This window comes from Pongo abelii, chromosome 4, assembly GCF_028885655.2.
Source record: "Pongo abelii isolate AG06213 chromosome 4, NHGRI_mPonAbe1-v2.0_pri, whole genome shotgun sequence".
Lineage (NCBI taxonomy): Eukaryota > Metazoa > Chordata > Mammalia > Primates > Hominidae > Pongo > Pongo abelii.
Genome location: NC_071989.2, coordinates 15,555,102 through 15,699,280, shown reverse-complemented (window position 1 = coordinate 15,699,280; position 144,179 = coordinate 15,555,102). Strand labels below are relative to the sequence as shown.

The following is a 144,179-nucleotide window of genomic DNA, read 5'->3' as shown; positions in this document are numbered from 1 at the left end:
AGTCCACGTTTCAATTAGCCAACCAATTAAATTGTAAGAGTTGCTCTCAGATGTTTGAGCCACAGATTAAATCCGGAAGCTCTAGTGTGAGCAGGGATATCAGTACATTTAACCTGTTTCAATGTTAGTGTCTTATACCTTGTTCTTTGTTGCTTAGAATCTGTTCCTCACACACATTTCCTGAGTTCCTCTTAATATAAACGAGCAAAAAATGCACAGACCTTTGGTATGTTTGCCATCTCCTATTGGGTCTGAATTTGTGCTAATTATGGGCAAGTAGCCAGGAGAGATATTGGGAGTGGGATGGAAGGAGAATCAGTATCTCCATGCAAGAGATGGTCTCAGGGGAAGTAACTGGACGATCATTAGGCAAGGTAGAGGGAAATGATGGAGGAATTGGCTCAGCAGTGGCTGCTGCTTCTGGAAAGGCAGGCTCAGTGATAGGAGGGGATCAAAATACTCAGTCATTGGGATACATGCAAAAGTTACCATTCCAGTTCTCCAGATCCCAGCCTTGTCTAATCCTTAATTTTCACATAACAGACCTGATGAAAAAGAAATCAATTGGTGTTTAGCTTCTACAGCCTATAGGATCAAACCTGAAGTCTGGGTTTTGGATTCCTTGGCTGTATGACTATAAGTACTAAGAGATATATTTTTAGGATCATTATAGAGCTCTCTGCTTCTCTGAACCATAAACTTGCCATTATCTGACTCAAAGCTCTCTTTTGCAATATGAAGTGGTCAAATAATTCCAAAGTCTGTATAATAATCATTTCCCCATAACATTGTATTGGAATAGCCACTTGGCCTTCCAACGTCTTTCTTTTCAGTAGTTACATAGTTGCAAGCATGTTATTTTAAGCAAAGGCTTTCTCTCTGCATGCTGTGAACCACCAATAGCCCATATTTTATTGGTCATGAGATCATTTACTGTCTTCAAATCTAACACAGTCAGATAACCAATTCAAGCTTACCATCTAGGAGGTTCTGTATCCATATCCAATTTTGGTATCAAATTCTGTACCTGAGAGGTTCAGTAAGGAAACTAGAAACCACCATTGCTATTTCTGGGCATTAGAAGCTCCCACTGCTTCTAATTGGGAAGGCCAGAGAAGTGAAAATCACAGAAGCCTTCTACTAGCAGCAGGAGCTCAGAAGTGCTGGAATCCTAGAAAACTGTCACCGAATGAGTTCTTATTTCTATAGCACTGCATAGATGATTCTAAGAGGTCACCAAAAAGCCACTGGCAACATTGATAGCCATTTGCCACTGTAGAATAGAAACTTTTATTTTGCCTCTCAAATTTCACTAAGAACTTCTCATTGGAAGAATCTAAATGGGACTCTAATGGCAGGGAAGTCTGGTGCTTTCAGCCCATGCAATATGGAGAAGTGCTTGCAAGGCAGGAATGGTACTGAGTTCCAGCATAGAGTGTTTGACCCAATGACAGTGGGGACAAAATAAAATATCAAGAACTGGGCTTTTCAGAATGTCTCAAATCAAATGAACTAACCATAATTAAATGTAAATTGGATTTTATCAAGTCTAGCTGGGAGAATTTGGGCAAGATTCTTAATCTCTTTAAATCATTTCCTCTTCTATAATTGGAGTTAATTATAATGCACTTTCTTAATTTTGTTAAGAAGGCTTAATATGCATATAATGAGTCTGAAACAAAAGTAAGCAATCATTATTGAATGATGTGATAAACTAATATTTGTCTTGTCTATATGAATGTTTTACTTCTAAACGGATTTCTGTGCATATTATTCTTTGTATATTAATGAAAAGACACAATTTTAGATCTAGGAATAACTTTAAGTGATTTCAGCATAAAAGCTAATCTAGAAACAAGAAAACTCTAGGTACAGTGAGATTAAATATCATATATATTACAATGTAGCTAAACTCAGCCATCTGCTTTACGGTACCTTATTTTATTTACACGTAAAGATTCGTGATCATACGTGCCTAGTTTACATCTACACTGACTAAAGTGAAATCATTAATTTTGAATGCTTTACCTTGGAAAAAATGATACCATATGGATCATGAAAATATGATTTATGTTACTTTTAAAGCCAGAAATTAAATAGACATTAACTTTGATAATATTAATTCAAGTTATAATATTTATTCCAATTCAAATCTCCTAAAAGATTCATTCTAATGGGCAAATCACTAAGTGTCCTCAGGCTGTGTAATTAAAATCAAAATTGATAGGTAAAATTTAAAAATTTTCTTACCTTTGTAAGAAGGCTTTATCTGATGTTAAATGGTTTGTTTTATTGGGAAACTTCCCATTTTATTACCCATCTGATCATCTAAGTTAGTTATCATTGAGTCGTAAGCAGATCTACATGTTTTATAGCTTTGTTATTCTTTCTGTGTTCAAAGTTTTTTTTTTTTTAATTACAGTAGTAGTCTAGAATTTAAAAGAGCGAACAAGTACATGTAACTAATTGCATAATAAACTTTTAGAGTCGGCTATGCAATTATTCCATTTTCCTATTTCAAGCTTATTATCTCTATTACATGCTCCAAAAGTTGATTAGGGTAACCACTTTTCAGCGTAATGATATATTTTACACAGGCAACAAAATACAAAAGATATTTATAGTTTCCTGAAGGTGACAGGTTTGAGTGGAGGAGATGTTATTCATTCATGTATAAATTGCCGTTATTATTCTACATCACATGTGTTCTTGCTAACATATATATAATTATGTGTGTGTATATACATATATGTAAGTGTGAAATACAAGATCAAATTGTACAAATAAAAAGATGTAACTTTATAATTGGTTGTCCCAGGATCTACTATAATGTCTAAAATGTATGTCATCAATAACTTGTAAAAAAAGTGCAATGCTAATAACTGACACATAAAACTCTTTAAGATAAACGTCATCCCTAAATGATCAGAATCTCTGTCCTTACACAATAAATATGATAATTAACCATATGGATGTTTCCTAACATAAGGAAAGGGTCCTGTAGGATTGCCAATGATTTTTTTTAGATTCCAAGATAACAGTGTTTTTTTCCTCCAATTAGGCCATACACTTAGCAGTTTTAGATACTGTTTTTTTTAACTCCTTGGTATAGCCTAAAATCAGACTTATACTTGAGCCAAAGTAGAGACTACTGGGATAAAATACATTGTGTTTATGTCCAGCCCTTTGTTCCTATGAGTTTAAAACTAATAAAAGAGGCATCCTCCAAGTTGGGAAATGGTGGGAATAATTATAAAAAGGCCTTCTGAAGAGGTATCTCAAAGTCGGGAGTGGCAATTCTATCCCATCACCTCAGTAATGACAGAAATCTAGGACTTGTATTTGTACAGGTAATCCACCTCAATTGCCACAATAGACAAATTTGAGGAACTTAACACATGAGAGGTTTAGTTCCTGCCTACATAAAGTCTAATGCAGGACCACAGGCCGCCCTCTTTCATCCTGTCCCTATGCCATATCAATCCTTCTAAGTCACAGTGGCAAGGCAGGCAAGAGCTGGATAATCTTGAGGGGTGTATTCATGAGCCAGGCTTAGATGTGACTTCCATTACTTCTGCCTGTATTTCAATGGCCAGAACTAAATCTGACTGAAAGGGAGACTGAGAAACTCAGGGGGCGCTGAGCTATTCTGTGAGCTCCGAGAAAAACACAGCAGATGTTAATAACCAGTTTCCCAATTCCTCGTGTCTATGAATGAATATTGTTACAACTAGTGTGATCTTTCTTTCTTTCCCTTTCTTTCTTTTTCTTTCTTTCTTTCTTTTTCTTTCTTTCTTTTCTTTCTCTCTCTCTTTCTTTCCTTCTCTCTCTCTCTCTTTCTCCCCCCTCCTCTGCTATAAGATAATATAAAGATATTTTAACTTTGAATTCACCCTCGGGAACTTGCATACCCACTAAGCCCTTTCCTCCCACTCACAGGAGGTAGCTGGGTGGAATTCCTGTGGTATCTCACAAACCTCAATTGGCTACTATGTGGAATTATGAAGAGTTTTCAATTAATCTGCATACTTGACACTGCTATCACCCAACATGTCCTTGTGCCATCATATTCTTAGTGTAGTAATAATGCCACTAGCTCACCAGTGCTGCTGGCATGACTTATTTAGCTTCTTTTCTCTGTAGCTACTAAAAGGCTGCCATTTCTTCAAGGCATCTCTGGGTCAGGGCGTGAAACTGAGCTACAGGAAACTATCCACTTTTTCTATTGGCAATGGTGCAAGAACATGTCTCACCATAGCTGTGGACCATTTTGATGGCTGTTTGCTTTCAGATCCCAAACTGGGCAAGAAATAAATTCATTCCTCTTTCTTTTTCTCCTCTATGATGTGAGAGGTATGACATTCCCTCTCTCTCAGTCTTATAAGCCAACCTCTCTGCTGTCTTCCCAGCCTCGTAAGTCAATTCAATTGCTGTAGAGAACTCAGTTTTTCTCATGTTCACTTACTATCAACCACTTCTTAAAGAGCTGATGGCAAACTTATCTCAAGTTTTGTGAGTTTTTCCTAGGAAGTTGTTATAATGGCTGTAAAAATTAAGCGCTTACTAAATTTATAGCATAACAGTATTTTATTTTATATTTTCTTAAAAGCATTAATTTCTGTAATATTAAGAGGAGGTTTTCCATAAAAGAAACTCTTGATAATGCTTACAATGTTATCCATCTCCTTTATTTTAGCATTTTTAGCTGTATACAGGCTAATTGCCAGGTAAGAGTATAATCAAAGGAGTGTAATTTGGGGACATTTGTTTCATAAAGACTTCACATGAAGGACAACACTGAGTTCTTAGTTTATCTCCACAATCTTGGGATTGGTCAATTACTTTCACTAGATGGCAAAATCCTTAAGGATAAGAACCATATATTCTTTATCTCCATATGATCCAAGAGAACTTAAAGAATGCTTCATGATTAAAGAATGCTTCAGGCAAGTAATGAAAACTAGGTAAAAATCATAGAAGTAATTAGAAAAATAATTTCCCAAATGTTGGCTATCTTCATTCCTTTTGCATTCAAAAGGAGACCTAGTAGCATTAAATGTGACAGAAAACAAGTGTTTCTGACATTGAAAGTAGAGATCTTGTCTGTATTGTTTACTGATATACCCTTATTACTTACACAAGTGACTGACATATGGTAAACTCTTAACAGTTTTATAAATAAATAAAAGATAAAGGTTTGTTGTTGAAAAAAATGTTAATGAAAACCATTTTCTTCAGGTAAAAGCTAGAAGTATTCCCCTTGAGAACTGTAACAAAATAAGGATGCTTACTCTCACCACTCCTATTCAATATAGTACTGGAAGTCCTAACCAGAGCAGTCAGGCAAGACAAAGAAATAAAAGGCATCCAAATAGGAAAAGAAGAAGTCAAACTATCTCTCTTCACCGACAATATGATTCTATATCTAGAAAACTGTAAAGACTCCTCTTAAAGGCTCCTGGAACTGATAAATGACTTCAATAAAGTCTCAGGATACAAAATCAATGTACAAAAATGAGTAACCTTTCTATAATAACATTCAAATTGAAAACCAAGTCAAGAACACAATGCCATTTACAATAGACACACACACAAATAAAATGCCTAGGAATACATCTAACCAAGGAAGTGAAAGCTCTCTACAAGAAGAACTACAAAACACTGCTGAAAGAGATCATAGATGATGCAGACAAATGGAAAGCCATTCCATGCTTACAGATAGGAAGAAACAATGTTGTCAAAATGACCACACTGCCCAAAGCAATCTACAGATTCAATGCTATTTTAATGAAATGACTAATATCATTTTTCACAGAATTAGAAAAAAACTTTACTAAAATTTATAAGGAAACAAAAAGGAGCCTGAATAGCCAAAGTGATCCTAAGCAAAAAGAACAAAGCTGGAGACATCACATTACGTGACTTCAAACTATATTATATGGTGACAGTAACCAAAACAACATGGTACTGGTACAAAAAGATAATAGAACAATGGAACAAAATAGAGCAACTACAAATAAATCCATACATCTATATCCATCTGAACTTTGACAAAGTCGACAAAAATAAGCAATGGAGAAAGGACTCCCCTATTTAATAAATGGTGCTGGAAAAGCTGACTAGACATATGCAGAAGAATAAAACTTGACACCTACTTTTCATCATACACAAAAATTAACTCAAGATGGATCAAAAATTTAAATGTAAGACCTCAAATTATAAGACCACTAGAAGAAAACCTAGGATACACCATTCAGAACATTGGCCTTGGAAAAGAATTTATGACTGAATCCTCAAAAGTAATTGCAACAGAGAGAAAAAATGAAAAGTAGGACCTAATTAAACTAAAGATCTTCTGCATGGCAAAAGTAACTATCAACAGCATAAACAGACTACCTACAGAATGGGAGAAAACATTTGCCAACTATGCATCTGACAAAGGTCTAATATCCAGAATCTATAAGGAACGTGAACAATTCAACAAGGAAAAAACAAACAACCCCATTAAAAAGTGGGCCAAAGACATGAACAGACACCTCTAAAAAGAAGACATACCAACAGCTAAGAAACATGAAAAAATGCTCAATATCACTAGTCATCAGAGAAATGCAAATCAAAACCACAATGAGATACTGTCTCATACAATTCAGAATGACTATTATTAAAAGGTGAAAAAACAACAGATGTTGGTGGGGCGGCAGAGAAATGGGAACACTTACACACTGCTGATGGGAATGTAAATTAGTTCAGCCAGTGTGGAAAGCAGTTTGGAGATTTCTCAAAAAACTTAAAACACAACTACTATTTCACCCAGCAATCCCATTACTTGGTATATATCCAAAGGAATATATATCATTCTACCAAAAAGACACATGCGCTCATATGTTCATCACAGCACTATTCACAGTAGCAAAGACATGGAATAAACCTAGGTGCTCATCAATTACAGCTTGGATAAAGAAAACATGGTCCATATACACCATGGAATATCACGCAGCCATAAAAAATAATAAAATTGGCTGGACGCGGTGGCTCATGCCTGTAATCCCAGCACTTTGGGAGGCCAAGGTGGGTGGATCACGAGTTCAAGAGATTGAAACCATCCTGGCCAACAAGGTGAAATCCAAACTCTACTAAAAATACAAAAATTAGCTGGGCATGGTGGTGCACACCTGTAGTCCCAGCTACTCAGGAGGTTGAGGCAGGAGAATTGCTTGAACCCAGGAGGCAGAGGTTGCAGTGAGCCGAGATTGTGCCACTGCACTCCAGCCTAGAGACAGAGCAAGATTCCATCCCAAAATAATAATAATAACAATAATAATAATGAAATTATGTCCTTTGCAGCAACACAAATGCAACTGGAGGTCATTATCTTAAGTGCATTAATGCAGGAACAGAAAACCAAATACCACATATTCTCACTTATAAGTGGGAGCTGAACATTGGGAACTTATGGACATAAAGATGGCAACAATAGATATCAATAGGGGACTACTAAAGTAGGGATGCAGGAGTGAAGCAAGGACTGAAAAACTATCAGGTACTAAGTTCAGTACCTGGATGACAGGATCAGTCATATCCCAAACCTCAGCATCAAGTAATATACCCATGTAACAAATCTGCACACATACCCCTTGAATCAAAAATAAAAGCTGAAATTATAAAAAATAAAAATAAAATTATTTTGTTTTAGTTGAAGATGTGCTAATATTGCATCGTTTGCATTTCTTTGAGTTGTGCTTTACGTAGTATTCCTGATCAATATTTATTTAAGAGAAGAAAAATGATATGCAAGTTTAAAGATTGTATAATTATTCTAAATATATTTTTAGGAAATATCATCATTGATATATGATGTTTCTTTCTTGATTTATATTAAAGGAGAAACTATTTCTGAATTTGTTTATTTTAGACCTAAAGACATCAGGATGTAAAGCAAAGGTCTTGAGCTTAGTCATCCATTAACAAGAGTAAGAAATCACCCAGTCCACCTTGCTAGAGTGATAGGGAAAGTTTCCAGGAATCTAATTTAGCAGTCTTTCACAAAGCAGATCTTTCACTTTCAAATCTAGTGTGCCAAATCAAATATCACACACTGTTTTAATCCATTTACATGTGCAAAAAACTAGAGCACAAAAATTTCTGTAACTCAGGCTCTGTTTCCAGGCTTTCAAACTCATTTTGTAACTCTGTCCTGGCAATTCCACAGACAAATCATTTGGTCACCTGTTCTGTCTAGCTCAGGAGCTCCCAATGGGCACTGCATTTTCATCAGCCTCTAACTGGCATAGGCAAGGTACAGCCCAGCACCCAGCCAGAGCATCACATGGCATAGAAACTCAATAAATGGATTTTACTGGATTGAATTAAGCTGTTATGATTAGATCATTAATAATTCAAAGAACCTCTATTTTCATTCTTTTCACTTTTGCCCACACATTACACAAGGAAGAATCAAGGAAAGTCTTTTTATTCCATCCAGACAAATATATATGTGCAAGGATCATATTTTTTTGAAAAAAAAAACAAAATAGTGAAAGGGGAATTAGTTCCTCTTTCATTATTCAGAGTTTTTAAAAAGTATAGTGTTTCATATTATAATGGATAACAGAATTGATCCCAAGTGGGATTAAAATGGTTTAGAGTTCAAGGAGACAAAATAGTTCTCAAGTTATTTTTCTTCTAGCTCTGTCAATCAACTGAAGTCTAATTTATCCCTCCACGGTTAATTTTTAAAAGCAGGATGATAAGGAAGTGTAGATCCAGGAGTTATCTTAAACTTCTCCCTCTCCCTAACCCTGTTATCTAATCAGTCCCCAAGTCCTGTAAATCCTACTCCTTAATATCTCTTAAGCCCTTTCCACTGCCACTACCTTATTTCAGAACCTTATCACATCTCAGTTGCTTTCCAACTCTTCTCCCTGAATCCAGTTTCATTTGTGTCCAATTCAGCCTCAACTGTGTTTCCAGAATGATTTTTCTACCATCAGAATCAATCATGTTAGCCTTCTGATTAAAATTTCCCAATATGTCCGGTGAAACTGTGCAATGCATCTCCTGGAGAGACGTTTTATCAGATGAGATTCCAAGCCTGTGGAACGCCATAAACCCTGGATAAGGGAGCTGGTTGAAGCTTTGTGGGCAGAAAATGAAAGCCCAAAGCCAGAATAAGTATCCCTGCAAAGATGAACTGCTAGCCTTTCCCATATGGAAAGTACCCAGTGTGGTTGACTTGCTATTAAGAAGCTGGTTGTTCACTTGAAAAACAGGGACATCAGGTCTTACCATTGCTCTTTGTTGCTGATTGGTTGGAGGGCCAGTGGTAGCAGGAGGTAGATCAGCCGTGGTAATTGGGAATCCATGCTGTTGGGCCCATGTATAGCCTCCATTGCTGCCCTCATGGCACCTCTATTAATTTTCCTGTCAGACAAGTTCTGGTGTGGCTGCTAACAAAGGTTGGCAAACATCATCCAACCTACTCATTTTTTCTTCCTGGGTTGGTCAGACACTCTTTTATGGAGGGTGTTCTCTGATGGACCATAATGGGTGCAGTAAACTCTTTTTTGGTGTGTCCACTCACTCCCATGTATCTACTACTTGCCTTTACTCCAGACCTCCTTATCTCATAGTCTAAGCCTTCTACTTTCAGGAAGAAATCAAGCATTTTTGCTTACCTTCTGCAAAGAGCTAAACCAAGATTTAGCTCTTCCAAAAAGGGTTTTATGATTATCACCCCACAAAGTTGACATTCATGCTCCACCTTTTGGCTGCCATAGGATCTGTACTTCCCTAAGTGGTAACATCTACTGCCCTTTACTATAGTAGTAGGTTCCCTTGATTTATCCATCTCTCTGAGTGGGGATGTCCCAACACACACACACACGTGTGCACAAACACACATACCCTCAGCACATGCATGTGTGCACACACACACACCCTCACATACCTCCTAACATGGTGCTAGAAGGGATGCCCAATAATGTTTGTAGATTAATTATATTTTGCACTATCAAAGTTTCATTAATTATTTATGGGACATACTTGTGAGTTACTTTAGATTTTCTGCAAGAATTTAATGAGGTGACCCTGAAATATAATGTACTTACTTTGCTTCACAAAATTTTTAATATCAAATATTTTAATAACTCAACTGAAGAAGTATAGAGAAATTACCTCACATATATTTCTTAACTTGAACGGGGTTGGAAGTCAATGCATATTTGTTAATTGCTTGTTCTATAGAGAAATATATTTTCATTTATATAGAATTCTACCTAATCCTAATTTGATTATTCATACTTTACTAAATGATAATAAAGTAATTACTAATATATCCATTGTATTAAAGCCATAGGGAATAACTGCCAAAAATTTTAAGAATTAGATTTAAAAGACTCAATCTCATTGATGTCACGAGTTCCAATTCTGTCATGATTATTCTGATTCTTTATAATTTTCTAATTGACACATTATACTTTTATAATTGAACTCATTAGACAATGTGTTAGTCAGTCCTGGCTGCCATAACAAAATACAATAGACTGGCAGGCTTAAAACAACAAACATTTGTTTCTCATAGTTCTAGAGGCTGGAAGTCCAAGATCAAAGTGCTGGAGGACTCTGTTTGGTGAGGACCTCTTTTATGGTTCATAGATATCATCTTCTCGCTGCGTCCTCACATGGTGGAAAGAAGGTGAGAGAGCTCTCTGGAGTCCTCTTTATAAGAGCACTGATTCCATTCATAAGGCCTCCACCTTCAGGACCTAATTACCTCCCAAAGGCCCCACCTTCAAATACCATCACATTGGAGGTTTGGATTTCAACATATGAATTTTTGGGGACACAAACATTCAATCCATTGTAACAACCTAATGAAAAGTTTTTTATTTTCCCGGGTGACTCAATGCTCAGTAATAAAAGACATTATAGTTTATATCATTATAATATATTATTATAATATTTCCCAAACAGTAAATTAATGTACAAATAGGGTTTCTGTGTGTCTGTAGAATTTTTAGATGATAAGCAGTACCATCTATGAATGAAAGAATAAAATTAATTTGAGTAGATTTTTAGTATTAATATCCCACTCACCCTTTGAAGGTCACTTAAATACCAGCTTCTCCATGGAACTTTCCTGAACTCCCCATAACCTCTTCCTTCTCTAAACCAAAGGTCTCTATAATGGGCTATCAGCTCCCTGCCTGGGGTTGCTTTACACAGCCAAGGTGGTGTTAAGGGAATTATTTTTCAGATTCACCTTAAAATTCTTGGGAACTCTCTAAGGATGCATCCCCCATAGGGGTACAGGTTCACTTTTTTTTTTTTTTTTTTTTTTTTTTGAGATGAAGTTTCACTCTTGTTGCCCAGGCTGGAGTGCAATGGCGTGATCTCGGCTCACCGCAACTTCCGCCTCCTGGGTTCAAGTGATTCTCCTGCCTCAGCCTCCTGAGTAGCTGGGATTATAGGCATGCACCACCACACCCGGCTAATTTTGTATTTTTAGCAGAGATGGGGTTTCTCCATGTTGGTCAGGCTGGTCTCGAACTCCTGACCTCAGGTGATCTGCCTGCCTCGGCCTCCCAAAGTGCTGGGATTACAGGCGTGAGCCACCGTGCCCGGCAGTTTCACCTGTTTTACTTTCCACTTCATGATTTACTGTCTCCCACTTTACTCAAGCAGGCACACACTTTAATAAGGAGCTCTGAGACCATGAAAACCTGGGGTGCCCTAAACAAAGGATTCATTCAAAACAGTGGTGTAGGAGTTCCTTGAGTGGTAGGTGGGTTTCCAAGTTAGAAGGAATTCAAAGAATTGACAGGCAAGGCCATAATAAAAATACTCTATTTACTCATGAGAACCGTTTCTCATACTTTGCATCTATCTGATTTATAAAAAAGAGTAGAGCTGATGCTACATTTTGTCTCATTTTAGTGATATGCATTTTTTTATCCATGGATCCACTAACTGATTTTTAAAAAGCATTCTCACCTAACTCATCAAAAGATGCATTTCCAGCAAAATTTTACTTCTCAAGTTTTACAACTGTTTCTCAAAATTTGTAATATATTTATGTTATGTTGGTAAATTGTAAACTGAAATTGAAAATAAAATTGAAACTCTTAATGGTTTCAATGATAATCTGGAAGACATTCTATTAACTTCAGGTACAGTCACAAGAAATAAAAGCACTCTAGATTTTATATTTATATCTATAATTTTGTTGCAGAGTGGCAGGTCAGGGTGACCAAATTTCAAACTTTTATATATTTTTGAAAATATATAAAATATATTATACTAGAAGGAAATTCTGTGAGGAAGTAAAATGATAATGCAAGTTGAAGAAAGAAAAAAAATAGAGACTTTCAGGTTTTCCAAGAAGAATTGGTTCATATTTTGTTAAAATGGATGATGTGGGTATCAAATCAATAGATAGTTTAAATTCTTTTAGATACATTTAAAAGAGCGAAATATTTGTTTCTATTTAAAATGTCAATATTTATAATGCTTTGGAAATAATATCTTTTGCTAGTATTTAATCATTTGCCTGAATTTTTTAGCTTTCATGGTAAACAGTATGTCGGGGTAAACTGTTTTACAAAGTTATTTGGGGGATATTGAAATAAAAATATTTCCCCAAAAACCTGTTGAAATAACAAATAAAAAATAAAAAAGAAGAAAATTAGAAAGGTGAAAGAGCTGCTGCATTCATGTTTCCTAACAATAACTAGCAATGAGCAGATAGAAGAATGGAGAGCAAGAAAGATATATCCAAAAAGCACTACTTTTAAGGGGCTACTTGGAACAGAAATTTTTAAAAAAAGAAATAAAACTGTTTAAAATTCCTACTCTAACATTCTATGACATATAGTGCTGACACATACTCTGGATTTCAAATGTCTTGAATGGTCCTAGAAGGCAGGATAGCTTTGTGTCTCCACATGTGGGCCCTGTTCTGGGAGTTGGCTGGTGGTGGAGTAGTGCTGGGATCTGTGTTTTTAGGGGAATCCAAATGCAGGCTGTGGGCCAAGAGGGAGCTGCCCAAATAAGCCTCCCTTGGTGCTGCATCCTCCCTGGGCCCGTGTGCCTTCCTCTTCTCCTTAGTCTGGTGTCTCTTCCAACTTCCAGGTATACCCTGGGGTTTTCATTGCCTGCTTCTCGCTGCTTCCTAGTATTTAAGTCCTTTCAATATCTTTCTCATATCTCATCCTCTACTGGGTGAATTCATAACATCCCTACCACCATTCTTACTCAGAGGACATCACTAATCAATGACAAAAACCCTCCCCAAACACACAGGCACAGCCTTAGAATCTCTTTTGTCATGTGTTCCGTTCAGCCACTGTCTAATGATGGAAGTTACCCCTTGAATTGAAGCTCATTTGCCTTTCCAGGTTGCACATTGTGCCTGTCCCCCACCCTATGACCCCAGAATTGCCCCATTTCTATGTTATTCTATTTCCTATCTGGGTTGGTCATACTTATGAGTATTTATTGCAAGCATTGTAATAAGCTGTTTCCTGCTGGACATATGGCCCTCATTAAGCTTAGAGTATTTGGATCTTCTCATATTTTTAGTGAAGTTTTCTGTTCTGCAAGTTGAAGTATATGATCACTACAGTAATATAGGATAAAATATTTTAATCTTCTGAATCACTATGTCCTTCAAAAGACTACAACTTTTCAAGCCTAACTATAGGACAAATGGCATTTGCCTCTGAACTGCTAAAAAGACTCAAAAGACAAAAATAGGAGGAGAACAACATGGGACAATAGAAACAATTATTTTTCTATTTTATTTAAAATAACTTATGCCTTAAAGGATATAAAGTATATAATGTATACTGCTTTTTTAATTGGCAGTAAGGCTGATACATATTAATGGAAAAACAATATTAGAGACTACATTTTGGAGAAGAAAAATTTCAATATTTTGGAGAATAAACAGTCACTGAAACCAAAGGACCATTTAGTAAAGATGTTTAGATGACTTACTTCAGTGATAAGAATGATACAAAACCAGACATTTTCTCTCTTTTTTTTTTTTTTTTTTTTTTGAGACAGAGTCTTGCTCTGTCACCTAGGCTGGAGTGCAGTGGCGTGATCTTGGCTCAATGTAGCCTCCGCCTCCTGGGTGCAAGAGATTCTCGTGTCTCAGCCTCCCGAGTAGCTGGGACTACAGGTACGTGCCACAACACCTGGCTAATTTTTGTAATTTTTAAAATAGAGATGGGGTTTCACCATGTTGGCCAGGCTGGACTCGAACTCCTGACCTCAGGTGATCCGCCCGTCGTAGCTTCCCAAGGTGCTGGGATTACAGGCATGTTTTTGTACTTCTAAGTATTGGAGAATGCTCAAAATGTTTCTCAAATGCAGTCATAATTCTGTATAAAATTTTGTGGATACAAAAAAAGACATTCTTAGAAAACTCTTTGAGTGTGGTACAAAGGCAGATGTTATTTTAAATTATTAATGGTTAGTAATATAATCATGTCAGAATTGAAGTTCTTTTTCTGAATGTGTAATGGCAACAATTGTCTTTATTAAGGGTATAAAGAGACTGAATACCAGAGCTTGTTATTATTAAAATTCTACCTTGATTTGGACACTTGGAAAAAATATGATAAAATGTTTTCTATTGTTTTTTTCTGTTTGAATCTTAATAGTTGAATATAGAGAAATTTCATTTAGTGCAGCAATGCTGTGTGAGCTGAAGCGTGATTCCTGGAGCTATTGAAACCCAAACCTGCTGAGTATCTGCTATGGGGCGACTTCCTGAACATTTTTTATAATTGGTCATGGCAGTGATGATTCCCATCTAAAAATGTTGTGAGGATTAAATTAGATGATGCACACAAAGCACGCAGTGCATTCCAAAATTATCATGATACATGAAGCATCAGTGCAATTAAAAACTTGCAGTGCACCAAAATGGAGAATTAGTTACACAGATTGGCTGCTTCTCAAAGATGGGATATTATGCTGCCATTAAATGTTATACTGAAGACAAATATTTAATAATCTATGAAAATATTCACATTATTGTTTTATGAGAAAAAACAGGTTATTGCTTCAGATTATTTTATAATTGAATTTATAGGCATGATACTCCACAACTTTGTAATAGGCTAGGGGTTTTTGGAAAAGAAGAAAGCTAAAATTTCTGAATTGAGCAATGGGCTCATTGGAGATGCTGTTTTGCTGAGAAAGAAAAGAGAAGAAGAGCAAGTTTCTAAGGAAAGTGTTGAGTTCCACTGCAGAACCACTAACATTTCTTTCAATTCTTCAAAGTAGGTCATGGAGGAGACACAGCTATGATGTTTTCCTTCAAAGCAAGCCTGCTATTCAAAGGCTGAAGCCACTAACACCTTTCAGCTATGGAAGCTAGGGAGAGCTCAGGCAGCCCAGACACAGCTGTCTGGGTCCCTGTGACACGTGCTTGTTCAAGCCCCAGCTCTGTCACTTATCTTCCTGAACTTGGGCTGCTTCATTAGCTAATCTGCACCTCACTGTCCTCATCTGGACAATGCAGGTGATAGTAACAGCACCTACTCAGAGATCCTCCGTTGCAATGCACTTAGACCAGTAATTTGCAACTGGGACTGATTATCCCCCCGGGGTCATTTGGCAATGTCTGGATACATTTTTTGGTCGTCACGACGGGGGCAGGGATGCCACTGGAATTGAGGGAGTGGAGGCCAAGGATGCTACTAGACATCCTCAATGCACAGGAAAGCCTCCCCTCGCCCACTAATGTCAATGGTGCCAAGGTTGGGAAATCCTGCTTAGAACCTGTCATAGACTAAGCTCAGAGAAAGTTAACTATTATTATGTTATCAGCTTGTGTACCTCTGGATATTCGTTTCCTTGCGGACATTAACACAATTCTTATCTGAGCACTCTGAAACAGTATCCACTTTTGGTCAGCAAATGATTTCACTCTTCTTCCCACACATAAAGCACACTCACCATCACCCTCTAGAGAAAACACAATATCCCACTCTGTCACCATCTGCAGCTGTGGTTCAGGATCTATAGGTAGGACTGTGTCCTACTCATCAGTCCTACACGGATGTGGCACTAATCTGGTTCCTGAGGACTTAAGAGACAAATCATCTGCTTCCCCTCACCACAAGCCCCAAGGCAGCAACCTTGGTGTTTCTTAAGCTGTGAGGAAGGAGTTGCTTTACTTGGCTGTTAGGTTTTTTTTTCCCTAATCGATCATGGACTAATGTTTTTTAATAATTAACAAAAATGGATAACTGGAAAAAATTAAAAAGCAATATACAAAATACAGGTCTGATCTTTGATTATTAAATTCAATAGTCACAAAATTACATCTCCATACATATAATGATAATAAACCTAGCACAAACAAACCAAAAAACTTACAAAATTACTCATTGCTCATTGAGAATGTACTTTGAGAAGATTAATATAGAGAATTACTATGACACTCGTTATGAGTAAAACAGCGGTTCCTGAATAAAACACCTTTATGCTTGAATAAACATTGTGTATGTCAATAAAGTTTTTCACTTGAAAAATAAACTTGTCTCTGGTTTGTTCATTTACATAATCTAATTGGATTGATGACAGCCCTTCTCAAGGGATCACGTGTATCTAAACTGTTCTTAAGTTTTGTTCTAATGATTCTCAATCATAGGGACATTGCAGTCACAGAGGTATCTTTAAGCAGGAGAAGAAATCATAAAGCATTTTCAGCAAGCTCAAGATATTCACTTTTAACTTTTATTTAAAATGAAATAAGTAACATTCTCAAAATTCAACTTCAATTCTTCATCAGTAGTCAGTTTCAATAATTCATTTGGTAAAGATACAGTAAAATTTAAATTATTTTTTAGGAAAAGAAATGGATTTTCTATTACATATCATCATGCACCGTATAACAATGTTTTGGTCAACTGCAGATAATGTATACAACAATGGTACCATAAGATTATAATAGAGCTGCCCTATACAGGTGTACCATTTTTTATCTTTTATATCTTATTTTGGCTGTACTTTTATATTTAAATATGTTTAGATACACAGATACTTACCATTGTGTTACAGTTGCCTACAATATTCAATACAGTAACATGCTCTACAGGTGTGTAGCCTAGGAGCAATAGGCCATACCTTGTAGTCTAGGTGGGTAGTAGGCTATGCCATCTACATGTGTGTAAGTACATTCCTTGATGTCCACCAAATGACAAAATCACCTAACAACACATTTCTCAGAACACATGCCTAGTGTTAAGTGATGTGTGACTGTATTTTCTTTTGATGGAAAGCAAAACTCAAAATGTTCCATCATTCATGCTACTCTCAACACATGGCCTTCAAAGTCACTAAGAATAGAGAAAAAGAGAAGGATTGTGTGTAGAAGGATCATGGGCTAGATTTGCAATGCTGCACATCAATGACCCACATTTTTGGGTGAGAAGGAACTATGCAGGTCCACCTGGATAAGCACTATTAGAAACTCAAGTATTCAGGCCCACTATTACGTACAGTCTATGATAGAGGAAGATCTAGATTCTCTGGGGTTGCCTCCAGGGACCACTAAACCAAATGAAAATGAGAAGTCAGGGAAGGCTTCCTGAAGGAGGTCACACTCCGGAGGAATTTGTTGCTGATTGTTATGAATTAATGTTCATGTCCCCCCACCTCCAAATTCATATACCCTAACCCTCAATGAATGGTAATTAGGAGGTGGGGCCTTCTGGAGTTGATTAGGTTTGGAGAAGGTCATGAGGGTGGAGCCCCATGATGGGTGGGATTAGTGTCCTTGTAAGAAGAGGAAGAGACATCTGATCTCTCTCTCTACCCTGTGAGGACACAGCAAGAAGGTGGCCATCTGCAAACTGGGAAGAGAGCCCTCACCATTAACTAAATCTGCTAGCTCCTCAATCTTGGACTTCTAGCCTCCAGAACCATGAGGAATAAATGTCTATTGTTTAAGCCACTCAGTGTATAGTATTTTGTTACAGCAGCCTGAGCTAATACACTGATCAGGTAAAGGAAATGGGGTGGGGGAGGAGGGGCAATGTGGGGTGTCATATATAAATTATCCCCAGTGACCCTGAGCAAGTGATGTAATTTCTGAAATTCTGTTTCCATAACCACTCATGTCCTCTGAGAACCAAATGAGAAAATGTATTCAAGAATTCTCAGGAAGTAGAAGGCACAAAAAGGCCTGGACTATTAAGAGAATGACATGACCTGTATTATTCCACTTACAATCCACATTTTGACACTCATTGTACCACAAAGCAAACTGTATTTTTTCCCCTGCAGAATAAAGGTGACTGGCAGCTGTAAAACTGAACAACCAGTTTTAGAATAAAACCAACTTTTATTCTAAAGTTTAGTGCATTCCCCTTGCAAAATAGTCACACATTTAGGTCAGATGTTATTAAGCCAGTGTCCTAATTGGGGGATCTAAAGCTGCAGAAAGGATTAAAGCTCTTGCCTTTTATCTAAGATGTTTATCTAACTTTGCAGATGCAAATCTTTAAGCTGCCTCTGGTAAGCAGTCCAGGGTTTATTGGGTTATTTGGCAGTTTTTCCTCAAGGAGGTAAGAGCTGGACATTAACTATGTCAAGATAAATTCTGTGCCTGTCAACTCTTTTGAAACTTAGTGAGCAATTTCAATAAGTCTAAACTTTATTTGACATTTGTTGCTTTTTCATTTCATTTGAAGTTTCTATTGGCTTTCACTTCTAACACTATTTCCAACTCTAGAAACCACTTTCTGTTAAATGAATTTGTAAGAAGAATGATAAAACGCTGCAAGACTGATTTAAACTAGATATAGAGAATCTCATAAATGTTTGAAATAAAAGGTTATTTTGCTCAAATTTTAGAGTTTTCTGGAAGTGATAAAATTTTGGTCACTACGTTAAAATTATGTTTACTGCAAAGTGAATAACAAGTTGCAAATTTCCTAAACAACTGACTTCTCAGTGCTGCATAAACTCAATATTAGGTTTTTTAGTTAAAAGAGAAAGATGTATTTATCTACATATAGATGGTGGAAACCTTTTATGTTTAAGATTCGGGCTTAACTTGTTATTCCCAGTAATTCATTCACTTTAGACTCAAATCCCCACGCCCCCCAACCCCAGCCAAAAAACAAAAAAAACTGTATTCAAATGAATTTAGACATTAGATACTTACCAAATTCTGATTATGTTTCAGATTGTGTTGATGAACCTACATATCAAATATAGCTTTCAAGGAGGTAAGTCTGAAAAGATAATGTTCATATTTTTTTCCCATTATAAACATAAGAATCTTAATTCTAAGAGATAGAATCTGCATAGACCAGGAATATTTATATTAATGATGCCAGATAGGTTGCCTAAACCTAGCTTTGAGCTTGTAAAACCAGGGCCAGCTTTTCTTGAGTCCCCTGCTTGGTGCAGCAGCTCCCCTTCTGCAAGCGGCAGTGCAGATGCCTACCTGTCTGAGTGAAAGAAGCAGACTGCGAGGAAATACCAGCAATCGACAATGCTTCATTAACATTTTAAAGTGTCAGCATGTCTTGAAACTGTATTTTTAATAAACTGGTTGTAGTTTCCACAGAAGATGAATGATGCCAGATAGGCTGCCTAAACCTAGAACTTCATTTGAAGTTCATTGAAGAACTTCATTCTTTCACTCAGGCAGGTAGGCATCTGCACCACTGCCCACAGAAGGGGAGCTGCAGCACCAAGCAGGGGACTCAAGAAAAGCTGGCCCTGGTTTTACAAGCTTAAAGCTCAGAGAAAAGGCACAAACAGTAGACTTGGGAGAACATCTATTAAGGAAAAGCATATCTGCTCTATGCTCCTCCCTTGCTACAACTAGGAGAAAAAAAATCTTCCTAGTCCTTGGGGATAGGAGAGAATCAGAAAGATGGCCATGAGATGCTGGAGGATCTCTAGGGAGGAACACAGACTCTGCCGTTTCCCCTCGTGTCCTACTCATCCACAACAGAGAAGGTCACATGGTCTTTTCCAGAGAACTCTGAGGAGGTAGCAAGACCCTGCAGTAATAATGGCTACAAGCACATATAGGTAGATGGGGCCCTAGGCAAAGTCAGTGTGGCCATGGCCCTGGGTTGAGCATGATCAATGGAAGAATTCCCAAGGGACCCTGGAGGTAGCTGCAGAGGCAGTTTGATGGGGTAGCATGCTCAGGAATGGCCCTGGAATCATAGAAGAACAGAGATGGGGAATCTTGTGTTAAGCCTAGGGAGTGAGGCCAGTAGTAACCTTAGATGGCCCTATAGTGACCAGAAAGGATGACAAAACAGGGCAGCCAGATGGGTAGAAAACCAGTTTCTTCCCCCTAGCCTAGTGAAGAGCACAACACAGTCTCCTGAGCATGTAGACACAGATTTGGAGAAAAAAAGGTAGAGATGGAGACATAAACTTGAGTTGTATGAGATTACATTTCTACTACCTGATGGCACAGAGGCTCCAAACAGAATTACATTCATTTAAAAAATAGAAATCATAGAGTACTTGCATTTGCGATCTGAGATTCCTATCTACCTACTTAAGAATACATTTTAAATCACATATCAGTCCACAGTCCCTCCTCATGAAGGAGCATAGAATAGCTTTTACTGGGGCTAAAGATGTGGTGTTGGTTGAGTCTGGACCCTGTTCAAAGTGTCCTGGGCTGTTCCCATCAAACATGAGATGGTAGGAGATGGCTATCTCCAGCTTTGAGCCTGTGTGATGAAATCTTAGTAAACATATCCCAATATATGCACTCAAAGTCCATCATTTATGGACTGAACTTTACCAATTTATTTCAATGGAAGGCTTTGCTTTTATCCAAAATTCTATGCAAACTCCTGGCACTGGCTGTGTTTCCTCATTGCATTTCTCTCTGATCTCAGGGCTCTGTGTCTGCCAGCAGCTTCATTCAGTCTCTTTGTGAGAAGCAGTGCTCGCTTGCTCTGACAGCTGTGTTCTCTCTGTAGGATCATCAGTCTGCTGCAGGCTGTGGTGATAGGATGGATTTTTAAACTCTTTTGGCAGAAAAAGTCATTTCCTGCTTGGAGAGAAAGATAAAAGTGAACCCCACATTGTGCAGAAACATGGACACCATGACACTTCCTGCACAGCACTTCAGCCACCCCCAACCCCCACGGTGACTCAGAACCTAACTGCCTCAGCCCTTCTTGACCTGGACCGTGTGAGCTACATCCTCCTCTAAACGGATGTCACATCCACTCAATTAAAGACTAGGTCCAGATACTTGGATACTAAGTTTCATAGCCTTAAAAGTTCAGATTAGTTACTGCATTTCTCACCATTATCTGCAAAGATTTTAATAGAAGATATCATCAGTAATTGAAATGTGTGCACCATACATTAAAAAAAAAAAAAAACCTGCCCTAAAATCGCAAGTGAAAATCATTCCTTGCAGCTGTATTATAGAAAAAGCTGGTAAGTTATAGTCACTGATTATTGGAATGCAAAGGTCATGCGGGTCTTGATTCTTTTCTGTGGCTTGACTTTAAGTCATGACAAGTTATAGAGACATTTCAGAATTTGTTGCTTGTCTCCACAGGTAGAAAAGAGCCATGGGAGATCTTTGGCATATTTTGCATAATCCAAGGAAACAGCTTGTAGCTGTGGAAAGAGTCCTAGGGGGGAATAAGGCTACCTAAGCCTCATGTAGTCACTCATGTAGACCTTTCCTTCTCCTTTCCTGTACGCCCACTGCCCATGAGGGTTTGGGAGTTATCACTAGATATTTTCACTTTTTTTGGTGACTTTATCCCATTCCTCTCTCTCCCCATTGCTCCAAGTTGCCACAATGCCTGGTATATGGGAAGAGTTCAGTAGGCGCTTAGAAATACAACTGAATTGGAGAGAGAGCTCTTGGTAGAGCCTATGTCTCCCTAGACATGAGTGATGCAACCTTTAACCAGTGGACGTGATGCATCTCTCTGATGGTAAGAACATTGCCTGCTCTTGAACAGCAGGCCCTCCACCTGTCAGGTAGCTCACGAGGCTCTGAACCTCATTCTTTAGTGAGATCCTGTGATGATTTAGGAGGGCCAGGAAGACAGATTCATGCTCCAAATAGAAGATAATGGAAGAGCACAAACAGCTGGTTTCCACTGAAGGCAGTTCCTCCATTTAGAATCAGTTCATTTCTGAAGCTCCCAGCTTCAGCCAGACTCTCAGATGGGCTGGAAGGACATCAGTGAAGTCAGAGGCAGAAGAAGCCAGGAAGGCAGGTGCTAGAACCATAAACCTAAAGGGAATTGTAGCCACATGGAGGAAATAACTCCTACCAAGCCAGTCTCAGAGCACTTGAGGTTAAACAAAAACTTTACTAGTCCTCTCCTGTAGCTTTGGCTCACTTCAGAGCTTTTGTCTTGTGGTGTGTGAACCAGGCATAGCTGGACCCGAAGCATAGAAAAGATATTGGGTGCAGCTATCGTTATTCTCTTCTCCCATGGGGAGTTTGGCCTGTACAAAAGGTGAACCATTTTTTCTTTGCTTAAGTTCTGTTAAAAGGTCCCAAGTTATTAACCTACTGTGGTCAGCCCACCCGGGGCACCCAGGATGGTCATGGCCATCCCCGCTATGACCTCATGGATGTTAGCTTTGTTTGCAGTTTCTACATTTTGTTTATAATGAATTTGGCTTTTTAAACATTAATTTTTAAAAAAGATTGCATCAAAATGTTTCTGTTGATTACAAGGTTTTTTGGCACTCTCTTTTTTTTTTTTTTTTCAACTTTTTTTGAGACTTTATTTTGTACTTTGTCAAAACATTAAATAATTTTATTTATTTTTTTTTTCTTTTATTATTATTATTATTATACTTTAGGTTTTATGGTACATGTGCACAATGTGCAGGTAAGTTACATATGTATACATGTGCCATGCATGGCACTCTCTTATATTTTGTACCTATATTAGCTTCTAAGGGCTGCCGTGACAAATTACCACAAACAACTGGGTGGGTTAAAATATTAGAAATTCATTCTCTCATGGTTCTGGGGGCCAGACATTTGAAATTGTGGTGTTGGCAGAGACACACTCCCTCTGAAGCCGCCAGGAAAGGATTTTCCTTGCTTCCTGCAGTTTTTGGTGGCTCTTGGTGTTCACTGGCTTGTGGTGGCATCAGGCCAATCTCTGACTTCATTTTAATCAAATGGCCAACCTCCCTGCATCTCTGTGTGTCAGCTTGCCCTCTGCCTTCCTCTGGTAGGACACCTGACATTGGATTTAGGACCCACTCTTAATCCAGGACGATCTTATCTGGAGATGCTTAATTCCATTTGCAAAGACTCTGACCAAATAAGTTTACATTCTCAGGTTCCAGGGGGTTAGGACTTGGACAGGCTTCTTGGGGACCACTATTCAACCCACTACAGCACAAAGACCAGCAACCTCACTCTCCTCACCCTAGTCTTAGCCCTGCCCCAGGGATGTGTGTCCCTTGTGGATTCTGTCTCCTGACTAGAGAGCCACAGCTGGTCCTTGTAGGTAGTGTGGAATGAGTGGATGGGACAATAGAAAACAGTGAACAACACACACAGTAACAATAGGGACTTTCTGTAGCCCTTTCCACCCATACAGAGAGAGTACGGCAAGGAGGGAAGGATGATGGTTTTCTACATTGAAGTTTTCCTTGAAGGTCTTGAAAGTAAATTGTGCAAAAGTTACCAAGTTCTGTCATTACAATAACATACCTTTTGGGTTTTGTTTGACATAATTTTATTTGTCCCTTGACTTGTTTTCTTTCAATATCTGCCTTCTTTATACATATATATATATACACACACACACACAAAACTATTGATTTTTTTAAACCACAGCTGCATGGCTGTTATAAACTGAAATTCTTAAAGCATGATCTTCTTCCTATGATCGTGGGAAAAAGCAAACTACTTTAAAAACACACACATGCACAGCTTCTTGAAGCCATATGGAGATTTTATTCATGCAAATAGAGGCTTGGTTTTCTCCCAATTTCCCACAAGGCACTCGGCAGCATTGGGAAGATCTTTGCCCCTCAGTGGGACCTATCAGGATGATCTGCTGCTTGCCTTGGCTTTGAGGTATGTTCTCCCTGATTTCTACCACAATGGCAGCAAGGTGCTATAAAATGTGAATAAGGACCACAATCAGTTCTGTTGAGAACCTGCATTTTTTAACCTTAAATATCAGATGAATCTGAATGTAAAGTCCCACAATATTAGACAAACCATGTTATTTCAAAAAAAGAGATAGTTTCAGGATGAAGTCGTATATAAATACAGAAATACTATTTCAAATAAATCTGGAGGTGAATTTCCATGACATTAGACAAGTTATGTTATCTCAAAAAAAGTGTACAGATCCATGTGTTTGGGTAAACCTCTCATATTTAGTATATTTAAAAATTGGCATGGTGTGAGAAAATTGTTTGCAGATTGCTAGACAGAGTGAATAATCTGACACCATATGGAGACTATTTATGAACCACAGCAACTTCCACACTGTTGATCATGTGTAATATAAACAACATAACCAGAGTGAATTATTACTTTTCCATTATTTTCTTGGTCTATTACATTTAATGTTTAATTTGAGAGGAACCATTTTTGAGATATTCTCTTAACACATCTTACTATTCATTAGTTACGGAGAAATTGTTTTTGCTATTTTTTTACTTTAACACAAAACACGCTTTCCTCTTCCTAAGCATCAACTGATATTTCATAGAGAAGATTAACTATCAGAACATTAAATGAATATGACTTTAACTCATGTAATGTAAGTCTTCGAGAATTCATTCTGAGGGAAGAACATGTTCAATAGAGACTGTGTAGCAATGGGTTCAGAGATGGAGAAGAGTTAGAGAACATGAGGATCCTGTTTCGGCATGCAGATGCTTCTCCCAAGCCACACGCTCACGAGTTCTATGAATGGGGGGAGAAGGTATCAGTGAGACTTGAAAGAGCTTTTACAACACAAGTGCTAGCTTTTGAACCTCTTAAATAGTTTTTGAGTCTATCCTCTCTTCTTCAGTTTCAATGCCACATTAAAGCCTGAACTTAATTGTTTGAATAGTGTATTAGATGCTCCCTGCTCTGTGTGAACCGCCTCAAACTCAGCTTTCACACACCACCAGAATTATCTTTCCAAAAGGCAAATCTGATCGTGCCATGCCACTGATCAATATTTTCAATAGCTCCCTACAGAATAAAATCGTAAATCCATAGCACGACCCACAGGGTCATTTATGCGCTAACTCAGCCTACATTTCCAGTCTGTCTCCTACTCCTGTGGACAAATTGAATCATCAAAAATTTGTCAGTAAAGAGTAGAGACATAATAGTTTGGAAGTGGTGATGAGAAGTGAGAAGAAACAGCCTTTTTCCCAACCCTGAGGCACCTGGAGTGCAGGAGAATGAGCAACATCTACATAAATGCTTCCGGAGAGTTGTGGGGAAGAGGAGAAGGCAGTCCAGTAGGGCCAGGACCTCAACAAACTCTGGAGGATTTTTTTTTTTTTCTCAGCATTTTAATTGTTTTCAGAGAAGGGGTTACTCTAAGTAACTCAGCCTACCATTATTGAAAATATAATTCTATCTTTATTTTATCTTTTTTTAAATTCAACTTTTATTTTAAGTTCAAGGGTACATGTGCAGGTTTGTTATATAGGTAAACTTGTTTCATGGGGGTTTGTTGTGCAGATTATTTCATCACCCAGGTATTAAGCCTAGTACCCATTAGTTATTTTTCCTAATCCTCTCCCTCCTCCCACCCCCACCCACCAATAGGCCCCACAGTCTGTTGTTACCCTCTTTGTGTCCATGTACTCTCATTATTTAGCTCCCCCTTATAAGTGAGAACATGCTGTATTTGATTTTCTGCTCCTGCATAAGTTTGTTAAGGATAATGGCATCCAGCTCCATCCACGTTCCTGCAAAGGACATGATCTTGTTTTTTTTTATGGCTGCGTAGTATTACATGGCGTATAAGTACACATTTTCTTTATCTAGTCTATCATTGATGGACATTTGGGTTGATTTCATGTCTTTGCTGTTGTGAATAGTACTGCAATGAACATACGCATGCATGTGTCTTTATAAGAAAATGATTTATATTCCTTTGGGTATATACCCAGTAATGGGATTGATGGGTCAAACGATATCTCTGTTTTTAGGTCTTTGAGGAATCATCACACTGTCTTCCACATGGTTGAGCTAATTTACACTCCCACCAACAGTGTAGAGGTGTTCCTTTTTCTCCACAGCCTCACCAGCATCTGTTATGTTTTGACTTTTTAGTAGTAACCATTCTGATTGGTTTGAGATGGTACCTCATCGTGGTTTTGCAAATCTGGAGTTTTTAATAACACATATTTAACCCTTCGGAGACTTATCTCAAACTTTATTGTCATGCAAACTTTTTTTTGCTTTTTTACAGATATATTTGAAAAACATAGCAGATGTTTAACTCCTCTCCTCATGGGGGAAAAATTTACAAGAGCTGATTGATTAAGCTTCTGTGAGTTGCAGAGACTGGTATAAGACTTAAGAACTCAAAGATGAGTTCAGACATAGTCCTGATACTTAAGGAGCTCACGGGACCTTTACAAGCTTTGGATTTTTCAATGAGAAATTCACTTGCTGCCAGAAATCGTAGCTCAATATCTCCTGTCAGTCTCATATAACCAAAATCCTGGACAAGAAGAGAGAGAGGTTGGATATGATGAAAAGAAACATGTTCTGAGAGAAAGTATAATGAATGAGGTTTGAAAAGCAGAGGGCAGGCAAGGCTGGGTTTCCGGAATATGGATGAATGACAGAATGGAGCAGGCAATCAGTGGAGATCTCAGTATGCAGGCACAGGCAGGCAGCATGCACTGTCATTTTTACCTCTCTGAATCCTTCTCCAGATCAATTTCTACTTTAGAGTAAGAGACAGCTTTTAGCATTTAATTGGCCCTACATCTCTGAAACCCTTACAGTCAGACTCTTAGTCCATTGAACTGTTATAAGAAAGTATCATAGACTGAATAGCTTACAAAAAAAAACAGAAATTTATTTCTCATAGTTCTAGATGCTTTAAAATCTGGATGCCACCATGGTTAGGTTCTGGCAAGGGGTCTCTTACAGGTTGCAGGCTATCAACTTCTTCCCGTGTCTTCATATGGTGGAAAGAGCAAGGGAGGTCTCTGGGGTCACTTATTTAAGTGGAATTAGGTCATTAATCCCATTCATGACGGCTTTGCCATCATGATCTAATCACCTTCTGAAAATGCCACCTCCTAATGCCATCATCTTGGAGGTTTAGATTCCAACATAAGAATGTTAGGGGAACACAAGCATTCAAACCACAGCTTGATGCTCACTATATCTGCCCTGAGTCTGCAGGAGATAAAAGACTACTTAAAAACTATCACTGGGGGCTTCTGGTTCTCCATGCATGTTCTTAAACAGATATTTTTTGTATATGTAGTGCAATAAGAAGAAGCCAGGTGTGATAGTCAGTTGTCAACTAATGCCCTGTAACAATCCAACCCCCCAAACTCAATGGCTTATACCAGAGCATTTACTTTTGTCACCTACAGGTCTGAGGATTGGCTGAAGTGACCTTGGTTTGGGCTGAAGTTCAGCTGTGTTTGGCCTTAGCTGAGGCTCATATCTGTCCCAATTGTCTTATCCTGAGAACCAGGCTGAAGAATCAGTAGCTAGCAGGGACAAGCTCTTCTAAATCTTGGTGGTGCAGATGTGAGCTATACTGCACAATTTATTTAATAACTATTTTAGTCTATTTCCTGTTGCTATAACAAAATACAACAGACTGGGTAATTTTTAAAGGAAAGGTCATTTATTTTGGTTCATAGCCCTGGAGGCTGGGAAGTCCAAGAGCATGACATCTGCATCTGCTTGGCTTCTGGTGAGGGCCTTCTTACTGCTTCATAATGTGGCAGAAGGCATCACATGGTGAAAGGGAACAAGCAGGTACATCAGCTCAGGTCTCCCTTCTTCTTCTTATAAAGCCAGTCCCATCATGGAGACCCATCCTTGTGACTAATTCTAATTACCAAAATATCTAATTGTAATTACCTCCTACAGGCCCCACCTCCAGTCAACATATGATTTCAGAGATTAAGTTTTCAACACATAAAATTTGAGGACACATTCAAACTATAGAAATATCTCTGTTTACCTCTCATTTGCTAAGTTTTCACTGGCCAAAGCAAGACATGTGGCCAAGTCAAAAGTCAGTGGGGATGGGAAATATACTCCATCCCAGAGGGAGGGGCAGGTTAGTGAAGGGATATGAAACAATGCGATTCTGTCATACCAGGTGTGACTGCAACCTTTGTAATTACTATGGCTGCCATAGTGCCTAAATGCCACAGCCACTTGATCTCCCAATGTCCTACCCCACATGTATATTTCATCCCGTGCTACCACTGGTAATAATTTGAATTATTACCATAGAACTGCATGCCATGGATTACTGGTGTCCTATTTCCCCCAACAACAAGGTTATTCAAGTACTCATCCAATATTATCAGCAACTCAATCTCAGAAACACATTTTGAGGACTGTTTTCTGAAGCTACTCCTGGCACCAACTTCAGTCAGACAGAAAATAATGCTTTACATGTTCTCTATTTATAATATTTTATGAAAGACCAAACAGAATATCCATATTTTATACATCCTAGCTAATGGAGATAATTAATTTCTTTTAAAGAAATGCACTCAAACTCTATGAATTCTGCTACTCAAAAATACATAAAAATGCTTAGCATCATTCCCCTCTCAGGATCTTTATAGCAAATATTGAATATCTCCAGAATTGTCAAGAGTTTAAAGACACAAGCTTATACAAACTCTGCAGATTTAGTGCTGTGTAAAAAGCATGTCCACAGGAAACCCTGAAATGGGATGTAATATAAAAGTAAAGTAATAATTGAGAAAACTAGTCTATTAATGTCAGTCATAGTGGACAGTCACAAATCTCCCAGCAAATATTATCACTATGTCATCTTTATGAAAAGAAACAATAGAAGATGCAGGGACTTTCCTGGTGAGACTGAAGATTAGAAAAGAGGTATGCAGGCTGGGCACGGTGGCTCACGCCTGTAATCTCAGTACTTTGGGAGGCCAAGGGGGGCGGATCACGAAGTCAGGAGATCGAGACCATCCTGGCTAACACGGTGAAACCCCGTCTCTACTAAAAATACAAAAAATTAGCTGGGTGTGGTCATGGACACCTGTAGTCCCAGTTACTTGGGAGGCTGAGGCAGAAAAATGGTGTGAACCCAGGAGGCGGAGCTTGCAGTGAGCTGAGATCATGCCACTGCACTCCAGCCTGGGCAACAGAATGAGACTCCATCTCAGAAAAAAAAAAAAAAAAAAATTAAGATATGCAAAAACACTAACGGAGATTCTAATTCCTCCTGGTATTAGAAAAAAACAGAATACGGAGGGAGGAGCCAAGATGGCCAAATAGGAACAGCTCCGGTCTACAGCTCCCAGCCTGAGCAACGCAGAAGATGGGTGATTTCTGCATTTCTATCTGAGGTACCGGGTTCATCTCACTAGGGAGTGCCAGACAGTGAGCGCAGGACAGTGGGTGCAGCACACCACGCGCCAGCCGAAGCAGGGTGAGGCATTGCCTCACTCGGGAAGTGCAAGGGGTCAGGGAGTTCCCTTTCCTGGTCAAGGAAAGGGGTGACAGACAGCACCTGGAAAATCGGGCCACTCCCACCCGAATACTGCGCTTTTCCAACGGGCTTAGGAAACAGCGCACCAGGAGATTATATCCCGCACTGGGCTCAGAGGGTCCTACGCCCACGGAGTCTCGCTGATTGCTAGCACAGCAGTCTGAGATCAAACTGCAAGGCAGCAGCGAGGTTGGGGAAGGGGCACCCGCCATTGCCCAGGCTTGCTTAGGTAAACAAAGCTCGAACTGGGTGGAGCCCACCACAGCTCAAGGAGGCCTGCCTGCCTCTGTAGGCTCCACCTCTGGGGGCAGGGCACAGACAAACAAAAAGACAACAGTAACCTCTGCAGACTTAAATGTCGCTGTCTGACAGCTTTGAAGAGAGCAGCACGCAGCTGGAGATCTGAGAACAGGCAGACTGCCTCCTCAAGTGGGTCCCTGACCCCTGACCCCCGAGCAGCCTAACTGGGAGGCACCCCCCAGTAGGGGCAGACTGACACCTCACACGGCCGGGTACTCCTCTGAGACAAAACTTCCAGAGGAACCATCAGACAGCAGCATTCTCAGACCACGAAAATCCATGGTTCTGCAGACACAGCTGCTGATACCCAGGCAAACAGGGTCTGGAGTGGACCTCTAGCAAACTCCAACAGACCTGCAGCTGAGGGTCCTGTCTGTTAGAAGGAAAACTAACAAACAGAAAGGACATCCATACCAAAATCCCATCTGTACAACACCGTCATCAAAGACCAAAAGTAGTTAAAACCACAAAGATGGGGAAAAAACAGAGCAGAAAAACTGGAAACTCTAAAAAGCAGAGTGCCTCTCCTCCTCCAAAGGAACGCAGTTCCTCACCAGCAACGGAACAAAGCTGGAAGGAGAATGACTTTAACGAGTTGAGAGAAGAAGGCTTCAGATGATCAAACTACTCCGAGCTACAGGAGGAAATTCAAACCAAAGGCAAAGAAGTCGAAAACTTTCAAAAAAATTTAGACGAATGTATAAGTAGAATAACCAATACAGAGAAGTGCTTAAAGGAGCTGATGGAGCTGAAAGCCAAGGCTCGAGAACTACGTGAAGAATGCAGAGGCCTCAGGAGCTGATGCAACCAACTGGAAGAAACGGTATCAGTGATGGAAGATGAAATGAATGAAATGAAGCAAGAAGGGAAGTTTAGAGACAAAAGAATAAAAAGAAACGAACAAAGCCTCCAAGAAATATGGGACTATGTGAAAAGACAAAATCTGCATCTGATCAGTGTACCTGAAAGTGACGGGGAGAATGGAAACAAGTTGGAAAACACTCTGCAGGATATTATCCAGGAGAACTTCCCCAATCTAGCAAGGCAGGCCAACATTCAGATTCAGGAAATACAGAGAACACCACAAAGATACTCCTCGAGAAGGGCAACTCCAAGACACATAATTGTCAGATTCACCAAAGTTGAAATGAAGGAAAAAATATTAAGGGCAGCCAGAGAGAAAGGTCGGGTTACCCACAAAGGGAAGCCCATCAGACTAACAGCGGATCTCTCGGCAGAAACTCTACCAGCCAGAAGAGAGTGGGGGCCAATATTCAACATTCTTAAAGAAAAGAATTTTCAACCCAGAATTTCATATCCAGCCAAACTAAGCTTCATAAGTGAAGGAGAAATAAAATACTTTACAGATAAGCAAATGCTGAGGGATTTTGTCACCACCAGGCCTGCCCTAAAAGAGCTCCTGAAGGAAGCACTAAACATGGAAAGGCACAATTGGTACCAGCCGCTGCAAAATCATGCCAAAATGTAAAGACCATCGAGACTAGGAAGAAACTGCATCAACTAACGAGCAAAATAACCAGCTAACATCATAATGACAGGATCAAATTCACACATAACAATATTAATTTTAAATGTAAATGGACTAAATGCTCCAATTAAAAGACACAGACTGGCAAATTGGATAAAGACTCAAGACCCATCAGTGTGCTGTATTCAGGAAACCCATCTCACGTGCAGAGACACACATAGGCTCAAAATAAAAGGATGGAGGAAGATCTACTAAGCAAATAGAAAACAAAAAAAGGCAGGGGTTGCAATCCTAGTCTCTGATACAACAGACTTTAAACCAACAAAGATCAAAAGAGACAAAGGCCATTACATAATGATAAAGGGATCAATTCAACAAGAAGAGCTAACTATCCTAAATATATATGCACCCAATACAGGAGCACCCAGATTCATAAAGCAAGTCCTCAGTGACCTACAAAGAGACTTAGACTCCCACACAATAATAATGGGAGACTTTAACACCCCACTGTCAACATTAGACAGATCAACGAGACAGAAAGTTAACAAGGATACCAAGGAATTGAACTCAGCTCTGCACCAAGCAGACCTAATAACATCTACAGAACTGTCTACCCCAAATCAACAGAATATACATTTTTTTCAGCACCACACCACACCTATTCCAAAATTGACCACATACTAGGAAGTAAAGCTCTCCTCAGCAAATGTAAAAGAACAGAAATTATAACAAACTGTCTCTCAGACCACAGTGCAATCAAACTACAACTTAAGATTAAGAATCTCACTCAAAACCACTCAACTACATGGAAACTGAACAACATGCTCCTGAATGACTACTGGGTACATAACTAAATGAAGGCAGAAATAAAGATGTTCTTTGAAACCAACGGGAACAAAGACACAACGTACCAGAATCTCTGGGACACATTCAAAGCAGTGTGTAGAGGGAAATTTATAGCACTAAATGCCCACAAGAGAAAGCAGGAAATATCCAAAATTGACACCCTAACATCACAATTAAAAGAACTAGAAAAGCAAGAGCAAACACATTCAAAAGCTAGCAGAAGGCAAGAAACAACTAAAATCAGAGCAGAACTGAAGGAAATAGAGACACAAAAAACCCTTCAAAAAATTAATGAATCCAGGAGCTGGTTTTTTGAAAGGATCAACAAAATTGATAGACCACTAGCAAGACTAATAAAGAGAAAAAGAGAGAAGAATCAAATAGACGCAATAAAAAATGATAAAGGGGATATCACCACCAAACCCACAGTAATACAAACTACCATCATAGAATACTACAAACACCTCTACACAAATAAACTAGAAAATCTAGAAGAAATGGATAAATTCCTCGACACATACACTCTCCCAAGACTAAACCAGCAAGAAGTTGAATCTCTGAATAGACCAATAACAGGAGCTGAAATTGTGGCAATAATCAATAGTTTACCAACCAAAAAGAGTCCAGGACCAGATGGATTCACAGCCTAATTCTACCAGAGGTACAAGGAGGAACTGGTACCATTCCTTCTGAAACTATTCCAATCAACAGAAAAAGAGGGAATCCTCCCTAACTCATTTTATGAGGCCAGCATCATCCTGATACCAAAGCCAGGCAGAGACACAACCAAAAAAGAGAATTTTAGACCAATATCCTTGATGAACATTGATGCAAAAATCCTCAATAAAATACTGGCAAACAGAATCCAGCAGCACATCAAAAAGCTTATCCACCATGATCAAGTGGGCTTCATCCCTGGGATGCAAGGCTGGTTCAATATATGCAAATCAATAAATGTAATCCAGCATATGAACAGAACCAAAGACAAAAACCACATGATTATCTCAATAGATGCAGAAAAGGCCTTTGACAAAATTCAACAACCTTCATGCTAAAAACTCTCAAAAAATTAGGTATTGATGGGACATATCTCAAAATAATAACAGCTATCTATGACAAACCCAAAGCCAATATCATACTGAATGGGCAAAAACTGGAAGCATTCCCTTTGAAAACTGGCATAAGACAGGGATGCCCTCTCTCACCATTCCTATTCAACATAGTATTGGAAGTTCTGGCCAGGGCAATTAGGCAGGAGAAGGAAATAAAGAGTATTCAATTAGGAAAAGAGGAAATCAAATTGTCCCTGTTTGCAGACGACATGATTGTATATCTAGAAAACCCCATCGTCTCAGCCCAAAATCTCCTTAAGCTGATAAGCAACTTCAGCAAAGTCTCAGGATACAAAATCAATGTACAAAAATCACAAGCATTCTTATACACCAATAACAGACAAACACAGAGCCAAATCATGAGTGAACTCCCATTCACAATTGCTTCAAAGAGAATAAAATACCTAGGAATCCAACTTACAAGGGACATGAAGGATCTCTTCAAGGAGAACTATAAACCACTGCTCAATGAAATAAAAGAGGATACAATCAAATGGAAGAACATTCCATGCTCATGGGTAGGAAGAATCAATATCGTGAAAATGGCCATACTGCCCAAGGTAATTTATAGATTAAAAGCCATCCCCATCAAGCTACCAATGACTTTCTTCACAGAATTGGAAAAAACTACTTTAAAGTTCATATGGAACCAAAAAAGAGCCCGCATCGCCAAGTCAATCCTAAGCCAAAAGAACAAAGCTGGAGGCATCATGCTACCTGACTTCAAACTATACTACAAGGCTACAGTAACCGAAACAGCATGGTACTGGTACCAAAACAGAGATATAGATCAATGGAACAGAACAGAGCCCTCAGAAATAACGCCGCATATCTACAACTATCTGATCTTTGACAAACGTGACAAAAACAAGAAATGGGGAAAGGATTCCCTATTTAATATATGGTGCTGGGAAAACTGGCTAGCCGTATGTAGAAAGCTGAAACTGAATCCCTTCCTTACACCTTATACAAAAATCAATTCAAGATGGATTAAAGACTTAAACGTTAGACCCAAAACCATAGAAACACTAGAAGAAAACCTAGGCATTACCATTCAGGACATAGGCATGGGCAAGGACTTCATGTCTAAAACACCAAAAGCAATGGCAACAAAAGCCAAAATTGACAAATGGGATCTCATTAAACTAAAGAGCTTCTGCAAAGCAAAAGAAACTACTGTCAGAGTGAACAGGCAACCTACAGAATGGGGGAAAATTTTTGCAATCTACTCATCTGACAAAGGGCTAATATCCAGAATCTACAAAGAACTCAAACAAATTTACAAGAAAAAAACAAATAACCCCATCAAAAAGTGGGCGAAGGACATGAACAGACACTTCTCAAAAGAAGACATTTATGTAGCCAGAAGACACATGAAAAAATGCTCATCATCACTGGCCATCAGAGAAATGCAAATCAAAACCAAAATGAGATACCATCTCACACCAGTTAGAATGGCAATCATTAAAAAGTCAGGAAACAACAGGTGCTGGAGAGGATGTGGAGAAATAGGAACACTTTTACACTGTTTGTGGGACTGTAAACTAGTTCAACCATTGTGGAAGTCAGTGTGGTGATTCCTCAGGGATCTAGAACTAGAAATACCATTTGACCCAGCCATCCCATTACTGGGTATATACCCAAAGGACTATAAATCATGCTGCTATAAAGACACATGCACATGTTTGTTTATTGCGGCACTATTCACAATAGCAAAGACTTGGAACCAACCCAAATGTCCAACAATGATAGACTGGATTAAGAAAATATGGCACATATACACCATGGAATACTATGCAGCCATAAAAAATGATGAGTTCATGTCCTTTGTAGGGACATGGATGAAATTGGAAATCATCATTCTCAGTAAACTATCACAAGGACAAAAAACCAAACACCGCATGTTCTCACTCATAGATGGGAATTGAACAATGAGAACACATGGACACAGGAAGGGGAATATCACACTCTGGGGACTGTTGTGGGGTTGGGGGAGGGGGGAGGGATAGCATTAGGAGATATACCTAATGCTAAATGGCAAGTTAATGGGTGCAGCACACCAGCATGGCACATGTATACATATGTAACTAACCTGCACATTGTGCACATGTACCCTAAAACTTAAAGTATAATAATAATAATAATAATAATAAAAAGAAAAAAACAGAATAAACTCTAGATTTAAAAAATCCTTTGGATTTTCAACAAGTTAGTTTATTTTATATCACATCTTGGATTTAAAAATATATATTGGTGCAAAATACAAGTGTCTCACATCTGCAAACCGTAAACATGAAAGTCCCTGAAAAGGATTTTCATATCAAACAACTACTAATCACGAGTATTTGTTTCTTACCCAAAGAAGTGTACTGGGAGTGACGACTGAGATGATTTGCTAATGAAATCATGAAATTGTATTAAGCACACACCTGTGTTCACCTTTAACCCGCCATCTGCTCATTCTTATAGATTGGACAGTTTAAAAGTCTTAAACATACATACATGCAAATGAAAGATGTTATGTTATTGTCTGCATTGTGATAGACTCATTGTTTGCACCTGGTGATGAAATACCTCTCCTTAAGGAAAAGGATTTAGAAGGATTTGTAGCATGATTCTGGTGCTAGCAGCGCTAACCAGCAAGGAGAACCAAAGCTTTCTGCCTGATACAACCATACTCCCTATATGGCTGGGAGGGTATGCAGACTCCTCAATGGTCCTGATCTGACCTGACTCCACCTTAAGAAGCATTTGTATAACCTAGGGACTGCAGAGCTAGAGTGAGAAAGGAATGGGATGACTATGCACTCAGGCATTGTGGATATAAAGATATTACCTGGCAAGGGATTGGACTACAGACCATGGCTGGGATGATCAAGTGTGATTATTGTGATTAATGTGATCAAATGTGATATTGGCACATTTGCAACTTTCTCAACATCTTCTCCCAACAAATATTTCCCAGTAAGGATTAGTAATGAAACCCTTACAAAGGGAAGGAATTGCATGGCAGGTATGCTTGCAGTTCAGAACTTTATTTTCTACATCTCAACTTAATTTCCATTTTGGACCTCCCTTAGCAGGATGGCAGAAACAAATTCATCTTCCTTCAAGTTAGTCCTGGGGTGATCCCAAGTCCTGGTTTGCCTGGGACAGTCCTAGCTTATCCTAGCATAATTATATGTATTGGTCCATTTCCATACTGCTATTAAGAAATACCCAAGACTGGGTAATTTATAAAGAAAGAGAGGTTTAATGGACTCGCAGTTCCACATGACTGGGCAGGCTTCAAAATCATGGCGGAAAGTGAAAGAGGAGCAAAGGCTCCACATCTTACATGGTGGCAGACAAGAGAGCTTGTGCAGGGAACTACCTTTTATAAAACCATCAGATCTCCTGAGACTTATTTACTATCGCGAGAACAGCACAGGAAAAACGCACCCCCATTATTCGATTAACTACCACCAGCTCCCTCCCATGACACATGGGGATTATGGGAGCTATAATTCAAGATGTGATTTGGGTGGGAATACAGCCAAACCGTATCATTATAAGTACTCTCAAATGTATCCTGGTGTCCACATTTGGTCATCTTAGTGAATCACCTCCTCAGTCCTCATGTCATCTCCAAGTTTCAAGAGGTTGACATATTTTGGGAGGAAGGGAGAGGCGTCTAATTATTAAGTCACTCAGGTGTTCTCTGAAATATGCATAATTTTGGCTTGTGTGAGCAATCAGGCCTGGGGACTGGGACTTTGTGTCCCATGCTTGGGTAGTGGCATCTTTCCAAGTTTGTTTATGTCCTGATGCAGACAGGCTGCATGGGATCTATACTTCCCTGATAAAATGCCAAGAAATTAAACCCTAGTCCATGTGGGAGGCAGCCTGGTATCCATGCTCTCTTTGCCTATGGGAAGGATCTACTGATACTTCTAACAGACATGATACGGCAAAAGTGATGGGCTGTCACTTCTGACATTAGGTTACAGAAAATGCTGGCTTCCATCTTACTCTCCCTCTCTTGCTCTCTTGCTTGCTCACTGATGGAAACCAGCACTATGTTGTGAGCTGACCTAGGGAGACACCCACATGGCAAGAAAGGAACTCTCAATCCAACAGCCCAAGGGAGCTGAACCCTTCTAGTGATCACGTGAATGAGCTTGGCGGCAGATCATTCCCCAGCCAAGGTGCGAGATGACTGCAGCCATGACCAACATCTTGATAGAGGCTTTGTGAGAGGCCTTGAGCAAAGGATCCAGTTAAAGCGAATTTAGATCCTGACCCACTAAAACTGTGATATCATAAATCTTTGTTTGTTTGAGCTGCTAAGTCTTGGGTTAATTTTTGACACAGCAATACGTAACTAATGCAGCTCTTTCTGCTCTGGGGCGTTGCATATCTGTGTTAGGTCTTATTGATACAAAAAATTAGAGAGAAAAACCCTTCTTGTAATAACAATGGCTTTTATTTTTTGTATCTGATGCTGTCATATCTGGGGTCCTACTAGCCCTGCTCCTCCCAGGGTTAGCCAATACCTACAGACAGTAAGCAACTTGCCCATAGGTATGCTTTGTGAAATACAAATCAACCAATAAGGAGCCCATATCCCAACCACCTTTCTTACTGGGCTGGCCTCTTATACTCTGGACCACTGTCCACTGGTCCTAGTCACCCCAGAACCAAGTGCTGGACCACCAGAGACAGCCCTTATGCCCCAGAGCCTGCTAAAATTATTCAAACTAGCCATCCTAAACCAGCTTACCCTGCTTAGCCTGTTTCTTCATTAGAAACCATAATAAAACCTCTTGCCCCATTTCCCCCCATCTCTCTGCCCCTGATCAACCGTGCCCTGTTTGGGCCCCCTACTTCCCTTTGGGAAAAACTATGAATAATGAACTGTCTTTTCAACAAAAATCATCTCCTGATCTGTTGCCATTACTAGACCTCAAATTTTCTATTAATTCACTATATTTTAAGAGTCTCCCCTTTTCTTCTTTCCTCCAATCAGGGACATCTTTTGTAGTTTTGTAGGTTTACAGAGAAGCTTCATTTTCCCTCCTGCTTCTGGTCAAACATTTTGTCTGAACACCATACCCCTCTTGTTTACTTAACCACTAAATGTCAGAGATCATAGGTTTTTCCTGCTCTTAGTCCTGTCCGTGAGCCTTCTTTAATGTAAAAGGGAAAAAAAAAAGGAAATATTGGGTAGAAAATGCAGATGTAAACACCACAAGATATTCTGCCATAGCTGTGCATCTGTCTTCAGGAATGAATGTGAAGCTTCTCCAAAGGCAGTCCTGAAAGAGAGGACCCCAGAAAATAACTGAACAGGAAATAGACACAGAATGAATCTTTAAGAAGCAGGCTGGGCCTGAAGGCAACCTTAAGAATTTACATGGCAAAGAGAGCCATCAAAAGTTCAGTAAACAGATCAAAAATGCACAAACAATGGGGATTCTACATGTAGGCTTTATTTTTAAAAGAATTAGTTTCTTCTGTGTTCCAGCTCTAGGAATAAGCCTGTGACTAAAATAAATTCTGCCAATAATGTTGACTTTTGAATACCAAAAAGTTTTGAAAAAATGCCCTTGGATATAAAATTAGACGAAAGAAAACACACAAAGGCCCATTCTAACTGCGCATGTATTTTTCCGTTTCCTCCCACCCCTGCAGTAAACTTATATTGAGTAGTTCATTTAATAGAAGACTTCTTGAAAACCACAGACCATGTGGTAAGGTTTGTTTTACATGGGTCACTAATGTGGAAAGCTTTGATACCTTATGTTGAAAGTAGAGCAGTCAATTAATTCCATGAGTGTGAACTTGGCATAGTACCCAATTTACCCTTAGGGGAAAACTGCCAGGATCCAAATACTGGTTTCTAAATAAAATAAAATACTCAGTTCTCTGACTTGAAGCTAAAGCATGCTGCTTTAATTCATGAAGCATGAACTGAAAATTCTGTCTTTTTTTTGTTCTCTTGTTTTCCTTAAAGGAATCTTGGGCATAACTTGACTGCAGAAGGATAGGAATTCTGCTTCTTCATTCTCTGTAGAAAAATGCATGCTCATTTTGCTCGCATTCTGTATTAGTCAGTATATTATGGGTTATGCTTCAGTAACAAACAATTCCAAAATCTTAGTGGCCTGAAGCAAAGATTTATTTCTCCTTCACACTGTATAAATGACAGAGGTTGGTAGTCACTTTTGATTCTGTATAATGGCTTGTGATCCATGCTGATGGAACAGCCACATTTCAAATGTTGCTTATGTTCATGCCAGAAAGGAAAAAAAACATTCTGGAGGATCCAAAACCTGCAAATAAATGCTCCAGTTCTCACCCCATTGGCCAATACTAGTATCATGGCCCCACTAAAGCATAACAGGGCCCCAAATTCAATCTATATAAGCTCAGAAGGAGAGGATAACTGGATTTAGGGGAGTTGTCCCAATGACTACCACAGGGACATTTCAGAAAACCAACTTGAACCACACAAATAGACACCAGGCCCTGCTGCCTTGCTTGTTGTCATGCTAGACCCCTATTAACTTCGGTAGAGATGGTACCACCTTCTAGAGGATGAAGAAGAGACCTGGAGCCAACAAGAAGACACAGGGTTTACTGAGGAGACTTACATACAGGGCAGTTCAGTGGCAGCAGGCTGGACAGGAGAACCACAACCACTTGTAAAAATCATGTAATTTATACAGCATTTTCACTTAGCACCCTCCCCCTGGCAACCTCTGCCTGGCCACTTTCATTTAACCCAAAACAACAGGACTAGATACCCTGTACAGCCTGCATTTCACAAGATGAGCTAGGGATTCAGATGCTCCTCATAGATAAGGAATGAAACTCTGGGTTGGCCACTCCCAGATTCCTTAGCTGGGAACTCTGAACATACATTCTTCTTAGACCACAAGGCCACTCTCAGGGTATGCTTCAGTTAAGTTATTGCTGTCAGATGTGTCTGCTCCATGCCTATGGAGGATTCTACTACTCTGCAAAGGCTCCAGGCACTTTTCTTTCATCTCCATCAATTAATCCTTATTTCCTCTTTTGCTCATTTTAGAATCCTCTTTTTAAGCACTAAACAAGTGGTCCTTATACATGGACGCATATTATAATCACCTGGGGAAGTTTTAAAACATCGTAACCCCCAGACCCCACCCAAAACCAATTATATCAGAATCATTTGGGTATGGGAGCAGCACCCAGTCATCAGCACTTTTTAAATCTCCCCAGGCGAGTCAAATGTGTGACAGAGTTGAAAAGCACTGTTTTAAGGCCTTAAATTAATAACCTGATTATGGCCTTCATTTCAGTATTAACCTTTTGGGAGAGGCCTTAAGGGGAAAACACCAAGTCCCTGGACAAGGGGAAGACACCAAATCCCTGGACTCAGGCCTCGCATGATTGAGCGAGAGGAACTCTGCTGTCAGACCCTACAATGCACTCTTCAGTGGAAGAGGCTCACACATTCCAAACATACTCCACCAGGTGATGGCCCTTGCTTTTCTTCCGACTACCATACCAAACTGCCAGAAAATGTCATTTCTAGAGGGGAAAGAAGGAATAGAGCCAATTACTTGACTTTAGAAACAGAGAGTCATCCTATTCCTGTTCATTATTGTTACATAAGAAGCAACCCTGTAATTTAAAAGGTGAAAATATCAATTACTTATTTTCATGACAAATATGGAGACAACAGTGCCCTATGCAGCGTTATCCAGGTGGCTCACCTGGCGCTGAATGACTTCACCTAAATAGCTCACTCACATGGCTGGCAAGTTGGTGCTGTGAGTTCCTTTCCATACGGGCCTCTCCATGGGGCACCCTTGGACCTCCTCACAATATCATGCCTGGGCTTCAAAAGAGAGAATTCCAAGGGAGAGAATCTCAAGAGAATCAGACTGAAGATGTATTTTTTTGACCTAGAAATCACATACTGTCACTTTTGCTGTCAATTGCAAGTCTGCCCATATACAAGTGGAGGGAACAGAGATACCATCTCTCAATGGGCGGAGTTTCCAAAACACATAAAAGGAGCAAATGGATGGGAAATAGTATTGTGGCCATTTACCAAAATGCATTCTGTCACATATTAAAAGTTATCCTTTAAATAAGAGGTAAAATTCTACCGTGATTTACAACATTAGCTCTAGGATAAAACTTATAGGTTCTTCTTACTGGATGCAGAAACTTGGTTAAGTTTCTTACCATTTGCTCTCAACCCTGCCCATGGCTTAATTTTCAGTGATAAAATGGATATTCTTCTTAGCTATTAAGAATAGTACCCAGCTCACATACAATGTGATCATAGATCTTTCTTTCCCTGCATTCACTATATACCTATTATCCTGACACCCATACACATTAGCATTTGCCCTATATATATGTGTGTATATATATATACACACACACATATGTATATATAAAATACATTTTAATTAAAATATAAAATTAAAAATATTAAATTAATTAAAATATGAAAACTTAGGGCAAATGCTAATGTGTATGGCTGTCAGGATAATAGGTATATAGTGATCACATTGTATCATTGCAGACTTCTTTAGATTCATCCCGTTTGGAATACTATAGGTTACATGGAGTCTGGATTTCCATTTCCCTCCCCCAGATTTAGGAAGTTTTCCCTGTTATTTCTTTGAATAACTCATAGGGTGCTTTCTGTCACTCTTCTCCTTCTGGAATCACCATGATGCACATATTAGTTCACTTGATTATGCTCCATAAGCCCCACAGGCTTTCTTAACTCTGTTTTATTCTTTTGTCTTTTTGCTCCTCTGACTGGGTCATTTAAAATGACCTGATTTTGAGCCCAGTGATTCTTTCTTCTGATAAAATTTGCTGTTGATGTTCTCAAGTGAATTTTTAAAATTTAGTTATTGTATTTTTCTGCTTAAGAATTTTTGTTTGGTTCTTTTTAATAATTTCTCCTTGTTGATATTATAATTTTGTTCAGGTATCATTTTTCAGATTTTAATTAGCCATCTGAGTTCTCTTGTAACTCACTGAGTTTCTTTAGGATAATTATTTTGAGTCCTTTGTCAGGAAGTTTGTAGATTTACATTTCTTTAAGGTCAGTTACATGAGATTTATTTTGTTCCTTTGGTAGTGTCATATTTCCCTGATGTTTTGTGTTCCTTCTAGCTTTGTCTTGGTGTTGTGCATTTGAAGAAGCAGCCACCTCTTCAAATCTTTACAGACTGGTTTAATCAAGGAAAGACTTGCACCAATCAGCCTAGCTAAAGATTCCGGGAGCCTCTCAAATTTTTTCATGGAAGTACATGCTCCACTCCTCTTCATCCTTCCTGAGAGAGAAGGTTCAGCACTATGTGCCTTTTCTCCCTTCCACAGAGCCTAGGCAGCTTCTGAGAGCCACCAGGGGAGTACACTGAAACGCATGGACATTAGGTACAAACCTCATTTCCCTCTCTCTCTCTCTCTCTTAAAGAAGAAGTCTCTACATTGTATACCCTCTCTTAATCCTGCAATGTCTGGCACACTGCTAAGAGCTGCCTGCCCCCTTGGCCCTAGGTCAGACTGCTGGAGTGCTGGGAGGTTAAGTGCAAGCTTCACTTCTCTCCATTCCTTCTGAAGGAGTAGTTTCGGGATTGTGCACCTTCTTCAAATTCTGCATTGCCATGCAGGCTGCTGACAGCTCCTGCTCCTTTGCTCTGTGGTTAGGTGCCCCAGCTGTTCTAACTATGAAAGTTGCCTCAACACTCTGAGTGAGGGAGACAGGGGTAAATCTCTCAGGGAACACCCCAAAAGGCTAGGGATATCAAAAGCACACTTCACTCACTCTTTCTCTCAAGGAAGAAATAGCAGGCTGAATGAATCTTCCTCAATAATGAGCTGTGCCAGCTTGGAGGAGGGTTCTGACACAGTTGAAGTGAAACTGTTCTTACTAACTGTTTTAAGGTGTTTTTTCTTAGTTATATGCTCACCTGAGGTATGCAACTTCTTAATTGGATTCTGAAATTCACATACAGGCATTTTGGCTCAAATACATGTATTTTGGCCAAAATATCATTGTTTTTATCAGTGTTTCTCTGAGGAGACAAGGGCTTGGACCTCCTGTTCTACTTCTTGCTGATGTCACCACCTGCAATGGTTTAATTTTGATCCTCTGTAGTTGAATGTCAGCATAATTTGATTTCAAAATTTTCATATTTCGATGGAGCTCCTATTTTTGATTGAATAAATATGTATTCTCCATCAAAATGGAGTAAAATTCAGAAGGTCTATGATTTTGAAGCATCTATATATAGTGAAACATTCAAAATAATAATACAGAAAATTTATCTGACATGTTTTGTCTTGTAAAAATACATTTTAGGAAAAAAATGTTTTCAATGGAAGAGAACAGTACTTACGAAAATATTGGGGCTTAAATATTTACATACTTCACTATGAAAAAAGTTATAACTGATGATTCTCACTTTTAGCAATTTTGTCTGAATTACCAAATACCCTAACACCTGAAGAGAGAGAGTTTTCTAAACTAACAATATTATGCTATACAAAGAAATGCCAATTGATTGTGTCAACATTTATATATTTATCATATACATGTTGTATAAGGTCATATAAAATATAGCCTCAAATAAGATGACATGTAATTTTATAGAAAAATAAGACTATATTGAAATTTTAAAATTCAGAAAAATACCAGTAACATGGTATTACAGAATGCTTTGAAACTGATTGAGTTATGGTATATTCCAGGAATAACCAAAGACTATTTTAATCTTTGGGTGAGTAGTTTAAAGAAGGTTTTCTTTAACATGTGTAATTCACATGACTATATGTTACTTTATTCTTCATATATTTCTGTTTGTTAAAATATTTTTGTGAATGTATAGGTCCACAAGTATAATGAAATTAATTTGTAGCCCAGTACATAAATCCTTCAAAAAGTCATATTATTAAAATTACTTGAGCATTGCCTTTTAACTCTCAAAATACCTTTGTTTGTATGATAAATTATAGTCACATTGTTAGTGATTAGTAATTATAATTTCTTATTTTTAAATTTAGTGACCATATACTGTAAATTGGAATTAGTGTGGTACATATATAATTCATAATTGCATCTAAATAAGCTATGATATTTTATCACTCGAAATGGAAGCTGCAGCTGCCAAAAGGTGTAAATATTTTGCACATTACAGTTAGAACGACTTAACTACTACGATATTTCCTCTGTGCTCAAAAACTTCAATTCTTTTTTTCTTCCTAATTTCAAACTCCTCCGTCACCTGGACCAACATTCTGCCTCTCAATTCCCTGGTTTTTAACCTTCCAGCCTAGGATGCCTCACAATCACCTGCCATGTTTGTAAAAATTGTCCATTCCTGGGCCCAACCCCTGAACTGCTGAATTGTGCTTCTAATTCATTAAGTCTGAACTGGAACGCAGGAATTTGCATTTTGGTAGGCTCTCTAGATGATCCTGATACAGTTTTATTATTCAAGGACAAGGCATCACAGTTTGAGGAATACAACTTTAGTTTCTCATCTTCTCCCCATTTCACATGGCTACTACAGTGATTCTTTCAAAATCCAAGTGACATTTCACTGCTGTTGGATTGAGTTCAAAGTTTTTAGTGGTGCATAGAATAATCTTCAATGAAGCGGCCAATGACTGGCTCCCTCCCATCTACCCTGCACCCCTGTATTCAGGATGCATCTGCCAAGGATGTGTGGCATGGTGGCATGAGCTGCTTTGATCTCTGCTGTGCATGCATATGGCCGGCAGAATCCAGCATAGGGCAGAGTTTAGCAAGCCTTTAAAGCTCTCTTACATCCTAGAAATCTCTGCTAACTCTCTGCCTGTTCTTCTGAATACTGTTTGCCCCAAATGGGTTCACAATCTCAGGCAAACAGAGCTGCTGGTCCTCCCTGTTCACTTACCACCAAGTTGCCCCTTTAACTGGCAATGCTCCCAATTAAATGAACCTCTTTACCAATAAGCGGACCCTCAGGGCCCTGAACCAGGAAGTGTGCCCTCACAAGACACTGAATCTGTCAGTGCCTTGTCCTTGATCTTCTCAGCCTCCAGAACTATGAGAAATAAATTTCTGTTGTTTATAAACCTCCTAGCCTATTATAGCAGCCTGAAAGGATGAAGACACCATTTCTGCAGGAACAGTTAAGCTGGAGGGTTTTATGAATGTTCTGCCTGCCCTGGTTGAGCTACTACACTGACAGAGTTGGGAGGCTAGAAATAGCCCTGGGAATAGAGCCACAGGTTCATTCTGTTCTTAACCAAGATCCAGTAGTTCTCATGAATAAGCCCTTCTCAGTAAGTTGCATGCTTTTGATCAGATTCTAGAGTGCTGTGAAATGGTTGTTTTTGACCATTTTGTCCACTGTTAGACTTGCTTTTGGGGGAAAGGATTTGAATTTCCCTAGTAGGAACCACTCCCATAGCAGATCTTAAAGTCCCATGAACTCTTCAGAACAGCTTTTATGTGTGTGCATGCACGCACGCACACACATGCGCACATTCGCACACACATACACACACACACACACACACACACACACCCTGTACTCCCTTGGGCATGGCTATATAATACTATTAATCACCAGCGAAGCATGTGTTTGAAATTAATGTTTCCCCTGGTAGTGGGGATGACCACACAGAAATATTCACCCTCTTCTTGTCCTTGTGACCACCACAATTAATTTGCATGGTGACTGTTCAAGATGAGAAGCATTGTCTATCCCTTTAGTACAAAATTCAAAGATCCCTCGCCCCTTCACCTGATTATAATTAGTAGCACATTCCAAAAGCCTGAGCTAAAGAGTGCCTCCAGCTCACATGAGTTTAAGGGCACTAAAATTGTACCGGCTCAAAGTGTAACAGACCCTCTGCAATACTGCTAGAGCTTCCAGGGTGCTTTGAAATATTTTCCCTTCAAAAAAATTCACGAGCTCACACTGAAAACATTCTGAGAAAGTTTCAACAAAATAAGGATAAAGGATTGTTTAAATATAAAACACTCAAATCTTTTTCACGTATTGTCTAAGCTGATCTGATTAGCTCATGAGAATAACTCCAAACTCTTGCCAGAACATAACAGGTTTTCTACATAGGTCTAGTTGGAAAGAGAAAGAAAAACTATATACAGCTGTTCCAAGGCTGGGAAATGCTGTGCAGATCTGACAGCAGCTGTTTGCATGCCAAATAGTTCCAGCAATTTCTAATTAAATCCAGCTCAGGAGAAATTTTATGATCTGGGTCACATGATTTCTGTCTGTATCTGGGATGCTTTTTCTCCCCCTATTTAAAAGCCCCTCCAGTGAAGTCCGCCTATTTTCTTAATCTTAAAGGGCTAACTAATCTAGAGGCGAAAATATTGTTTTATTCTCTGACGTTAGCATATCCACAGGAGTCCATTGCCAAAGTTCTGCAGGCAGGGGATCTTCAACCTCTTAACTCTAAACACTGAGCAATTGTGGATGAATGGGGTGAGAGTTGCTCCCTCCTTATAGCTCCTTCACGATGTCTATATTCAAAAAGTGAATGGCATGCACATTTGTGCTTTTCCAGCTTTGGCTCAAGACTCCTAACTAATAATCCTAAATTAACCATAAGAATAGGCTGGTATAACATTTTGCCAAACACATTCACGTATATTAACTTGTTTACAATTTAAAGCAATCATGTGAAGGAAGCTGGCCAGATATTATTATCCCCATTTTACAAATCAGAACACTGACTTTCTCGAACACTAAGTTATTCCTGATAAATATTAAGGTCACATAACAGTAGTTGCCAGGTAAGAACTTGGCAGCAGACTTTCCAGTCCCAAGGCCATTGCTGATTCCACATGGCCCACTCCCTCCCTCACCTCATCAGCTGGACAGACATATCCATTGGTTCCTACATTCAAACGGTGTCATTTGAATGTAGGAACCAATGGAACCAGTGTCCCCAAGAGTGTCTATTTATTCTGCAGGAAAATTATCCATATATTTGAATACCTCTGTGACTCAAATTACATTTTTCTATCACTCAACAGAAATGTAACATAGCTTGGTTCTATGTGGGGCTGATATGGATTGATATGGAGGCACGAGACAGATCTGAGAAAGCACTAGCAGCAAACTCTAAGTAGCCATAAATACTTAAAATTAAGTATTCTTGCCTGAATTGCACAAGAGTCTCATTTCTCTGGGACAGAAGTCCCAGAACTCAGCCTATAATGTACATTTTTAAAAGCCCTGAGGCCAATGGACTAAAAGAATCTAAGCCACACTGAAATAAAAATCTGTCTGTGAATAAGATTTTCATTAAGATAAACAAAATAAGAACCCATCACCCTTTGACATGTTTATTCAGACTATTAATGCTTGTTTCCATGTGATACCACATTCCTAGACTATTGGTAAGTGTATGAGGGGCCTGTGGACACTTTAGCCCCATTATTAATGAGATCGACCAATATGAAAATATTTAATGGGACAAAATTTAATGAAAGTACTTGGTTGCCAGCTTATTTGATTGTTTTCTGAGTTTATTACTCAGGGTAATTAATACTAGTTATTGCAACAGATAAACCCACAAACCAGTGACATAATACAAAAAAAAAAAAAGTCAAGTTTTTACTCTCACAAAATGTAATGAAGTTTGGGCAGCTCTGGGTGGGTAATTCAGGGATTCAAACTGCTCCCCCGGGATGTTTTAAAGCACCACATATGGAAGTAGCAAACATCACTTACATGCACATAGCAGTGGCCAGTTTCATTGCCCCAACTACACAGCAAGAGATTTAGGAGAATGTGGTCTTCCTGTATTCCCAGGAAAAGGAAGCAGTATGGGAAACACAGAGCATTCTATGCAACAGGGCTTTCTCTGTAACCACATCATTCCAGAAGTACCAAATACTCTGTTCTGGACAAATATCATAACCTAAGGAGAGGAACTTTGTAACCTTGTCAACAGGAAGGGTCACAAAACTTAGAGGGGCTTCTCTGTTAAAGAGTTACTCTCAAAGCCTTAGACTCCCGCTTATAAAGACTGGGAAGAGACAAGGCCAGGCGTGGTGGCTCACGCCTGTAATCCCAGTACTTTGGGAGGCTGAGGCAGGGGATCACTTGAGTTTGGGAGTTCGAGACCAGCCTGACCAACATGGACAAACCGCATCTCCACTAAAAATACAAAATTAGCCGGGTGTGGTAGCCCATGCCTGTAATCCCAGCTACTTGGGAGGCTGAGGCAGGAGAATCGCTTGAACCTGGGAGGTGGAGGTTGCAGTGAGCCAAGATCGTGCCATTGTACTCCAGCCCAGGCAACAATGAGGCTGGGTAGGCTTAGCTATCCAGACCTATCATTTTAATTTCATAATCCAATAAAGATTTTCTGCCAAAGATCTTTATATATATACTTAATTATTGCTGAACTGACCAGGGGAAGCTTTTTCTGGATAGTTTGAATAACCATCTTGGAATCTAAATTGTCCATGGAATTTTTGATTTTCACAAAGTTCTACTCATGTTCAACAATGTCCAAAGGCATTGAATGAGCCAAAGAACTCTCTCCCTTATAGCACTATTTATTCTTTTTGTGTAAAACACTGATAGTGGATGTACTCCTGTTCTTATGTCACAAGCAGTTATTCATTTTTAACAGCTTTTCTCAGAACTGACCAAGAAAAGATATCAATGTGATAGTGCCTGATTATACTTATCCCTTGGTCCATGTAGATGCCGTTTCTTATCTATGTAGTCATCATTTCATAGACATTAGAATCCTGATCTTCCTGAATTCAATTTTTTTCAAGGCTTAGGAAACCAAGCTGTCTAGGTCAGTTCCAGAGCCTATGCAGTCAAAATGTTTTGTTTTCCAAATTTCTTCTTGTGGAGGACACTACCAGCCTTACACATCCATATCCTGCCCTCTGTTATCCCCATTTCCATGACAAAAAAGTGAGACCTAAAATAATATTACCAGCCTTCCAGAATACATCGAAGAGTGAAGTAGGAATAAAATATGGAATGCTAAATTCCAGTCATACATATTAATCTGTTTTGCAGGTTAGCTGCTCAACTTTTACAATGTGGATGCCTCAGGCTCTTCAGAAATATAGTATGCCTTCAGATTTTAAAATAAATTAAATAAGACCTGTCAGTTCTCAACAGCTCTGATCATATGTTTACTATACATATTTCTTTCCCCAAGGGTGGAACGATGTATGTAAACCTAATAGAAACTGGATTTCAGTTTCTTATAAAGCACAGTCCATACCATGTTAACATAGACAATATCAAATTTTCTCTCATCTCGAAAACATTTCAGATTCTATGGCATATAAGCATGTCAAGAGACAATTTTCTGCCAATATGAGAGAGTTGTACGTTTCACGTTCAAAGTAGAATTTATTATATCTGAAGACAATGCAGTGTAGCCCTGGAAATTTTGAATGTATTACAGACAAAATGAAAGGGTCAATAACGTGGATAGCTGTATCTATTTCTCCACTTTCCAACAAGCATAGTGTCCTTTTTGGCTTAGAAAATTATACATAAGAAACCAAAGAACCCTGTTAGGTCATTTAACTACTCTGCACACATTTCATACACTTTAAAGTTCATTGTATATTTTCTAAAAATAAAGAAAAATCTTACAAGTATCAGAGAGAAAGTGATGTCCAAATTTCTTTTAGTTTTATTTCTTTTTCATGATACATTCAGTTTGATTTATAATATATTAAGAATTAGCACAACTATATAAGTATAGGGCAGGGCAACATTTTCTAAGCTTTTTGTATGGAACACTTAATACCACTAGAAATAGATCCCTGGTCAAAAAAATTGGGCGTGCTTTGATAAATAAAACTGAATAGATTTATTTTATTGAAGGATTTTTCAGAGCCCTTAATAAACTAATATATATCACGGCTCTCAATGCTGAATTGCATTAGAGGAGGAAAAAAAAGGCTCTCCCAAATGTGTAGTCCCAAAATGCTGCCTTTCCTAAACTTACTTGGCCACCATAAACTTTTTTGGCCGACCTCTTTAACATCTTGACTCATACTAGTGTTCTACAGAAGAGAGACTGAAAAAGTTGCAATGGGGACTAAAAACTTCTCTTCAATTTCCTAGAAAATACATCCTTACTGTATCTACACAGTGTTGAAGGACTTTAGAAGCTAAGTGGAAAAAATCAGAACAAATTAGTTCAATGTGGAAGAGCTGTGTAGACACACCAAAAATTTATTGAGTTACTACAGTGAAGTACCAATGCTATATATTTAAAATAAAAACCTAATAAAGAATATAATCTAATTGAGGCAAAATTCAAACTTTAAAAAGTAAAGTAACAAAATAGTTATATGCAAACTAAAATACGTATCTCACACATAACTCCCATTTCTTCCTTTTAAAAATGGTTAGGGAGCCCTCTGCATAGTCTACACTTCGAGCTAGTCACCAAGGGCACAGCAGTGAGTGCACACCTGCAGTTTCCTCTTGCACAAAGCTTTTGAAGGTCCCTGGTGGTGCCATCCAGCCATTGTGTATATCTTTGCTCCTGGCAATATATACCATCAGTCTTACTCTAGGTTTACCACAATTATACTTACCTACAGGAAGAGAAATGAACACTTCTCTTATTCCACATTCTACAATAAGAGAAAACAACATTTTTTACTAAAGAATTATACATATAATTCAGCATGTAATGATTAAATATTTTCTTCTGAAACCTTTTAAAAATACACATGTGGTACTCTCTCAGCAATTATTGCAGTTAGAGCCAAAAATGACATTTTTTATCTTAAGTTTCTGTTGAGTTTACAAAACAACTTTTTGCAAGTTTCCTTTAGACATTTACCATCCAAGAAACCACGAGGCTACTATGCTTAGGAAATGTCACAATATCCCCCAACACCATAAAGGAACTGCATTACTATACTATCTCCAGGCAGAGTCATACATTTTCCAAACAAAACATGAGCTAATCTAGAAGGTTTTTTTTTTCAATATGTAAACTTCCATTTCTTCCATGCTTGCCAGGTTACAGATGGAGCCAAGGAAACTATAATATTAGTGGAATGCAACTTACTTTTGTAATACAGGAAAATGTCATCCTTTCCAACAGGTCTAAGGTCAGGATAAGGTGGGAAAGGGGATGAAATTGGATTGAAAGCTGTTTTTCTTTCCAATTTAAACCACTCTCCTTTGCCCATCCTCGCCTTGGGGCTTTGGTACCGGGGAGCAGAGAAGAAATGAAGAATCCCAGTGGTAATGGAGGAAGATGCTTGGATGGGTTTGGAGTGGTCAGGGCAGGAGCACATGCAAGAATGGCTGAGCATATGCGTGTCAGGGCAAGGTGGGGATTAGAAGGGAAGCACCTTTAAAATATGAAAGACGTTACTGGCTTTCTTATTATTTTTATTGATGTCTTCATTCACAGCAACCATTAAACCTACCTTTAGAGCAACAAATGAGTCAGATAGTTCATAGTCTCCTGATCTCTGACCATGTGCCCCTGTCTTTGTATTTGCCTTACTAGTTCAGAGACTAGTTCAGAGTCTCTATCTTCTCCAACACTGCATTCTCTCTTCTTGTGGTAGAAATTACAAGCCAGTGGTCCATGGGCCAAGTCTAGCACGCAGGTGGGTTTTGTTGGGCTTGGCTTTTTGTTCCCTTTAAATGAGAACCCAAATAAAACCAGGATATTTCATATAAAATCCAAGCTTTTGGCTTCTTTTGAAAAACTGGAATGTCTCACAACTTTGGCCTCAATATTCTTACAAGGTACAACCAGCTGAGACAGAGGAGCCTCAGCGCTCTAATTCCATCTAAGCCCTACCACTCACATAATGTCTGCAGATGCACTCAGGCAGGCCAGCTCCACTCATAGAAGCCATCTGCTTGACCCCATTAGGCAATAACCACCCATCTCCATGAAAACTGAAACTCAACACACAGAGATGACCTAATCAAGATAATTTCTCCATCCCTGCTAACTTAGGTCCTCTTCAAAGCTCACCAAGCGGTAAATGCTCCAGTCCTCATGTCCTCAACAGTCTCCTGGGCTTCAATCCAAATATTTTTTCTTTCCTGTTTCTTCACCATTTTCTTCTTCACGGATTCTCTCTTATACACATAGAAAACAGTTTTTACCATCTTAGAGGAAAAACAATGCTCTCTCTTTGACACTTCATCTCCCTCAAGCTATCCACCTCCTCTTTCAGCACCAACATTCCTGAAAGAATAATTGTCTTGCCCTTTGCAATTCTTTACCCTCCAACCACGTTCAAACCACTGGCCCCAGAAGACATTAGAAACCACTTTCACTAAAGGCAAAAAATGGCCTTCTATCCCTCAACCCAACAGACAATTTTTATCCCTCACTATATTAGCCTTGTTGCAATATCTGGCACAGATGACTACTGACTTCTATTTTGAAATTATTTTATTTCCTAGCTTCCAAGGCAGGACTGTCTCCCTGTTCTTATTCTCACCTTTAAACTCTTGTTTTCCAATTTTACTGGAGATTTAAAATATTTTTAAACATTTTAACGTAAAATACTACATGTCTTCTAGACTTAAATATCATTTCTCTAATTCTTTCCATATCCCTTTGAGTCAGACCTAGTAACAACACGTTCATTTTTTAAATGATAAAATATCCTTAAAGAGGTTGAATACGTTTTACAAGGTAATCATTCAGAAGAGGCAGAGTTGGGACTCAAATCTTGGTCTTTTATGAAACAACACCCCTGCTGTTAAGTACCACTCTGTCCTGCCTCTCCTTTCTCAAGCTTGTTGGTGACTTCTAGGTAGACCTCAGTAATTTTCTCTTCTCATATTACATGTTTCCCTGTGCAATCCCAGCAATGCCCATGGGTTCATCAATTGCCTCCATGCTGATGTTCTTAAACCAATGAACTTCCATTCTAGGCATTCCTTTTAAGAACCAAATTAATGTATTATCCCTCCTGTTCTTTATTTACATTTATCTTAACATTTACATGGTTTCATTTAGCTTACAGTGGTATATGACTATTTTCCAGTAGAACAACAAAATCCTTGAGGAAAGTATATTCTATCATCTTACATCCTCTCTGCCAGCCTGGTGCCTGGCCCATAGATATTTAATGAATATTGAATGAGTGAATTACAGGATATCTAATGGCTATCTGTGCATCACTAATTAGATCCTCCAAAGCCCCATCTCCTACTGTCTGTATCTCAAACTCAAGTTGCTTCGAATTTTACTCTCAATCATTTAAGATACTCTGACTCTGTCCTCTAAATTCCTTATCTCAGAGAATAATAACCAGCCAAAAATCTGAGTCTCAATGAGTTTCTTCACTCCCTTCCATATCAAATTGATCAAAACGTTCAGTTAATTTACTTCCCAAATAATCCACAACCCACCTGCCCACTCCCAGGTATTCATGGTATCATCTATCATTCCATGTAGGATAATTGCAATAGCCTACTCACAGGCTTCCAGTCCCTTCCAATCCATTCTGGACAATGTTATTGGGGTGCTTTCTTTATTTCTCTTTCTTTCTTTTTCTCTCTCTCTCTCTCTCTCTTTGTTCTTTGCCATGCTCAAAGTTCTTCAAACTTCCCTATAGCCTACACAACAGAATGTACCTCCTTAATCAGGCATATACTAAGGCTTTTTATGATGTGGCCTTTGCTTTCTTGTCCAGCCTTCTATCCATCACACCTCTTCTAATACATCACATTCAATAGTTCTTGGCTCCTCCCCTTCTTCATGAATTCCCTCCCACATCTTATCTCCCTAGAAGATCTTATATGTTCTTAAGAGTCTCGGTGCAAGGATTATATTCTCTAAGCAGCCCTTCCTATCTCCTCTACACAGATTTAAATAATCATTATAACTACTGCTTCACTTGCATATTATTTCTATTTTAATGATGATTATACTACAAAGTACATAATGACTTATTTGTCTACTTCTCCATGAGGTTTGTAGAATGCTGAATGTTAATGTTCCATAATTATAGAAAAGATTGATGAGCAAGTTCTTTAGTAGTGATTTGTGGTATTTTGGTGCACCCACCACCCAAGGAGTATACACTGAACCCCATTTGTAGTCTTTTATCCCTCATCCCCCTCCTGCCCTTTCCCCTGAGTCTCCAAAGTCCATTGTATCATTCTTATGCCTTTGCATCCTCATAGCTTAGCTCCCACTTATGAGTCAGAATCTAGGATGTTTGGTTTTTCATTCTTAAGTTACTTCACTTAGGATAATAGTTTCCAATCTTATCCAGGTTGCTGCAAATGCCATTAAATCATTCCATTTTATGGCTGAGTAGTATTCCATCGCATATATACATCACAATTTCTTTTTTTTTTAATTTTTTTTCTTTTTATAATAATAATAATAATTATTATTATTATTATTATTATTATACTTTAGGCTCTATGGTACATGTGCGCAACGTGCAGGTAAGTTACATATGTATACATGTGCCATGCTGGTGCACTGCACCCACCAACTCATCATCTAGCATTAGGTATATCTCCCAATGCTATCCCTCCCCCCTCCCCCCACCCCACAACAGTCCCCGAAGTATGATGTTCCCCTTCCTGTGTCCATGTGTTCTCATTGTTCAATTCCCACCTATGAGTGAGAATATGCGGTGTTTGGTTTTTTGTTCTTGCGATAGTTTACTGAGAATGATGATTTCCAATTTCATCCATGTCCCTACAAAGGACGTGAACTCATCATTTTTTATGGCTGCATAGTATTCCATGGTGTATATGTGCCACATTTTCTTAATCCAGTCTATCATTGTTGGACATTTGGGTTGGTTCCAAGTCTTTGCTATTGTGAATAATGCCGCAATAAACATACGTGTGCATGTGTCTTTATAGCAGCATGATTTATAGTCCTTTGGGTATATACCCAGTAATGGGATGGCTGGGTCAAATGGTATTTCTAGTTCTAGATCCCTGAGGAATCGCCACACTGACTTCCACAATGGTTGAACTAGTTTACAGTCCCACCAACAGTGTAAAAGTGTTCCTATTTCTCCACATCCTCTTCAGCACCTGTTGTTTCCTGACTTTTTAATGATTGCCACTCTAACTGGTGTGAGATGGTATCTCATTGTGGTTTTGATTTGCATTTCTCTGATGGTCAGTGATGGTGAGCATTTTTTCATGTGTTTTTTGGCTGCATAAATGTCTTCTTTTGAGAAGTGTCTGTTCATGTCCTTCGCCCACTTTTTGATGGGGTTGTTTGTTTTTTTCTTGTAAATTTGTTGGAGTTCATTGTAGATTCTGGATATTAGCCCTTTGTCAGATGAGTAGGTTGCAAAAATTTTCTCCCATTTTGTAGGTTGCCTGTTCACTCTGATGGTAGTTTCCTTTGCTGTGCAGAAGCTCTTTAGTTTAATTAGATCCCATTTGTCAATTTTGGCTTTTGTTGCCATTGCTTTTGGTGTTTTAGACATGAAGTCCTTGCCCATGCCTATGTCCTGAATGGTAATGCCTAGGTTTTTTTCTAGGGTTTTTATGGTTTTAGGTCTAACATTTAAGTCTTTAATCCATCTTGAATTGATTTTTGTATAAGGTGTAAGGAAGGGATCCAGTTTCAGCTTTCTGCATATGGCTAGCCAGTTTTCCCAGCACCATTTATTAAATAGGGAATCCTTTCCCTATTTCTTGTTTTTCTCAGGTTTGTCAAAGATCAGATAGTTGTAGATATGTGGCATTATTTCTGACAGCTCTGTTCTGTTCCATTGATCTATATCTCTGTTTTGGTACCAGTACCATGCTGTTTTGGTTACTGTAGCCTTGTAGTATAGCTTGAAGTCAGGTAGAGTGATGCCTCCAGCTTTGTTCTTTTGGCTTAGGATTGACTTGGCGATGTGGGCTCTTTTTTGGTTCCATATGAACTTTAAAGTAGTTTTTTCCAATTCTGTGAAGAAAGTCATTGGTAACTTGATGGGGATGGCATTGAATCTGCAAATTACCTTGGGAAGGATGGCCATTTTCATGATATTCATTCTTCCTACCCATGAGCATGGAATGTTCTTCCATTTGTTTGTATCCTCTTTTATTTCCTTGAGCAGTGGTTTGTAGTTCTCCTTGAAGAGGTCCTTCACATCCCTTGTAAGTTGGATTCCTAGGTATTTTATTCTCTTTGAAGCAATTGTGAATGGGAGTTCACTCATGATTTGGCTCTCTGTTTGTCTGTTATTGATGTATAAGAATGCTTGTGATTTTTGTACATTGATTTTGTATCCTGAGACTTTGCTGAAGTTGCTTATCAGCTTAAGGAGATTTTGGGCTGAGACAATGGGGTTTTCTAGATATACTATCATGTCATCTGCAAACAGGGACAATTTGACTTCCTCTTTTCCTAATTGAATACCCTTGATTTCCTCCTCTTGCCTAATTACCCTGGCCAGAACCTCCAACACTATGTTGAATAGAAGTGGTGAGAGAGGGCATTCCTGTCTTGTGCCAGTTTTCAAAGGGAATGCTTCCAGTTTTTGCCCATTCAGTATGATATTGGCTGCGGGTTTGTCATAAATAGCTCTTATTATTTTGAGATATGTCCCATCAATACCTAATTTATTGAGAGTTTTTAGCATGAAGCGCTGTTGAATTTTGTCAAAGGCCTTTTCTGCATCTATTGAGATAATCATATGGTTTTTGTCTTTGGTTCTGTTTATATGCTGGATTACATTTATTGATTTGCGTATATTGAACCAGCCTTGCATCCCAGGGATGAAGCCCACTTGATCATGGTGGATAAGCTTTTTGATGTGCTGCTGGATTCTGTTTGCCAGTATTTTATTGAGGATTTTTGCATCAATGTTCATCAAGGATATTGGTCTAAAATTCTCTTTTCTTGTTGTATCTCTGCCAGGCTTTGGTATCAGGATGATGCTGGCCTCATAAAATGAGTTAGGGAGGATTCCCTCTTTTTCTATCGATTGGAATAGTTTCAGAAGGAATGGTACCAGCTCCTCCTTGTACCTCTGGTAGAATTCGGCTGTGAACCCATCTGGTCCTGGACTTTTTTTGGTTGGTAAGCTATTGATTATTGCCACAATTTCAGCTCCTGTTATTGGTCTATTCAGAGATTCAACTTCTTCCTGGTTTAGTCTTGGGAGGGTGTATGTGTTGAGGAATTTATCCATTTCTTCTAGATTTTCTAGTTTATTTGCGTAGAGGTGTTTGTAATATTCTCTGATGGTAGTTTGTATTTCTGTGGGATCGGTGGTGATATCCCCTTTATCATTTTTTATTGCGTCTATTTGATTCTTCTCTCTTTTTTTCTTTATCAGTCTTGCTAGTGGTCTATCAATTTTGTTGATCCTTTCAAAAAACCAGCTCCTGGATTCATTTATTTTTTGAAGGGTTTTTTGTGTCTCTATTTCCTTCAGTTCTGCTGTGATTTTAGTTATTTCTTGCCTTCTGCTAGCTTTTGAGTGTGTTTGCTCTTGCTTTTCTAGTTCTTTTAATTGTGATGTTAGGGTGTCAATTTTGGATCTTTCCTGCTTTCTCTTGTGGGCATTTAGTGCTATAAATTTCCCTCTACACACTGCTTTGAATGCATCCCAGAGATTCTGGTATGTTGTGTCTTTGTTCTCGTTGGTTTCAAAGAACATCTTTATTTCTGCCTTCATTTCGTTATGTAGCTAATAGTCATTCAGGAGCAGGTTGTTCAGTTTCCACGTAGTTGAGTGGTTTTGAGTGAGATTCTTAATCCTGAGTTCTAGCTTGATTGCACTGTGATCTGAGAGATAGTTTGTTATAATTTCTGTTCTTTTACATTTATTGAGGAGAGCTTTACTTCCAAGTATATGGTCAATTTTGGAATAGGTGTGGTGTGGTGCTGAAAAAAATGTATATTCTGTTGATTTGGGGTGGAGAGTTCTGTAGATGTCTATTAGGTCCACTTGGTGCAGAGCTGAGTTCAATTCCTTGGTATCCTTGTTGACTTTCTGTCTCGTTGATCTGTCTAATGTTGACAGTGGGGTGTTAAAGTCTCCCATTATTAATGTGTGGGAGTCTAAGTCTCTTTGTAGGTCACTCAGGACTTGCTTTATGAATCTGGGTGCTCCTGTATTGGGTGCATATATATTTAGGATAGTTAGCTCTTCTTGTTGAATTAATCCCTTTACCATTATGTAATGGCCTTCTTTGTCTCTTTTGATCTTTGTTGGTTTAAAGTCTGTTTTATCAGAGACTAGGATTGCAACCCCTGCCTTTTTTTGTTTTCCATTTGCTTGGTAGATCCTCCTCCATCCTTTTATTTTGAGCCTATGTGTGTCTCTGCACTTGAGATGGGTTTCCTGAATACAGCACACTGATGGGTCTTGAGTCTTCATCCAATTTGCCAGTCTGTGTCTTTTAATTGGAGCATTTAGTACATTTACATTTAAAGTTAATATTGTTATGTGTGAATCTGGTCCTGTCATTATGATGTTAGCTGCTTATTTTGCTCGTTAGTTGATGCAGTCTCTTCCTAGTCTCGATGGTCTTTACATTTCGGTATGATTTTGCAGTGGCTGGTACCAGTTATGCCTTTCCATGTTTAGCGCTTCCTTCAGGAGCTCTTTTAGGGCAGGTCTGGTGGTGAAAAAATCTCTCAGCATTTGCTTGTCTGTAAAGTATTTTATTTCTCCTTCACTTATGAAGCTTAGTTTGGCTGGATATGAAATTCTGGGTTGAAAATTCTTTTCTTTAAGAATGTTGAATATTGGCCCCCACTCTCTTCTGGCTTGTAGGGTTTCTGCTGAGAGATCCGCTGTTAGTCTGATGGGCTTCCCTTTGATGGTAACCCGACCTTTCTCTCTGGCTGCCCTTAACATTTTTTCCTTCATTTCAACTTTGGTGAATCTGACAATTATGTGTCTTGGAGTTGCTCTTCTCGAGGAGTATCTTTGTGGCGTTCTCTGTATTTCCTGAATCTGAATGTTGGCCTGCCTTGCTAGATTGGGGAAGTTCTCCTGGATAATATCCTGCAGAGTGTTTTCCAACTTGGTTCCATTCTCCCCGTCACTTTCAGGTACACCAATCAGACGTAGATTTGGTCTTTTCACATAGTCCCACATTTCTTGGAGGCTTTGCTCGTTTCTTTTTATTCTTTTTTCTCTAAACTTCCCTTCTTGCTTCATTTCATTCATTTCATCTTCCAGGGCTGATACCCTTTCTTCCATTTGATCGCATCGGCTCCTGAGGCTTCTGCATTCTTCACGTAGTTCTTGAGCCTTGGTTTTCAGCTCCATCAGCTGCTTTAAGCACTTCTCTGTATTGGTTATTCTAGTTATACATTCTTCTAAATTTTTTTGAAAGTTTTCAACTTCTTTGCCTTTGGTTTGAATATCCTCCCGTAGCTTGGAGTAATTTGATCGTCTGAAGCCTTCTTCTCTCAGCTCGTCAAAGTATTCTCCGTCCAGCTTTGTTCCGTTGCTGGTGAGGAACTGCATTCCTTTGGAGGAGGAGAGGTACTCTGCTTTTTAGAGTTTCCAGTTTTTCTGCTCTGTTTTTTCCCCATCTTTGTGGTTTTAACTACTTTTGGTCTTTGATGATGGTGATGTACAGATGGGTTTTTGGTGTGGATGTCCTTTCTGTTAGTTTTCCTTCTAACAGACAGGACCCTCAGCTGCAGGTCTGTTGGAGTACCTGAGCCTCCTTGAGCTCCTTGAGCTGTGGTGCCTCCTTGAGCTGTGGTGCGCTCCACCCAGTTCAAACTTCCAGGCTGCTTTGTTTACCTAAGCGAGCCTGGGCAATGGCGGGCGCCCCCCCCCAGCCTCGCTGCCGACTTGCTGTTTGATCTCAGACTGCTGTGCTAGCAATCAGCGAGACTCCGTGGGCGTAGGACCCTCTGAGCCAGGTGCGGGCTATAGTCTTCTGGGGCACCGTTTCCTAAGCCCGTCGGAAAAGCACAGTATTCGGGTGGGAGTGGCACCCCTGGAAAGGGAACTCCCTGACCCCTTGCGCTTCCCGAGTGAGGCAATGCCTCGCCCCTGCTTCGGCTGGTGCACGGTGCACTCACCCACTGACCTGCGCCCACTGTCTGGCACTCCCTAGTGAGATGAACACGGTACCTCAGATGGAAATGCAGAAATCACCCGTCTTCTGCGTCGCTCGCGCTGGGAGCTGTAGACCGGAGCTGTTCCTATTCGGCCATCTTGGCTCCTCCATACATCACAATTTCTTTATCCACTCGTTGATTGATGGGCATTTGGGCTGGGTCCATATTTTTGCAATTGTGAATTGTGCTGCTGTAAACATGCATGTGCAAGTATCTTTTTGTATAATGATTTCTGTTCCTCTGGGTAGCTATCCAGTGGTGGGATTGCTGGATCAAATGGAAGTTCTACTCTTAGTTCTTTAAGGAATCTTCACACTGTTTTCCATAGGGGTAGTACTAGTTGACATTCCCACCAGCAGCATTGAAGTGTTCCCTTTTTACCATATCCATACCAACATCTATTTTTTTTTTATTTTGATTATGGCCATTCTTGCAGAAGAAAGGTCGTATTGCATTGTGGTTTTGATTTGCATTTCCCTGATCATTAGTGATGTTGAGCATTTTTTCATATGTTTTTTGGCCACTTGTATATCTTCTTTTGAGAATTGTCTGTTTATGTCCTTAGCCCACTTTTTGATGGGATTGTTTGTTTTTCTCTTCCTGATTTGTTTGAGTTCTTTGCAGATTCTGAATATTAGTCCTTTGTCAGATATATAGATTGTGAATATTTTCTCCTGTGTGGGCTGCCTGTTTACTCTGCCAACTGTTCCTTTTCCTGTGCAGAAGCTCTTTAGTTAAATTAGTGAAACAGAATAGAGAACCTAGAAATAAACCCAAAATACTTATAGCAAACTGATCTTTGACAAAACAAACAAAAAATAAAGTGGGGAAAGGTCACCCTATTCAACAAATGGTTCTGGGATTAATTGGCAAGCCACAGGTAAGAGAATGAAACTGGATCCTCATCTCTCACATTATACAAAAATCAATGCAAGATGGATCAAAGACTTAAATCTAGGATCTGAAACCATAAAAATTTTAGAAGATAGCATCAGAAAAACTCTTCTAGACATTAGCTTTGGCAAAGACTTCATGACCAAGAACCCAAAAGCAAATGCAACAAAAACAAATGCAAATAGGTGGGACTTGATGGTTATTTTTTCTCATTGACTCTTACAACAATCACATGGTGTGGGTAGTAATGTTTCCTTTAATGTTTTGACAGATGATAAGATTGGTGAGCTTCATAAAAGGAAGCACTTGAATCCAGGTCTTGTGATCATTAACCTCACATCATTTCCATTATATCGTACCACATTTGAAGCATTAAGCAACATTAAGCAGTCAGACTCATAGTATACCTTAAGCATTAAGCATTGAGAACCAAGTGCACTAGAAAGGATTCATATCAGAGGGAAAATAAAACAATGGTAGAAGATAATTTGTTTAAAGCCACTCTCCTCTATGCAAAGAGCAGTCCACAGAATAAACCCAGTTGATTGACAACATGAATTCCATTGTATATAATTAAAAGCTATGTGATCATCATCAAGTCAAGGTGGCTTGAGAACATAGAAAGTAACTACATTCAACTCTGTACTGAATACCTCTCTTCTTCCTTTGTCTCTCTGTCTCTGCACTTTAAGATCATCTGTATGTATATAGAACAAAGGTAATGGAAAGCATCTTGCTTTTGTATCAAGAGAACATGTGACATGATCAAAATGCAGGGTGAAGGAAACACGAATTTCATTCAAAATCACACATTTTCAGTTAATTCTTACTTTCCATCATTGAATTTTGTCTTGTTTGTTTTTATAATGATTAGATGTTTTGATGTTTTCTCCTAGCACACTTCCTTGTATCTAAGTCTTTATGGTTTTTTTTTTTTTTTTTTTTTTTAACAAAGGCAAGACAGGTAATGACTTTTTCAATTTAAGTATGTGTTAGCTTTCTTTGTTAGAAATGCTGAAAACTAAAATAGTAAAATTTTCATGGCTACTTATAGATAGTAATAGCCATGTGACACAATTCTGGATAATTATTTGTTCATGGAAGTCAGTGGGAGAATTTCCAAGAAAGCTTTTTAAGAAAGGAATAGACTCAGTTGCTGTGGCCCACTTTGCCTCTTTAGCTTTTTCTCCTTGTCTCTTCTGCTCCCTGAAAGGGAAAGGAAAGGCTTGGAGGCATGGCTGCCATCCTGCCACAGTGAGAACAAATGCTTCTTGCTCATGATGACAAAGTAGAAAAGTAGAAGGAGCCTGGGCCCCTTGTGACATATGTAAGCAACTATATTAATCCTGAACTCACCTATTTAAGACTTATTATCACATGAAATAATAAATCTAACTTCCTATTTGTTTATCCATGAAACTGGATTTTCTGTACTCGCAAATGAAGTCATTCCTGATACAAATGCTCTTATGCAAAGAGCACTCTTTCTCTTTACAACTGAATAGGAGAGGATAAATTTCAGGACTTATCCAAGGTGTCTACTTGCTACTCCTTTGGAAAGTAAAGCAGTAGAACTAGATGAACTAGAAGAATTATTGAGACTACTTCTTCATTTTAGAATTTAGGAAATTAGAACTCAGAATGGTTTAGGAATTTTTTCAAAACCGCTCAACCACCGAAGCTTGAACAAGGGTCCTAGTATCCTAAATCCCACCTTGGTGTGCTTTTTTTGTAAATTTGAAATTAAAGAGAACTTTTGACTCTGAGACCATCAAAGTCCTCATTAGAGCCTTGCTTATCATTAATATACTTTTGCAGACTCAAGGTTACAAAGTAGGTGTTAAGAAGGCTTACAAGAAAGATAATAATTATTAGGGGTGGAAAATCCAGCACATAAGGAAAATTGCTAATTAACCCAATATTTTTAAAGCCTATGGAAAAGTGAGGTGAGACTTAATTAAAAGTGGAAGATAAGCTCTATTAGAGCACAGGCCTTCTTTGCTTTGTCTTTGCCTCTATTTCTGGTACCTAGAACAACTCCATAAATGTAGAGGATATTCCATAAATGTTAACTAAATGAAACAATTAATAAAGGAATGGCAAATAACCATACAGAATATAGTTTTCATAAGACTAAGAAAAAAATCATCTTCCTAACACATAAAACATTTTAGGCTAGTTACACAGGAAGGCATTTATGACAGTGAGCAATTACATATATTGACCATGAGAAAACTGCAAAAAGGGTCAGAGAGGAAAGGAGATTAATCACAAAGGAATTTAACAGGCAGTAGATTGCTCAACAGTAACAATGGAAGATTGACCGTGGTGAATTAATATCTCTAAAATGCTGTGGGAAAATAGCCATTAACTTAACTATCATTCAAGAATGAAGACCAAAAAATAGATCTTTTCAAACGAGAAACAAAAACAAGAGAATATGCCATAACATACAATGCACTTTTTAAAAAGTGTACTATAAGCAAATAAAATGAATCCAGCAGGGAGGGTGGAGATCCACTAAGGAGAAGGAGCAAAGAAAATGGTAAACACATGGTTATATCTAAACAAATACTATTTCAAACAATAATAATAATACTTGCTCTTAGAACTCTAAAAAGATCGAAATGGTGCACTAGCTAGCAATAACACTTAAGAGGGACTGGTTAGTTTTAAGCTATTCTAAGGTCCTTGCATTATGTGAAAAGATAATGAAGATAATGATTAACTTTAGGCTGTGTTAAATCAATTACTAATGTTAACAATTTAAGGGTAACCACTAACATGATAGAAATACAATGTGTAAACTCCAGGAAAATAAAGAGAAAACTTGAATTTAAAAATATTAATTAATTGAAATGGCAGGAGAAGGGAAAAACAAATTCCAGGTTTATGTGTTATAACAGACAGTGCATTAAAACACAGGCAGGTTGGAGTCAAGGCATGGGGAACAGATATACCAGGCAAAACCAATCAAAATAAACCTAGTATTGCTATTTAGTAACAGACAAAATAGGCTTTATGCCCTAAAGCATTCTTAGTGATAAAGATTTACCATGAAGAGATATATATATATATATATATGTATATATATATATATTCTGTGTGTATATGTGTATATATATATCTGTGTGTATGTGTGTATATATATATATACACACACACACAGAGATGCTATTATGGCCACTTAACGGCATAAGCTCCCCATATGCACATCAAAAATTGAGACTCACAAAGAAAAAGATTCACAAACAAAAAATAACACCAACACAGTGGAAAAAGAGAGAGGTTACAAACAGTTCAAATAAAAGAGCAGCAGTGAAGCACACAGTTATTTAGCATCTACCAAATTGATAATTCCATGTAAAAGCCCAATTTCATAATCAATTTAAAAATATAAATTTAGCCATAATGTTTCCCACCCTTGTCTTCATTTTTACTAATAAATTAAATATATGCCTTATTTTAAAGTGTAATGCATACTTACTTTTATAATTTCTGTTTTTAATATGGAAACTACAGATTTTATATTCTCTTCCTGTTTAGCAATTTTGATTTTGTTATGTTACATTCCTTTTGTTTTTGACTGTACTTTATCTACCTTGTCTTCTTGTTTTCTAATAGTCTGACTTCTTGATACTTGGCATGAGTTATTTTCCCGATGCTAGGCAGTATTTTGTTAATATTAGAGTCAGGTTACCCGCCTTAGACATCATGGGTATTTCCTGTAGACTGTACTATTTAAAAAAATATATAGTCAAAAAAAGAGAAAACATTTTGAATGTTTATTGGCCTTGAATATTTGATAAAATATACACATTCTTGGGAAAATATAACTTATCAAAGCTGAATCAACACAAACAAAACCTTTAGTATCTTTGTAACCTTTAAATGAATCAAATCAATAGAAATATAGCTTTCAAAATACCACCAGGTCCAGAAGCAAGCAAGTTCTATCAAATATTCCAAAAGGAAATTATTTCAGTCAGTCTTATAAAAACTCTCCCAGAGAACAGAAAATTAGAGAACACTTCTCAATTTATTTAATGAAATTTGTATTACTTTGATTCCAAAACAAGATAGAAAAGTCTTATCTACAGAATTTTGTAGCTAAACTACAAAATTACAGACTAAAATTCAAAATCATTAACAAAATACTGGAAGCTGTATCCAACCATGTAATACAAATAAATCTCGTTACTTGATAGCCCAGATAATCCAGGGAATAGGCAGTGAGGGTTTTCAACGGTGTCTGGGCTATGTGGAGTTGAGAGGCCAAGTGAGTAGAGCTTAGAGATTCCAAAGTCCCTTCCATGTGTTATATCTCAGACCACCTTCATGGCGGGTTTCCTCCCTCTCACTTTAAAGTCGAGAAAACTGACACTCAGCCATGGGAAATGATCTTCCCAAATTAGAGAACTAGTATGTAGTAGAGCTGGGATTCAAATTTCAGTCCTCTGATTCCATGTTTAGTTGCTTCATTTACACAGCCATATACTAGTAAAGGTTGAATAGCCAGCTCTCTAGGAAAAGTGCCCTAACTTGTAGCATTTGCTGATTTCTGTGGTATGAATGCTGTGATGGCTGATTTCAGGTTACCGTATGATGTCACTGAACACAGAGTTGGGAAGAGATGCACAGAGTTGGCTCTAGGAGCCGAGGGACACTGGCTCCAGCACAGCGCTGCCTGCCAGACTTAGTCCTGGTGCCTTTACTATCTTTATTGATTCATTCTTGCTTGTTTACTGGAGATGGCTGACTTGCTTCTTTAGCAGGTAATAACCCACAGGCATCATTTATTTAATAAATATTTATCAATTATCTATAATATGTCAGTCATTTTTTAGAACTAAGAGCAGTAAAAACAAAACAAAAACAAAAGCAAAATCTTGTCCTTGGGGGTACATACCTTGTATTGTAGAGAGAAACAGAAACTAAAATAAAAAGTAAATTACATAATATATCAGAAGGAGATAATTGCTATGGAGAAAATCAAGTGAGAAAGTTGGATAAGAATGACTGAATACTGTGTTTCGATTTTAACAGGCAAGGAAAGTCTTACTGGGAAGGTAATAAAGAATCCAGGCATGTGGGTATCTGATGAGGAGCCTTCTAGGCATAAAGTGGAGCAGATGCAAAGACCATGGGCATTATTGTCACTGATGTATTCAGTGACAGCAAGGAAGATAAGCACGACCAGTGAAGAGTGAGTGCTGCCAAGAATAAATATGAGATGAAGTCACAGAGGCAATGGACACATGTGTCACCTTGGGCTTTGAGGCAATTGAAGGTCTTCAGATTTTATTTGAAGTGAGGTTTCCATGTAAATTCTTCTTTATCAATTTTTTTCTTATATACCACATGTCATTTCAATATACAGTTTATTTCTTCCGTCCTTTGGGGAAAAGTTTTCTGTAAACTTATTTCTGTTCCATTAGTATGGTTCTCTAATTAAAGGAAACCAATTATTCCTATGTTGTATCATTTCTGCCTTCCATCTTTTTCATCGACTCTGTGATTATTCCTTGTCTCCTTTTTTTTTCTAAATTCAGAGTAATTATCTCAAGGATTTTCTCTTTGCCATTACTACATTCCTTTCCCTTTATGGTTAACTTGGTGACTCTGTAATGTTTTGTCTAGTTCTCAGTTTTATCTCTTTATTTCACTTTCCATGTTAACATTATTCTAACTTTTTAAAAAAAATTCATCTTTAAGGCCTGTTTTATTGAATGAATTTTATTCCATTTTTCTTCAACACTTGTGGGAAATCTGCTTCTTTTTCTTGGTCTGTTTTCTTCCAAACTAAGTCCATTTTGTTATGCCTGCTGCATCTTTTTTTCCTTCCCTTCATCCTTCCTTCCTTTCTCCCCTTTCTCCCATTTAAAACATTTTGCTTTAATACATTTGCATATTTGTCATGACTTTTTTTTCACCTTGCTTATGCAAAATATGCAGAACTTATGAGCTCTAATATGGTATAAGTGAATTATCTTCCATTTCCTTCTAATCTTATATGGGATTGATTTGTCTTTTCCCACTCAAGCTATGCTTTCAGGTCTAGGAACTGCTGTCTATTTACTTTTTTGAAGTTTCAGTGTACGAATTGGTGAGTGTAAGGGCCTAGTTGGTTGACTCATCAAAAGGGACATGAACTCTGCTTTCCCTTCCAAAATCCCATTAAAAATCCTGCACAGGGGCTCATTCCACCCACCATGGATGTAGACTCCTTCCATTCTCCCAGTTCAGCAAGGGACCAGAAAACTGCAAACCCTCACTGTCCTCTCTGGCTTTGCTCTGGTCTTATAGTGACATGTAGGTGTTTCATACTTAAATATTTTTCTAATTTCCCAATATTTCCTACTCATTTCATTGACTCACATTTCTCCACATTAAAGAATAGTGATATATATTCATAAGATTTTATTATCATTCTTTCATTGGTATTGCTTCTGGCTGTTGGTCTTACTGTGGCTTAAGCCCACGTAGAAACATTTCGAGTTTTTTCCTTGGCTTCACCTTTAGAAATATTTGTCATAAAATTTGGTATTTTTCCTGGTTTGATTGCTACTAGCAAATTTTTGGCTGCTTTTTTTTGGTTAATTTTTTAAATTTTATTTTGTTTAATATTGGAAAAATGTGTGTGACCCTGAATTACTTGCTGCCTTTACCCAGATATTTATTAATTATTTTTTACTAAAAGTATTTAGACAAGAAGTTATAATATTATTCTACATAATAACTGCTGTATGTATCACCAGATAACCAGTGATTATTAGAGATGGTGGCTTCACAATTACTTTTATTACCAGTATAGAAGAATTTCAGAGATAAGTAATAAAGTATTACCCCCAAATACCTTGCATTCATAAGATGAACATATTCTGGGACTCTGATGTACAGTATGGTGACTATACTTAATAATGATATAGTGTATATTTGACATTTGTAAGAGACTAGATCTTCTGTTCTCACTACAAAATAAAAAAGGTTCTTATGTGACATGATTGATGTGTTCGTTAACTTGATTGTGGTAAATATTTCACAGTGTGTATGTATATAAAATCATCATGTTGTACACCCTAAATATATACATTTTTGTCAATTATACCTCAATAAAGCTGCTAAAAAAGAAAAAGAATAGTGTTTGCCCACAGGTCTTTCTCTTTTCTTCTTGTTTGAGAAGAATCTGTTGTGCTCAGGACTGGGAATGTGGATATACTGGGCCCCTATAATTGACAAAAGAGATAGATAACTGCTAAGCAACAGCTCCCCTTTCTCCTCCCCCTCAATCGCCGTGTTTCAAAACAGTCCAAAGGATATTTCTCATTACAATGACCCTCCTCATTTCCAAGTAGTGTAATAATACAGCAGATATTGCCCATCTATCTAAGCTAGCTGATGGCCTCTAAGGCTCATGGTCTAGTGTATTGGTCTGCTCAGCTTCTCAACAATTTCTCTTAACAGCTTATGAGAAAGGACAAAGAAAATAAGAGTGTGTAACTAGGCTGCACAAGGGAAAAGGAACTGTTTATTGAATTCAACTTATTAAATAAATTTTCTCAATATCACTACAAAACTTTGAGGGCTTTTCCATGGGGTGTAGAGTGCATCTCCACTTGTCAGCCTTCCCGGTTTTAATAGGTGGCCTCTAGGTGTCTAGTTCTGAGCACATTCATCTTGAATATGGGTCAGTTAAACTTACATTTTTTGGTGATTGATGAATATCTATTTAGTACTCTTGGTATTATTAGGCATCTTTCTGAAATGAGAGTTGCAAAATGGGCAATTTCCTAATCAGAAACACACAGCAATAACTCCAGTTCTCATATCATTTCAGGTCATATGTTAAATGACAGGGCTGAGACCTCTCCACAGCACATCTGATACTGGGATCGATGAAGATCAGATGTGCAAATCACACTGGGCTCTGGAAAGCCCTAGACTGTGTCATTCAAGGTGGGAGGATTTGCTTCTCTGGTAAGCTGTGGAAAGATCCTCTGTGGATTAAGACCTTTCGTTTCTCTTAAAGGATGAATGGATATAATAAGTCCCAAGGATTCAATAAACCTTTATAGCCTTAGTATAGCAGAGTGTCCGTCAGCCAATTCTGTGATTTTACTGTGTTTGTCTTTTGCAAAAATCCATGTGAAACCTCAAATGTTCCTTTTACAAGTTCTTTTGTTACACACACATGTTTTTGGTTAAATTAGTGGTGGTTCAATCTGGAAAAGATATCTGTAATTAGAGTCTTATTTTTGAAGTTTAAAAAGGTTGGGGGGAAGCACATATTCTATCAACTTTTCCTCACAGAAAAACTTACTCTATCTTCAAAAGCTGTGAGCCAACACAGCAGTTTCTAGGATCCTCCAGAAGGAAAATTTTCACTTACTGCCATATTGTCAGAAAAAGAGTAGGCTTCTGAAAGTTTTAAAGAGTTTTTTTTTCTCTCCTCAAAACTCAAGTATGTACTTGTTAAATAATAATTCACATAATTTGTAGAGTGTGTTAGGTTTCAAGACCCACTTATGAAACCAGTAGTTTCACTTATGTAGGATAGGTATTATTATTATTATCATCATCATTTTTTTAAATAAAGAGAAGAGTAGAAAATGCATGTGCCCTGCCTTCTGTTGAACTAAAAGAGATAAGGTGAAAACTTAACCTCATGATGTAGAAAACTAATTCCTATTTCTTTCTCTTATGGATCCAAGCATCAAAAGATATCGTATGACAATGTCTCAACAGGCAGATGGCAGAAATATCACAACTCTAGCATTCCCTGAAATATTAGTGGACTACAGAATCGTGCAGTCCAGGTAAAGAATCAGGCTACATTACAGGCTGTGCCACATTCTTAGCAACTGAGAAGGAAGATACTAGAGAAGGGGAACACAGGGGTGAATTCTTTTTCTACTTTAAACAAGTCTTGACACAGCTTTTTCTCTAATTCCCAACATAACCATCCTGCCACTACTTCCCTAATACCGTAGCTTGCCTAAGATCGATCAAGCAGAAAATGGGTATCTTACGTCTTAAGCAAAGGTAAAGAGTATTATTCTCTATGTTCTCTATGTCTCTGTTTTCTGTCTTTATCTGGAGCATGCTCTTTCATGCCCTTTACACTTAATTCTTCAATTGTAAAATAATACATAATAAAAAACTAAATATACCCATAAGATTTTATTCTATGATCATATTTATAAAACTCAAACATATTTGAAAACATTGAAACTACTTTTTAAAAATATATGCAAGGTTGGCATCTATTTATCATTTTTATAAAATATTAAACCAAATTTTTAAAGCAAGAGAAATATTCCTCTATTGAACTTATATCATTAGTTGAGATGAGCTATGAGGTTAATAAAATTTACACCATGATGAAAATAAAGCTCTATAAAAACTCTCAAATAAATTTCTAATTTCAGAAATCCCTCAGATAACACAATTGCATTTCTCAAAAGCTGAATCCTATTTAAGTGATATTTATTATAAAATACTGGTTATTATTATTAGTACAAGACTATATTGGCCCATAAAGGTATTTTTGTGGATATATATTTTTTTGTGTTTAAAGCAGGATTTCTCAATCTCATCACCAACAACATTTGGGTCAGATAATTTTTTGTTTCAGGGAACTATCCTGTGCCTTGTAGAATGTTGAGCAGCATCCCTGAACTCTACTCTCTAAATACCATGGGACCCTAAACATACACAACTGTGAAAATGAAAAACATCTCCAGATATTACCAAATGTCCCCTTAGGGGCAAAATCATCTCCCATTGAAGAATAACTGGCTTAAAGTATACAAGAATACAGTAGTTCTAATATTCACTAAGCCTAATAATCTAACATGGAGCTACATACTCAATTCACCAAATATTAAGTAAACCTCTGGCATATTCAAGGCACTGTGGGGGATTGCAATGATGAGTATAACAATGTCTCCTGCTCAGGAGTATATAATCCCATAGGCAGGAAGAATCAAGTACAATAGCCCCCTTAGCTGTGGTTTCACTTTCTGCAGTTTGTTACTCATGGTCAACCCTGGTCCAAAAATATTAAATGTAAAATTCCAGAAATAAACATTTCATAAATTTTAAATAGCCATTGTTCTGTGTAACATGATGAAATTTCATGTTGTTCTGCTTCATCCCACCGGGGATGTGAATCATCCCTTTGTCCAGTATTTTCATACGGTCTATACTACCTACTCATTAGTCACCTAGGAGCCCTCTCAATTATCAGATCAAAAAAAAAACAGTATATATAGGGTTTGATGATATCTGCAGTTTCAGGCATCCACTGGAGGTATTGGAATGTATCACCCATAGATAAGGAGAAACTACTGTATACAAACAACAAGAACAAAAGCAAAGTATGATAAATGATACAAACATATGCAACTTCATGAAATTAAGTAGCTGTTCATGCCTAGAAAGAGAATTGTTCACATAAAGATTGTTTACTAATAGTAGGAAGGAGATAGTTACAATAAGTGGTAAACAAGAAAGAGTTTTTAAAGAGTTACTTCCCAGATACAATGGGAATACAGGCATTGGATAAATGCCCTCAGTCCAAATGGGAGAAATTGGCCAAAACAAAGGGGCTACAGGCCCCATGCAAGTCTCAAACCCAGCAGGCCAATCGTTAAATCCTAAAACTCCACAATAATCTCCTTTGACTCTATGTCTCATACCCAGGGAATGCTGATGCAAGAAGTGGGCTCCTAAGACTTTGGGCAGCTCTGCCCCTGTGGCTCTGAGGGGCACAGCCCCCATGGCTGCTTTCATGGGCTAGCATTGAGTGCCTGCAGCTTTTCCAGGTGCATGGTGCTAGCTGTTTGTAGATCTACCCTTCTGGAGTCTGGAGGATGATGGCCCTCTTCTCACAGATCCACTAGGCAGCCCCACAGTGGGGACTCTGTGTGGGGGCTTCAACACCACATTTCCCCTCCACACTGCCCTAGTAGAGGTTCCATCCTTGCCCCATAAGGGCTCCATCCTTGCCCCAGACTTCTGCCTAGACATCCAAGTGTTTCCATACATCCTCTGAAATCTCCAAACCTCAACTCTTGCCTTCAGCCCACCTGCAGGCCCAACACCACATGAAAGCTGCCAAGGCTTGGGGCTTGCACCTTCTGAAGCAATGGTCCAAGCTGTACCTTGGTCTTTTTTAGCCACTGCTGGCTGGAGTGGCTGGGACACAGGGTGCCATGTCCTGAGGCTGCACAGAGCAGGTGGGACCTGGGCCTGGCCCAGGAAACCATTTTTTCCTCTGAGCCCTCTGGGCCTGTGATGAGAGAGGCTGCTGTGAAGGTCTCTGAAATGCCCTAGAGAAAATTTCCACCATTGTCTTGGCTACTAACTTTTGGTACCACTTTACTTAGGCAATTTTTTGCAGCAGGCTTGAATTTCTCCCCAGAAAAGGGGTTTTTCTTTTCTACCACATGGCTGGGCTACAACTTTTCCAAACTTTTATGCTCTTTTCCCCTTTTAAATATAAGTTCCAGTTTCAGACAATCCCCTTGTGCACACATGAGTGTACACTTTTTAAAACAGCCAGGTCATATCTTGAATGTTTTGTTGGTTAGAAATTTCTTCTGCCAGATACCCTAAATCATCTTTCTCAAGTTCAAAGATCTCTAGGGCAAGGATAAAATGCTGCCAATCTCTTTGCTAAAGCATAGCAACAGTGATATTTACTCTAGTATCCAATAAGTTTCTCATCTTCATCTGAGATCACCTCACCTTGGACTTCATCACCCACATCACTATCAGCATTTTGGGCAAAACCATCCAACAAGTTTCTAGGAATTCCAAAGTTTCCCACACCTTCCTGTCTTCTTCTGAGCCCTCCAAACTGTTCCAATCTCTGCCCATTACTCAGTTCCAAAGGCACTTCCACATTTTCAGTTATCTTTATAGCAGTACCCCACTCTCGGTACCAATTCTCTGCATTAGTCCATTCTCACACTGCTATAAAACACTACCTGAGACCGAGTAATTTATGAAGAAAAGAGGTTTAATTGACTCACAGTTCTGCAGGCTTAACAGAAAGCATGACTGGAAGGCTTCACAAAAGTGAGAATTATGGCAGAAGGGGAAGGGGAAGCAAGGACCTTCTTCACACGGCAGCAGGAGAGAGAGAGCAGGGGGAAGCACTATATACTTTTAAGTGATCAGATTTTGTAAGAATTCACTCACTATCGTGAGTACAGCAAGGGGGAAATCCACCCCCATGACCCAATCGCTTCCAACCAGGTCCCTACTCCAATTTGACCTGAAATTTGGGTGGGGACACAAATCCAAACTATATTACCAGCATAACAGATAAAATCCAGGTTGGTGGACATAGTTTTAGGTCTGCTGACCAAGTGGACAGGTTTTCGTCCACACATTTCATCCTCTACAGAGGGGAAGAAGAAGAAAACTCCTCCTCTCTGTGAAGACAGCTCTCATAACAAAGAATGGTGAAGCTAAGCTTAGAATGCACACCAGCTATTATTCTGACATTCCTCCATCAGGTAATTTATTCCATGTCCTCAGTTAGAGAAAGTAAAGACATTGGAAGAAACCAAGAAAATCTCTCTTCATAGAAATCAGGAGTGAGGGAAAGACATACATCTCTAACCATCATAAAGTTAACTTGTTCTGTTTTCTTATTCTTATATGGATGTGAAGCACCAGAATTATTCCAGATCAACTTTTGTGGACAGTGAACAAAAATGTATTTTTACAAAATACTATGATCTACAAAGTCATTTCATACACTTTTTTTCTATTTAACTCTCACAAATTCATCAGGTGGTTTATTATTAAATGTATTTACATGTCCTATCCATGGCCATATAACAAACAGGTAAGCCAGGAATCTATGCCAAATCAATGGATTCTAAATCCAGGGACCCTATAAATATATACAACTATAATTTTTCTATATATGGTAACAAATCTAGGCCTCCTTGAACTGCAGAGGGAATGTACTGAGCACCTTCTATACTCTTGTAACAGAGGTATGGACCAACCCCTTTGGAATGAACGAAGATTGAGGGAGGGCATCAACAGGATATACATTCCATCTGCACTTTTTGAATAAGTAGTATTTAATGAGGTCTTTCCAAGTAGAAGAACTGACAAGAAATCACAAAAGATGCTTGACTGGTGCCGAGGAAGACCCTGTAGAAGATGAAGCTGGCCAACTAGACTGGAGCCAGATCTTGAAAGTTCTTATATGACAAGCTAAAAGTTTCCACTTTATTTTAAGATTTGGAGTAACTGAAAGCCACTCTAGAATGTTTAGAGGAGGGTTGGAAGAAAAAGAGACTAGGAATAGAGGGCTTAGGCAAGAGAATATTTGAACATGCCAGTGACAGGTGGTGAGTGGTAACAGATGGTGAGTGGATAAGAGGAAAGAGACTGGACAGCTATTTCTGAAGAAGATCTGACAGTGGATTTGGGGGTGACTGGGTATGGAGAATGAGAGTGTTGAGGCAACACAATTCCATTATGTGGGGCAATTTACACAGCAGGAGACACAGGTTTGGGCAGGAAAGGTGAAAGGAGTAAAATATTAGTTAGAATCTATTAATATAAAGTCCCTAAAAGATGAGCAAGTTGAGATTTGCATGGAGAAAATGGAAACATAGGTCTTGACCTCAGAGGAGGGCCCAGGTCTGGAAAGAGTGACTGGGGAATAATAACATCTCGACAGTTATTGAGCCAAGAAGGTGACTGAGAAGGAGCAGGTGGAAAACCATAAAATTACACTGTAAGAAAGTCAGTGGGGGTGAGGATGAGTGGGAGAAGGCTACCAGAAATAGTTAGGGACAAGAGTGTGGAAAATTGCAGAAATGCCAGGTAAGGTGGGCTCTGGGAATAAGCTGTCAGATGATTGCTTTTCATTCTCTCTCTTCCAAGCTTTGCCAAAGAGATCCAAGATTCTCAATAAACTTATGTCATTTCTCTGCAATACCACGGCTGGTTTTCTAAGTCAAAGTCCAAGGCATGACATTTTCTTCATTCTGCAGAAGCTTCTTTCTTCTTTATTTATTCAACCATTGTGGAAGTCAGTGTGGCAATTCCTCAGGGATCTAGAACTAGAAATACCATTTGACCCAGCCATCCCATTACTGGGTATACACCCAAAGGACTATAAATCATGCTGCCATAAAGACACATGCACATATATGTTTATTGCGGCACTATTCACAATAGCAAAGACTTGGAACCAACCCAAATGTCCAACAATGATAGAATGGATTAACAAAATGTGGCACATATACACCATGGAATACTATGCAGCCATAAAAAATGATGAGTTCATGTCCTTTGTCTGGACATGGATGAAATTGGAAATCATCATTCTCAGTAAACTATCGCAAGGACAAAAAACCAAACACCGCATGTTCTCACTCATAGGTGGGAATTGAACAATGAGAACACATGGACACAGGAAGGGGAACATCACACTCTGGAGACTGTTGTGGGGTGGGGGTAGGGAGGAGGGATAGCATTAGGAGATATACCTAATGCTAAATGGCGAGTTAATGGGTGCAGCACACCAGCATGGCACATGTATACATATGTAACTAACCTGCACATTGTGCACATGTACCCTAAAACTTAAAGTACAATAATAATTTTAAAAAATAAAATAAATAAATAAATAAATAATTAAAGAGCAATTTTCTCCTTAAATTGACATCAGTGGATAGGCAATTGTTCAAAATTCAAAACTATTTAAAACTAATTACTTCCTAAGATGAATTCACCTATCTTAAAGGGAAATAAATACAATTTTTAAAAAAAACTCTTTACTACTTTTTTTCTAGAAATGAATGTGCGGGTGAAAGTGAAAGCAAAAGTCAGACTATAATGGATTGAGAGTGAATAGAGGATGATGAAGTAGAGAGTTCTGAGGAATTTTTTGGGTGAAAGGAAGAAGCAATGATATAAGCCAGTAGCTCTAGAGCATGGCAGATGACACTGAGGTGCATGCTCCTTTAGACAAGGAGAAAAAAGTGGCTGAATGATATAAATGGTCATGACAAAAAAGAGCTTTCTCAGAAACAAAAGTCCAGAGTTCAGAATGTCCCTCCGTAAGACCGTGTTCACAACTCTGGCCCCGTTCCTATTTAACTTGACTGTATTTGCTATTCTACTTAGACACTTTTCTTTAATCTTGTAATTCATCCATTAACAAAAAGACCAATCACCTTCTATTCTCAATCATTAACATTAATAAAAGAAAATACTGTGTTTAAGGAATTTTCTTTGGTGTAAAGAACTATATTTAAACCTTTCAGACTAAGTTCTATGCAGTAGAAATATAATAAAGTCCCTAAGGTAACTCATTACACTAAAAAGAGTTGTTGCTTTTCCTAGAATAAGTCAATTAAGTGGTTTCTTTAAAAGATGAATTTTAACAACCTTCTCCAAAGAGCTGGAGATGATCATTTGCCAAGTTACAAACATAATGGTGTTGAAGAATTAAGTCACTTTGGCTTATACAATTTTTTAAAAAATGCCTTTCTGGGGAAATTTGGGCCTAAAATTAGAGGAAATATATAGATCAGACAAACCCACTGAGAATGGCAGAGCCTGATTTCCTCTGCTTACTCATTCATAGATTCCCTAGCTTGCTTACTTTTTTGTTTTGGGTTTAAATTTGGGATATAGCTACCTAAAAGTTTCCACAAAACACATTACTGATGTTTCTGTGTGTGAGAAAGATATATTTTTCCCTTCTGTTGTACCATCAACTTGGCTCCACGTCTTGAAATTCAAAACCTCATCTACTCATTGTTGCTATGTTTTTCTAGTCCTATAATATAGCAGATTAAAGACTAAACCTGTGGGAAATGTGAAAATTAATCTTACTTGAAAAACAGTGAATTAAAAAGTACTCTGCTGAGCATTTCTAAAGCACAAAAACCTGTCTAGAATAATGAAATAAAAGCAGAAGGAATTGAACTCTTGAGAGATGTGGGTAATGTAATGAAAATAGCTGAAAATAGATGGAGGATGGAAACAGAAGAATGATACAGAGCTTAACCTTCTGTCAAAACATTCTGAATTCAATATGTCCCAACAACAAGCATACGAGACAGCAGTTTATGGCCTGTTGCCTTTTAACGTTTTATTGTGTTGAATTAATTCAACAAGCATCAGTTGAATACCCACCAAACATACTCCAGTTGCACTGAGGAATTCAAAATAAAAATTTTTTTTGGCCTTCAAAAATCTTACAAGCTAGTTGCACATGCTTTAGGATTAATTTGTATTTTCATTTCCCTCTTGATTTGCTTTGCTAATTTTTCTGGTATTAAATGTGTACGTCAAACCCTTTTATTATTATTCATATATATATATATATATTATGATAAATCATTTATCGGCAAACATACTGCACATTGGGTTCCTCAAAAGCCCAGTGGTCTAGGATGGTCTTCTTTGTTCTATCCAAGGGAACAGTGTGATAGGCATGCTTGAGGAATACATGAAAAAGAAAGAATGAATGAACAACTGAAGAGAACTCAATTCAAAATTAATGTTAGAAATTCTAAGACAAGCTAAACACTTAAACATTGCTTATTGCCAGTGGAAAAAAACTCAATCAACTTGGTACATACAATCCTACTTCTAACAAACTTTCCTGAAACCAAAAAATATGTATTTAACAAACAGCTTTGCATTCTTCTTCCCATATTACATTATGTAACCAGAGGTTTCCAATATCCCCTTCAAACACTTTCTTGTGCAAATGAATTTTCATAGTTGCAAAGTCAGCAGAGCCATGAATGTGTTCAAAATATAGCTAACTGAAGCTGTGGTTTCTAGAAATCACTGCAGTGGTATATGACATTATTTTGAAAATTATTCTGAAAATAATGTATTACCAACTTACACAAATGAAACCAAAGAGAAACCATCTTCTCTCTGCCTCCAAGAAGCCATTCATCTTCACGTGAGGTGACCATCTTACCTTCCATTCTCCAGTTTTCATAACTCTTCCTGGGCACTGGAAGTAATTAAGAAATCTCCCCTTTCCTCTTGAGCAAGATTTCTGTCTCCATTTGGCCCTTATTAACTGCCCCAGGTTGCTGAGAAAACTCACTCCAAGTCAACCATGTATAAACAAGAGCTGAAGGTATTACTTAACTATAAAAAAAGATTTCCTGTCATGATTTTATGTGAGTTCATCTAGCTCTATTTATTACATTTCAGTAATATATTCTTAAGACAGGTTTGAACCTTACAAATGGATAGATAGATGTACAAATGGACATATAAGTATTCTAAAATCTTTTCAAAGGCTTGATTGAGTAGTTTAATTTAAACAAATTTAATTATTCAAATACATCTAATGTTACTAACTCTGCCATTCTATTATATTGAGCTGTGGGGCTTTGCTTACTATGGTCTGAATTTTCTGCAGAAGACAGACTCCTGGATAGAAGTATTGAAAGCTTGTTTCTGATATTTATTGACTTTCAGACTTCACTTCTGACTTCACTTCTAGACTTCACATCCCAATCTCATACCTCAAGCAAAACTCTTAGGTCGGCCTCCTGCTCCTTCACCCTTCCCACCAGTAAACACATTATCTCACGAGAACAAGAAAACCACAGGTATCAAAATAGTACTATGGCTGAGAACATAGCTGGGTCAGCAGGAGCTGGGAGCAGCCTCTCCCTATGCTGAGCAGTGAGGAAAGAGATCAAAGCCCATGCAACATCCAAGTAAAAGTTCCCACTAGGGGGTTTCCTGCACATAACCTTCTTGGTTTAAAATAACTCACCTGGGACCTGTAAAACAGCATTGCCTTTCCTACATTGCTTCCCTGAATATGAGGAGCAAAACACCGAGCTTCAAAGAAAGAAATAAGAAAAATTCTCACGGTGCTTGGATCTGAGTATTAGAAAACTACAAAGATTTATTAATTAAAGATAAATTTTCTTTAACACAAACTACAATCAACAGAGCTTGGGAATCTTGTTACAAAAACTTTTTGGGGAAGCAAATACGTGTTTGGATTACAAGTCTTCCTCATTCCCAACCCCAGGAACCTGCCTGGAGAGGGGAGGTGGGAAAGATTGAATCTACCAATACTCAAACATGTTTGCTCATGCTACTATGGAAAATTCACTTCTGAGTCTTCTGATGTCCCTGGGTTTCAAGACACTAGTAGACTTTCAAAGCAGTTTCATTTTTACAAATGTTGCCTTTTTAAAACCTAAGAGTTTAGGATATAAGATTTAAAGAAAGAAGTGTTATAATTGTGCACGAGACACTCCCTGCTAAAGGTCACTGACTTCCCTTTACAAAATGGAATAGACAGAATTACTGATTTTAGCAAGGAAATCGATGTTTATTTTTCCACTCTGATGTGTTCCATGTATGTTTAGCTATTGCAGTGATGACTGTGTTCACCAGTGAAAATGGCTTGCTCTTCGTAATATCAAAATAATTTTTCAAGAGGTGGGTGGGGTTAATACAGCTCGTCCTGAAACTGACACCCCGGACGCTTTCTATCTGCCAACATTGGCAAGTGTTCAGGGCTCCTTTCAAGCAAAGAGATTTCTGATTATAATCCTGAATTGTTATTGCCATGACTGATGCAAAAGGACATTTATTTTTATCCATGTGGTAGTTTCTTAAAAAAAGATTTCCAATGAAAATTCTGTTTGTGATTCAGAATGTACCTCACTGTGACAAATATATAGCCCTTTGAAATTTCAATTTTACAAGCTCATTAAAAATAAAGAAATTATTTGGTATACTTCCTTCGTTCTTTAATCTATCTACTTCTTCCTTATCTGAGAAAATAAGCATTAGTGAGAAGAAAAAAATCATATTTAATTAGAAGGGTGTCAAAGCAAGATCATACCCATTTGTATTTATACATAGTACCTCCTTGTTTGTTTAATGAGCATATTTATCAATTGTTTCACTTAGTAGGCAGTTCTCATGCCAATTTGTGTGATTCTTTATTTAAGTTACATGAGGGTTAGTATAAGAACATAATTACAATTTAAGTAATCCATTATCTTAAGTGAAACAACTGAGATACGGAAACATAAATACTACGTGTTCTCATAAGTGGGAGCAAAATAATGTGTAGACATGGACATAAAGTGTGGAATGAGAAAGAAACACTGGAGACTCAGAAGAGATCTGTGTGGGAGGGAGGGTGGGAGGAGTGGATGATGAGAAATTACTTAATGGGTACAAGGTATGTTCTGCCTGTGATGGATACCCTAAAAGCCCTGGCTTCACCACTACACAATGTATGCATGTTTGTACCCCACAACTTTATACAAATGTTTTAAAAGAATTTAAATAATCTTATCATTATTTGTTTAGAGTGTTTCAAATATAATAAGCGTTCCTCTTAAGCAAGAGCAGTCATTATTTGATGGTCCTACTACATGGGTGGCAACTATAAAACAGTGGGAAAGATTTCCTTAAATCTACAAGAAAAAAGTTCCTTGACTTCATCAAAATGACACATGCTTATTAAGTACCCTAGAAAAATAGAAGATGGATTGATAAATATAGAAACAATTTTTAAAATTTACTTATCAATTTTTAAATGGGCCACTCTAGGGGTGTCGGTTTTAGCAAAATCCACAAATGCAAGTGGGAGAGACCAACTGTCCAAAAACAGGAGAAACGTAAGGCATATAACAATTATAATCAGTGGTTATCATTTCTAATAAACCTGTGTCCTCAGTCATTTTATGAGCTCTAGCGATAGAAGCTATTCTGTAATAAGGGAATTTCAAGGTCAAGAGCTTAATTGCTTCAATGTTCCATTATTTAACAACACACAATGTTTTCTTCCCTGACATTCTTCAGCAGACTTATGACATTCTCAATTCCCTGTCACAAAAGCAAATTTAATTAGTGTTTATCCTCTCTCCTGAGTTTACTCTCCAGCATAAGAGGTGAGTAAAAGATTCTGGAACCTAATAACTTCTAGTGAGTTGACATGAAAGGAAATTGGTCATGAAAAGCCAAAATCTTGGGGCAGAGGTCTCTGCTGAAACAGCTTCCCTTTTTGGGTCACCTCAATTAAAAGTTAATTCCTCTGCAATACACCTAGTAAGCAGTAATCCACTCTGCTTTATAAATTGATGTAAATCTGAACTGATGGTCCTACTTCCTGTGTTTAGAGAAAGGTCAGGGGGACAATTACAATGTCAGCCAACTTTGTCTAATCTTCCGATTTTTAACAGGAAGTCTGCAGGAAATGTTAATTGTGAAAATATAATGCCTGACAAAGGAAGTCTTCTTCTGACTATGCCCTTGCCCTTCCAGTTCTCAGAGGCTCCTATGGAAATACATAGTAACAATTCAAAATAGGAATTTCAGTGTCCCACTGATGTGCTGAGCATCCATTTTAGTTCTTAGACCAGCTGAGAGTTCATTTTGACAAGAACATCAGTTCTCATATACCACATGTTTTGATCCAAGTTTCCATTGTATAAAAAAAAAAAAAAAAAAAGTGGGAGGGTGATATCAGTAAGATGGCAAACGAGGAACTTCCCGGCCATCGTTCCTTCATGAAAACATTAAGCAAATAACTAGAAGTTGATTAAAGTAATTTTATAGGAGCTCTGGAAATTTAATCAAAGATCTATGGCAACCAAGCAAATGCTCAATCAAGAAAAAGCCACTTCAAAATGGTAAGACATTTGGTGGTATTTTACTTGTCCTTGTTCCACCTCTTAGCTGGCATGGCACAGCACAGTTTGGGTGAAGTGGTGGCTTGATCCCCAGTTACCTTCCACCAGCAAGAGCAGAATGGAGCACATTTGCAATGTTCTAACCTGTCTATAAGCTACCTGAGAGAATTGTGTCTATGTCACCTCACTTGGAGTTCAGATACCCAAAAGTGGCTGGGATGTGAAGCCATGGAAAGTCATGTTAAGCAGAAGGCATAGCTTATTAAAACTGCAAACAAAGAAAAAAAAATAACTACAGACCCTTAGATGCCTGAAGTAAGAGATTACTGATTGAAAGATTAAACAGGACAGTTAAGGCTGAGGTGAGAGCACAGGTGAGACTCTTGGGGAAATTAAGACATTTAAAAGCAGCCATGTATAGAGAGGAATTGGAAAAAGCACAAACACAAGCTCAGGGACATAAGCCTAAAAAGGCCTAAGAAGACCTTAAGTTTTTTTGTTGGAATGAGTTATGAAGGGTTTCCCCTGCCCAGAGCTAGCCTGCAAAGATTGGAATAGGTGGCTGTTTTTAACAAATGCCTACTTTTCAACAAAAGCTCAAAGGCATGCAGAAAAACAAAAAAGGCCCATTTTATGAAACAAAATAAATCTACAGAAGCCATCCCTGAAGAAACATAGGCATTGGACTTACTTGACAAAGACATTTAAATACTTATCTTAAATATGCTCAAAGAGCTAAAGGAAAATGGACAAAGAATTAAAGGAAATTATGAAATGATTTATAAAAAAAGAATATATTAACAAAGAAAAATTATAAAGAACCAAATAGAAATTCTACAGCTGAAAAACATAATAACTGATTTTTAGAAGTCACTAGAGGTGTTCAACATAAGACCCTAACAGGCAGAAGAAAAAATCAATGATCTTGAAGAGAGTTTATTTGAAATTATTTAGTCAGAGAAATAAAAGGAAAACAAATTTTAAAAAGTTATGGGAGCCTAAAGGACTTATGGGACACCGTCAAGTGGACCTAGTACATCTTATAGGGGTCAAAAGAGAAGAGAGAAAAAGAGAAAAGGATAATGTATTTGAAGCAATAATGATGAAAAACTTCCAAATATGAAGAAATACAAGGATATTCAAATACAAGAAGCTCAGCAAACCACAAGGAAGACAAACCTTATCCTAAGGCACATTATAAGCAAACTATTGAATGCCAAAGAAAAGATAGAATTGTGAAAGCAGGAAGAGAAAAGTAACAAAACAAAGGATCTTCAATGACCTCAGCAGTTGATATTTCAGCAGAAATCTTGCAGACAAGAAGGCAGTAAAATGATATAAAATACTGAAAAAAAAACTGTCAACTGAGAATTCTATATCTGGCAAAACTATTGTTCAAAAATGTGAGACAAAGATATCCCAGATAAACAAACATTGAGGGAGTTTATTACAATTAGAACTGCCTTACAAGAAATATCAAAGGGAGTCCTTCAAGTTGAAATTAGGGGATATTAGAGAGCAATTCAAAGCCATATGAATCTATAAAGTTCTTGTAAGGTTTAATACATGGACAAATGTTAAACCATTATTAATGTAATCTTGGTTCATAACTCTACTTTTTATGCTTCTGCAAGATTCAAAAAGCAAAGGCATAAAAATCTTTATAAATCTATGTTAATAAGTACAGTATATATACAAAGATGTAATCAGTGACAAATAACATAAAGGGAAGCATGAAGCTATGAAGGAGTAGTTTTTGTATGTGATTGAAGTTAAATTGGTATCAGCTTAAAATAGATTTGTATAACCTTCTGATGTTACTTGTAATACCCATTGTTACCACAAAGAAAATATCTATAAAATATATGCAAAAGAAAATGAGAAGGAAATCAAAAGTGTCATTATAAAAATCAACTAAACACAAAGGAAGGCAGTACAAGAAGAAGGACAAAAAAGCTAGATGACATGCAGGAAACAAATAATCAAATGGCTATAGTCAGTTCTTCCTTATAATAATCACTTTAAATGTAAATAAATTAAGCTTCCCAATCAAGAGACATAGATTGACAGAATGGGTTTTTTTAAATTCAACTATATTCTGTCTGCAAGACACTCAAGAGATAAGGACAAGCATATGTTGAAAGTGAAAGGACATAAAAAGATATTCTGTGCAAATACAAACCAAAGACAACAGGAGTGGCTATACTAATACCAGATGAAATAGACTTTAAGTAAAAAATTGTAATCAGTCAGACATGGTGGCTAATGCCTATAATCCCAACACTTTGGGAGGCTGAGGTGGGCAGATCACTCGAGCTCAGGAGTTCAAGAGCAGCCTGGGCAACATGGTAAAACCCCATCTTTACAAAAAATACAAAAATTAGCCGGGCATGGTGGCATGCACCTGTAGTCCCAGCTACTCAGGATGCTAAGGTGGGAGAATCCTCTGAGCCTGGGAGGTCAATGTTGCAGTGAGCTGTGATTGTGCCACTGAACTCCAGCCTGGGTGACAGATAAGACTCTGTCTCAAAAAATAAATAAATAAATAAAAATAAAAAAAAGAAAAAGAAAAAGAAAAAAATGTTACCAAACACAATAAACAAACAGAAAACTAAAGAAAATCAATGAAACAAAAAATTAGTTCTTTGAAAAGATCGAGAAAATTGACAAATCTTTAGCTAACTGGCAATGAAAAAAAAAGAGCAGTCTCAGATTACTAAAATTCAAAATAAACATTGAAACGTAAGAGAGTATTATGAGACTAAGATATTGGATGACTTGGATGAAATGGACAAATTCCTAAAAACACACAATCTACCAAGACTGAATCATAAAGAAATAAAAATCTGAATAAACGTAATTAGTAAGAAGATTAAACGAATTAATTAACCTTCAAACAAAGAAAAGCCCGTGACCAAATGGCTTTTCTAGTGAATTCTACCAAATATTCAAACAGAATTAACACCAATTCTTCTTAAACTCTTGCAAAAATATTAGAAGAGGGAATATTTCCTGACTCATTATATGAGGGCAGAGTTATCCTGATACCAAAAAGCAGAAAGAAAACTACAGACCAGTATCCTTAATGAATATTGATACAAAATTTCTCAACAAAATATTAGTAAACCAAGTACTTTAGTACAGTAAAAAGCTTATACCATGACCAACTGGGTTTTATCCTTGGAATACAAGGAGGCTGTCTACCATATGAAAATCCATCAAGTAACACACCACATTAATAGAATAAAGGGAAAAAACATGTGATCATCTCAATTAATACAGGAAAAAGCATTTGATGAAGTTCTGTACCCTTTCATGATTAAAAAAAATACTCAACAAACAGAATATAAGAAAACTACCTCAATGTAATAAAGGTTACATATGAAAATCCCACAGCTACCATCATAAACATTGGTGAAAGTCTGAAACTTTTCCCTAAGATCAGAAACAAGGCAAGATGCCCACTTCTACCACTTCTGTTCAACATACTATTGTAAATTCTAGCCAGAGTAAGAAAAAGAAATAAAAGGCATCCAAATTGAAAAGGAATAAATAAAATAATCCCTGTTCACAGATAATATCATCTTATAAGTGAAAAACCCTAAACACTTCACAACACAACTGTTAATCAATAAAATCAGGAAAGTTCCAGGGTATAAAACACACAAAAATCAGCTGCATTTTTATACACTAACAACAAACAATTCAAACAAATTTAAAAAGCAATTTCATTACAATGGCATCAAAAGATGATGAAATATTTAGGACTAAAATTATTTAAGGAGACAAAAGATTTGTACACTGAAAGCTATAAAATAATGCTGAAAAATTTAAAGAACACACAAATAAATGGGAAGACATTCGTGTTTATGAATTAGAAGACTTAATATTGTTAAGGTGACAATACTACTCAAATAATTCTACACATTTAATGCAATACCTATCAAAACCCCAATGATATTTTTGCAGAAATAGGAAAACCTATTCTAAAATTTATATGAAAACTCAAGGTACCTCAAATGACCAAAATAATCTTGACAAAAAGGAGCAAAATTGGAGATCTTACACTTCCTTATTTCACACCTTACAACATAGCTACAGTAATCAAAACTGTGTGGTACTGGCATAAATACATATAAACCAATGGAATACAATAGAGAGCCTACACATAAACCCTCATGTATGTGGCCAAATGATTTTCAGCAAGGGTGCTTCCCCATTCAACAGTCTTTTCAACTAATGGCTGTGGGAAAATTGGATATCCATAAACAAAATAATGAAGTATAACTTTTACATAACACCATATATAAAAGTTAACTCAAAATGGGTTAAATACTTTAATGTAAGACCTGAAACTATAAAACTTACAAAAGAAAACAGGGCAATGATTTCTTGAATCTGATATCCAAAAGCACAGAGCAACAAAAAAAAAAAGAGATAAACTGGACTTCTCAAAATTAAAATTTTTGTGCACCAAAGCACACTATGAACAGAGTAAAAAGACAAACCACAAAACAGAAGGAAATATTTGCAAATTATATATCTCATAAAGAGTTAATATCCAGGATATATAGAAAACTCATACAACTCGACAACAAAAAACATACAATCCATTTTGAAAATGGACCAAAGTCTTGAATAGACATTTCTCCAAAGAAGATATGCAAAGAGCCAATGAAAATATGCTCAACATTGCTATTTATAAGAGAAATATAAATCAAAACCACAGTGAAATACCACTTCACACCTATTAAGATGGCTATTATTAAAAATAAAACCAGAAAATAGTGTTAGCTAAGACATGGAGAACTTGGAACCCTCATGCACTGTTGGTGAAAATGTGCAATGGCACAGCCACTATGGAAAACAGCTGAGTGGTTCCTCAAAAACTTAAAATAGAATGACCATATGATCTAACAATTCCACTTATGGGTATATACCCAAAATAATTTAAAGTAGTGTCTCAAAGAAATATCTGTACACGTGTTTGTAGCAGCACTATTCACAATAGCCGAAAGGTGGAAGCAACCCAGGTGTTCATCAATGGATTGATGGTTAAACAAAATGTGATATATACATACAACAGAATATTATTCAGGCATAACAAATGAAGTTCTGATATATGCTACTACATGGATGAACTCTGAGAACATTATGCTGAGTAAATAGGCCAGACACAAAAGGGCAAATACTGTCATGATTCCACTTATAGGAGTATTTGGAATATGTAAATTCATAGAGACAGAAAATAAACAGGTATTACCAGGGGCCAGGGGAAAAGAGAATGGGAATCATTGCTTAATGGTTAAAGGGTTTCTGTTTGGGGTAATAAAAGCTTTGGAAATAAATAGTAGTGATGGCTTCACAACATTGTGAATCTAATTAAAGCCACTTAAATTACATGCTTAAAAATTATTAAAATGGTAAATTTATGTTAATATATTTTACCACGATTAAATATACCCCCAAAAAAATCCACCAAAATGTCCCCACTAGTTCTAGCTAAGGGTTGGGCAGCATTCGTGCAGGTCAACTCTGTGAGAATTACTGGAGATTGGCTGCTACAAGGTTAAAAGAGAAAGATACTGAAGATGACTACCACTGGAAGACATTTGAATTTTCAGCCCAGCCAGAGTGGAAAGATCTGTTTACCCCATAATTAATTTAAAAATCATCTGGCTGATGGAGTGCAGTTGTACGATCATAGATCACTGCCGCCTCCAACGCCTGGGCTCAAGAGATCCTCCCAACTCAGCTTCCCAAGTAGCTTGGACTAAAGCCACCACATCCTGCTAATTTTTTGCTTGTTCATTTGTTTTTGTTTGTTTTCTTGTGGAGACAAGGTCTCACTATGTTAACCAGGCTTTTCTCAAACTCCTAACCTCAAGCAATCTTCCTACTTTGGCTTCCCAAAGTTCTGAGATTGTAGCCATGAACCACTGCGCCTGGCCCCAATTCTATTTTTTTTTTTTAACAGGGAAAAACTCTCCTTTTGTAGGGCCACAAATAACTTCTACAATTCCATCTACTCAATGGATGGAGTCTATTCAACAGGTTTATTGAATGCATAATATGAGCCAGGCGCTGTGCTCAGCAATGACAATACCATGGTCACAAGACAGGCATGGTCCCTGTGCCCATGGAGCTTATGGTCTGGTGTCAAAATCAAGCCTTAAGCAGGTAGTTTTAAATGTGGTGGGTGTAATGAGAGGGGAAGTTCAAGCTGCTGTGATGGGGCACTTACCTGCCTTGCCAGATCAACATTAAAGCCAAGGCTTGAAAGATAAATGGGAGTTCACCGGATTAAATCTCAGGGTAGAGAAGAGTCTTCAGAACTTAAAGAACAAATACAAAGAGCCTGAGGCAAAAGCATTGGAACCCAAAAGAAGACCAATATGGGTCTTCTGTAATGAGACAAAACATGAAACAGAAACAAAGACAGAAGTTATGCAGAGTGGCAGAGCAATCCTTATAATCAAATTTCATAATTTCACTTATCTGCTGATTTAATCATTGTTTTCTCTGAACCAGTTGAAATTTCACCCCAGGTGGAATGAATATAGAGATGTTAGGACACAAATTGATAGAGTGCCCTAGGATTGCCCATTGGAGCAATTCTTCTTGTTTTGAAGGACATTAGAGTAAATGAGATGAAAGTGTCAGTCTTCACATGGGGACACCCATTCTCAGGTTTCTTAGCAGACTAAAACCCTAAAGGTTTCTGCAGTGGTAGCTAGACCACAAACAAGCCTCCACACTCTTCTAAGCTGTGGGGAACATTGTGAATGAAGTACCAAATGTTAACCCCCTTGGCAATGGATACAACCAATTTCAGTAGCTGCTTAAACAATTTATGTGAATTGAGGATTACTCAAGTGGAAAACAATCCAACAATGATTGCACTTAAGCTTCTTTCCTTAAGATTTATTTGTTCCAATTTTCTTTTCTTCATTTAAATTCAATTTTACCATGCTTCGTAGAATGAATTCTCTAGGAATACTTCAACTCTGATTCTACTGTATTGCCTTTTGTCACCATTGTATCGCCATTTCTTTATTCTTTTAAAATAACTTTTTCATACGTATAGTATGTGGTATGTGTTTGGACAACATAGACTATGTTAGGACACATATACAAGAAACTAGGCACAGTTGTGCCTTTGGGGAAAAGAGCAGGGCGGCCACTTTGTTGCATAATGCTTTTGTGTGGTAGCGATAAAAAGGACTCTTTTTCTCGGAGCCATGAGTTATGGCTTATGCAGCAGTGCTCTGGCTAGATTAAAACCACCACTCACTGCCTCAGCCAGGTGCCGTTGTGCAGCAAATGACTTGAACAATCTTACTTGGCAGCCTTGGAAATGAGGAACTGAGGAACAAGGATGTGAGGGAGGCTTACATTTCATTACTGAATAGTCTTTTGTATGATTGCATGTGCATTTCAAATTAGAAACCAAAAAGTAATATGTGCAAAATTATGGCTAGATAAGAGAAATAAGTTCTGGTGTTCTATATCAGTGTAGAATAACTATAGTTAACAACAATATATAGGTTCAAATAGCTAAAAGGAGGATATTGAATATCCCCAACATAAAGAAATAATGAATGTTTGAGATGATGGATATGCTAATCATCCTGATCTGATTGCTATACATTATGTGTTGAAACATCACTATGTACCCCACAAATATGTATAATTATTATGTGTCAATTACAAGAATAAATTAAAATATGTTAAAAATTATTCAGCTGAGACAAGAAAAGGACCATCCTCAGGAAGGAGGACCATGTCCCAGAAGGATGTCAACTTTAAATCCACTCTAACGAAGCCTAAAATCAAACCCTAACATAATTTGCAAAGAAAGAGTTTGAAGGTTGAATCCAACCAACTTAGAGGGCCTTGAAAATACTTCCATATTTTTATAGATCTTCTCTAAAAACACATAATTCTAAGCCTACCGAAGTTAAATTTAGTCAATCACTAACTGATCCATGCAACAGAACTAACATCAGTGTTCTTCAAAAAGGACAAATGGACTCTGAGGTCCTACAAAGCAGCATCAACAGTTTACTATACAATAAAAAAAACTTGATATGCAAAAAGAGAGGATTAAGTGTTAACTCTAGTGAAGAAAAAATCAGTCATTAAAAACAAACCTAAAACATGGACCAGATATTGAATTTTGCGGTAAAAACCTGGAAGCACCTATTTTAAGCATACTTAAAGAATTAAAGGAAAATATGCTTGAAAATTTGAAGAAAATGTGGTCTTAATGAGTGAGCAAACAAAGGATCTCAACAAAAAAACAGGATTTTTTTTTTAAAATGGCAATTCTAAAACCCAGAAAGTAAAAGGAATAAAAATTTTAAATTTACTACATGGGCTCAACAGCAGATTATAGATAGCACAAGAGCCAATGAACTCAAGAACGAATATACAGAAACAATGCAAGATTAAAGAAAAGGAACAGCCTGTAGTTCCAGCTACTTGGTAGGCTAAGGCAGGAGAATCGCTTGAACGTGGGAAGTGGAGACTGCAGTAAGCCAAGATTGTGCCACTGCACTCCAGCCTGCGTGACAAAGTGAGAGACTTCATCTAAAAAAAAAAAAAAAAAAAAAAAAGAAAGAAAGAAAAGGAACAGTATCTTGGGACCTACGAGACAATATCTGTAACAGACACAAAGATGCACTGCCCAGTTCCCCTTTCAAGAAAAGACTTCAAATCTTGCTGCAGGAAATAGGATTGGCACATAGCCTCCAGCTATCAGTTCCTTCAGGACCTGCCTTATCTATAGGGAGTGGCTTTGCCTAATTCTGTTTTAAGCAGCTTGCATCTGGTGACTGAATAAGGCAGAGGTACGAAGTCCCAGTTATTTCAGCCCAGCTGGGCAATGTTAACTCCAGAACTCCCTGCTGTTTGGGCCAATGTTTTGTCTGCCTGCATCTCAGTTCAACTTCTTCCTCTACCCAATTGAACTTCTTCCCCCTTATTTTCCCATGGATTAATTCCTATTAAATATTTTGTATCACAAACTCTGTCTCAACATCTGCTTTCAGAGAGCTCAACCTCAAAGAGTTAATACGGGCAGTGTTCTGAAAAATCAGGTGATAAGATAAAGTTTTGGAGATTAATCATTCATTGCTTAGATGACAACGAGAATCCTAAGCTGGTTTTGGTGGAAGACAAGACAGCCCCAGGCACATGGAAGTGGATCAAACGTTGAGCCTTCACCAGTAATAAATTATAATGGTCTGTTGTTGGAAGAGAATGGATAAAAGGGTGCAATGGATCAGGATTTTCAGACTCATGGATAAAACAGTAGATATAAACATAACAAGAAAGGAGGGCTATTGCTAAGTGGCATTGATGCTCTACTGGAATACAACTAACAACTGACTTATCATAATGGGCAATGAAAACCTACTACGAAGAAGCTTTCATTTCCTGCAGCAGCAGGGCAGAAGATTATTAAGCCCAGGAATTAAGAACCCAAATGGCTGAACTTCAAAAAATTTTAAATCCTCAACTAAGGTACATCTGATAAGCCTAGATCTGAAACTCTGTTTATGAAAATCTTGGATCTTGACACATGAGATGGACACATCTGTTTGATGCTCCAAAGATTTTGACTCTCTAGACTCATTTGAACCGTCTGAGTATGCATAAATTATCCACTCTTCTCTAGTAAGAGTTAGCACTCCATCCCATGCTGGAAGACAATGCAGAGTCCTCCCTCTCGCAACAGGTACTCCACTCAAAATCTTCCTCCACCTCAAATATGGGCCAGTAAGTCTATAAGGGTAAATCACAGCATAGCTTAGCTGTGGATGAGCTGATCCTGCTGAAGGAGGAAATGGGCTATACTTTAAGGGAACTGAAAGATTTAGCCAGCATGTACTGGCAAGATCTAGGAGGTATGTGTGTGGAACTAGACTCTGAGAATTTCAGATTAAGATATTCAGAATATGAAACTGGGTAGGAAAGAGTGTACTGACCTGGTAGTGCTCTTCTGAGATGCTATGCTTTACAACCAGGCAAAGACCAAGGGAGATAGTGCAAACTTGTAGGAAAGTTGACTCTTAGAATCCTGAAAGAAGCCATGGCCCTCTATGAAAGTTTAAGAGCCATAATTGTTATGGAAGATGGTAGAAAGGGATTAAAAGGTTTAGGAAAGTAAATGTGCTGGGATGGATACATACATATAATGGGAAAATTCACCAGATGATTAAACTCCATGGAAAAGATCAGAGGATACACTATCCACCAGGACCATAAGGAATGCACTGGTGAGAGAGAGTCACCAGTATGGATTAAAAAAAAGTTCAGCAGTCACTCTCCTTTGTAAACCAGGGTTCATGGTAAGAGGCACAGTTATGGAAGAACTCTACTCACTGACGGTAAAGGGAAAAACAGGACCTGGTAGTAATAGAGGCCAAGTGGTGACATTTAATCACCCAGAAGTCATGAGGTCGCATTTATTGCAATAGCAGGCAAAGCCAGAGTGGCAGCCATAGATACTTGTGGAGACCGTTAATAGAACATGGCATCCTGAGGGACAAAAATCAATGGACATCTGTCCAGGGCATTACTCAACTTGTAGCAGCAGAAAAAAAACAAAGAAAGAATGATTAGGAGACCAATGATAGGGTAGTGACCCCAATAAAATACTATGAGCCCTTGCCCAGTGCTCCAGCCTGTCAGCATTTTCAGTCTCAGAATCCACTGGCTAAATAGGTGCTCAGGTGTCCAGAATGAAGGACCCTGAAAATTCATGGAAATATACATGGTAATTGATTCCCCGGTCCTTCCCCAAGGGACCTATAGCCATTTTTAAGTAATTGGGCAATGGAGAAATGATTGTAAGTTGAAAAATACAGTAGCCTCAACCTCAGAAGGGAACAGTGACTAGCTACCTTAAGGGCAATTAGCATAAATGTGAATTTTATTGAGGAATTCTTAGGAATAAACAAGAGGTGAGTTATTTTGTACTTTACCTAAAAAAACTCCACAAAAATCTGTTTGAATATATCTTTCACCACGTTGCTGCTGGTTTCACCCCCCATCTCCTTGTATTTACTCCTCCTTGCTTCTTGGGCAGGGTCTATGGGTGGCTAGTCAAACAGTTTCAATAAGATGAAACCCCCAGATGTGGGCAAACCTTGAGAACTTGGTGCCCCTCCATTAGGTTTCTATGAGGTGGATAGGAAAGCATTGCTTCTTAATTTCTTTTTTTAAATTGTTGTTGATGAATATGTATTAATAGAATAGATTTGATTTTTGACCTTGCATTTTGTGACCTTGCTAAATTAGCTAGGGGTTTTTTGTTTCTTTGTTTTAAAATTCTCTAGGAGTTTTAAATCCATGGGATTCAGGCATCTCCAGGAAGGACATAAATGTAGCCAAGCCAGCTCTTTCAACAGCAGCAGAGCCTGCATGAGCTGACTGCTGGAGGCCACCTGGAGACCCCACTGCCTGCAGCTGGAAGCAAATTCTTCTTTGAAGGGGGATGTGAGGAGCACATTTCCATGCCTGCCACAGTCCAGCCCTTGTGCAGGTTGGATCCAGTGCTCCATATACATTTGGGGAGCAGCTACTCAAGTATTCTGGTGGGCCCCTCTCCCTGAGAAGAAATTTAGGAGGTTAGTGAAAAAGAACTATTGTTCCCTCCACTGCAGTTATTCTTAGGGCCTCCATTGACATTCATCTTCTCCTTCTTCCACTTTTCATACTAGAATGCCATCAAAGAATGCTGGCCTCAGTGGTGGCTATTCCTTACTCCATGTAAGAGAATCAACAAAGCAAGCCCTGGGAAATACAAACCCTGGCCTGAGGAGGTGGATGAACACTGAGATAAGAAGTCAGAAGCCAAACTATTTCCCAATCTTATCTTTTCATTAGAACTGTGTAGGGTTTCCATTCAAGGAATCAGAGCTCTGCCCATGTGTGGGTTGAGCTTCCTTACTCTGACCACACTATTCAGTGTCCTCTGAAAGAAGCACTGAATGATCTGAGCAAGAATTCCCCATGTCTTATCACTTGGTACCTGGAGCAACCTTCTGCTGCCTCTTCTCATGGTTTTCATTCCCCAAGGTTTATTAAGGCTGCAGTGGAGACAGGATTCTGCCTGACTAGCTTTCCTTTTGAAAAATCAGCACCTGTTATAGACTGAATTGTGTCTCTCCCTTCCACCACCAAGTTCACATTTGACATGTTGGAGCCCTAAGGTCCAATGTGACTGTATGTGGAAATGGGGTCTTGAGAGGGGTGATTAAAGTGAAATGAAGCCATAAAGGAGACCTGATTCAATAGGACTGTTGTCCTTACAAGAGGAGAAAGCTACACCAGAGAAATAGCCATGTGAGGACACAGCAAGAAGGTGGCCATCTGTAAGCAAGGAGGCCCCAGGAGAAGCCAAACCTACAAACACCTTGATCTTAGACTTCTAGCCTCCAGGACCGGAGAAAATACATTTCCATTTTTCAAGCCTCTCAATCTATGATATCTGGTTTCAGCAGTCCTAGCAAACTGTAATACAATACCCAGTCTCCTCCTACGGTGCAGGTGCTAATGATCCTCATTTTAATGCTGCAGTTCCAATTGTGGGCATGTGATCATTGCTCACTCCATCAAAAAATTCCACCCTGGGCCTCAGAGAGTGGTTCAGGGTTGAGTATTCAACCCAAGCCAGGCCAATCAGAACAGTCCTGGGTTTTGCCCTAGGACGCTGGGAAAGGGGGCACTCCATTTTCCTCTGAGATTGCTTAGCCAATGGACTATAAGCCTGCAGCTGCTGGGATTCATCTTTTCCACCATGAAGGAAGGGGCTGTCTGAGAATAAACCCAAGACAGAACACACAGAGCCAGAAGATGGGGAGATACAGGTTGCAGACATTGCTGTGGAAGCACCTGGCTCCATCCTCACCTCCTGTTACCTACCCTAGACTTGATGTTGTGTGAGCCAACAAACTCCCTCCATGCCTCAGACACTTTGTTTCTCTCACAACTAAAAAATTCCTGACTAAAGCAGGTGCCTTCATCTTGTCCTACAGTGTGAGTGTTTGAATATGATCTGATATTCTCTAGATAAATGCCAATATGTTATTTAATATTTGTAGCAATTACCAGCCTTTAAGTAAAAAAAAAATCTTAAAAAATATTGTAAACTTAGTTTATCTTAATCCCTCATAAGCTACTAAGCTTTTGCATAAACTCACAGGATATGACTATCCTATTCAGAAAAAGATGCCACATTCCAAAGGCAAGATGTCCAATTTCCCTCAAACTCCTATGATCACAAACTCTGATCACAAGTGAGGGTTTATCTGCCTCCAGCACCACCTCTATTGCAGCTGCTTCCTCTGTGAGGTATGTGAAAGGTTGCAGACACTCCATTTTCTGAAAGGAAACATCAAAGATGAGCTAAGCCTGCAAAGTAAAACCATCATCATTTCTCTCTTACTATTGACTTAACCAGCCAGATGTACTTCATGGTAAAATCATAATCCCCTTTTTTTCCCTCATTTTAAGAAAGATTTCACTTTGGATTGACTTGAAACAAAGTTGGGACACATTTTCAGTAAAGTGCTTCAGGATGGCAATTAGGTTCTTTTTCTCCTGCTTCCCATGGTAGAATAAACACATTTCTTGAATGAGGTAAATCTTGGTAGACAACTTTACATATATATTTTTTAAATTTTATTATTATTATTATACTTTAGGTTTTATGGTACATGTGCGCAATGTGCAGGTAAGTTACATATGTATACATGTGCCATGCTGGTGCGCTGCACCCACTAACTCGTCATCTAGCATCAGGTATATCTCCCAATGCTATCCCTCCCCCCTCCCCCCACCCCACAACAGTCCCCGAAGTGTGATGTTCCCCTTCCTGTGTCCATGTGTTCTCACTGTTCAATTCCCACCTATGAGTGAGAATATGCGGTGTTTGGTTTTTTGTTCTTGCGATAGTTTACTGAGAATGATGATTTCCAATTTCATCCACGTCCCTACAAAGGACATGAACTCATCATTTTTTTCTGGCTGCATAGTTTTCCATGGTGTATATGTGCCACATTTTCTTAATCCAGTCTATCATTGTTGGACATATGGGTTGGTTCCAAGTCTTTGCTATTGTGAATAATGCCGCAATAAACATACGTGTGCATGTGTCTTTATAGCAGCATGATTTATAGTCCTTTGGGTGTATACCCAGTAATGGGATGGCTGGGTCGAATGGAATTTCTAGTTCTAGATCCCTGAGGAATCGCCACACTGACTTCCACAATGGTTGAACTAGTTTACAGTCCCACCAACAGTGTAAAAGTGTTCCTATTTCTCCACATCCTCTCCAGCACCTGTTGTTTCCTGACTTTTTAATGATTGCCATTCTAACTGGTGTGAGATGGTATCTCATTGTGGTTTTGATTTGCATTTCTCTGATGGCCAGTGATGGTGAGCATTTTTTCATGTGTTTTTTGGCTGCATAAATGTCTTCTTTTGAGAAGTGTCTGTTCATATCCTTCGCCCACTTTTTGATGGGGTTGTTTGTTTTTTTCTTGTAAATTTGTTGGAGTTCATTGTAGATTCTGGATATTAGCCCTTTGTCAGATGAGTAGGTTGCGAAAATTTTCTCCCATTTTGTAGGTTGCCTGTTCACTCTGAAAAGGTAATTTCATTTGCTGTGCAGAAGCTCTTTAGTTTAATTAGATCCCATTTGTCAATTTTGGCTTTTGTTGCCATTGCTTTTGGTGTTTTAGACATGAAGTCCTTGCCCATGCCTATGTCCTGAATGGTAATGCCTAGGTTTTCTTCTAGGGTTTTTACGGTTTTAGGTCTAACATTTAAGTCTTTAATCCATCTTGAATTGATTTTTGTATAAGGTGTAAGGAAGGGATCCAGTTTCAGCTTTCTACATATGGCTAGCCAGTTTTCCCAGCACCATTTATTAAATAGGGAATCCTTTCCCCATTGCTTGTTTTTCTCAGGTTTGTCAAAGATCAGATAGTTGTAGATATGTGGCATTATTTCTGACGGCTCTGTTCTGTTCCATTGATCTATATCTCTGTTTTGGTACCAGTACCATGCTGTTTTGGTTACTGTAGCCTTGTAGTATAGTTTGAAGTCAGGTAGTGTGATGCCTCCAGCTTTGTTCTTTTGGCTTAGGATTGACTTGGCGATGCGGGCTCTTTTTTGGTTCCATATGAACTTTAAAGTAGTTTTTTCCAATTCTGTGAAGAAAGTCATTGGTAGCTTGATGGGGATGGCATTGAATCTGTAAATTACCTTGGGAAGGATGGCCATTTTCACGATATTGATTCTTCCTACCCATGAGCATGGAATGTTCTTCCATTTGTTTGTATCCTCTTTTATTTCCTTGAGCAGTGGTTTGTAGTTCTCCTTGAAGAGGTGCTTCACATCCCTTGTAAGTTGGATTCCTAACTTTACATATATTTTTTAACCTGAAACATTATAATGAATGCTCCTTGGGTACAGGATTGCTCCATCTGAAAGAAAGCCTATAGAAGTGTACACTTTTTTTCAAACAAAAATGAAAATAAAATTTTCTTTGTACCAGTATGTGTCACTCTTAAATACATCAAGGATGCTGACATGACCACAAAATGCATTTATCAATTAAAGGTTGAATCCCATAGGGCTTAAGTATATAAAATGATATTTAAATTCTCTCATATAACCCAAAACCAAACTCCAAACACAACCAAGTTATAACTATGCCATTAGGCAAAAGAAAGACTTGAATAAAAGAATGGAGCATATCCAATTCATTTATATACACAAACCTATTAAATAACTCCATTTTTATGTCTAATATCCATTTCAAACTTAATATGTCAAAAATTGTACTCCTGATTCAACCCAGCCAAGAACAAAAGAAATAAAAAGAAAATTAAAAACAGAAAACAAAAATAATCCTGCATTCTTACATTCTTTCTCATCTCAGTAAATGAAAAAACAAAAATTCTATTTTACCAGTTGTTTAGACTAAAAAATGGGTTGGCGTCTACTTCAACTCCTCTATCTCACAGACCATAACCAAGCCAATTCACTCAACAGGCCTATGTAGAACATACGAGAAACCCAGATCTCAAATCTGATATTTTCTCTTCAGTTTCACCACAACCAGCCTTAGCCAAGCTGCCATGATATGACATCTTGGTTGTTTTTCACAGCTGCCTATCAGGTCTTCTTATCTTAACCTGCTCTCTTACAGTCTACCCTTAACATAGAGCCATAATAAAGTTTCTTTTGAAACTTATGTTGGATTACACCACTACTATACTCAAAACTCCTCAATGATTTTCCATCTGAGAGTAAAATCCAAATTTTTTGTCTCAGCTGCATGATCATACATAATCTGCACCCCCTGCAACTCTCTGATCTTTTTTCTGCACCTCTCTGATCTTTTTTCTGCACCCCCTACATATCTCTGATCTCATTTTTTGCTACTGTCTCTATGAAAGCCACCATATGGTGGCCTTCACGTGAGTTGTATAACACCACGGGGTGGCAGCCCTGCTGTTCACTTCATTCCAGCTACACTAACCTCTTGGTGATTCCCCAAACATACCAAGTGATGCCCTGCTCACAGCCTTTGCATGTGCTGTTCCCTGTGCCTCACGTAATTTCCCCTAGATAGGTGCATGGATTACTCATCACCATATGCAGATAGGCTCTCAAATATCACCTTTGCAGAGAGCTTGTCCATGACCATCCTAAAAAAAAAAAAATAGCAGCTCCCTGCCTCAGCACTCTGTAACCTCCAAATTCTTCTCATCAACATTTATCTTACATATCATATCAGATGGGGCAGAGAATATCTGTATTTTTTACTGCCCTATCAGGCATACAAAAGACAATTCTCATCACTTAGTGGATGCTCCATATTTTCTGTTGAATTAGTAAATATAAAGAAACTTCCACAAAATTATTATTAAAATATTTAAAACTCAAAATACATACACTAGTGGCCCTAACATATACTTCCACTTTATCGAAGACTGCATTTCATTCATTCATAATCCAAAAGGGGTGGCCATGTAAGGATAATTAGGTATTCAGAAGGCAGCATGACACATGGGATGTCTATGGCCCAAGACTGATTTCCTTCCTTCCTTCCTTCCTTCTTTCCTTCTTTCCTTTCTTCCTTCCTTCCTTCCCTTCTCTACTTACTTCCTCTATGTTCTTTTTTGCTTATAATAAATCAGTACATATTTACTATAGAAAATATAAGTAAATATTTCAAAGGTTGAATTGTCGGACTTCTATGCTTTTAATTTTCTTGATACTATTGCTAAATCGCTTTCCAACTGATGTTCCACTTTACACTCTCACCAGCGCTACTTGGGGGTCTTTTTTCCTGCACTCAATACAGCCCAGACAATTATTTATTTTACTTTATTATCTTGATGAACAAAAGTTGAAATGACATTGATTTTAAATTTTTATTTTCTTGATTGCCAGTGGGGCACAATTTTCCTTGTTAAGGGGGTCAGGAGACAAACTGCTCTCTCCTCTTGGAATTCTATTTTATGGTTCACAGGGTGTTAGAACTGGAAAGGGTTCAATTCCTTTATTTTACAGACGAGAAGACAAAGCCAGCAAAGGAAAGAGTCTTTCTTCTAAGTCATTCACCTAATTTGTAGCAGGACCGAGACCAGAATGACGAATAACTTGACTCTAAACTAACTCTGCCCATTTGCACCCATTAAAAAGAAGTTATTATTTTCAAGCTTCTATAATGAGGGAAGAATTTAGAAAATGCTTAAAGTGACAGTCAGGGTTCTTACAAATTGCAGCTGTTTGAGAAATTGAACAAATCTGATGGGTCCTTTGAGTATTAACACCAGGAACTCAAGGACAGAGAGTGTCAAGAATACACTGAGTTGAAGGATGTGGTCTTTTCAACATGCACAATAATAGAAGACTTCTCTATCCTGTGAACCTACAGAAGGCAAACAGTTCACCCAGTTCTGCCACTTGGCCATGTGCCCCAGGATTGTGTGATTAGCAGTGCGCTTGGACTGTGTTTAAGCAATCCCAGCAATAGAACTTAAGTTTTCAAAATCAGCTCCAGGGCTTTTGTAATTTCCTCTCCATTACCATTTCTTTAAATCTCCCAGACAGAGGAAGGAATTCTCCACCCAACGATATCTTCCTGGCTGACTTGGTCTCTGCTTTTTTTAATGCATTCTCTCACTGATTCTTGTTGGTCTTGAGCAAAGAATGATTTATCACTGCCACTTCTACAGCATGTAACACAGATACAGTCTCTGTCTGAAAGACATTAAGATCTAAGTAAAATGAGCTAAAGAGTTTCTTCACAGAGAGGATCTCTATGGGAGTGATATTTCATAGAGGATTCTAGAGGGAGATTATGTCAGTACAACCTGCAGGAGGGACCTGGGCATGCAACACTGCATGGAGACCTGAAGAGAGTGAAACTGCTGAGGTTCATTATTTCCCAAGATTTGCCAATAACCTTTATCACTTGGTGTTCTGGAATCATGCAGAGGGACAGAAGGAGAGTAAAGGTCATTTCAAAGTCATTTACTTCAGGCAAAACAGGCAATCCATGGTCTGCTGTACTACTTTTCTGCAGGAGACAAGAGGCCCCCAACTGTCTTATACTCTTTGCTGCCTAAAAGTTCAGCCCTCTGTGAAGGGAGCCTTTCAGCCATCTCCCAGGCTGTCCCTGCACACAACAGAAGCTTGCAGCCATTAAAGCCTTGGACTCAGACCTCCCAGGTTGAATTGATTGTCTGTCTACCCTCAAGGTCTCTGGACTGAACCAACCCTGATGTCATCAGTCAGAGAATCCTAAGCTTCCCAGGTCATCCTTGGCCTCTGTACTCCCCTGAACCTGACCCATCTTTTCAATCCTCTTTGCTTTTGACCCTTGAGCCATGCCTGGTGCTCTGTTATCTGAAAATTCCTATATGTCCTCAACCTCTCTGAAAATTTCCTTCATCTTCTGGCCTATCCTCTGACAATACTAATTCCTTTGCTGTCCTCTTTAGTGGATGCTGTTCAGTGGCTGTTCATGTCTTTCAACATTGACTTTTGTACATGGCTATTTGTGTCTTTCATGGTTGGGATAAGTTCCTTCATGCTATTCACTGCTGTTTCCAAGTCATCTTATTTCTCCTCATTTCAAACCTTGCTCTACCTGGGGAGTTTATGTCATTTGACTTTGCCACTCAGCAAACCTCCTGTCATCATCTATCAACATCCCAACCACATCTCTTATTCTTTGATAATGACTCTGGTAACACTGTATTCCTTTTCACTGCTAATTCCTTCCAAAAAAATATAAAATCCATTTAGCATATGACCTTTCTGTATCCATGTTTATCTGCATGGATAAAGTTTAAAGCTTTATGTCTTTTTTTAACCAATTTAAATTACATAGTCCGTCATTATAATCTTTTCACAAACACACTTAACTTCTTGACTCCACTCCTTCCATTCATAATCAAAAGGTAAAAAAAGAACTCCCCCAATTCCTTCCCTGAAATGAAGTGGCTGTTGCTGGATAAAACTATAAAACTATGCTGTATGGTCTCACTTTAAATTTATGATCACATATTTCAGAAAACAATTTACCACGACTCATCATTCCTACTGGACTTGCCTAATGTTTCCTTTCTCACTTTCCAAATGGCTATTTCTTATTTTCTTCTTCTTTCAAAACACTCTTTGCCACTTCTCCCTACACATACCACTCAGCTGATGAACATAATTCATATTACATAAACTATTAAAAACGTGAATTTTCTTATTTCTACTTCTGAATTAACTAATCTTCCATGGTGTGTACCTGACATGTTGTCTTCTCTCCACTCTAAGGCCAGTTCCTCCACCAATGCTGTGGATACTATCATCTCTCACCTTCTCAAGGACTTTAATCCTATGGCAATTTAGTCTTCTACCCCATCAATTTCTCCTTTGTTTTTGAGTAAGTCACACTAGTACACAAATAAGCCCTGGTATATCTAATTTTAAAAACAAATCTCTTCTTTGTCCTTTCATCTCTTTCCACCTACCTCCCCATTTATCTCTTCACTTTCAAACAAAATTTCATGGAAGGATCTGTACATTGTCACTGTTTCTAATCCTTTGTCTTGCATTAACCCCTGAATGCACCACAATAGCCTACCATCTTCACTACTCCAGTGACATTGTTCTTACCAATGTCAGCAATAACTTCAATGTTGCAAATCCAAGAGTTGCTTATGTGTTCCTATTTTACTTTTTATAACTGATTATGTTTTTTTTTTTATCTGAATAGCTTTGGGGGTACAGGTGGTGTTTGGTTACATGGATAAGTGCTTTACTGATGATTTCTGAGATTTTGATGCTCCCATCATGCAAGCAATGTACACTGCACCCAGTGTGTATTCTTTTATTCCTCACCTCCCTTCCAGACTTCCCCCCAGGTTCCCAAAGTCCACTGTATCATTCTTAAGCCTTTGCATCCTCATAGCTTAGCTCCCACTTACAAGTGAGAATATACTGTTTGATTCTCCATTCCTGAGTTACTTCACTTAGAATAATTGTCTCCAGTTCCATCCAGGTTGCTGCAAATGCCATTATTTCATTTCTTTTTATGGCTGAGTAGTATTCCATGTGGTATACTCCAATGTGGTATATATTCACTACATTTTCTCATTTATTTTGCTATTATCTTTATTATTTCATTCCTTCTGCTACCTTTGAGCTTAATTTTTTCTTTTTCTAATTCCTTGAGGTGTAGCATTAGGTTATTTATTTGGGATCTTTTTTCTTTTTTAATGTAGATGTTTGTTGCTATTAAATTTCCTAGAACTGTTTTTGCTACATCCTGTAAGTTTTGTTATGTGGTGCTCATTTTCATTTGTCTCAAGATATTTTTAAATTTCTCATTTAATTTATTCTTTGGCCCATTGGTTGCTCAGGAGTGTATTAATTTCCATGCATGTGTAAATTTTCTGAGATTCTTCCTGTTAATGACCTCTAGTTTCATACCACTGTGATCAGAAAAGATATGTTATAATTTTAATCTTCTTAAATTTGCTAAAACTTGTTTTGTGGCCTAATATATGACCTATCCTGAAGAATGTTCTGTGTGCATTTGAAAATAATGTGTATTCTACTGCTGCTAGATGGAATTTTCTGTATGTGTCTATTAGGTCCATTAAACTAAAGTGTAGTTTAAGTCCATTGTTTTCTTATTGATTTTTCATCTCAATGATCTGTCCATTGTCAAAATTAAGGGGTTGAAGCCTCCTAGAGTTATTATATTGCAGTCTATGTCTTCTTCCAGGTCTATTAATATTTGCTTTATATATTTAGATGCTCTGGTGTTAGGCACATATATATTTGTAATTGTTATATCCTCTTGATGAATTGACCTCTTTATCATTGTATAATTATCTTCTTTGTCTCATTTTACCATTTTTTATTAAAGTCTGTTTTATCTAAGTGTAGCTACCCTTGACATCTTTTGGTTTTTATTTGCATGAATTTTTTGTATCCTTTCACTTTCAATGTATATGCATCCTTAAAGGTAAATGAGTCTTTTGTAAGCAGCATATAGTCAGGTTTTGTTTGTCCTTTTTTATGTAATCCATTCAGCCACTCTGTTTCTTGTTACGAGAATTTGGTTCTTTTATATTAAAGGTAATTATTAGTAAATAAGGACTTACTACTGCTATTTTTTTCATTGTTTTCAGGTTGTTTTGGAGATCTTTTGTTCCTTTTGTTCTGTTTCTGTATTTCTTTGTGATTAGTTTTCTCTAGTGGTATGCTTTGATTCCTTACTTCTTATCTTTTGGGTATCTACTATAGGCTTTTGCTTTGTGGTTACCATGAAGCTTACATAAAACATCTTCTAGTTATAAGAAGCTATTTTAGCTGATAACACCTTCACTTTGATCTCATAAAAATACTTAACAACTTTACTCCATCCCCTCACACACATTTTATGGTTTTAGTGTCACAATTTATGTCTTTTTGTATTGTTTATCCATTACATTATTGTGGTATTATTACTTTAAATACGTTTGTCTTTTAACCTTCATACTAAAAAGTAAGTGATTTATTTAACATCTCAGCAACATTCATCACAGCTGACCACTTCATTGGTCTTAAATGCTTTCTTCTTTTAGCTTCATGACATTGCACTTCCCTAATATCCTGGTTTTCCTTGTACCAAAGAAACTTTCCTATTTTTAGGTCTTCTTTCATGAGTTCTCATACTCTGAAAGATCTGGAGATTCCAGAGTGACCAAGGACCTGGTTCTGAGAACTCTTTTCTTGCAATCTACTTTCTCCCTTTAATGATTTAAAAATGCCATCTACATGTTAGGGACTCACAAACTAAGCATTATATATTACATACATTTAAAATAGGCTTACTTGGTCATAAATGAATGCACAAGTTTCAAATATGTACAGGAGTGCTGTGAACCTGGGAAGAAATAATGCTATCACCTGGGAATGTCTTTTTCTCACTTCTCAGGAATACCAAATGGAATAATAATTAACAATCTAGTGCACATATTTTCTGCCAACTTAGGGTTTTTATTCAGTGAAATCTCTGATACTATATGTGATAAAGTATACAAAGTTGTGTACATGCATGTGTTTACATGTGTATATGTGTGTCTGCGTGTGTGTGTTCCCTCAGAGAGTGTTCATAGTTTTTATCAGATTCTCTTTGGAATTTGGGGTGGGTTTGTTTCCTGAAGCAGATAGTTTAAGATTTTACTGATCTGAGCTGTTGCCATTGTGAGTTTATCTTTGTGGCCACTGTCTATCCCAAGCAAATGCTTCCAGAGTTAAATTCATCAGGTGTAAATTTTACTGTGTGCAGTATAGTGCCTATATTTCATTTTCGTATGTCTATGTTTACTAATTATTAATGACATCAGTTGAATAAAAGACAAATAGTTTTATTACTGCTTTGCTAATACCATTCCACTAAATTTAAAACCACTGATCATTGATTTTGCATATTGATCTTATATCCAGACACCTTAAAAATTGTTTTTTCTTACACATTTTCAACAATAGGCAATTATTCTTTTAACAAAAAAAGTTTCTTGATGATATTTTTGCCCAGACTAATTTTTACACTTTAAATAAACTTGTTAAAACACTTGCAAGAATATTTTCAAACTAAAATCAGGAAAATGGAAACTAAAACAATAAGATCATTTTTGCTGATAACTTGCATGTATTTTTAAGTTTGATAATAGCTAATGTTTGCAATGGTGTAAACAACTAGCTTTATATAGCAAATTGGCCTAAGCTTTTGTGAGGCAATATGGCAGAGCGAAAAAATATTTAAGTGCCAAACTTGTTTGCCCAAAGAGTTATACCTAGAGGTATATACAATATAGAATTTCTGGGAGATATACATGAAATGATATATGGATATTCATGGAGGAGATGACACTTGAGCTGAGACTGGAAGGAAGATTAATAAAATTTTGTATGAAACGAAGGTCAAAATAAATTTAAAAATAAATTTTGTTTTGCTTTGCTTTTTGTTAAAAACCCACTTGGGCAAAAAGGGGAATCGGTGACTCACATCACTGGAGAAGATCAGATAGGGCTGCAGAAAGCTGAAATCAGGGACTTGAGGTTACAGGGTGCCCCAGAGCTGGTTTCTGCTTCATACCAGCTGTCAGCTTCATTATCTCCTGCGGCATGTGAGCTTTCTCCATAAGACTGGGAGCAGCTCCTTGACACATATCTTCTTGGTTTGCCACCTGAGAGTAAAGATCACTCTTTTCCAAGTTACAAGTGGAAAATTCTGAAGGAAAGACTGATCAGCCTAGTTTGTGTTCTGTTACCTCTGTCAGGTCTCTGGTAGAAGATAGGTAAATTGACAGAGTATTATCACTGGCCAAGGAATAAGCAGTTACTTGAAAAGAGCTGAGTCATCCTCAAAAAGAAAGGGGTGTTAGACAATCCAACAACAAGTGCATAATTCAAAAGGAAAAAGCCAGGAGAGGTACCTTAGTCATATGGCACTTCTTCAGTCTCAGTTACAGAGGAGATAACATAATCTGCTTCCACAAAATTCCTTGTAAGTGCTTTGGGACTTTGAAGGTTTCCCCTTTGCTGCTTATCCTAGAGGCACGCCAGAGGACTTTCAAAAGTGAGCTAAGCATTTTTTGCTACAAATGGATCTTTTCATTGAAAACAAAATATTTGCATAGAGCATAGCATATAATAATAGCACAGGAGCATTGGAGCTATGGGTGGCAAAGAGCTTGGCAGCTGTTTGTGTCTGCTATGGCATTAATTAAATATTTTAGCTATGGTGTTCATTGGTATGTGGACAGTGTTTCAAACCTTGCAGAGTTTGAACCACCAATTTTTGCTATAATATGCTCTTAATGTCATGAGAATTGTATCTGGTCTCTTTTGCTCTTGTACCAGACTCATGCAGATTTCATTCTAAGGTACCATGAGGCTAGAAAGGTGAAGGCCACAGGGACAGAGAGCCCACTCCCCACTGCAGGGGTCTCCTTTTTCTTTCCAAAGTTAAAAAAAAAAAAAGCTTTATTGTTTTGATCATAAATAAGATCCCTCTTCTATAATGTTCCCTGAGGCACACATCTTCCTAAAAATAAATCTACTTTATAGTGAAGCCATTTGAGATATTATTCTCTTTCAAGAAAATTTCAACCTCCTTAGGATATTTTTTGTCCCTCTGGAAAGTAATTCAGAATTATACATTAAACTTTCTATTTACCTTATATTTAAATAACAGTTAAATCAAATTACAAATGACTAGATTTTGTATGTAGTGTCATACAATGATTACTACTGCAAAATAAGGATCTCGGCCAGGTGCGGTGGCTCATGCCTGTAATCCCAGCACTTTGGGAGGCTGAGATGGGTGGATCACTTGAGCTCAGGAGTTCAAGACCAGCCTGGCCAACATAGTGAAACCCCATCTCTACTAAAAATACAAAAATTAGCTGGGTGTGGCAGCGGGCACCTGTAATCCCAGCTCCTCAGGAGGCTGAAGCAGGAGAATCTGTTGAACCTGGGAGGCAGAGGTTGCAGTTAGCCGAGATCGCACCACTGCACTCCAGCCTGGTCAACAGAGCAAGACTCTGTCTCAAAAAAAAAAAAAAAACTTAAGAAATCACAAGATCCTTGTGGACTATCAGAAACTAACTAAAATCATGCTAATTTTGCTCAGTGTATGCATTGTCAATACATAATCTTTAAATAACCAAAATACTGGCTTATCAGGATATACTAATTTTAATAGTCTACATAAGAGAATGTTTTTTTTTTCTTTTTTTTTTTTTGAGACAGAGTCTTGCTCTGTCGCTCAGGCTGGAGTAGAGTGGCTCAATCTTGGCTCATTGCAAGCTCTGCCTCCTGGGTTCATGCCATAAGAGAATGTTTTCTATGATTTTATTTAAATACAATTAACGCTATTTTTTTGTCATGAGTATTACACTGACAATTGATGAAATATTACTTCACGACAACAAGTAAGTGTCTTGTCAGGACCAAAAATGGTAAAAACATTAGCAAAGAGCATGGGGTGCACGATCTGCTCAACAGACTTTGTTGGCCAATGCTAAGTGAAGTGCACATTTGATCCTACAGCAAAGGTAGATTTCACAGGCACCATTGAAGTAGTTGAGAACATCTGTTTAGCACAAGGCAATATGGGATTGTATTTCATTTACCAAAGTTAATTCAATGCCATCCATCAGCCATTTCTTGAATATCTACTATGTGTTCTGAAGTCATTTCTTTTTCATTTTATTGAATCATCCATTCTCTTTATGTTGACTTGTTCATGCTGGTTTTTCTCAGAGGAATGCCTCTGTTTCTTCAACAAGCGATTGTGTCTGTGTAGACTCAGCCAGAGCTCAGCTCTCAGTAGCCACTCTCCTATTCAGGAGCTCATGTCTAAAACCAAAGGAAAGACTCAAGTATCTAGAATCAATTTGATAAGAACCCCTGCATACTTTGTCTGAGGTTTATAATCTTCTTGGATCACTGCTAAACTACGTCCTTAGAAAAATAAGGAAAAGACACCAATCAGGCAAAATTGTTCCAATTATCCATTTTACATTAGCTTTGGAGGTTTGGTCATGGTGGTTATGATGACCTTCTTCTTCTGTATCATGGGATATAATTTCTGTCCCAGCCAAACAGCCAACTTTCCTTTTTTTAAGTTTCATTTTGGACACCTGTTTCATTTCCTGGCCAGTGTCAGTAATCCACAATGGGCTCACTTCTCCAGCATCCTCCCTCTGAGCACATAACTCCACTTCGGGTGGTATTTAAAGATCTCTGCCTCTTTCAACGTTTAGCATTTCCCCAAGACTACCTCTGATTACTTTCCCTGCCAATATGTCTATTTGTTCTCTAAAGGAATTCAAGTAGTGACACAATTATAATTATTTTCAGATTATCGTTAATGATGTCATTTGATTTTGGTACATAACAAAGAATAAAAGTGAACTATATGAATCATGTAACCCTACTTGAAATAAAGACCCAATGTGAATTAACTCCTAAATCCCTTTAACGACTAATTATATGTTGTATTTATTGCTGTTTTTGATAGTATAAACTTCCTAGTATGCCATTCCCCCAAAGGAGACATTTTTTTTTTTTTTTTTTTTTTTTGAGGGCTGGATATGTTCATTATTTTTATTTCGGTGATGGATTTGCAAGTACATATAAAAAATAACACGCAATGGAAGTAGAAACAGTATTTTTGTTTCTTTCTTAAAAAAGCACAATTTACTTACTAATGGGATGTGTGTGCCCGTTGGGCACAAAGCACAACTTTTCAAATCTTTTTTTTTTTATTTTTTTTTATTTTTTTTTTATTTTTTTTATTTTTATTTTTTTTTTCTTTTATTGTAATTATTATTATTATTATTATTATTATACTTTAGGTTTTATGGTACATGTGCCCAATGTGCAGTAAGTTACATATGTATACATGTGCCATGCTGGTGCACTGCACCCACCAACTCATCATCTAGCATTAGGTATATCTCCCAATGTTATCCCTCCCCCCTCCCCCCAACCCACAACAGTCCCTGAAGTGTGATGTTCCCCTTCCTGTGTCCATGTGTTCTCATTGTTCAATTCCCACCTATGAGTGAGAATATGCGGTGTTTGGTTTTTTGTTCTTGCGATAGTTTACTGAGAATGATGATTTCCAATTTCATCCATGTCCCTACAAAGGACGTGAACTCATCATTTCTTATGGCTGCATAGTATTCCATGGTGTAGATGTGCCACATTTTCTTAATCCAGTCTATCATTGTTGGACATTTGGGTTGGTTCCAAGTCTTTGCTATTGTGAATAATGCCGCAATAAACATACGTGTGCATGTGTCTTTATAGCAGCATGATTTATAGTCCTTTGGGTATATACCCAGTAATGGGATGGCTGGGTCGAATGGAATTTCTAGTTCTAGATCCCTGAGGAATCGCCACACTGACTTCCACAAGGGTTGAACTAGTTTACAGTCCCACCAACAGTGTAAAAGTGTTCCTATTTCTCCACATCCTCTCCAGCACCTGTTGTTTCCTGACTTTTTAATGATCGCCATTCTAACTGGTGTGAGATGGTATCTCATTGTGGTTTTGATTTGCATTTCTCTGATGGCCAGTGATGGTGAGCATTTTTTCATGTGTCTTTTGGCTGCATAAATGTCTTCTTTTGAGAAGTGTCTGTTCATGTCCTTCGCCCACTTTTTGATGGGGTTGTTTGTTTTTTTCTTGTAAATTTGTTGGAGTTCATTGTAGATTCTGGATATTAGCCCTTTGTCAGATGAGTAGGTTGCGAAAATTTTCTCCCATTTTGTAGGTTGCCTGTTCACTCTGATGGTAGTTTCCTTTGCTGTGCAGAAGCTCTTTAGTTTAATTAGATCCCATTTGTCAATTTTGGCTTTTGTTGCCATTGCTTTTGGTGTTTTAGACATGAAGTCCTTGCCCATGCCTATGTCCTGAATGGTATTGCCTAGGTTTTCTTCTAGGGTTTTTATGGTTTTAGGTCTAACATTTAAGTCTTTAATCCATCTTGAATTGATTTTTGTATAAGGTGTAAGGAAGGGATCCAGTTTCAGCTTTCTACATATGGCTAGCCAGTTTTCCCAGCACCATTTATTAAATAGGGAATCCTTTCCCCATTTCTTGTTTTTCTCAGGTTTGTCAAAGATCAGATGGTTGTAGATATGTGGCATTATTTCTGATGGCTCTGTTCTGTTCCATTGATCTATATCTCTGTTTTGGTACCAGTACCATGCTGTTTTGGTTACTGTAGCCTTGTAGTATAGTTTGAAGTCAGGTAGCGTGATGCCTCCAGCTTTGTTCTTTTGGCTTAGGATTGACTTGGCGATGCGGGCTCTTTTTTGGTTCCATATGAACTTTAGAGTAGTTTTTTCCAATTCTGTGAAGAAAGTCATTGGTAGCTTGATGGGGATGGCATTCAATCTGTAAATTACCTTGGGAAGGATGGCCATTTTCATGATATTGATTCTTCCTACCCATGAGCATGGAATGTTCTTCCATTTGTTTGTATCATCTTTTATTTCCTTGAGCAGTGGTTTGTAGTTCTCCTTGAAGAGGTCTTTCACATCCCTTGTAAGTTGGATTCCTAGGTATTTTATTCTATTTGAAGCAATTGTGAATGGGAGTTCACTCATGATTTGGCTCTCTGTTTGTCTGTTATTGATGTATAAGAATGCTTGTGATTTTTGCACATTGATTTTGTATCCTGAGACTTTGCTGAAGTTGCTTATCAGCTTAAGGAGATTTTGGGCTGAGACAATGGGGTTTTCTAGATATACTATCATGTCATCTGCAAACAGGGACAATTTGACTTCCTCTTTTCCTAATTGAATACCCTTGATTTCCTTCTCCTGCCTAATTTCCCTGGCCAGAACTTCCAACACTATGTTGAATAGAAGTGGCGAGAGAGGGCATCCCTGTCTTGTGCCAGTTTTCAAAGGGAATGCTTTCAGTTTTTGCCCATTCAGTATGATATTGGCTGTGGGTTTGTCATAAATAGCTCTTATTATTTTGAGATACGTCCCATCAATTCCTAATTTATTGAGAGTTTTTAGCATGAAGGGTTGTTGAATTTTGTCAAAGGCCTTTTCTGCATCTATTGAGATAATCATGTGGTTTTTGTCTTTGGTTCTGTTTATATGCTGGATTACATTTATTGATTTGCGTATATTGAACCAGCCTTGCATCCCAGGGATGAAGCCCACTTGATCATGGTGGATAAGCTTTTTGATGTGCTGCTGGATTCGGTTTGCCAGTATTTTATTGAGGATTTTTGCATCAATGTTCATCAAGGATATTGGTCTAAAATTCTCTTTTTTTGTTGTGTCTCTGCCAGGCTTTGGTATCAGGATGATGCTGGCCTCATAAAATGAGTTAGGGAGGATTCCCTCTTTTTCTATTGATTGGAATAGTTTCAGAAGGAATGGTACCAGCTCCTCCTTGTACCTCTGGTAGAATTCGGCTGTGAACCCATCTGGTCCTGGACTTTTTTTGGTTGGTAAGCTATTGATTATTGCCATAATTTCAGCTCCTGTTATTGGTCTATTCAGAGATTGAACTTCTTCTTGGTTTAGTCTTGGGAGGGTGTATGTGTTGAGGAATTTATCCATTTCTTCTAGATTTTCTAGTTTATTTGCATAGAGGTGTTTGTAATATTCTCTGATGGTAGTTTGTATTTCTGTGGGATCGGTGGTGATATCCCCTTTATCATTTTTTATTGCATCTATTTGATTCTTCTCTCTTTTTTTCTTTATTAATCTTGCTAGCGGTCTATCAATTTTGTTGATCCTTTCAAAAAACCAGCTCCTGGATTCATTTATTTTTTGAAGGGTTTTTTGTGTCTCTATTTCCTTCAGTTCTGCTCTGATTTTAGTTATTTCTTGCCTTCTGCTAGCTTTTGAATGTGTTTGCTCTTGCTTTTCTAGTTCTTTTAATTGTGATGTTAGGGTGTCAATTTTGGATCTTTCCTGCTTTCTCTTGTGGGCATTTAGTGCTATAAATTTCCCTCTACACACTGCTTTGAATGCATCCCAGAGATTCTGGTATGTTGTGTCTTGGTTCTCGTTGGTTTCAAAGAACATCTTTATTTCTGCCTTCATTTCGTTATGTACCCAGTAGTCATTCAGGAGCAGGTTGTTCAGTTTCCATGTAGTTGAGCGGTTTTGAGTGAGATTCTTAATCCTGAGTTCTAGCTTGATTGCACTGTGATCTGAGAGACAGTTTGTTACAATTTCTGTTCTTTTACATTTATTGAGGAGAGCTTTACTTCCAAGGATATGGTCAATTTTGGAATAGGTGTGGTGTGGTGCTGAAAAAAATGTATATTCTGTTGATTTGGGGTGGAGAGTTCTGTAGATGTCTATTAGGTCTGCTTGGTGCAGAGCTGAGTTCAATTCCTGGGTATCCTTGTTGACTTTCTGTCTCGTTGATCTGTCTAATGTTGACAGTGGGGTGTTAAAGTCTCCCATTATTAATGTGTGGGAGTCTAAGTCTCTTTGTAGGTCACTCAGGACTTGCTTTATGAATCTGGGTGCTCCTGTATTGGGTGCATATATATTTAGGATAGTTAGCTCTTCTTGTTGAATTAATCCCTTTACCATTATGTAATGGCCTTCTTTGTCTCTTTTGATCTTTGTTGGTTTAAAGTCTGTTTTATCAGAGACTAGGATTGCAACCCCTGCCTTTTTTTGTTTTCCATTTGCTTGGTAGATCTTCCTCCATCCTTTTATTTTGAGCCTATGTGTGTCTCTGCACGTGAGATGGGTTTCCTGAATACAGCACACTGATGGGTCTTGAGTCTTTATCCAATTTGCCAGTCTGTGTCTTTTAATTGGAGCATTTAGTCCATTTACATTTAAAGTTAATATTGTTATGTGTGAATTTGATCCTGTCATTATGATGTTAGCTCGATGTTTTGCTCGTTAGTTGATGCAGTCTCTTCCTAGTCTCAATGGTCTTTACATTTCGGTATGATTTTGCAGTGGCTGGTACCGGTTGTGCCTTTCCATGTTTAGCGCTTCCTTCAAGAGCTCTTTTAGGGCAGGCCTGGTGGTGACAAAATCTCTCAGCATTTGCTTGTCTGTAAAGTATTTTATTTCTCCTTCACTTATGAAGCTTAGTTTGGCAGGATATGAAATTCTAGGTTGAAAATTCTTTTCTTTAAGAATGTTGAATATTGGCCCCCACTCTCTTCTGGCTTGTAGGGTTTCTGCTGAGAGATCCGCTGTTAGTCTGATGGGCTTCCCTTTGATGGTAACCCGTCCTTTCTCTCTGGCTGCCCTTAACATTTTTTCCTTCATTTCAACTTTGGTGAATCTGACAATTATGTGTCTTGGAGTTGCTCTTCTCGAAGAGTATCTTTGTGGCGTTCTCTGTATTTCCTGAATCTGAATGTTGGCCTGCCTTGCTAGATTGGGGAAGTTCTCCTGGATAATATCCTGCAGAGTGTTTTCCAACTTGTTTCCATTCTCCCCATCACTTTCAGGTACACCAATCAGACGTAGATTTGGTCTTTTCACATAGTCCCACATTTCTTGGAGGCTTTGCTCGTTTCTTTTCATTCTTTTTTCTCTAAACTTCCCTTCTCGCTTCATTTCATTCATTTCATCTTCCAGGGCTGATACCCTTTCTTCCATTTGATCGCATCGGCTCCTGAGGCTTCTGCATTCTTCACGTAGTTCTCGAGCCTTGGTTTTCAGCTCCATCAGCTCCTTTAAGCACTTCTCTGTATTGGTTATTCTAGTTATACATTCTTCTAAATTTTTTTCAAAGTTTTCAACTTCTTTGCCTTTGGATTGAATATCCTCCCGTAGCTCGGAGTAATTTGATTGTCTGAAGCCTTCTTCTCTCAGCTCGTCAAAGTCATTCTCCGTCCAGCTTTGTTCCATTGCTGGTGAGGAACTGCGTTCCTTTGGAGGAGGAGAGGTACTCTGGTTTTTAGAGTTTCCAGTTTTTCTGCTCTGTTTTTTCCCCATCTTTGTGGTTTTATCTACTTTTGGTCTTTGATGATGGTGATGTACAGATGGGTTTTTGGTGTGGATGTCCTTTCTGTTAGTTTTCCTTCTAACAGACAGAACCCTCAGCTGCAGGTCTGTTGGAGTACCTGGCCGGCCGTGTGAGGTGTCAGTCTGCCCCTGCTGGGGGGTGCCTCCCAGTTAGGCTGCTCGGGGGTCAGGGGTCAGGGACCCACTTGAGGAGGCAGTCAGCCCGTTCTCAGATCTCCAGCTGCGTGCTGGGAGAACCACTGCTCTCCTCACAGCTGTCAGACAGGGACATTTAAGTCTGCAGAGGTTACTGCTGTCTTTTTGTTTGTCTGTGCCCTGCCCCCAGAGGTGGAGCCTACAGAGGCAGGCAGGCAGGCCTCCTTGAGCTGTGGTGGGCTCCACCCAGTTCAAGCTTCCAGGCTGCTTTGTTTACCTAAGCGAGCCTGGGCAATGGCGGGCGCCCCTCCCCCAGCCTCGCTGCCGACTTGCTGCTTGATCTCAGACTGCTGTGCTAGCAATCAGCGAGACTCCGTGGGCGTAGGACCCTCTGAGCCAGGTGCAGGCTATACTCTCCTGGGGCACCGTTTCCTAAGCCCGTCGGAAAAGCACAGTATTCGGGTGGGAGTGGCCCGATTTTCCAGGTGCCGTCTGTCACCTCTGGAAGGGGAACTCCCTGACCCCTTGCGCTTCCCGAGTGAGGCAATGCCTCGCCCCTGCTTCGGCTGGCGCACGGTGCGCTCACCCACTGACCTGCGCCCACTGTCTGGCACTCCCTAGTGAGATGAACACGGTACCTCAGATGGAAATGCAGAAATCACCCGTCTTCTGCGTCGCTCGCGCTGGGAGCTGTAGACTGGAGCTGTTCCTATTCGGCCATCTTGGCTCCTCCCCCCCAAAGGAGACATTTTTAATAGTAGTAGAGATACATTTGACTTAATCAAAAGTTATCTGGAAATGAACCATTCAACAATATGTCATGTAATAATAGATATTTCAGGTACCAAGATCTTGTCTCTTGAAGACATTGGCATCCTACGGAATTAATCCATCTCCCATTCATAATGAGTTTCCTCTTAAAGAAGTGATTGGCCTTGGAATCATGGTTTTGGAAACAAACGACAGCCCTTTATTCAACAAACCTAATCAAAAACAATAAATTGAAGTACTGCATCACTAATACTTTAGATTTCATCAGACTTATGTCACTTGCTATAAAAGTTTTTCTTTTAACTATCATTATTACTTAACATTGTCTGTGTTTTTAGCCAATGTGCTAAAGCAAGGCAAGATAAGTATTACTCTTAGAAAATAATTATTATTTTAAAATAATATAATTTCCCTATCTAGAAAAACCCAGAAAAAAACAGGGAAAACTTTTGGAACCCATAAAATCTATTCAGTATTATGGCGTTAAATACAACATTAATTTAACAAATTAATAGCTTTGTTTTATATTAGCAATAATCAGATAGTATAATGAAATTAAACCCATTTATAATAGCATCAGTTATTATAAAATGTACAGAAATTTACTTTATGAGAAATGTGCAAGCTTGATATAAAGAAAACAATCTAAACATTATAGAAAGTCATCAAAGAAGAATTGAAAAGGTAGGAAATTATATCATGTTCTAATACAGATAATCTCAATAATATAAATCTGCCACCTCATCTAAAATGCATTCTATAAATGTAATACAATTGCAGTCAAAGTTCCAAAGGGTTTGTTCCACTGGAAAATTAATCTTAAAGTTCATCAGAAAGATTTAATCTCAGATTCAATGGTAATTATAAGTGAATTAGTTTGAGAGCATGATGACAAGATTATTAGATTTTAACTGCTCCATGCAGCCACTTATGTGATAATTATGTAAGGAAAAACTTAAATATTTTAATGAAACAGATGGGGGTATAAGGAGAACAGATGTTGAAATCTTACGCTATCTTTATCTCTTCTCAACTTTCCTCTTCTGTTCCTTTCAGTAATCAATGAATCATCTTGGGTGACAACTTCTAGTTTTGATACTCCTAACCTCATCTGCGCATTGCTGAACCAATTCCTTTAAAATTTTCCACATCTCCATTCTCTCCATGCTTCAAAACCTTCAAAAGATTGTTTTCCTAACCTTGCGCAAGTGCTTCAAAATTTGCAAAGGCCTGCAGTTGACTTTCAATGAAATTTAAATGACCACATACATAGTTTTTAGGTGTTACATCATGAAGTTAGACATACTTCACACTAACAAACAACGAAATCTTAGATGTATTTTTAAAACCTCACTAAGCCTCAATTTCCTTAATGAGCTTTATAATATTGTCTCATAGAATTGTTGTGCCGATTATAAAACAATCTATTGAATATCAGTTAAAGTTTTTGTATTTATAGATGTAGAGCACTGAATGGAATGAAAGATAGCCCTTCTCTCTTATCCTGAGAAGCTGGATGGACATTGTGCTATGAGTTCTGCATCTCTTTCCTTAGCAGTTTAGATCTCTGAAGTGAAAACAGAAATTTTCAAGCACCCCTAACACCCAGGATGTCTCAGCATCTTAGTGGGCAGAAATAGATGAGCATACAAGTAAGAGATTTTGGGAATCCTTCCTTAGGGTTAAAGAGTAGTGTATTAGTCTATTCTCACACTTCTATAAAGATACTACCTGAGACTGGGTAATTTATAAACAAAAGAGGTTTAATTGACTCATAGTTCTACATGGTTGGGGAGGCCCTGGAAACTTACAATCATGGTGGAAGGCTAAGAGGAGGCAATGCACGTCTTAAGTGGGGGCAGGAGAGAGAGAGAAAGCGCAGCAGAAACTGCCACTTATAAAACCATCAGATCTCGTGAGAACCCACTCACTATCATGAGAACAGCATGGCGGAAATCACCCCCATGATCCAATCACTTCCCACTAAGTCCCTCCCTTGACATATGTGGATTACAATTTGAGATAAGATTTGGGTGGGGACACAGAGCCAAACTATATCAGATGGTGAATGGGACATTTTAGGTCCATGAATAGTGGGAGTAGTGCCTGGTTTCCACAAGGAAACCTTCAGAACCTTAAATGGGAAAAGCCACAAAGTACTTTTTCCTTGACAAAGATTCTTATGCCGGTGCTTGACACAGAACATCAGAGTTACTTGTCTTCAAGGAGCCCCATGAGCTTGGAAATTGAGCACAGCAAAGTGAACTCAAGGCCAGCAGACTCACCTCTAAATGTTCTGTTCTGGAACTCAGGCGTGGTCTGAGAAAGGGGAAGAGTTCCCATAAAACAGAACCAAGAGAGAATTTTCCATCACCTGAGCGAGTAGGATTGGGAAGTAGATTTAAATTATATTAAAAAATTGTTTACCATAAAATTGCTTACACCTGAAGTCATGGAATAAAGTTTCATGCATACTACATAAAACACAGTGAAAATGGAAAATAAGGCATTCAGCAGTAGCAGGCATATATAAATGCCCACTCCATGGGCATGATAGTAGCAGAGACATACAAATGCCCACTCCATGTCAGCAATTATTATCGTTTTTTATTATTTATTTTCATTCATGACACATCTTTAACCAATACCATGCAAGCCACACATGTTCCCCAGTGTGGCACCTCTACTCCAGGCAATATGGTACATCTATTCCAGGTAGACTGTTCCTTTGTAGTTCCCACGGCTATTTACTTACTACCATCTTTGTCCTTGTTGGTTTCACTATCTGCATTCCCAGTGCTAGGCCTTTCTCTCTCTGACATTCTGTTTGTATCCATTCTTTACAGCCACATTCAAAGGAAACTTCCCCCAAGAAAACTTTCTTGAATAACCCTTGATATTCTCCACTGTCCCTAGGGTTTATTTATAGAACACCTGGTATTAGGAGATGCTGACCACGCCCACTCATGTCCCTTCACTCCTCACCATTTCTACAGGAAGCTGTGACTCTGCCTGAAGGATTTCTGTGGTCAATGGAACATGCCCAGCTGGTGTGTAGAGCAAGAGGAAGTGCTTCTGCTCCAGAATTCCCCAGAAACAAAGCAACCCTCAAGCAATGACATCTGAAAGTTGAAGTACAGATACTTCAGCTTTGTCAGTATGTTGTATGGGACAACTCAGTCCTTACACAGTCTAAGGGGTCCGGCATGATTCGTCTCCTACAGCAATAAATAACCTGCTAATAACGCACTCGAATTGGCATCCTTCCTTTCCCTCCCTCACATTCCCACATCCCTAAAGGTACTTTCTGGTAGATACTTCCTATGATCTTCCCACGCACCTTCTCCACCCAAATTCTTGTTTATAGGTCTGCTCATTGGGGACAGAACAGAAACAACATCACCTCCCACTTTCTTACATGCTGCCTTAAAAATAAATATTTCCCTTCCTTAGTTATTAGCTTTCCAACAAGATTATAAACTCCCCTGGTGCAGAGCATACTGCTGGTCTGTGAACTATTTGTTGGTCTGTGAGCCATTTGTCACTGCAATTAGATAAGTACAGAAATCAAGAGTAAGTGTTTAGAAATTCTTATAGCAATTTTCCATTGCCAGAACATCCAAGCATGTGATCAGTGGGCTTACCCAGTGAACAGGTAGTGACCAGTTAGTGTGGAAATGCGTGTGATGAGTCCCATGGTGCAGGCTGTCTTCTAGTCACATGCAGGATAACCATGTAGCAAACACGAAAAGGTGAGAAGCTTGTGCTGAAGATCCACATAATGCTGGTAACAGGCAAGCCATTAAAATGGAAAAAAGCACGTACAGTTTGTAACATAAACAGGAAAAAAGACATGTCTGTCTCTTTTTACCCTGTTCAGGAATACTTCGCCTACTCTAAAGTCAAAATTATATTCTGCTATGTTTTCTCCTAAACAATTTTTGTTTTACTTTGTAACTAATTTTAATTAATTTTATATATTACATGAGGCAGGAATTGAAGCTTATTATTTTATCATAAGTAACATTTTTCTGGTGACCACGGAAGCAACTATACTGTGGAAACCCTCAACCCAAAGGCTAACTTTGGGTGAGTGGTGGGGTCCGGTAACATCTTTCTCACAAACTACAAAGGGACAATACTAAGAGGACCCCTCTGACCCAAAGGAAATAGACTGCAGCACTGATTGGATGACTTTGGGTAAGTGGTAGAGTACCCAGGTAAAGAATGAGATTGGGTTAGAGACCCAACTTAGGGGAGTTAGAGTCTCTCCTACAACAGAGTGGGTTAGAGGCCCCTCTTAATAAAAGGCAAGGACGCTTGACTGATCTTGGGTTAGAGGCCCAACTTAGGAGGGTTAGAGTCCCTTCTAAGATTTAGGGGGTTAGAGGCCCCCTCGGTAAAGTCCCTCTGGGTTAAGAACAGGTTTGGCATTATGGGATGTTAACTGCTATTCTTTTTGGAATAATCTGTCTTGTACTCTTTGCTGATGGCTGTGGGTGACAGGGTTAGGCATGTACAGGATCATGGGATATGGGGAGCTTTTTCCTCCCTAAAAGGGGAAACATGAGAGCTGATGGGACTACTGGGAAAAAATCCCTTCACAACAGCAGACGCAGCCGCCTGAAATTTTCAGTGTCACCGCAATGGGTGGGTCTTTCTCTGGCCTCCCTAGGCATTTCACCTTCCCCACCCTGCCACAGACAATGCTTTTCTCTCTCTCTTTTCCCTTTCTTTTCTCTTACTCAGGGCAACCACCTTGCCCAGAGACCATGTGTTGAAACTCTAAGTCAGAGGTTGGATTAAAGATGAAGAGGCCCATCTGGGGGCAAATTTAAGCCTTGCCAGTTTGAAATTGGGTGCTAAGCAGAGTAGCTACTGTCTATGTTTTATCACATGTATTTTGCTCTGGCCAGAATGAAAAAATAATAATATTCCTTATGGTGCAGCTTGGCCCCCAGGAAGGTGGTGCCGCAAGCCCGCAAGCCGGATCACTAGGGCTGCTCAGGGAAAGGGAACCCAGAAGCCTGGCATGCTGGCAAAGGGTAACAATTTCTTACCAGTCAGATTTCTGGCTACTCTCTCTCCGTGCAAACAATTGAATGAATGGGGAAAAAAAATTAAAAAGATCAGTGTGTATCTCCTCTGTAAAGTTTTAATTAATGTGAAAAAGAATTCTAAGGCTAGCCTTAAACTGGTGTATTTTGTGCTATGAATTCGTTTTTCCATGTCGAGGGGTACTTCAGGATAAAACACGGGCTTAGAACACCTGTAAGCCCACTTTTCAAGACAATCCAGCAAACTGGTCAGTAACAAACTTGGCTGCAGGTCCCTGAAACAAAGAGAAAAACTAGATGAAGTCTCCACGTTGTTTTATGCCCTTGGGAGCTTGATCTTTTAATCATGTGGCAGTAATTTCTTTTGGTCTCCGCCTTCAGGGAACAAGAATTTTAGGGTTCATGTCATAGTTAACTCTAAAAATTATATTAAATAAAAGCCTTTGCAAGCTCAAAATTAGCTACTCTGACTCATTCTGGGAAAAGAAATGGAGACTGCCCCTTGCTATAACCCACTAGCTAAGGTTTTGCACTTTCACAGTGGCAGTCCAAGTTCGATTCCCCACCTAGGAAGTAAGTAGTTTCTGGTTTAATATCTTTCTGACTTTGTCTAGTCTCTTCTCCGTGGACTCTCTTAAATTTTCCTTTCTCTAAGCACCTAGGAGGTGACATTTGGTGAAGTTCAAAAGCCAGAAACATTGGCCATTTGGCATATTAAATTCTAGAAGGACTTTATTAAAGAGTGCTACAGTTAAAATAAGCTTAATTAAAAGTGGATAAACAAGCTATAGATATATTTTAAAGGTCTTTATGTTTTTCTCTTCTTGGAACTTGTTTTTCTGGAAAAAGGTTTTTTCTTTTCAGTCAGCTGAATTATTTTTCTCCATTTTTTTTTTGTCTTGCCACTCTTAATGCACAAATGAGAGGTCCTAAGGTAACTTCTGGTAGCCTGGGAGTCCTTAGGAAAAACAGAGGAGGTGCCACAGACCCTGTTTTGGGGAAAAAAAAAAACCACTTCTGTTTTCTTCATGAAACCCCAGGAATTAAAAGCAGACAGATCCCTCTCAAAATCAAAGGCTCTGTTTTGTTTTGCATTGTGTTATCTGATGGTTTTGAGTTTGGGGGGTATCAGAAATGACTTCACATTATGAGAGAGCTTTGGTGTGTAATGACTAGGTAGGAAATATACTTTAAGGCACAGCTAATAGTAGTTATGAAGGGATACTTGACTCTTTGCACACTTGGATCAGAGAAGCATGCTCCTGGCCACCTGGAAGATAAGGAAACATTCCCACCCCCCACTGGGAGACGAGACTCCCATGAGGGATGGGCTGATACAAAATGGGCTGATTGGCTTTGGGTTGCCTTGCAATGAAATGCAGAGTAGAAGCACTGCACTGTCTTCTCCTGCATTATTTCCCCCCTTTTGGGGATTCAGGAACCAGTATAAAATGACATCCTTAATTTTGGGGATCTGTCTTTGCCTTCAGCTGCTTATTTGCTGCTAATTTAGCTCTAGAAACACATGCTTTCCTGGCCCTGTTTTTCCAAGGGCTCCACCCTGAAGCCCATAATCCAATTAAGAAACTAGCAAATGAAAAATCTTACAAGTGCTGAATCTTCTGACTGTGTATGTATATGTGTTGTATGTTTATATATAAAAGAGCTCTCATTAATTGGCTTAGAAAAATAAGCACTTAAACCAAATATTTTGTCAGAACAATAGAAACCTTAATGCTTTTTGTTCACATAACTTTAGTAATCTTTTGGAAATACAGACAGTTTTAATGATTATTGGTAAAATAAAATGTCTTGAAAATGTAGACATTTGGTCTAAATTAAGGTCAGATATCAGATTTGTTAAATGCTTTAAGGTCAAACTGTTTCTTTGACTTTTGAAAATTGTTCAATTTACCTACCTTAAAGCCATTAGATTCTAGATGAGGCCTGGGGACATGTGGGGTTAGCCACGCCCCCTAGCTATGCTGGACAGTCAGCTCTTATCTGCGCTTCTGCTTGGTGTGTCCTAGGCTAGGCTTCACACCTAGTACATAATTAAAATCTCAAACTTACTAAGGTTTCCACCAAAAATAAAAGTTTCTAAGAGTAACATTATAACATGTGATTAAAACTACTAAAGAAACAATTTTGCATGCAAGTTGTATAAAGAAAGTAAAATGTGTTTTGATGAAAGATTATAAGAAGTCATGGGAATGTGGACCTTTTTTCTGCCTAGATTAAGGTGTTAAAGGATTGTTTTAAGTAAGAAAATAATCTAAAGATTTAAACAAGTTGTGGAAGGTTCATAAAAATTAATTGTAAGAGATTCTGCATGTGAACATATTGGCTAAAGTTAAAGGGGGTATTATTCAGTTTTTCCATAAATTAAACATTGGAATCAAAGCACAACAGGTTTTTCTGATCTGCTCTTTCCAAAAAAAAAAAAATGTAAAGGGCTATAAAAGGTTTATAAGACTCTTACCTTATGGTTACACATTAAAATTGGGTAAATATGTCTATAAGGTTTTATTAAACATTGAGTTTAACATTAATAGTACATTAACGTAAAAGTTAAATTTGACTTATTTGGTATAAAAATCACACAGGAAGCATTAACAAATGTGAAACGGTATTTTGCTTTCTTGGAACTATATTTGCATAAATGTGTTATTGGTATATATTCCAAAGTTATGGGAAACTCCTATAATTCTAATATGACTTAGTGTATGTTATTAATAATTATAATTATATAAAATTTTCTGTGCCACAGAAGTTACCACATTTCCTTATCAATTGTGGCTTTAATAGTGACTGTCCTAAAACATTTCGTCATCCACAGACAATTGTTGTCTTGTTTTAATCCTCTCTAGAAGATGGTTTACAATCAACTATAGAACTCTAGCAGGTATTCTTAAATGCAGGTTTCTAATTGAAAATTGTAACACTAGAATAGAGGAAACAACTTTCAGAACTCTCATGAAGAGCTGGAATGTTCATGAATATCAAATAGAACATGAGTTAACTGAATTAACTGAACCAATAGAAAACTGAAGTCATCTTTTTAACTTTGCTTAAAACATTGCTGATCCTTTATTTTGTTTCTCAGAGTCAAGGAAACTTTTTTTCTTTTTTGAGCTATTTACAGCTTTCAGCAATCGAGTAAAGTATACTCCTGTGAACAAAATTTAGAGCATATTTGTTTCTCTCTACCTGATTTCTCTGGAATTTGGAAACTAGTTGTGAGTATCCTTAACTTATGGCAATATAGTTATTTGCATAGGTGCAATAAGAATCTGTTTTCTTTTGTAACAGGACACAATTTGGAGAAATTGGTTATTTTACCAAGGCTTTCACTGGAATGGTGTGTTTTCCTTTAAGGAATCAAACTTGACTTGTAGAGCCAATAAGAGACCCTTGGGGAACTGGCCTTATACCTTGCCTACACAGTCCCCGTATGGGGTTTCTGACCTGTAGTAAGTAAAGAATATCACTTTCTATCAGGTCCAGGAGCCCCAAGTTATCTTGGGACCTCAAACGGAGAGAAATTTACCCAACTCATAGGTATTTGAAGGTAAAAACCCATGGCAGGACTCAGCTTTAAAAAAGTCTTATCTGAGATTCCTTATGAAACAGAGTTCCTTCAAAGCCAATTAAAAAGCCTATGTGAAAAATAATTATTCTTGCTGCACTTTATACAAATAATTAGGCCAAATACAATAAAGCAAGTCAGTGTTACCATGATTTGTCTTTAGTAAAAATGGGAAACAGGAGACAGAAATATTATGTTTCAAGAACTGTGGTACACTTGTTACTAAATTCTAGTCTCATTAGTTCTTTTTAAGTTTGTTTCTGCAATTTAGGGTAACCCTGCTTATTCCTGTGAACAAATCAGTGATCTCTGACTGCTGCTCAGAAGAAACAAGAGGGATGGGCAATGTAAAAATCTGGATCAGTATTCTAATTCCGGGCACATTACAATCAGTTAACAACCCCATATAAGCTTAGTTCCAACAGTTGCCCAGTTCGTAAAAAGCCTTCTAATTTAGTTTACTTGGAATAACTTTACTTATTTTGCTTTACTTTTGTGGAATATATTGCTGTTTTACTCTTTGTGTAGGAATACCAGAAAAAGCTTACTGAATGTTTTCTTAAACTAAACACTTATTAATCTTCCAGATATCACCTCTTGTCAAAACTCAAGAATCACGAATGGCCCTCGCCATACTGATGCTTTCTGAATGAGCTCCTCTCTACCCTGAATGCAAGACACCCTAATAAATAGGCAGGAATATCATCGCCCCTATTCAGCCTGAAGAAGTTACAGAAGATGGATCTTTGTTCCTCTGCAACCCTTAGGATTAAGGATTCTCTTATAAAAGAAAGGGGGGAAATGTCAGAGGTATGTGAACCAAAGCAACTCCATCTTAAATAGGAGCTCGGTAAAATGAGGCTGAAACCTGCGCTGCACTCTCAGACAGTTAAGGCATTCCAAGTCACAGGATAAGATAGGAGGTCAGCACAAAATACAGGTCATAAAGACCTTGCAGATAAAACAGGTTGCAGTAAAGGAGCCGGCCCCAAAACCCACCAAAACCAAAATGGCAACGAGAGTGACCTCTGGTCTTTCTCACTGCTAAACTCCACCAGCGCCATGACAGTTAACAAATGCCATGGCAACATCAGGAAGTTATCCTATATGTTCTAAAAAGGGGAGGCATGAATAATCCACCCCTTGTTTAGCATATCATCAAGAAATAACCATAAAAATAGGCAACCAGCAGCCCTTGGGGCTGCTCTGTCTATGGAGTAGCCATTCTTTTATTCCTTTAATTTCTTAATAAACTAGCTTTCACTTTGCAAAAAGAAAAATAATAATAAGATAAAGGCATATATGAGAAATGCAACCTAGTTATGACACAAGAATTCTATGTAATAGAATAAGAGTCATTCATCAACAGACTCAAAGTTAAGCTATCCTAAAATCCCAGAGAGTTCATGACAATAATGTAGTGAAATTGCTAATTGCTAAGTGATATCCAATTTTCTTTTTTTTCCTCAATGACAGAACTCCTATTTGGGGTTGGGTTGCAATGTGCCCAGCTCTCAAAACTATACTTCTCAATTTTATTTGGAAATAGGCATAGCTAAGGAGACATATAAGGGAAACATTGGGTGGTGTTCTTAAGCAAGCTCCCTTAATAGAGGCCATCTTTTCATATGGGAGACTCCTCTTGCCTTTCTCCTCTTCCTCCAGTCTGGAATACAAATGTAATGGTTAGCACTCCAGCAGCCTCCTTGTGAATATCAGGATACAGCCGATACTTTTGGAGTGGCAGAGCAGTGAACTGGAAGGACCTTGAGCCCTGATGAACTACAATAATATACCAAGATTTACTGCATAACAAACCACTCCTAAAACTTAGATTAAAACAAACTCACTTGTTTAGCTCCACTTCTGCATTTTGACAGTTTGGGCTGATCTAAACTAGATGATTTTTTCCAGCCTGGGATAGTGTTGATTGATCTTGGCTGCATTCACTCATAGGTCTTTAGTTAACTAGTAGGTCAGCTGGAGGTAGCAAGTTTTTGATGGCCTCAGTTGAGATAGCTAGGACAATAGAAGCCTCTCTGCTTATGGTCTCTATCCAACAAGCGGGAGAGTCCCAGGAGAAGAGGTATGCAAACCCTTTGAGGCTCACACTTGGGACTTGCTTATTGTCACTTCTGTCACACACTATTGGTCACAAGGCCACTCTGGAATTGTAGGGTGAAGAAATAGACCTCTGATATTGTTTGGCTGTGTCCCCACCCAAATCTCGTCTTGAATTGTGGCTCCCACAATTCCCATATGTTGTGGGAGGGAGCCAGTGGGAGATAATTGAATCATGGGGGCAGTTTCACCCATGCTCTTCTCATGGTAGTGAATAAGTCTCACCAAATCTGATGATTTTATAAGGGGTTTCCCCTTTAACTTGGCTCTCATTCTCTCTTTGCCTGCCGCCATGTAAGACATAACCTTCCTCCTCTACCTTCTGCCGTGATTGTGAGGCCTCCACAGCCATGTGGAACTGTGAGTCAATTAAAGCTCTTCCCTTTATAAATTACCCAGTCTTGGGTATGTCTTTATTAGCAGAGTGAGAATGGACTAATACAACCTCTCCTTTGATGGGGAATGTTGTAACAAGTTGTGACCAATTTTGCAATCTACCACACACACCAATCTTGAACTGACTAAAATCTGTGCTTCTCACTACTTAGAAAATAAACCCCTTGTCTGGTTTATGATTTTCTTTGTACTTTACCAGCAGAGTTAGCATAATTCCTACCTGACACAAATACTGTAAGAAGTAGTCAGACACTTGCTCTTTTTTTAAAGACAGAATGGTAGCCTCTTGACCTATGAAATTAGCCTGGTCTGCCTTGAAGAAATGTTTTATTCCAGGCTAAAAATAGATTTACATGCAGAAGTATACACACAGGGAAGGCAAGACAAGAAATGCTAAGTTATCACTTCATGTGCTGCAATTCCAAGAAAGAAACAAATACTAATCTTGTATGCACACCCCACCACCACTTACAAAACCACCACCACCACCACCACAAGTGATATTTAGTAGGGAAAAAAAATGATTTCTTCTGTGGAACAGATTGATAGTCTTTGTGTTGTATCCCTCAGAGTCCAGGCAACGGAGTAATGGGACAATCACGAAAGGGTAATTTGAAGAGAATTTAATAAAAGAACTAATTTAAAAGGCCCGGGCAGCAGGGAGGGAAACAACAATGGCTCATGCTATACTTTGGGCCCTGGGACTTGAAAGAAACAGGTTTCATGTATTAGTCCATTCTTACATTGCTATGAAGAAATACCCAAGACTGGGTAATTTATAAAGGAAAGAGGTTTAATTGACTCAGTTCTGCATGGCTGGGGAGGCCTCAGGAAACTTACAATTAAGGCAGAAGGCACCTCTTCACAGGGCAGCAGGAGAGAGAATGAGTGCTAAACGAAGGGTAAAGCCCTTATAAAACCATCAGATCTCATGAGAACTAATTCACTATAATGAGAATAGCATGGGGTAAACCACTCCCATGATTCAATTATGTCCACCTGGTCCTGCCTTTGACATGTGGGGATTATTACAATTCCAGGTGAGATTTGGGTGAGGACACAGAGCCAAACCATATCCCTTCTCTATCAGCTTTAGGCCTGAAGAGATGAAGGGAGCTGGCAGCTACCAGAACCCAAAGGTAGGTAGAAGTCTGGGTGGAGAGGACCTTCCTTTAGGAGATGCAACCAACCCATAGTGACCCTGCAGGCAAGTTTCTGGGCAAATCAGTGCCCTAATCACCCTCTGGTCTCTCTCCCATCACATGCTGGTGCTCCCTGATAGCCAACGCAATAGAAGTCAGAGGGCAGAGAAGCTGATTGGTATGGTCTATACAGGTCAGTGTCTGTGGGCAAGAACAGGATGGAGATGCAGAGAGAGATTCTGGAAAAACAATCAGAAGACATTCAGCGGGTGAAAAATAGACATCAACTCTTAACGAAGGAGCTGCAAAAAAGTGTAGCCATTTTTGCAAACAACCAGTGGGTCTCATATTGAAATAACTACTATTTCCTATGTTCTTGTTAACGTTTTGTTATTACTTGTATTAGTCTGCTAGGGCTGCCACAACAAAATACCACAGACTGGATGACTCAAACAAAATGTATTGTTGCACAGTTCTGGAGGCAGAAAGTCCCCAGTCAAGGTGTCAGCAGATTTGGCTTCCGACGCCTCTCTCCCTGTCTTGCAGATGGCTGCCTTCTCGCTGTGTCCTCACATGGTCTTTCCTCTGTGGCCACATCCCTGGTGTCTCTTTCCCTTCTTATAAGGACACCACTGCTGTTGGATTAGAGTCTCACCCCAATGACCTCATTTAACTTCACCAGCTTAAAGGGCCTATCCCCAAATACAGTCACATTGGGGTGGGAGCTTCAACCTATAAATGTTGGAGGACACCATTCAGTCCATAACATTACCCTATGTCCTCGATTTCTGGTTCAATCTGAGCAAAAGGGTTCCTCTCTGAAGCTTTTAAACTGTAAGCCCTCCCAAACTGCTGTAGCTAGTAAATGCAATTCTGAGAAGATAAGAAGAGACTGTTTATGAAGGAGCAAGAAGGGTATGAAATTCCAAATAGTAAATTCATTTCAAACATCCTGTCAAAGTTTAAACCCAAAAATCTTTTAAGAATAAAATTCTGCTTGGCATTTGGTACCAGGAAAATTTCCTCACTAGGATGTCTTGGATGTTCCCTTAGAACTGTGTGGGCTTGAATGATTTAACGTTATCTCCTTTGGAATGGGACCACTACACACACACACACACACACACGTGCACACACACACACACACACACCATCTCAAAGCATTGCATGAAAATTAAATGCTGTTTTCAAACTAGCATCTGTAACTCTAAAAGTATAGAAAATCAGATTTTTTTGTTTAACACAAGAGCCCCAAATTCTATCTCTTCTTCCTGTGGATAAAGGAAAATATGATAAATGGAAGATAATGTTAGATTACTTATCTTAAAATATTGAGTATAAAAGATTTTGTATCTTCCCTTGAAGATGTGTGACATGGATAAAAAGCTCCCCATGGTGGAAAGAGGTGCCATAAAACACCTAGACAATGAGAGCAAGATGGGGGATCCAAAATGGTGCCCTGGCATCGGCAAGTGGTGAAACCAGCCATTTGGCCCTGTGCCCTGTCCTCAGAAGTGTCCCTGCCACCCCAGCAGGTACATTTGCAGGTGAAGAATTTCTTTCGTTTTAGTGTCCTGGGAACCAAGTATTTCCTGTTGGTGGTGTTTCTCTTGCACCAGGTGAATTTTTGCCTGGCTTACCTGAGACTTAGACCGTCCCAATTCCAGTCTCCACTGATGCAAACTAGGTTGGTTCACAACAGGCTGCCATAAAATTTCTCATTTTTTTCTGTGTTTGAAATGTGTAACTTTTGATTTACTTCCTAAGTAAGACTTCCTGAGTTGGGAGCTCTAAAAACTTTCATTAAAAAATAGTGGATTTGTCAAATTTTTGAGCAAAGTATTGGTGGCACTTCTAAATCTTTGAATTTAATTTCTTCTTTTAGGGGACTCTTAGAAAGGGAAAATATGATCTTACTACATTGACCATGCAAATTCTGAGGTTCATATTGAATCTAAAGTCATTAGAAAATGTAAATCTCAATAAAATCCCTAATATTAAATACTCATATATATGTATATATTGCCCATAGACATGTAGTATGTATTCATGTATCATATATGTATAGGTATATATATGTTCATATGTCATATATTAAAATATGTATGAATTTATAAGATAAAACTGGAAATTATTGACACGTTATAACTAAATAAAGAAAATCTTTAACAACCTAAAAGATGCCAATATAAACTCTCAGAATTTCTGGAAAAGTTAAATTTTCATTAACCCTATCTCCTCTCATAGCCAAACTGTGGTGATCTTCATGGATCTTACAGATAAGGAATTTGCTCCAAAGAAGGTTGTTATTTAAACTTACAAATTGGTATAAATATATTCATTACATTAGTAATCAAAGTACCCAATGCAAAAATGATTTTCTACTTGGAAACTGTGCCTTCCAAATGGAAAAATTAAAGAAGTCAATTGAAGGATAAAATATTTATTTAAAAAGTAAATATTGCAAATGCATGAAGTTGCCAAATATACTAACTGTAGTTTTGATGAGCTGGAAATCTTCAGCAAATAAATGTTTGGGTTTCTCCCCACATAAAATATTAATGGCTAAATTGTTGAGACTTTTGTTATTACCTAGGGCCCTCCAGTGGCAGGACACTTGTGTGTTGCCTAATGTTGGTTTATGATTATTTTAAGCATTATTGAAGTGTATCAAGGACCACGTTCACTCCTTCCATTAATTCATTCATTTAAAAGATGTTCGTTGCACACCAACTACACAAAAGTTCCTTGAGTTTCAGCACTGTAAAAAAAACAATAATCCTTGCCCTTTTGGAGGAGCTTATAATCAAGACACAATTAAAAAAACACAAAATATATAATTAAATGATAGAATACATTAGATGGTAATAAGAACTATGGAAAAGAGAAAAAGGAATGCAGCATTGGAGGCCTCTGGAGTGTGAAAGGGGTGGAGATATGCTACAATTTTAAATAAAGAACGATTACAAGGTGACAAGCAAAAACTTGAAGGAGTTAAGACAGTCATGTGGATGTCTGTGAGATAAGCATTTATGGAGTTTGTCAAAGCAAGATGTCATTTGAACGCCACTGCCAGAGACCTTACCAAAATCCACTGATCTATAGCACAACTGCCCTCAATTGTCAAGGCCGTCCACTCTGAGTCCAGGCTCCCTGCTGTGGAATGACATCATCCACAGCCACTTAACAAGATCTTAGCTTTCAGATCCAAGAGATAATAATCCACTGTTGTGCCAGTTTTCAGAAACTCCTTACAGACCCCAAACTACACAAACCTAGCTGAAATACCTTGAACTTCACCTAGAGTTTGTAGACAGTCAACTCTAAGCTCAAGTTCAAGAGCTATCCATCAACATCCTAGACTATTCTAAGGGGACTTTGCCACTCAGGTGATACAGAAACTAATTTCCAAAGTATCAGTCCTCCACCTGGCTTATGTCAATGAGAAAACTGTATATCTTTGTTTTGTTTGCATCTAGATTTGAATTTGTCTTAGGCTGATCATTGTTCTCTTAAAGTAATTTTCAGTTGGCCAGGCATAGTGACTCACGCCTGGAATCTCAGCACTTTCGGAGGCCAAGGCCGGTGGATCACATGATGTCAAAAGTTTGAGACCAGCCTGGCCAACATGATGAAACCTCATCTCTACTAAAAATGCAAAAATTAGCCAGGTGTGGTTGGGGGCGCCTGTAATTCCAGCTACTCGAGAGGCTGAGGCACAAGAATCTCTTGAACCCAGGAGGTGGAGGTTGCAGTGAGCCAAGATTGTGTCATTGCACTCCAGCCTGGGCAACAGAGCAAAAACTCCGACTCAAAGAAAAAAAAAGTGATTTTCAGCTTTAGCCACCTTTAAAGAAATTCAAGGAAAAACAAATTTGGAAACAGAACGAATGTACCAATAATCCATCCTCTAAAGGAGCTGATCTAATCACTTTTCTTAATGGATAATCCATCACTACTCCTGGCCTGCCACATCGCCCATTGCTATCCTTTGTCACAGGGCCCTTGCTAGTTGTCTTTCACCCATTAAAGAAAGTTGATTCTTCACAATGTGTGGAGCTGTGAGCAAATGCCCCAGCAGAAGAACAACAATCCTCCATTCCTCCTCATCTCTCTGGAGTGGTCCAAAGTCTCAACTGCAGGGTGAAGAAGATCCACTGTCATGGACTTATTAAAAATGTTTCCTGCTGAAAATTAGGGGCCCATATTTTTTCTGGTACCACATTTTGTCCATTAGAGCTCAAGAACCTAAGAATGACACAGTCCTTATCTCATGATACAGAGTGATATATAGGTTTCTACATGCTAATCTTCTTTCATGTGCCAACCAATGCTGAAGGGATACTATTTAACCTGAATTGAAATGAATAAAAATTAAGCATCAAGGGGTAAAAATCTCCCTGGTAGTTCTGCAATATTGCAATAACCTTACCTAATGCACTATTATTTTCCCACACCACTATGGGAAACATGTACAGGTATCCATCCTTCAATAAGCAACTCCCTAGATTGTTATGTTTTGCCAACAATGATACTGGTATCTTAGAAACTAATTGTGTCTTGGGTTGTACTTAGAAAGTGACATTTGCAAGGTGTTCAGGGAAAAGAAAAATGTAGCTGTACAAAAGAAGTTTTGATAGGTATGGTACCTGGTGTTAAACCAAGAGACATACGTTACTTAAGGTATTGTGCTAATACTGAGAATAAAAAACTTGTTGGATATAAGAGCAATGTGGATAAGTGATATTAAACTTAAACCTATTAAAAATTGCAGATACCCCTCATAAGATGGTAAACAAAATGTATGAATGTGTATTTAGAAAAAAAAGATGTAAAAATCATAAAGTGTATATTTCAGAACCAACTTTGAAATAACATCATACCAAAAAAGGCATCAAAAGGGATAACTATATAAAAACATGAAATCTTCTTACTATTTTCTTAAAGACATTAATTCCTAAATTCTTTTAAGTGATAAGTTCCTTTAACCCTGTATTTCCAATTCCATTTTTAATAAAATGAAATCTTATATATAGCCATGAATATGCAAGACTTCATAGTTAGCCATACTAGTATAGAGAATTCTAAAAATATGAGGTGGTGTTTAAATAGGTATAAGAAAGGGACAGAACTCCAAAGAGTAACAACATTAAGAAGAAATTTGTTAGATAAAGTTGAAGGCTGGAAATATTCACAAGCATTAAATTCTTTTCAGAGTTTGACAACCAAGCAAGCATTCTTTTCAGGTTGTCTAAAAAATTCCCCTTGAATTCAGATGGATTTCAAAAGTTCAGTGTTATTTCCCATGGAATATAAAAAATATTACATGCTAATTGACTGTCATTAAAATTGGCACCTGTGACTCCAAGAAGTTTTGATTGGCAGAAAAGCCCAGACACATTTCATCTCTTCTTTATTTGGCCAAATGAAAAGTTAACAAATGAATGACCCTGGAAGGTAATGTGTAGAGGATTTGTATCACCAATTCCAAACCAGAATCACTCTTCATGTAGTAACAAGGCTAGCCAATACTCCATATTTATGCCTCAGATAAGGCAACAGCTAGACTTTTGTGGTCTTATCTTTAAAATGAACTTATTCATCATACTTCATATTCCTGAAGGCACAGGATGGGGTCAGGACTTCCCCTAAGATGCTATAAAGCTCCAGGACCTTTGATTCCACACTTTAAAAACTTCAAAATACTCCCATTGACCAGAAAAGTCAAAAAAAACTGCTGTGCCTGGAAAGCAGTATTCCTGATTACCTGGCTGCCCACCGAACCACCCCTCAGCTGATTCATTCTCTCATTACCTCCCAGTGGGAGACTCTAAACCAGCAGAAAGCTTCCACATTGCAATGAAACCATACTCATTCTTTTACGATCTAAAAGGTGCTTTCTCTCTAGCTATCCTAATTCTACCCAGATATGATAAGCAGAATAAGGACCCCGATTTCTGGAGCCTGTGACTATGTCACCTGACACAACAAAAGGGCCTTTTCAGATATGGTTGTTAACAATCTTGAGACGGGGAGGTTGTCCTGGATTAACTGGGTGGGCCCCATGTAATCACAGTGATCCCTATTAGTGAAAGAAGGAAGCAGGAGAAGCAGTCAGAGAAGGACATTTACAGATGGAAGCAAAGGACAAAGCTATGTGATTGCTGACTTTGAGGTTGGGAAGATGAGCCAGGACTACTGCAGCCTCCAGAAGAAACCAGATTCTCCCTTAGAGCCTCAGAAGAAATGCAGCCCTGCTGACACCTTGATGTTAGCTGATTTTGGACTTCTGACCCCAGAACTTTAAGAATAAATCTGTGTTTTAAACCACTAAGTTTGTGGTAATTTGTTACAGCAGCAATAGGAGGTTCAAGTCTCACTTCCTTGGAAGATTGACCAAAGCACTCTAACTCACTCTGCTTTTCCTTAAAAATTACCTTGAATATCTATTCGAGTGTTACCATTACACCTCCAGTGTAATACGTCTGGTAGCAGTAAAATTGCATTTTGTTATATAAGTGAGAAGCTTGTGCTAAAGATCCACATAATGCTGGGAACAGGCAAGCCATTAAAGTGGATAAAAGCACTTACAGTTTGTTACAAAAATAGGAAAAAAGACATGTCTGTCTCTTTTTACCCTGTTTAGGAATACTTTGCCTACTCTAAAGTCAAAATGATATTCTGCTGTGTTTTCTTCTAGACAATTTTTGTTTTACTTTGTAATTAATTTTAGTCAATTTTACATATTACATGAGGCAGGAATTGAAGCTTATTATTTTTCCTTACAGATATCCACTGCTCCAGAGCTTTTTGTTGAAAGGTTCCTTTTCCACATCGAATTAATTTGGTGTCTTTATCAAAAAAGAAATTTATATATGGATCAATCTATTTCTGAAGTCTCTATTATGTTTCATTAATCTACATGCCTATCTTTAGACCAATATCACACTGTCTTGATTATTATATCCTCATAGTAACTGTTAAATCAGGTAGGGTAAGTCCTCCAAATTTGTCCTTTGTTTTCATTCTTCCTGTTCTTTTGTGTGTGTATATGTGTTTCTAAATAAACTTTAGAAACAGTTTCTTTAAAAAGATAGACACCCTGCTGGGATTTTTAATAGGATTACATTGCATCTATAGGTCAATTAAGGATAATTATATTTTTATAATATTGTACATAATCATGTCCCTACAGTTTTTTTCCCAACAGTATATTTAAAAATATTTAAAATAGGCCAGGCACAGTGGCTCATGCCTGTTATCCCAGCACTTTGGCAGGCCAAGGCAGATGGATTGCCTGAGCTCAGGAATTCAAGACCAGCCCGGGCAACATGGTAAAACCCCATTTCTACCAAAAAGATACAAAAAATTAACTGAGTGTGGTAGTACACGACTGTGGTCCCAGGTACTTGGGAGGCTGAGGTGGGAGGATCACTTGAGCTTGGGAGGCAGAGATTTCAGTGAGCTGAGATTCCATCACTGCATTCCAACCTGGGTGACAGAGTGAAAAATAAAATAAAATAAATCCATCCCAAAAAGTAAAAAATAAAATAAAAAGTAAAAATAAAAATATTTAAAATACACAGAAAAGATGAAAGAATTCTTTTCAATCATGAATGTGTGCTGAGTTTTATCATACTTTCATTGCACATATAAACATGGTTATGTTTTCCTTTCCTTTTATTGTTAGTGTGGTAAGTTCCATTGAATGATTTTTGACATATTAAGCCAACCTTGCATTCCTGGGATAAACCCCAGTTGGTCATGATGAATTATTCATTTATTTGTATTCTTGGATTTAAACTGTAAATTTTTGAGAATTGTTGAATCTAAGTTCAAGAGAGATAATGGTCTAAAAGTTCCTTTCCCTGTAATTCCCTTTCTGCGTTTTGTTATCAAGGATATATGTCCTGATGAAAGGAATTGAGGAGTGTTTTGTTTGAAGGAATTAATCTGTGAAGCCATATGGGCTGAGCAATTTTTTGAAGGATAATTTTTAACTAAAAATTCAAGTTTATAAATAGACACAGGTATATAGATTTTTAATTTCTTTTTGTACTTGCTTTGGAAATTTTTCCATCGCATCTAAATTGTTGAATTTATTTGCACAAAATTATTCTTGATACTCCATTATCTATATTGCTTGCAGGATTGGTAGTGAAGTATTATCTTTCATTCCTTATATTAGTAGTTTGTGTTTTTTCTCTGTGTTTTGTTTTCTTTTTTTTTTTTCCTTGCAGGGGGAGAATAAATTTAGATAGGGTGTTCTTACTTTTATTATTTTGATATCAAATTTGTTGATTTGATTCATGGTTTACTCTTTTTTTAATCTCTACTCATATTCTTATTTTTGTAACTCTGGGTTTAATTTTTTATTTTCAATTTTCTTTCTTTTTTATGGCTTATTTTTATAGCTTCTTAATCTACATATTTATAACCATAATTTTGCCTTTAAGTAGTGCTTTGGCTGCATCTTATAAATTTTGATATATTGTGTCTTCATATTATTTAATTCATAATATTTTCTAATTCATCCGTGATTCCTTCTTTAACCTATTAGCTGCTTAAGAGTGGTTGCTTATTTCCCAATATTTTGTTATTTTCTAGATTTATTTTATTATTAATTGCTAACTTAATTTTCTTATGTTCAGAATAGTATATTGTGTATTTCAATTCTTACATATTTATCAAAACATGTATTATGATCTGTCATGTGTTCTATCTTGATGCATGTTCCACATGTATTAGAAAAGAATGCATATTCTATAGTTATTGAGTACAATGTTCTGGATGGTTTTCTTGTTGTTCAGTATAGTTGTTCATCAATCTGAATGCTTTTATTTTTGTATATGTCTTCTAATTATTATTGACAGTGGAGTGCTAAAATCTCCAACTATTACTGTGAACTTTTCTGTTTCTCCTTAAGTTCTGCCATTTTTTATATCATAGTATCTCTGTTATGTGTGTACATTTCATGTTTTTATGTTCCTGATGAGTTGATTCTTTTATCACTCTGAAATGACCCTCATTACCTCTAGTAAAGCACATTTCCTGGAAGTCTAGTTTGTGCAATAATGTGTGAATTTGCATGGTGTATTGTATTTTGTACTTTTCCATTGGCTTTGTTTTATATTTATTGGGACTCTCTTATAAATAGCATATAATTATGTGTTGCTTTTCTTACCTAGTCTGACGATCTGCCTTCTACATAGAGTTTCTAGCCTATTTAAATTGAACACAATTATTAATGGAATCTTGTTTAATTCTATCAGCTTGCTATGTTTTCTTGTTATTCCTTCTGGTTTTTTTTTTTTTAATTCTTTCAGTCCTCACCACTACTTTCTTTTGGATTAATCAAATACTATTTTAGTATTCTATTCTATCTCCTCTGTTGGCTTTTTATTGGCTATATGTATATTAAGGGATCACATTATACATCTTTAACTTATCACAGTAAGTCTTAAATTAACATTATATCACTTCCCTATAACATAAGAGTCTTACAACAGTCTAATTCCATTTGCAGTCTCTTCCATCTTTGGCTACTATTGTTGTTTTCTTTCTACATATATCACAAACCCTTCAGTACACTATTAAGGTTTTTGCTATAAAAAGTCAATTTGCTTTAAAAGTTAATTGAGTACTTTAGAGTTCACTTTAATGAGTACTTAAAAGTTGTTTGATATTTAAAGTACTGTAGTAAACGTATTAGAATAAAACAAATATTCTTCTGTTAAGTTAGAATTTTAAGTCAAAATGTTTTCTCTTTTAGCAAGTACAGTCATACTTGAGAATGTTATAGAGGTAAGACAGGGAATTATACCAAAAATCACCTGGGTATAGATTCATATGCCTTATCTTTTCACTCATTGGTCTGTTGCACAAGTTGTTCCTGAGGATATCATTTTCATTGTAGAGTATAAAGTTCATACAAATTTTGAGAGATGTTCTATTCCTAAATATAATTTTAATGTAGTTTATTATTTTTCCATAGAATGTTATCAAATTATTTAATGATTACCTTATAAAATTATTCTATAAGATATAGAAATTATAAATGATTTTTCCAGGAGATTTTAATCAAATCCTTTAAGGAGAGACACTGGACTTGCCTTGTTTGTTTTCTAGGAAGCTTATTGGCCCCATCTCAATGCATCCTGTACACACAAGGGGGCAGAGTTAAACTAATGGTGAGAGCCCAGATCTTGAGCTTTCTGGTTTGCGAATAATTCAGATTTCATATTTGATTTTCCAACAATCATTTTCTAGGTAGAGCGTTTTACCTTTCCAATGAAATGCATTTGCCTATCAGAGACAGTCTAGTTCATGAGATGACAGCTGTACGTCAGAAACAAATGGTCCATATTTACATGGTCATTCTTCTTAAATGTTTCTTATTTAAATATTATATAACTCTAACTCACCATTCTTTGTCTCTGAGAAGAGTGAGCATATAAGTAAAACTTAATGACATATTCAATAAAATAAGCAACTAATGAGGATACAGATCTTGGTTCTCTTCAATTTCAGTACCTGGGTTACAAAATCATCTGTACAACAAACCCCCAAGACACAAATTTACCTATATAACAAACCTGCACATGTACCCCTGAACCAAAAATAAAAGTTTAAAAAGTAATAAATAAAATAAAAATTTTTGCTTATCATCTTTAAAAAAAAGATAAAATTCAAGAGAACAAGATCTGAAAGTAAGCTTGAGAGTTTCAATCAGAACTAAATATGCTGATTTCTCAAAAAATCCCAAAGATTTCTCAAATATACCTCTGTTTCTCAAAGGCAAAATTCTTCACGTATCTCCTCCTTTTATCCCACCAGCATTTTGAATAGGAGTGTGCACTATGATCCTAGTCATCGTTACCCATTTTAAGCATTAAATGCACGATCATGGAGGCACTAAGGGAGACTTGATTTTCTGCTTAAAAATATGCTTTCTTTACCTATTAAGGATGTAAAGGTAGATTACAAAGAAGAAAGTATTTTCTTCAATATTTGTTGCTAAGACTTCAAATGTAAGTAACCATGGGAGAAATAATTCACTGGCTTCAATTCACACAGAGTAAAATGGACTGAAATCAAAGCCCTTCTTTAGTCCATGTTTTGATAAAACTGAGAGGGAGGACAGGCTGAGAGGAAAGAAGTTCCTACCTGCCAAAGGAGAATTGAGGCAGAGACCAAGAAAATGGGAAACAAGCCCAGAAATAGAAATAGGCAGATGCCAAGACCTACTTATATCACAGTTTGCCTTGGGAACAACTTACCAAGCCTGCTTTATCCCTCATTCATTACAGGCCTCCTTTTAGGAGGAGATATTTCATTGGAAATCAATATGGAAATCTGATATGTCTGATTTTTGACATGATAGAAAAAAACTAGTATTTACTCCTCTTAACTCAAACTTCTATGTGAAATTTTTCATTAGGCACCAGTAACCTGATTTATAAAGTGATTAATTTTTAAAACTGTGAAGAAAAGTACACATAAAAATGTAATGAATATGTCATTAAAATGTAAGACTATAAATATATAAAAGTATGCCATACTCCTCCACTCTGTGTTTTGTGATTTTAATCAGGTTTCCTTTGTTCAATTAAAATAGTATTTTCACAAGGGTAACAATCTCAAAATAGTTAATATTCTATTACTAACTCAGGGGAGCTATTATAATGCAAACCTCATAATTCAGTGTCATGAGCAGACAAGCTAAAAATCAACAGTACCTTAAAAGATGAAATAAATGAAGCATAAATGAAGAAAGTGCCTAGAGAAAATTCAAATGGAATTCATAAACAAGCATCATGGCTTCTGATTCTTAATTTATCCACTGGTTAATAAAAATTATTTCCTGTCCCATTTTCATATTCCAGAATGTATTCATATGGAAAAGTTTCACAATTACCATACTCTTTCAGTAATTTTAGCATTTTATAAATCCCATCCAACTGCTTTAAAAAGCAAGCCGATTAGACTTGTCACTGTGCCAGGGAAACTAGATTAATGAGTACTTTTCGCTAATTACTTTAGGAAGGTCTCATTTGATATAAAGTAATTTATTAGATTACATTCTTTAAACTTCTAATATTTGGTCTTTAATAGCATCCTGTATCTTTTCCTTCAATATCAAAACAACCTGCTCTCTTAATTCTTCCAACTAATATAGTAATAATCATGTCAATACTATGACTAAAAATGTATTCAGACAAGGTATTTACAAAGAGAATACTACAGACAGGGCATGGAAATAAGAATTATTAAAATGATATTCTCTCTTTCAGGACCCTTGTCCTTACCATTGTCATTTTTTTCCTCGTGCTTAACACCACCATAAGATCAGCAGGCAAAGTACTATGAAGGCATTGTATAGCAGGAAACAGAAGCTCAGAAACATTCAGTTATACATCTGAAATAACAGGACTAGTGGAAGAGCTAGGGCATCAGCCTAGGCTCTCTGTTATTTGAAAATACTACTAATAATAACTAGCATTAACTAAGCTCTTATTGTGTGCCAAGCATTATTTAAAAGTTTTGTGGGTCTCATTACATTCAGTCTTCAAAACAGCCCAGTTATCTTTATCTCCATCTTACAGAAGAGGAAATGGAGGCATAAGGAATGGAGATGTCCTAATAAGTGAATGATGAAGATAGGGTTTGCTTCCTATGCTTTGGCTATGGTGCTCCTTAAAACACTTTTAGTCCCAAACACCGCAGAAAATTTGCCTTTTTCATTTCTTTCCTGATTTTCTGTTCTCCTCTAAATCTATACTAAAATGAAATGTTTGAGGGTACCAGCCAAGTGCATTAATTTACCTTCCTCTTTTCTTCATTCTCTCATATGGGGATGGAGCCCCAGCACTGGACATCAGCAGGCTGGAATTCCAGTCCCAGCTGGCCTATACCACCTCCTCTAGGCCTCAGTTTCCTCCAGTGTAAAGCTCTACTTAGCTCTAAACTGAAGCAGTTAAAATCAGTGATTTATAAAGTCTCTTTCCATTCTAATGATCTAGGAGTTATGCTTTTGGAGTTTGTTTCTTCCTTTTTGGAAGAAAGGTGTTTTTGTTGTTGCTGTTAACTTAATGCTGTGGTGGTGTACAACTTTTAAATTACACAATTACTGTACTAAGCAGGAATGTGAAATGTATTTGATTCAACAAAACTTCATAGAGAACATACCCAAAACTGTTTTAGAATCACAGCTGCATAAGACAATATACAATAAACCAACCATAAGTTATCCATTCCCAAAATGGGAATGAGAAGAACATCAATAAGATACCATCAGATAGGATTTTCAAAGCATAACTTCATTTTAACGAAATCCAGAATTAGGTTTGGAACTGATGAAGCTTACTTAAATTGTCTCAAGTGCAAACTCATTTCTGATGTTAAACTTATGGATAAATGTGACAATTTAGGCTGTTATACTAGGTCAGAGAAAAAAAATCATGTGTCCATAAAATAACTAAAATTTCAATTTATTTTTAGTTATTACATCTTTTAATCAGGAACAGTAAAAAAAGAGAACAGGTTAGAATCCATTTGTACTGATCAAACTTTCCCTATTACAGAAAGGTTTATGGAAAAGACACTGCATTATTAAAAACAAAAAAGAAATTAGAAGCCAAAGAACTAAGTTGAAATCCTGGCATCTTCCTAATTGCTCTCCTTTGAGCAAGTTCTTTACATTTTCTAAATCTGTTTTCTTGTTTGTAATATGCAATACCTGTCCTATCTACCTCACAGAGTTCAATCCTGGCTCACTTTTATTTTCTTTATGTATTTGGCACCTGAGAGATCTTTCTGAGTATCGTGCTTTTAAATGTCATCTATACACTAACTTGAAGCTTTATTTCCCAGCTATACTTCTCCCTGTCTTCCAAATACATATAGCTGATTTTGTGGTCGACATCTCCATTTTGATATCTACTGGACATCTCAGACTTAAAAACAAATTTCCAAATCAAACCCTTTGCCTTTCCTGGAATATTCCTTATTTTTAGTAAATATTAACTCCAGTTGCTCAGGCCAAAAACCTTTGAATCATCCTTGACTCCTTTCTTCTCACACCTCAAATCCATTAGCAAATCTTTTCGGTTCTACCTTCAAAATATATATGAAATCTGACCACTTCTCACCAACTTCATTTCTAACGCTGGTTTTGTTACTGGAAAAAAAAAAAACAAAAACGAAAAAAAAGAAGTCTCAATCCAGGCCTCAAGAGAGGTTTCTTGGATCTCATGCAGGAAGGAATTTAAGGCAAGTTACAAAGTGCCATGAAAATAGATAGTTTACTGAAAGCTACTCCATTACAGAGTAGGGTGCCCTCAGAAAGCAAAAGGAGGAGTGCACCATTTTAAGTTTTTCTTATAAAGACTAAACTAAGCTGTCCTTACATGCATGTGGGCTGACAGCATGTCAAAATTTATTATTCTATTGATTTAAAGAAAATGATCATTGGCATTCTACTGTTTGAATACATCAAAGCATAACCACAATTATCTTGAAAGCATGTATTGTTAAGGGTATTGGGACATCTGGACTTTTTGCTTTTGTAGGGGTGTGTTTTTGTAGGTATCTTAGGCTGTTTCCTCAACTGTAAACATCTTATGACCATGGGTCATGATTGGCAAGGAATGTGCCTTGTTAGTCTTTTTTGTTTTTTTGTTTTTCTGGTGTTTTTTGAGACAGAGGTTTGCTCTTGTTGCCCAGGCTGGAGTGCAATGGTGCAATCTCAGCTCACTGCAACCTCCACCTCCCAGGTTCAAGTGATTCTCCTGCTTCAGCCTCCCCAGTAGCTGGGATTACAGGTACCCACCACCACGCCCGGCTAATTTTTTGTATTTTTAGTAGAGACAGGGTTTCAGCATATCGGCCAGGCTGGTCTTGAATTCCTGACCTCAGATGATACACCTGCCTCGGCCTCCCATTGGTATCTTGATAGAGATTGCATGTAGATTGCTTTGGGTAGTATGGACATTTTAACAATATTGATTCTTCCAATCCATAAACATGGAATATCTTTCCATGTTTTTGTGTTTTCTTTGATTTCTTGCATAATGTTTTCTAGTTTTCATTATAAAGATCTTTCATTTCTTTGGTCAAGTTAATTTCTAAGTATTTTATTTTGTTTTCAGCTATTGTAAATGTGGTTACTATCTTGATTTCTTTTTCAGATTGTTTACTGTTGTCATATAGAAATGCTACTGATTTTTGTATGTTGATTTTGTATGCTGAAACTTCACTGAATTTATCAGTTATAATAGTTTTTGGTGGAATCTTAAGGTTTTTGCAAATATAAGATTGTATCATTGCAAACAAGGATAATTTGACTTCTTCTTTTCCAATTTGGATGCACTTTATTTCTTTCTCTTATCTAATTGCTCTAACTAGGACTCCCAGTACTATGTTGAATAACAGTGGTGAAAGTAGGCATCCTTGCATGTACCAAATATTAGAGAAAAGGCTTTCAGCGTTTTCCAATTTAGTATGATACTAGCTATGGGTCTGCCATATATAGCTTTGATTATGTTGAGGTATGTTCCTTTTATATTCAGTTTTTTTAGGGTTTTTATCATGAAGGGAGGTTAAATTTTATCATTCTTTTTCAGCATCAATTGAAATATGCATATAAATTTTGTCCTTCATTCTGTTAGTATGATGTATTACATTGGTTAATTTGCATATGTTGAGCCATCCTTACATACCAGGGATAAATCCCACTTGGTGATGATGAATGACCTTTTTATTGTGTTGTCAAATTTGGGTTGTTAGTATTTTGTTGAGGATTTTTGCATCAATATTCATCAGTGATATTAGTCTGTAGTTTTCTTTTTTGATGTGTCTTTGTCTGGTTTTGGTATCAGGGTAATATTGTCTTTGGAGAATGAGTTTGAAAGTATTCCTGCTTCCTCTATTTTTTTTGGAATAGTTTGAGTAGAATTGACATTAGTTTTTCTTTAAATTGTTGGTAGGATTCAGCAGTGAAGCCATCAAATACTGGACTTTTCCTTGGGCTTTTCCTTGCTAAAAGACTTTTTATTACAGCTTCAATTTTGCGACTTGTTATTGATCTGTTTAGGTTTTGAATTTTTTCATGGTTAAATCTTGGTAGGTTGTGTCTAGGATATCCATTTCTTCTAGATTTTCCAATTTATTGACATATAGTTGCTCATAGTAGCAACTAATGATGCTTTGAATTTCTGCAGTATCAGTTGTCATGTCTTTTTTTCATCTCTGATTTCATTCATTTAGGTCTTCTCTCTTTTTTCCTTAGTCTGACAAAAGGTTTGCCAATTTTGTTTATCTTTTCAAAAAACCAACTTTTTGTTTCATTGATCTTTGCATTGTTTTCTTCATTTCAATTTCACTTACCTCTGCTCTAATCTTTATTATTTATTTTCTTCTACTAATTTTGTGTTTGGTTTGCACTCACTTTCTTAGTTCTTAATTGACAAATGTTTGTATAGTTTTCACAATTTCTCTTGTTATTGATTCCTAGTTTTATTCCATTGTGGTCAGAGAAGATGCTTGATATTACTTCAAATTTTTTGAATGTTTTAAGATTGGTTTTTTTGACATAACATATGGTTTATCCTTGAGAATGATCCACATGCTGAGGAGAAGAATGTATATTCTACATCCATTGAATGAAATGTTCTATAAATATTTATTGGGTCCATTTGGCCTATAGTGCATATTAAGTTCAATATTTCTTTGTTTATTTTCTATCTGGAAAATCTGTCCAATGCTGAAAGT

General features: G+C 37.8%; 1 long non-coding RNA gene across 1 annotated transcript; it reads left to right on the top strand.

The window, feature by feature from the left end:
* Positions 1-40,805: 40,805 nt before the first annotated feature.
* On the top strand, positions 40,806-129,583 carry LOC134761482 (uncharacterized). Its single transcript, XR_010140152.1, has 3 exons — positions 40,806-40,952; positions 69,265-69,383; positions 128,775-129,583. It is a non-coding gene; the product is annotated as an uncharacterized LOC134761482 (long non-coding RNA).
* Positions 129,584-144,179: the final 14,596 nt, after the last annotated feature.